Source organism: Vulpes lagopus, chromosome 2, assembly GCF_018345385.1.
Source record: "Vulpes lagopus strain Blue_001 chromosome 2, ASM1834538v1, whole genome shotgun sequence".
Classification (NCBI taxonomy): domain Eukaryota; kingdom Metazoa; phylum Chordata; class Mammalia; order Carnivora; family Canidae; genus Vulpes; species Vulpes lagopus.
Window position 1 is genome coordinate 33,407,612 of NC_054825.1, and position 143,518 is coordinate 33,551,129.

Genomic DNA, 143,518 nt, shown 5'->3' on the forward strand with positions numbered 1-143,518 from the left:
TATTGTAGGACAGAAATGTTCCTACCTGCTTATGGCATCTTGTAGTTTGGAAATTCTTGCACATGTTTTACTGACTTTAGCATCTGTCCATGACAGTTGTCCCAGCCTCCTCCTCTGCTTCTTCAGCCTCCCCATGTGCCCTCTGCCACCCTCCCCACTGGGCAGATGGCCTGCCCACGGCACCACGTAGCTTTGTCTCAACTCTTCAACTCCTGCCTAATCCAGTGGTTCTCAAGCTTTGGGTACATTGGGATCACCTGGAGGGTTTGTTAGAGCAAAGATTGCCCCATCCTCCAGAGTTTCTGATGTAGTAGTAGGTCTGTGTTGGAGCAGGCAAATTGTTCCTGGTGGTTCTGATGCTGCTGGAACAGGGTCCTCACTTAGTAAACTCGGGCTGTAATTCTTTCCCCTGATGTCAGGGGAAATGGTTTAGCCTCTCTTAACTCATACCCACCCAATTATCCATCCTCCAGAACTCCTTCTCACCTTCTCTGAGACTGGACTCCTATTCCTGTTTTCTTCTCGTGCCTTCTCTATCTGCCCCGTTGAAACTGTCCTTACCAGGGCCTTCTAGCACCCTCCTCAGTGGTCTTTCCATAGTCACCTTTCTCTCACCAACATACCTGGTTCTAACTACCAACCCCAATAGCTTTTCTTCTGCTGCACATTTTTTTCTGAACTTGAATGTGATCTTCACTTGCTACTTCTACTTCTTATCCATGTATTTGCTTTCTGATTACCAGAAATTTCCCAAGCTGCTCTACTATCTGGAAAATTGAAAATCACCCTTCTTGCCAAACCCAGTGGCCTTTCTTCATTATGTAACAATAGCAGTTGTATTCATTGACTTCCAACTGTGTTCCAGGCATTGTGCTAAGCACTGAGTATATAGCTTGTATGTATAAATATAATCTCATTGTGAAGATTATCCTCATATCAACCCTATGTAGTAGGTATTATCTTACAAATTAAAAAAAAACTGAGAAGTTAAATCACTTAAGTGAAGGAACCAGTATCAGACTCGGTTCTGACTCCACGTCCCATGTATTACACATTACCCCAGAACATGCATCAGTATCCCTGAGCACCTTTTAAAATGCCAATTCCTGGTTGCAGGGCCAGAGGTTCCAAACCAGGTGGTGTCCGAGGCCTAGGAATCTTAATTCTTAATGATGTCCCAAGTGATTCTGATGTGGGTGTTCCCAGAACCACACACATTTTGAGAAACAGTCCCTCTGTATTGGCATAATTGGCCACTTCCTTTCTTTAAACATTTCCTTCGGTTGCTATGATACAACATTTTTTTCTGGTTCTGTGGTCTCTCTGAGTCTGTTGTTCTCCACCTCCTTCTTCCTCTCCTGCTCGGATCAGTGGCCCTAGACTCTGCCCCCTGCCTTCTCCTCCCTCTGCTGCCTGTCCCCATGAACCCATCCACTCAGCGCTCCAGCTCGGGCAGATGGTTCCGAAGCCAGCCATTCTGGTGCCAGCATCCTGGTGAGAGTCATGAAGCGGCATATGATTTTGGAACAGGGATGAACTATTGCCCAGGCTCTGGACAAAATCATGAAGCAGATGATACATTGCTTTGGGTGCCTACACCCTAAACGACCCTTGGGTCTTTCCTCTTGCCCATAAGAGCCCTGTGCTTTGCAGCTTTGTAATCAAAACAGTTCAGCAGAAAGCTGATCGTTTTACACAGTCTCACCGATGTGTTAATTCTGCCACTCATTTGTATTTTTAAAGCCTTTTATCTTTTTTGATGGGTTCAACCCTGGTTCACAAGTTGAAGACCCTTCAGACTTCACTTAGCAGATGGGGGTCCTGCAGAGGGAAACTGGGTCAGAGGAGGAGGGAGGGAAATCTGGTTTGGGAGGGACCCTTTTTCCTTGACATTTTTTGAAGCCTAGGCTCAAAGGCAGCCCAGAGCACCACTGGGAATGCAGAACCTGGCCTGGCTCGCCTCTTGAACACTGGGGCGGGGATAAGCAGGAGCTGTACTTGCTGCAGACCCGTCCCTAGAAATACAGAGGGTGAGGACCGACTGTAGAGTTGGCTGTTCTGCTGGCTTCCTGCCACCGTCACATTCGGATTAGCTGGCTCCTCTTCATTTTTCAGGTCACACCTTAAATGTTTTTTCAGAACAGCCATCCTGGCCACCCTACTCACCTAAGCTCCTCATGGTGATTCTCTGTGTTGGCAGCTATTTTCCTTCATTGCATTTATCACTTTGTAATGACTTTGTCTCTTTACTATTCTTCCTGTCCCCATGTGGACAGGAAGAATAAGGGGGACAAAAATCAGTCTGCGTGTTCCCCACTGTGCTCATAGCATAATGCCATCTCAGAGTAGATAGGGAGTATTTGTAGCAGGAAAGGCTGGAGAGCTATACCTCCACCATTCAACACCTAATGAGCAGTCCTTGAGCTTAAATAACTGTCCCCAGTAGCCATCACACTGCTAAAGGACTTACAACCTGAGAGCAGCTGGTGCTCCTTACTGGTGGGATAGTGGTGGTGGTGGGATGGTCTGAGAGTGGCACCAGGAAAAATGATGAAAGACTTTGAAACAGGCAGAAATAAAGGTTACCAGGCTGGCACCCTACTGAGTTATTGGGACTTTCATCATCTTTGAGCTATTTTACAACTTTTTAGGTTGTATAAAACTGATAACATACAAATAATTCTTGTCCATAGAGGTGCAAATGCATTTTGTCTAATGCAAGTGCAATTGATTATTGCTCTTGAATATTGACCAGTTTTGCATCTCCTTGTAAATTCCTGTTAGCTTTCCTGATTGCCTTTATTCGTCAGTTCTTTGATTTTTTCTTTGAACTGATGATAAACTCTTGCTGGTTGTCGCATGAGTTAGGTAAATAAAATCCTGATAATGTATTTTTATATATGTAGAAGAGTCATGATTTTGGCTTTTAAAAATTATATTTTTAAATCAAAGGATACGGGATCCCTGGGTGGCACAGCGGTTTGGCGCCTGCCTTTGGCCCAGGGCGCAATCCTGGAGACCCGGGATCGAATCCCACATCGGGCTCCCGGTGCATGGAGCCTGCTTCTCCCTCTGCCTGTGTCTCTGCCTCTCTCTCTCTTTGACTATCATAAATAAATAAAAATTTAAAAAAAATAAATCAAAGGACACTACCAAGAAAGCAAAAAAGATAGCATACAGAATGGAAGAAAATATTTGTGAATCATATAGCTGATAAGAAATCAATATCTAGAGTTTATACAAAACCAAAACTCAGCAACAGAAAAACCAAAGAACCCAAATTGAAAATAGGCGATGGACTAGAATAGACAGTTCTCTAAAGAAGATATAAAAATATCCAATATGTACGTGAAAAGATGCTCAATATCATTAGTCATTAGGGAAATCAAATCAAAACTACTGGGACTCCTGGGTGGTTCAGTGGCTGAGTGTTTGCCTTCATCTCAGGGCATGATCCTGGGGCCCCAGGATTGAGTCCCATGTTGGGCTCCCTGCAGGAAGCCTGCTTCTCCCTCTGCCTATGTCTCCACATCTCTATGTGTCACTCATGAATAAATAAAAAAGAAAATCTTAAAAAAAAAAAACTACAATGAGCTACCGCTTCATACCTACTAGGATGGCTATAACAATAATAATTTTAGGGATGCCTGGGTGACTCTGTGGTTGAGCGTCTGCCTTCAGCTCAGGGCATTATCCTGGGGTCCCGGGATGGAGTCCCATATGGGGCTCCTTGCGTGGAGCCTGCTTCTCCCTCTGCCGATGTCTTTGCCTCTCTCTGTGTCTCTCATGAATAAATAAATAAAATCTTTAAAAAAATTTTTTTAAATAACAAATATTGATGAGGGTGTGGAGAAGGTAGGAATGTAAAATAATAACTGCTATGGAGAACAGTTTGGTAGTTTCTTAAAAGGTTAACATAGAACTCCCATGACCCAGTAATTTTACTTTTATAGATATATCAAAAGAATTGAAAGCAGGGACTTGAACAGATGTTCATACTGTCATTATTCACAATAGCCAAAAGGTAGAAACAACCCAAGTATCTGTCAACAGATCAATGAATGAACAAAATGTGATACATATGTAATGAATATTATTCAGCCAGAAAGAATATAAACTGCGGCGCATCAGCACGTAGATGGACCTCTGGGCCATGGCCATGTTTGATAGTGCAGGTAGCAATGAACACCCAGTCCCAGCCCTGCAGAACACCTTCAGGAGCCTGATAAGGCATTGACTCTGAGAAAGAGGGAAAATTGAGTGTGGTGTTGTAGAAGCCAACTCCTGATGTCTAGGAACTCACTGTCCAGTGATGGGGGGCCACTTCAGCTGCTGTCTAATTTTTGTCATGTGAGGGCATCATCCAACAAAGTAATACTTCTGGTTAGATACTTAACCATGTCAGCAACACACTTCATTGTCAGAAATTGTGTTAAATAGTATAGGCTGCGTAAGGACATCGTCTAATAGAAAACAAATCAGGACATAGTTAGGAGAGACTTTTATTCAAATATATTTAAAAGGGAGGAAACAGGGGGAGCCTGCAAGTGTCTCAAGGTTCAGGGCAAATAAAGCTTGTCTTTTGCAGAGAGGCACAAGCAGGGCTGGGAAGAACCAAATGTGGGGAAATGGAATGAAAGGGTGGCATGATTAGAGGGTAGATCAGAGAGGATTTTATGCTAAGACTGTTCTGTTCTCAAGAGGGATTCACTGCTGGCTCAGGCTACAGGCACACCAAAGTTCAGGGGCTTGGAAGATGGAAAGAAGCTTAACCATAGTTTGGTTAATGAACACTGTGTTTCAATTGATCAGTGGAGTAAACAGTTCAGCTCATCATTTATGAGGCAATGAATGGGAATTTGGAAGGTCTGTATGTAGCTTTGTCATAAGTTAAACAGAGATCTTCTAAGTCTTATCTAAGTCTTATGGGAAAGAGTAGTTCCTTGCGGTAGGCTGTTTTCCAGAACACAAAAATGAGGGGATTCCTTTAATCATCCCTGTCTTCTAGGAGTGAAGAGCTCAGGTAAAATTCAACATTGTCAGTACGCTCTGGTATGTGAATTCCATCCTCCCAATAGGGGTCACCCTGTTCTTCTCAGCCAACATAGATATTCCTGCCCAGGAATTTAGGTGGGACCCCTCCAAGTCCCCTTTCCTGAGGGTTTATTTAAGGCTTTGATTCTTCCTGCTTGACCTGCCAAGAGCCTGTCTTATCCTCAAAAGATAAACTCAAGATAGCTTCATGATCTTTGTTTCCAAACCACCATCTTCAAGGAGGATGATGGACCACCCACTCCTTGGAAATCGGCATCCTATGGGCTGAATGCAGCTCACAGAAGTGCTTTGTTTCAAATGGTGTTTTGCTTTGATTTTTAAACTTGAATTAGATGCCAATGTTAAAAATCAAAATATTGAATCTAAAAATCCAAATTCCCAACTTCTCTGGAAAAATGGATTGGTCTAGTAATTCTGGTCTGCATTTCTATTGTATGCCTCCTACGGTATTTAACTGAATTCTTGACAGTAAAGAGTGCCATTGAAAAAGTTCTGTTTATGGATCCAAATATTGCTTTGGATGCTATTGCTTTTATACAGCCTGATGAAGGAGAGGCATGAGCTCTCCATCTCCAATTTACCGTTGCTCCTCTGAGCCTATTCAGTCATTTATGTCACTGTATGTGTTTAAGTATTTCTATTTCCTACCGCCAATGATTACTTTCAGTACCAAAACAACTAGTCAAAGAGTTTTTACTTGCAGAGATTATGTTAATTAAGGAGCATTTAGGAAAATTGCTTACTATTTACATGTAATTGCCTGACCACATAATAACACTAACATGTATCCTTAACCAGGCAGCAGCCCTACTTCACTGGACATTTCACTTGACTATACCAGCATGCTCTTTACATGGTCAACTTGTGTTCATATGCTGTGAAATCATGTGATTTGGACAACTCCTACTTGGTTCTTGCTTACACCTTATAAAGAGGTAGAGGCTGTTGGTAGTTACTGGTGAATGTGAGAGGCCTGGAAGGACATACTTCCCTATCCTTTGGATGCAAAGTCAGCGCAGTTTGTAGCTTGGAATTAAATCTGTGGCATTTGGAACATAAACAAAGTCCTCTGTCACATAAGCATTTCCAGTCTTCCTATTCTCAGGACTAGAGGCCCCTCCCTGGCACTTTTACAGACGTTTGGGTCCATCTCCATCACTGCCCACAGCACTGTACTCTAATGACCTATTTCTGTGTCTGTGTCCCACTTAGAGTTTGGGCCTTGTTGGGGGAATTATGTATTTTCCATGATTATAGGCCTAGGCCTGGGCAGCCCTTGAGGCAGGATCCAGAGATACAACATCCATCCACCTTCATTAGTGTAGTGAATCTCTCTACTTTGCGTATGCCTGAGTGAGGCATGAAATCTTTAGACACACAGATATTATATGACAAAAAATAAGTGCATCAGTTTTCCAGTGACATTTAGTGTTCCTGGTGTCTGCTTCTCATTTCGTCTGATCTGGTGTCTCCTTATCTCTTAATCACAAAGCTCCTTATCCACGACTGCCTCAGGGAGGGGTTTTTTAGACATCCTGTCTCTGTTCTTGCCTCCTGGGAGCAGGCCTAAAGATGACTATCAGTTCACTTGGTAATTGGTATATTGCTGTCCATCCAACCCACAGTGTTCATGCTCTGGCAGTTTCCTTTGGGCATTTATACATTGACCACCTTGCAAAAGATACCTATTGGGCTGTGTCTCTATTCATGGACTGAACTCTACCACGGAGGTTGTAGAGCTGCCATCTGCCAGATCCTGACTTGTAAATGTTCAGGAGGTATGGCCTGACCTTGCCAAGGATTCTAGGCCTGAGTGCTTTCAGTTCTTTGGGTACTGACTAAGCACTTACAGAGATCCCCCACTACCTCCCACCTGCCCCCATCTCAGTGCCTAGGAAATTCGTCTTTGACTATGTAGCATTTATATGGCATGATTCCCTAGGAAATCTCACCTATTCCCCAACCTGTTCTGTCATGCCTGACACTGCTTTAATCACTAACACTTCCATTTACCCAGCAGAGTCAAAGTTTTTAAAAACCTCTAGGAATAGTTACATTTATTAAAACGTAAACTTTTTACTGAAGTATAACATTCATACATAAAAGTACACCAACCAGGGGCACCTGGGGGGCTCAGTCAAGCATCTGAGTCCTGATTTCAGATGCTTAGGTCATGATCTCAGGTTTCTGAGATCGAGCTCCTCGTCAGGCTCCATAGAGAGTCTACTTGAGATTCTCTCTCTCTCTCTCTCTCTCTCCCTCACCCTCTGCCCCTCCCTGCTCTCTCTCTCTCTCTCTCTAAAATAAATAAATAAATCCTTTTAAAAAAAAGTATATAAACCGTAGGTGTTAGTGAACCACTCATGTAATGAATGTAAGGATCAAGAAACAGAATATTGTCATCTCCCCGTAAGCCCTCCCCACTACTGTCTTGTGCCCCCTTCCGGTCACCTCATCTTCACCCACCAGGGAAACCATTATCCCAAATCATAACAGATTACTTTTGCTTCTGTTCTTTATATAGATGGGATTGTATTATAGATATTCTTTTGCATATACAATGTTTCTTTTGCCCAGTATTATATTTGTGAGATTTATCTGTGCTGATGCATATAGTTGTGGTTCATTTTCTTTTATTGCTGCATAGTCTTCCATAGTGTAAATAAGCTACAATTTATTTAACTATTCTAATGCTGATGGACATTTGGGTTGCTTCCTGTGTTTTACTTATAAATAGTGCTGTTATTTATCACTAGTGTTTCCTAGTTCAGGTCTTTCAATAAACATATGTACACTTTTCTGTTGAAAATACACTGAGGAATGGAATATATGAGACACGGGATATATTCATTAGTAGTCAATCCGTCCTTTCCATTTAGCAATTCTGGTGGGCGTGTAATGGTGTATATGATGTTCTTAATTTCCATTTATCTGGTAACTAGTAGAGATGAGCACTTTGTTTTATATGCATTGGCCACTTGGATATCTTTTTTGGTGAATTGTTTGTTCAAGACTTGGGCTAAATTTTCTATTAGGTTTCTGCCTTTTACCTAATGATTTTTAAAGTTCTTCATATAATATGGTAATTTGTTAAATGTGCATACTGCAATATTTTTCCTACTTCATGAATTAACTTTTCATTGTTTAAAAAAGTCTTTTATTTTTAATTTTTATTTAAAAAAAGATTTTATTTATTTATTCATGAGCGACACAGAGAGAGGCAGAGACATAGACAGAGGGAGAGGCAGGCTCCCTTTGAGGGAACCTGATGTGAGATTCGATCCCAGGTCCCCAGGATCATGACCTGAGCCAAAGGCAGATGCTCAACCACTGAGCCACCCAGAGGGCCCTAATAAAGTCTTTTAAATGAACAGAAGTTGGGATCCCTGGGTGGCGCAGTGGTTTGGCGCTTGCCTTTGGCCCAGGGCGCGATCCTGGAGACCCGGGATCGAATCCCACATCAGGCTCCCGGTGCATGGAGCCTGTTTCTCCCTCTGCCTATGTCTCTGCCTCTCTCTCTGTCTCTCTGTGACTATCATAAATAAATAAAAAAAATTAAAAAAAAAAAAAATGAACAGAAGTCTTTATTTTTTTTTCTTTCATGGTTAGCCCTTTGTGTGTCCTGTCTAGGAAAAATTTTTTTTATACCCTAAGGAAGATATCATGAAATATCATGGAGATGTTTTCCTTTTTTTTTTTTTGAAACTGACTTTTGTGTATGGTGTAAAGTAGGAATCAGTATTTTTTTCCCATATTATTCGATTGACCCAAAACTATCTATTGAAAATTCCACACTTAAAACTATGCCATTAATCGTGGGATTACATATGTGTGGATCTGTTTCTGGGCTCTATTTAAGTAGCAGTTAATTGTTAATCTTATTCTCAAGAAAGAATGCTTGTTATTTGATTCTTTCCTCAAGTAGCATTCATTACATACTCATTATGAACTAGGCATCATGCTAAGCATTTTCGCTGCATCATTTCATTTTAACATTAATAACCCCTGTGAGATAGCTACTAGTATAATCTCCATTTTGTAGATGAAGAAATAAGACTCAGAGAATTAAATAATTTGCCCAAGATCTCCCACCTAGTAAGTGAAGGAAAGTCTGGCTGACTTTGAAATGTGGCTCTTTACTGTTTCCCAGGGAAGCTTTTTGAACTTTTGCAATAAGAGTAGGTATGTTGACAGTGAAGGGTAATGCACAGGAGTGAGACCTACTTCCCTCACCCCCACCACACACTTATTATAGTATTGTTGCTTTATTTGAGCATGGCATGTGGCACTGGTGTACATTTAAATTTTCACATTCATTGAAATAGCACATTTTATAGATTAGGAACCATAGGTTCATGCCATTTACTAGGTACTTGGCATAGGATAGAATATGTTGTTCTTTTTTTTTTTTTTTTAAGATTTTATTTTTTAAGTAATCTCTGTACCCAACAGGGGGGCTGAAACTCACAACCCTAAAATCAAGAGTCACAGGCTTTATGACTGAGCCAGCCAGGTGCCTGCATAGAATATATTGCTGCTATTATACTATATATTCTATATATTTCTTTATTATTTGTCAACCTTTGAGGGTAAGGAGTGGCTTTTACATATTTGTAACCCTGATAACTAGAACAGTGCTCTGCGCAGAGCAAGCACTTAATACATATTTGTGTTTTTATAGTTGTTGATTGCTAACTTGAGATTTTCCGTTCAGGTAGGTTTTCTATCCTGCACAAATTGTTTTTAGTTCAGATCATGTGATCTATCCTATTTTCTCTCTTTCAATAACTGTTGCCTCAAAGGGAAAAATGCAAATATTTGGCTGAATGGTCTGGCAGCAACAGATCTAAAATTCTTAAAATGTTAGAACCAGGGTCTACTTTCCACACAATCAATGAGTTAAAAAGAGAGGGATAAATTGACAGAGACACACAGACAGAGAGAAAACTGAGTCTTGTTGAGAGACAAGCACTCATAGTTCTAGACCTTCACCAGGTCTGTGGCTTTAAGTTCTGTGCTTTAATTTCTCACCTGCAAAATGGGGCTGATAACAGAAACATACCAAGTATGGTAGAAAAATACTTTTAGGGATCCCTGGGTGGCGCAGCGGTTTGGCGCCTGCCTTTGGCCCAGGGCGCGATCCTGGAGACCCTGGATCGAATCCCACATCAGGCTCCCGGTGCATGGAGCCTGCTTCTCCCTCCGCCTGTGTCTCTGCCTCTCTCTCTCTCTCTCTCTCTCTCTCTCTCTCTCTCTCTGACTATCATAAATAAATAAAAAAGAAAAAGAAAAATGCTTTTAAATGTCAAATACTAGTAGAAAGTAAATTGAATACAAGGTACAGATGTGCTTGGTTTTAGTAGTAATAAAAGAACTAAATATAGATTTTAGATATTTACTTAAAAATGAACTGCTTGACAAAGTAATTCAGTGTTGTATAATATTAAATTTAAAGTACTTTATATTTTTTGAGTAAATGTTTTTATCAAAGCATAATCTGGGACGCCTGGGTGGTCAGTCAGTTTAGCATTGGACTGGATTTCAACTCAAGTCATGATCTCAGGGTCCTGAGACCCAACTCTGCATCTGGCTCGGCACAGTGTGTGAACCCCGCTTAAGACACTCTGTCTCTTCCTCCTCTTTCCCCCTCCTCTCCCCTCCCCTCTCAAAAAAAAAAAAAAGTATAATCTGATTGTATTTTGAAATAATCGAATTTACAATAACTTAACTTACAGATTTTTAAGATCACATTCACTGCATTGAGTAAAGCAGGATTTATCTATAATTTCTGTCAGGAATAGAAGGGGGCCGTGAATATCATTATCTTCTGTTTAATGCAAAAGATGTAAAATGGTATCTATGTTAGTGCCAAAGTCTTCTCTAAGACGGGCCCGCTGTGAAAGTCAGTGGCTTGCCAGTTCGACTCAACAACTACTTAATTAGCGCTTCTGATTTCCAAGGAACTGCTGCTGCTCGTGGGGAGGCAGCGAGGGTGAACAGCATCAGCTGCGGGCAGACGGACATGAGCCCAGTAACCAGTCTGCAAAGCAGAACGGAGCATCATAGCATGGAAAAGGTAAAGCACAGGGAGAACCTGGTGGAGCTCAAATAATGTAAAATTTGCTATATGTGTTTTTTTTTTCTTTGTCTTCTTTTTTAAAAAGAAATATTTTGGATCCCTTTTCACGTGTGCCAGGTGGTTGCCTGCAGAGAATCCGAGACCCTGTGCCATCTCCCCTATTCCCTGTTCTTCCTTTCCTCCGATATTCCATGAGCTCCTCTGCCACCAGCACAGCATTTGGAATGGTATCTATTGTGTGGGCGGTGAAATGATGGGAAGTTATTTTTGTTCTAATTATGAGAACTGTTTTATGTAAGGGGGAGGAGAGGCAGATCGGAGACAGACGCTCCGCGAGGATGCTCCGAGGAGGCGTTACTAAGGTTACTAGAAAGAGGACGGCAGGTGATATGCAGGCAGGGCTTTTTCTAAAACAAAACATTTTCAAACGCAGGGCGTGGGCGTCGTGTGAGCAGTGCCACACGACATTAGACGATGGGCTCCCGAAGGGAAGGAGGCCCAGGGAAAAATCGAGGGCTTCGACTTGGGAAAGCAGGAAGCCTCTGCCTCCGCTCCGGGCCCCGTTCTCCGCCGCCTTCGTTTCCCGGGGCTGTTCTGGCTGTAGCACAAGGTCGCCGCGCCCCAAGACGGAGTCCTGTAAATGTGACACGCGGCCGAGTCGGGCCGGAAGCGGCGCCCAGTCGGGACCCGTAGAAAGAGGCGGGGAGCCGGCGGCGGCGGCGGCGGCGGCGGCTGTCGCGGCGGCGGGGCGGTGCGGCCGGCGCGGACCGGACGGGCGCTGCAGCGGCGCGCTCAGGCCGTGGGTCGTCGCTGTGGCCGCCGGGAAAAGGGGGAAGGACTCCGCGCGCGTCCTGGCAGAGCGGGGAGGGGGGACGGGGCGTGTGATGAGGGCCTTGAGCGTATCTGGGGTCGGGGAGACGGCCCTCCAAACTTGTCCCTCACATGGTGCTAGTTGATTATCTTTTTCTGTTTGTTTGTTTGTTATTCTTTTGGTAGGTTCTAGAAACACCCGGCGTCTCCCTTCTCGCATTTCTCTCGGCCCTTGTCAGTTGATTCGTGGCCTGAAGTGAGTGAGAGCTTCTCCGTGCAACCTCTCATTTGAAATGGGTATGGGATGCAGACGCCAGAGAAAAAGGAAGTGGGCGAGGGGGAGCAAGGGTAGAGGTGGTGGGAACAAGGTGACGTTGATAATGGTCAACAGGTACGGGATCGTTACAGGTCAGACTGTCCTCTAAGACTCTTGGTAGGCTGTAGCTCCTTGAACGTGCAGTCCCCTGCGGGCGGTAGGCTGACTACTAGCCTCACCGAGGCCCGGAGAGGTTAAGGAACATGCACAACGGAAGACGAGTGGGAGGCTCAGAGCAGGGTTTCCCTGTGGTAGGCTGATGGCAAGATAAAATCTCTAAGCCCCACACAGCGGCCGGCCTCCTCAAGATGCCAAGAAAGTGAGGACCTCCGCGGTGAGAGGCTGGCTTGAACAGACGTGATAGGACAGCTGGAGCAAGGGGTGTGAGACGGAGGATGACGGACATGCCTTTACCTCCAACCCGGGCTAGGACCTCCCTCTCTAGAATTCTGTGGGCCAGGAAGGAGAGGTGTGCCCCAGGTACCAGAGTTTGAAAAAGATCACAGACTTCGTTTACTCGAGGTGGCCACCACTAGAACGAACCTTGTCTTAGGTCCAGGGCCAGAAAGCTTAGGGAGTGCTTTCCTCTTTTTCCTGCTGCACTTGTAATAGTAAATATTAAAGTTTAGACATTTTGATGGTATCATTTGACCAGGACTAGTTCCTTGTGGCCGTATGAATTGAGTATGACATCAAAAGTCAAATCATCTACTGATTTCCCATTAATGTGTGTCCCAAATTCAATATAATGCTGAAACCAGAGGTTTCCAACACAACTGAGTGACAATTGAAATCTTTCAGTATTTCTAAGAATTTAAGTTAAAGAAATGAGTTGGAACAAGATAAAATTAACTAGGCCAAAAGGCAAGACTGTTTACCTCAAAGAAACTCGGTTTAAAGGAAAAAGGAAACCTCAACATGTGTGGAAATAAAGATAGGAAAGTTTTAATGCATCGATGGTGTACTGTTCACGGATACAGTAAGTCTAGTGGAGTATAATCATGTTAGCATATTCCAGAGAGGCAATCTGCAGTCGTTGGAATCATGAGTTTAAGAATCAAGTAGGTCAGTTTAGCCACTTATCTGCTATAGAATTGATTTACTTAACTTTGTCCTTGATTCCTTCATCTGTAAACTGGAGATAATAGTTCCTAACTTACAGAGTTAGCATCATTTGTTAAGGACCTACCATAATGTCTGGAGCATAGTTGATAATAAATACACAGCAACTGTTAGTACTCTTGAGTCCAAAGTGAAGCATCACAACCCTGTGTGCAGTCACACAGCAGCTTCTAGAGCTTGTTCTCAATGAGGTCAAAGAGTAGCCTCCTGGTTGAGTCATTTTCTGAAGGGTAAATCTGTTATTTCAAAGTGAATGAAAGTTTTAGGTGGCTGGATAGCCCACGAACAGTGATATATCCACCATGATCCATTAAAATTATTACGGCTTTTAAAGATAACTTATTTTTGAATTATTGTGTTTCTTGATCTATGGCAACTTAAGTTCTAAGTAACTGACTTTATACTCCTTTACAGATGCATGGTCATGGAGGCTATGATTCTGATTTTAGTGATGATGAACAAGTTGGAGAATCTAACAAAAGGAAAAAAAGGTAAGTAATTTTTTTTATCTGTGTTTCAGATCGTTTCTAGATTGCGGTGAGGTATAAATAAGTATTTGAAAATTTTTGGATTGTGTTTGCATGGGAAGACAGTGTTGCTCTACTGAATGAATTTTTGTTTATTAAACTATAATGGATTGACTTGAGAATATGAGAACAGTTATGTGAAAAATAAGAAAGTAATGTTTAACTTACTTAAAGGGATTTATGGAAAGGGAAGTGGGGGAGGAAGGAAATCAATTAAAATTCTTAGATTTCTCTGTTGCGTCTATTTTTCATCCAGCTTTTAAGGACTTTATTTGCAAACGTCAGAGCTAAGAAGGGGGCTTGGTTGGTAGTCCCTTTGCAAGTACGTGACTTCAAAATGAGGTTAATGTGGAGGGTGAGATTGTGATACAGTGCAGTTTTATGGTTTTGTGAATGAACAGACTAAATGCTCAAAGGAGGGAGCTCATGGAAGTTTTTATTGAATTGGAAGGGACAAGAGCTGTCAGCAAAAAAAACCTGGGCCTTATAAGAAGTGTGCATCTTGGTGATGTTGCTGTGTTAAGGGGCATTGTTTTCAGCTTTTAGTGCTTGGAAACTAGATTTTATCTGTTAACTTAGGAGTGGTTGACTGATTCATATTAACCAAACTTATAAAAATTGCTTTATTGCAGACTGAGAGCCATATCTTAGGCATACTAAATGGGACTGAACGTTTTGTTAGATACTCAGACTTCATGGATAACCAAAAGAATAGAAATAATCATAATAAATTACATTGTATGGTTTTTTACATTTTCAGGATTTTTCATTCAGAAATACTACATTGTAAGAGTAGAATTTGAGTAAATCTAGTTGAATAGTTTCTACTCTAGGGTTATATCTATCTTCTTAACTAGGGATGATCATCTGTAGTCTATATCACTTATTATCTAGCTCTTTTTTTATATTACCAACCAAAAGCTTCAATATCTCTACTTTACAAACAGGAGAATTATGACACAAAGAGATCAAGTAACTTAACCTTGTTTAAGATTAAGATAGTAAATGACAGAGCCCAAGTTTGGATCCTGAAATCTGGGTGGCCTGACCTCAGAACCCATTCATTAGTTTCATCTTCTCAATTTTTATTTATTTATTTATTTATTTATTTATTTATTTATTTATTTATTCATTCATTCATTCATTCATTCATTCATGAGACAGACAGAGAGAAAGAGAGAGAGGCAGAGACACAGGCAGAGGGAGAAGCAGGCTCCATGCGGGGAGCCCAACGTGGGACTTGATCCCGGGTCTCCAGGATCACACCATGGGCCGAAGGCGGCACTAAACCACTGAGCCCCCTGGGCTGCCCTCTCTATTTTTTAAGTATTAAATAAAGTTAAGAAATTAAGTTATTGGAGCAAGACTAACATGTCTCATTAAAGATCAGTGAGTCTTTTTTAAGACTTGAATTTTTAAAAATGTTCCAATTATTAAAGTATAAAGGAACAGCAAATGCCTTTTGAGTAAATAATTTATAATAATTTTTCTTTTAATAATTTTTGATAATTTTTCTTTTATAATTTAATTAAATTTTCTTCATCACAAACAGGACAATTGAAGATGATTTACTGCTCAAAAAGCCATTTCAGAAAGAAAAACATGGAAAGGTGGCCCATAAACAAGTTGCAGCAGAATTGCTGGATAGGTATGTACTTCAGTGTAAATTACTTTTTTTTTTGGCTTAAGATGTTTTTGTAAACTCAGGGACTTGGAGATTTAATTATATTAATTAGAATATGGACATTTGAATTTGTTTAAAATTTGTCTTAACAGGGAAGAAGCAAGAAATAGAAGGTTTCATCTCATAGCTATGGATGCTGTATCCTTTTTATATTTCTAGATTTTTATAACCAATAGAATATTTTAAAATCAATTTTTTTATTTCATAAAATCTTGTGAAGTCAGGTAGACCTAAATTATGTTTTTAAAGGTGTTTATTGATGTGCAGTCTTGTCATTTATACTTTTGAGTACAATTCTGTTTTATTAATACATAAGAAAGATTTAAAGACAAAAATAATAAAACATGGGACGCCTGGGTGGCTCAGTGGTTTAGCCTCTGCCTGCGGCTCAGGGCAAGATCTCCAGGTCCTGGGATCGAGTCCTGCATTGGGCTCCCTACAGGGAGCCTGTGTGCCTGCCTGTGTCTCTGCCTCTCTCTCTCTGTGTCTTTCATGAATAAATAAATCTTTAAAATAATAATAAAACATATTACTAATGATCTATAAATAGGTTTACAAAGTCCATGAACCTGCAGTTATTTTTCCAACCTGTATTTGCCACGCTCTCAACATTTCTCATTTTAGTACTGCTTTTATCTTTAGTCTCATTTTAACTCTTACTCTTTTACTATTTGGTTCTTGGCTTTTTAAGGTCTTCGTAAAACTTGTACCTAAAAGTAGATAGATGGGTGTGTGGACTGTCCTCAGACCTGTTGTGGCTTCATCTCTCAGGCATGACTTGGGGCTATCCTTAAGCTGTATCTTGCTCCCCCTATTATAGCCATGTCTCACTTCAGCTTTTTGGTAAGACTGTGGCTCATTATTCTGACTGCTACCACTGGCCATCCATATTACAGTTGGGAATGTTGGAGAATGAAAGAGAAGCCAACCAAGACCTATAGTGTTTCTTGGTATTTATTATTACAGTCAGGATTAAGAGAAGGAGATGATGGCAATTAGATACATCATCTACCTATTGACATCTGTTTCACTTTGTTATCATTCCTAATCTTTTTCTTTAACTTATAGAAATTATCTTACCACCAATTTATTCCTCTTCTAACCCAATGGCTTGGCTTTCCCATGGATCTCATCTGCCACTTGTTCCTTTAGTATTTCAGCATCTGTTGTGCCTTCTATGACCCCACTCATTTGGGGGATCTAGTTATAGCCTGGTGAGTGTGAAAGTGTAGGTCCCCTTTTCTGGCATGGGGAGAGGTTGGGCCAGGTATTTCTAGGATTTTTGGCTAGAGTAGGGTAGATATTGTCTAAGTTTCCTCATGTTAGGCTACCCTCTCTCTTGGTTATTCAATTAGAGAGAGCAGGCTTTTGTTGGGACTCTTCTTGTCTATGCTTGTTGGGATTTTTAGGTTGCTAGCTTCTTTATTTCTAAGTTTGAGTTTATGAGTCAAAAAGAAAACCTGAGTAACTTACTACCATGTCATACCATAGGTCTTGAGCTCTCTAGCTGTTACGCCTTCGTCTCCTCACCTTTCAGAGTCTTATATTTGTTTAAGATATAATTTCCAAGGTTTTTAGTTGTTCTTGGTGGGAAGAATAGGGAGAAGTACATTTTTGTCTACAACCATCTTCCTGGAACCAAGGTCCCATTCAGCACCTATTTTTGTAAATAAAGTCTTATTGCCACATACCTGTGCTTATTCATTGAGGTGTTATCTGTTCCCGCTTTCATGCTAAAATGACAGAGCCAAGCTGTTGTGACAGGTACCATATTGCCTGCATATGTACCATTAACAGAATTTGCTAACCCTAGTTTTAAAAGATTGAGGTGACTTGCCGTGGTTGTATGACCAGTTAGAGACAGGCTAAGAGCAAATCTCTGGATATCTGGCTTTCTCTTTTTTCTTTTCTGAAAAGGTTAGCTGCTTTGTTGCCAGTTTTGGAAGTATTATATTCTGATTCAATATTCTATTAGAACATATTGTGATGAATTAAGTCATTATTTACCTTTGACATAATAGGGTGTAGTCAGACAGCATTATGGATGAGGTCAGTTCTGTAATTTGCATGCTCTGCTCTGGAGAGAATACCATTGAGCTTTTTAAACAAAAAATTAAATGCTCGTATATCTTGTTATATTCCATTAAAAATAAACATGACTGGGATGCCTGGGTGGCTCAGTGGTTGGGTGCCTACCTTCGGCTCAGGTTGTGATCCCGGGATCTAGGATTGAGTCCCGCATTGGGCTCCCTGCAAGGAGCCTGCTTCTCCCTCTGTCTGTGTCTCTGCCTCTCTCTCAGTCTGTGTCTCTCATGAATAAATAAATAAATCTTTAAAAAACAATTAAACATGACTGAATTCCTTAAATATTGAAAGTATAAAAAAGAACATCTGATTTGTTATATTTACATATTTTTGAAAGCCTGATATTAGGATTTAATATATAAAATTTATATCTTCTATTTTAGAGGCTTTTTCATTACTAGAATAATTAAATTATATCTTATAATAATAAAATGCAATTTGTACTCCTTACCTTTAATTTGAAAAAATATTCAAAGCAATATAAATGGTATTCAGTAGAAAATGAAAGCCCCTCTGCTCTACATTGTTGACTCCTTCTAGCAGTTTATTTTTTTATTTTTATTTTTTTTAATTTTTTATTTATTTATGATAGTCACAGAGAGAGAGAGAGGCAGAGACACAGGCGGAGGGAGAAGCAGGCTCCATGCACCGGGAGCCTGATGTGGGATTCGATCCCGGGTCTCCAGGATCGTGCCCCGGGCCAAAGGCAGGCGCCAAACCGCTGCGCCACCCAGGGATCCCTAGCAGTTTAATATTTAACCTTTTAGATATATTTTTTAAAAGATTTATTTATTTATTTCAAAGAGAGAGAATGCCCACCTGCATGTGAGTGGGGGGAGGGGCAGAGAGAGGGAGACAAGCAGACTCCCCAATGGGTGTGAAGCCCCATGTGGGGCTCAATCCCAGGACCCTGAGATCATGACCTGAGCTGAAATCAAGAGCTGGACGCTCAACTGACTGAGCCACCCCTGTGTCCCCTTGTAGATATTTTTTAAAAATCATAAGCATGTACAGTATCTATTTGCATATTTATTTATTTATAATCGTTTTTATTTATTTGACAGCACAAGCAGAGGGAGTGGCAGGCAGGGGGAGAAGGAAAAGCAGGCTCCCTGCTAAGCTGGGAGCCTGACATGGGGCTTGATCCCAGGACCTGGGATCATGACCTGAGGGGACAGTAGATACTTAACTGACTGAGCTCCCCAGGTGCCCCTGTATTTGCATATTTAAAAAACTAAGTAGACTCATACTGTTTTTCTCTCCTTACTCATATATCATAGGCACAGAACAACTCCTGAGCAAATCAAATCCTTAATTTTTTGCATTTCAGTATCAAAGGCATACAAAGTTTGTAAATGACTATATTTTATACTATGGTGGCAAAAAAGAAGACTTCAGGCGATTGGGGTAAGTGTCATGAAGCTTACATAGAATGTGAGAAAGGTGTAGATGTCTTTAAAGATCCACAGCTACTGTGTCTTCTGATTCTGTCATTCTTTTCTGCTTTCCATTCCAGTTTCCTTATAGTACCCTAAAGTGAAGAGGCTATCCATAACTTCTTGCTAAGTACCTCATCATGAATCCCATTTCTCTGGCAACAGGCCTCAGGTAGCCTGTTGAGCCAGATCTACGCCTGGCAATAATAGGATATGTGAGGGATACTCATGTGCCTGATATGCAGTAATTTTTTTTTTTTCCCTGGGCAAGGATCTTTGAACTGATTAACTTCTTAGACTCAATGTTTGGGCTTGCTTTTTTAAAAGATAGGGCAAACAGGAAAAAAAACAATTCCTTCCTATATTTGAGGCTCTTCTATCAGAGACTCTTGGTTGTGTGGGTTTTTTTCTCTGACTTAATAATTTTCTGAGTTAGGTAGAGCCTTAAAAAACTTTACATGATCTCATCTACCCCAAATTTATCTCCCCTCTCAATTTAGCCTATATTCCCCAACACTCCCTTGTTATACCCCCAGACTGTTAGGATCTTAAAATACACCCCCTCTCCCCCAGCATTCTCTAATTCTCTTCTGCCCTTACTCAGTCTTTCTAGAAAGCTGTAGTGAAATGAGATATGGAAAACTCTTCATATAGTTTTTCAATGTGAGCTCAGTGGGATGGGGTTACCGACTTTTTTTCAATTCTAAACTTATTTTCATAAGTTTTCCTTATCCATTTAGTGTTTATTCAGGTTTCTCATCCTGGCTTTGGTCGTTTAGGACCATCTGTATAATTGAAGCCAGTACGAGAGGTGAATGGATGCCTTATCCACTTGCTTCTGTTAACAGCACTCATAAGTGTTGTTTGAAAATATGAAAATCGTTTTTATAAATATATATACATATGTATATATTCACACAGAAAACTATATCTTCATGTATTTTCTCTCAAGTGTTAAAAAATCTCACAGAATTGTTTAACCTCCTAAATTTGACTAAATTTTGTGGTTATGTGTAATTGAAATAGTTTTATTTTCCAGGGAAAATGACAAGACAGATATGGATGTTATACGAGAAAATCATAGATTCCTGTGGAATGAGGAGGATGAAATGGACATGAATTGGTAATTTTTTCCACCTGAGACATAATGCATAATGCATACTTTAGTCCTGTCTCTCCTGTTCTCTCTGTGTTTTCTTACCCTGCCACCTGTCCAAGGCATTTAGCCTGTGCATGGAGGATAAGGAGGACATAAAAACGTGCCTCAGAGTATTGAGTCTGGTTTGGTTCTTTCAGTAATTTTTAGCAGTTTTAACTAACTTCTCATTGCTTCACTTTGTCTTGAAAAGAAAATTTATTACATTTTTACTGTATTGTTTATTGTCCTGTAATACACATTTTACAAAATTTTAAAAAATATTTTGAGAAAAAGTAATACCTGAAAGTGGTTTTATTTATTTATTTTATTATAATTTTTTAATAAATTTATTTTTTATTGGTGTTCAATTTACCAACATACAGAATAACACCCAGTGCTCATCCCGTCAAGCTGAAAGTGGTTTTAAAAGTGCAAACATTACAAAAGATAAAAAGCAAGGAGTAAGTCTCCTCTCTGTCAATCTTCTAGTTTCCCTCCTTAAGAGAGCCACTATTAATAGTTAACATCCAAGTAGTCTATGCACATGTAAGTAATAGGCCTCTTTTAAAACATTAATATTTATATGATATACGTTATTTACTTGGCATTGCTTCCAAGTGGCAAACTGTGGTTGAATTTCTAAATGTAAAAGATTTATCTATTTTTTATGGCTCTAGGGAGAAGAGACTTGCAAAGAAATACTATGATAAATTATTCAAGGAATATTGCATAGCAGATCTCAGTAGATACAAAGAAAATAAGGTATGCCTTCCAAATATTTATAGAAGGTTCTTATTTAAGTATAGTATTACTTTTAATTATACTATCATGCCCCACATTATTCTTTTAAAGGTGCTAATTCAAGTGTAGGTTGTCTTGTATCTATGAAATATCATCTGGATGGTTTAACCTCTGCAGCTGTGAAATTTACAAAGGGCCCCCTTAGTCAAGGGTACTTTGTGAGCTGAGGCATGAATAGTCTAAAATTAAACACAAGTGGCTACTGGATCCTGTTTCATCCAGACTCTGACCTAGAGCCTTTACTGATTATAATGAATGATTTGACACTGCAGGATGATGTCTTGTATCATGGATGGTGTTCGAAATTGATTTTTTTTTTCAAATAAATTACCATCTATAAAGACGCAGGTGCACATCTTCTTTTATATCAACGTCTGTTTTAGTAGAATTAACTCTTACCAGTGCTATTTAGTAATGGCAGATTTCCATTCTTGCTTTACATCTTACTTTAGTTGATACTAAAGTGATTTTTATTTCTATCTCAAATTTCACATTTGCAGCTGGAGAAGGTGACCTGAAACAGATGATGTCAGTTTGAAATGGTGGGAGAGAATGTTGCATAAATCTGTATATTTTAGATGGTGTACATTTGTATTAAGACAGTCTATTTAAAAAATTGTCTTAGATTTATTTATTATAAGTATTTCTTTTTCATTTAATTAGTTAAATCTCAGAAGCGTGATTGGTTTAATATTTTTTTCAATAGTGCCTTTACTATGTGGGTTGCTTCACAATATTTTTATAGATAAGAGTGTCCAGTTTTGCAACCCTGTTTACAAACCCATGTATGTCATGTAACCCAAAGACTTTCTCAATTTCTTAGGAACTAGCTCTTCTCTCTGTACTAGTTATTGATCATATCAAATCTAAAAGGCACCACAGTAATTGGAGTTACTTGAAGTTACTACAGTGCAAGTCGAATATAAAATACAAATCTTTCTAGGATTGCATGATAAAGCAGATTTTTCAACACTGGCTCATTTGTTGATTGCTCTTCAGGATTTATTAAGGATGGGCAGGGCACTGTGAATTAAAGCATGACTACCTTTCAAAAAAACCCTATAATCTAGTCAAGGGGGAAAAGTGTACATAAAACAATAAATATTTGTATTCTCCATTGAAAATATGTAATATATTATTGGAAATCATACTTTAAAGAGGATAATCTGGAAAAAAATTATATTTTCCCTTTTAAAAATTTTATTTAAATTCAATTAATTAACACAATTTACTATTAGTTTCAGAGGTAGAGGTCAGTGATTCATCAGTCTTACATATGTTCCTATTAGAACATGATGAGTAGTTAGATATGAGGGTAAATCCAAGTAAGAAATAAGAAATAGGAAATGTGGAGTGAGGTAAATGCTTTCTTTTTTTTTAAAGACTATTTTTTAGAGAGTTTTAAGTTCACAACAAAATTGAGGGGAGGGTACAGGGATTTCTGATGTGCCCCTTACCCCATACGTATGAGGGGGGTCTTTTCTAGAAAATATGACTGTTTTTTGGGCATACAATGTTTGAGGTATTGGAGAGAGTTAAGAGTAGTATCTTTGATTTCCTTGCTAGGATGCATTTTCTCATAGTTTCATTTCTACAAAGACAGTGTTTTATTCATTTTTAATTAATCATCTCCTAGTTTAGCACCTGTTACTTGGGGGCATTTTTAGTGAATTCTAGCCTTTGTCCCACACACCTATTCCTTTCCTTATTACTTCTTCCCTTTCATCACTGAGAGTTTTGTTGGATTGTTGCATCAGTTAGGAATAGATTCAGCTGCGAGGTCTTGAAGCACTCCTAAATAACACTGGCTTAAATGAGCCAAAAGTTTATTTTTCTTCTACATAGAAGTCCAAGTAGATGGTCATGGAACTTTGTGTTTTCAGGAAGTTAGGATCTCTCTGTCTTACTGCTTGCATGTGTGATCTCTTTGTACTAGAAGGTAGATTAAGAGAAGGAGGCCTAGCGCCAAATCCTTAGTAACTCTAGTGTTTAATACAGCCTATCAACAGGAAAATTTATGTCTGGAAAGAATATAAAAAACACAATGAGACAAAACCTCTATGCAACCTTTAACTAGTAGAACATACTGTATTTGTTTGTTGCATTTCCTATCCCCCTATAAGATTGTAAACTTCCTAACATTAGACTCTGTTTTAATAATCCTATCTTCAGCAGAGTGTCAAACTCAGTAAGTAGTTGCTTAATAATTATTCAAATATTTGAATATTATTTGTTGAATGGATTAATGAAGAAAAAATTGAGAGCTATTGGTGTACACATTGGTATGTGCTTCATTGGACATCCCAACATAAATGTTAGATGGCAGGCAATCCTCACATACATGTATGGGTTTAAAACAGAATTAAACAGTTACTTTGAGTTTTTAATTTTTTTTCCTAGGCTAGGAGGATTTTATTTTTATTTTATTTTATTTATTTTTTTTTTTAAATTTATGATAGTCACAGAGAGAGAGAGAGAGGCAGAGACATAGGCAGAGGGAGAAGCAGGCTCCATGCACCGGGAGCCTGATGTGGGATTCGATCCCGGGTCTCCAGGATCGCGCCCTGGGCCAAAGGCAGGTGCCAAACCGCTGCGCCACCCAGGGATCCCGAGGATTTTATTTTTATTGGATTTTAATCAGAATATTTTTCAAATATTTTGAGCCCTCATTTGCATTTAAAATACAGAATTGTCAAATTCAAGTAATAAAAAAATAAAAATAGGCAAAGTTAATCAGGCATTGAACACTTTATCAGAATTATCTCTCAATACAACAATCTATAAGATTGAGGTTTTTCTACATAAAAAGGAAATAGACTGAGAAACTGAGAAACTTTCCAAGGCCCCAGAACTAGTTAATGAACGGTAGAGCTTACATTGGGTCTGCATAATTCTAAAGCTGAATTTTTAACCATTTTAGTAAACTGAATAGAAAACTAAGTTATTTACTGAAATTATAGAAAATTAGCATATGAATATGAAAGACCTTAAAAAGAAAAATTATTTTTAGCCAAAAAACAAAGTTATGTTTAGGAATCTGTACAGAAGTTTCACTGCTTTCCACTTTTGGGCTCCAAAGGGTTCCCTTCCTCTTTCCTGTTCTTTACTTTGCCATTGCAGTGGAGAAAGAACCATGCAAGAATGAATAATTTTGGTTGTGTTCCAATAAAACTTTGTTTATAAAATAGGGAGCAGGCCATAGTTTGCTAACCCCTGGGATACTATGTACCAGGTATTATTCTGAATACTTTGTGTGTATTATCCCATTTAAACCTCTTAACCTAAAGAAGTAGGTACTGTATTATCTCTACATTACATATAAGGAAACTGAGGCACAAGAACATTAAATACCTTGTCCAGTATTATAAAGCTGTTAAGTAGTGGAGCTAAGATGTAAACTCAGAGAATCTAATTCTTTTGTACTGTAGTATATTGCCTCTTTACTGTATCAGTCAGTGTCATAAAACAGGATACATATATTTTTTTTTTAATTTAGGTATCTTGTGGCCTAGCATTATACCTTTTAATAGGTAGTTCAAAAGTAAAGAAGATTATTCCATAACAGAGAAGTTGGTAATTGTTCAAATGTATTTTTAAATGCCTAGAGCTTCAAAGGAGGAAAAAGCTAGCATGATGGGAATGAGGTTTGCTTTTTTTTTTTAACTTTTTATTTTAAGGGTGCTCATAACAAGTGCACTCCTAATCCCCATCACCTATTTCACCCTTCCTCCCACCACCTCTTTGCTGGTAACCATCAGTTCTCTATAGTTGAGAGTCTGTTTTTTAGTTTGTCTTTATATCTCTCTTTTTTTCCCTCTTTGCTTATTGTTTTGTTTCTTAAATTCCACATGTGAGTGAAATCCTATGGTATTATTATGGAGTTATTTCATTTAGCATTATATTCTAGCTCCATCCATGTTGTTATAAATGGCAAGATATTTTTTATATGGCTGAATAATACTCCATTGCGTGTGTGTGTGTGTGTGTGTGTGTGTGTGTGTGTGTGTATTTATATTTATATTTATCCATTTATCAATTGATGGACACTTGGGTTGCTTTCATATCCTGACCATTGTAAATAATGTTGCTGTAAATATAGGGGTGCATGTATCCCTATGAATTAGTGTTTTTGTTTCTTTGGGTAAATACTCACTAGTTCCACTTTTATATTGTAGTATAGGTCTATTTTTAACTTTTTGAGGAACCTCCATACTGTTTTTCAGAGCGGCCTTACCAGTTTGCATTCTCACCAATAGTGCAAGAGAGTTACCCTTTCTCCATTTCCTCACCAAAACCTATTGTTTCTTGTGTTGTTGATGTTAGCCATTCTAACAGGTGTGAGGAGATATCTCCTTGTAGTTTTGATTTGCATTGCCTTCATGATAAATGATGATGAGCATCTTTTTGTGTGTGCCATCTATATGTCTTCTTTAGAGAAATGTCTGTTAGTGTCTTCTGCCCATTTTAAAAATTAGATTATTTGTTCTTTGGGTGTTGAGTTGTGTAAGTTCTTTATATATTTTAGAAACTAACCCTTTATCAGATAAGTCATTTGCAGATACCTTCTCTTATTCCATCGATTGCCTTTTAGTTTTGTTGGTTGTTTCCTTCATTGTGCAAAGGTAGTTTTTTTTTTTTTTTTTAAATATAGTTCTGATAATTTATTTTTCCTCTTGTTTCCCTTGCCTCAAGGAACCTATCTAGAAAAAAGTTGCTGTGGCTAATGTCAAATAAATTATTGCCTGTGTTCTTTTCTAGGATTTTCATGATTTCATGTCTTTAATCTATTTTGAATTTATTTCTGTGTATGGTATAATAAAGTGGTCCAGTTTCATTCTTTTGCTTGTTGCTGTCCAGTTTTCCCAACACCATTTGTTGAAAACACTGTCTTTTTTTCCCGTTGGATATTCTTTCCTGTTTTTTCAAAGATTAATGAATTGATCATATACTTGTGGGTTCATTTCTTTTCTATTCTTCTGTTTTTGTGCCAGAACTGTACTGTTTTGATTACTACAGCTTTGTAATGTAACGTGGAAGTCTGGAATTGTGATGCCTCCATCTTTTCTTTTCTTTTTCAGGATTGCTTTGGCTATTCAGGGTCCCTTGTGGTTCCATACAAATTTTAGGATTCTTTGTGCTACTTCTGTGAAAAATGCTGTTTGATATTTTGATAGGGATTGCATTAAATGTGTAGATTACTTTGGGTTGGGTAGGATAGACATTTTAATAATATTTGTTCTTCCAATCCATGAGCATGGAATGTCTTCCCATTTCTTTGTGTCATCTTCACTTTATTTATAGTTTTCAGAGTATAGGTCTTTCACCTCTCTGGTTAGATTTGTTCTTAGGTATCATATATTTTTGGTGCAATTGTAATGAGATTGTTTTCTTAATATCTCTTCTTGTTGCTTCATTATTGGTGTATAGAAATGAAACAGATTCTGTACATTGATTTTATATCCTGCGACTTGACTGAGTTTGTGGATCAGTTAATAATTTTTTGGTGGAGTCTTTCAGATTTTCTATATACAGTAGCATGTCATCTGCAAATAGTGAAAGTTTTACTTCTTCCTTTCCTATTTGATGACTTTTATTTTTTTGTTGTTGTTGTCTGCTGTAGCTATTTTGTGAGTTGCTTGACTGTTTTTTTTACAGAAATATTCATTTTCACTGCTTTTGTTTTTCCTACCTTCATACTCTCATTTTTGGTTCTCTCAGAGTCCCCTTTAATAGTTCTTGCAGGGTTGGTTTAGTGGTCATGAACTCCTTTAGTTTTTATTTGCCTGGGCAGCTCTATCTCTTCTTCTATTCTGAATGATAGTCATGCTGGATGGAGTAGTCTTGGCTACAGGTTTTTCCCCATTCAGCACTTTGAATATGCCATGCCACTCCTTTCTGACTTGGAAAGTTTCTGCTGAAAAATCTGATAGCCCTATGGAGTTTCCTTTGTATGTAACTATCTCGTCTTGCTGCTTTTAATATTTATTCTTTATCACTATATTTTGCATTTTAATTACAATATGTCTTGGTGGAGATTTGCTTTTTTGATGTTGTTGGTGGTTCTCTGCACCTCCTGGATCTGGATAACTATTTCTTTCCCCAGATTAGGGAAGTTTTCAGCTATTATTTCTTCTAATAAATCCTCTGCCCCATTTTTTCTCTCTTTTTCCAGGACTCCTATAATACAAATATTACTACATTTGATGGTGTCACTGAGTTCCCTGAATCTACTATCTCTTTGCATAATTCTTTTTTCTCTCGTTTGTTCATCTTGATTACCTTCCACCACTCTGTCTTCTAGGCCGTTAATTTGTCTGCGCTTCTTCCTGCCTGTTGTTTATTCCATGAAGCATGTTTTTCATTTCATGTATTGAACCCTTTATCTCTGCTGTTATTCCTTATCTCTGTGTTAATGTGTTAATGGTCTCACTGATGCCTTCCACTCTTTTCTAAAGTCCAGTGAGTATCTTTATGATCACTGCTTAAGTTTTCCATCAGGCATGTTACTTATATCTGTTTTGTTTAGATCTCTAGCCATGGCCTTGTCCTGTTCTTTAATTTAGGACAAATTTCTCAGTCTTTCATTTTGTTCAAATCTTTGTGCTTGTTTCTGTGTGTTAGGAAAGTCAGCTACATCTGTTCTTGGGAGTACTGGCTTTATGCAGAAAAGAACCTGTAGTGCCCTGCAGTGTAGTGTCCCCTGTTCTCCAGGGCTTGGTACTTCTGGGAGTGTCTCCAGTGTATACTGCATGCACTCTGCTGTTGTGTCCTGGCTGCTTTATCCTTCAGGCCAGTTGTCTGCAAATGTTTTCTTTGCCTGTCACAGGCAGTGTTCAGTCTCTGGCCTGAATACAGTGTGTTTTAGCTAGGTGTGCTCGTGAAATGAGACCTGTCACTGCCACTTAGAACCAAGGCCTTGCAAAACTCCCAGATAGGGAGACATGGTCTGGAAGGGGTTTGAGTTAGTGGTCTGGGGAGAGGGGGATCATTGTGCTGAGACTGAGGCAAGTGTGCCTGGGAAGGGGGACAGGCAGGGCCTGGTGTAAGCAAGTTAGGTAGTGAGTGTCAGCACTGCGCTGATTTCTGTAGATGGCCCTGTGTTTATGCTGAGGGGCAGGGGAGGGAAATGGTACTGGCCAGTTGCTTTATTCCCAGAGGGGTTTTTCTCTAAACACTGCCTTTTTGGGACATGAGCAACTAACCTCTGCACTATGTGCCCCAGGCACTCTTCAATCACTGTTTCCACACTAAATGCCCATGGGGTGTTTCCCCTGCCTTCTGTCCAAGAGCAGCCCCCATGTCCTCCAAGGTCTCCCAGAGCCAAGCATGCTAATCTTTAAAACTCTAACCTTTAAGCAGTACTGGTTGCATGAACTCACCTAATTTGGTCTTTTTTGCTTTCCAAGCCAATTACTATGTGGATTCATTTGCCTTGCATGCTCCCCTGTGTGTTAGTCCCATCTCTCATCCTTCTCCTTGACCATAGGTCCCTCCCTACCAGCCACTATCTGTTTCTTTCCAAAGTCACATCTCCACACTTTCTATTTACTTTGATGTGGCCTCTTCTCTGCCTTTACTTGTGGAATTTGTTCTGCCAGTCTACAGATGGATTTCTAGGGTATTTAGGATAACTTGATAGTTACCTAGCTGTGTTCATGGGACAAAGCAAGCCTAGGGTCCTCCTACTCTGCTGCCATCTTCCCCTCCTGCAGAATTAGGTTTGCTTTTTAGGTTGGTAAATGTCATTATGTCAATTGTTGGCTCTATGTTTAGGTATATATACAATTTAAATAGTGTTTAAATTTATGCTAGTGTAAATGTAACTTTTTTCTTATTAGTTTGGATTTAGGTGGCGAGTAGAAAAAGAAGTAATTTCAGGAAAAGGTAATTTCTTTTTTGAAAATTTACTTTTTAATAGGATAAGGTTATTTTGTTGTATTATTGAATTAAAGTCATTGGATAAGATTATTCCTCATGTATTTAATAAATGGTTATCTATAAAAGTAAAATTAGAGACCGTGTATTCATGATACATTACTAGCAAAGCCAAAATATAATGCTTTCGTGATTTTTACCTTTACATTTTTGGTTTTAGAACATTCAATGGAGTAGAAGTAGAAAATGGCTAAAGAGTTAAAAGAAACTAATAAAGGATGAATACTTGAGTTTTTCTTTTTATAAACTTTTGGAATAATGAGTTGGTATTATTGTATGCCAGTCTAACCACTTTTTTTTTAAAGATTTTATTTATTTATTCATGAGAGACAGACAGAGAGAGACGGAGACATAGGCAGAGGGAGAAACAGGCTCCCTGGAGGGAGCCTGATGCAGGACTCAATCCCAGGACCCCGGGATCACGACCTGAACCAAAGGCAGATGTTCAACCACTGAGCCACCCAGGCACCCCTGTCTAATCATGTTTTGAAAGTAGAGATTAAATATCACTTTGAACCTAATAGAATTTTTGGACAAGTTAGTTCTTATTTGTGATGTCATTGAGATTGAGCCCAAATATTTAGTCTTATGGCAAAAGATCAGACATTTGATAGGCAATCAGTAAGTGCTTTTTCTACTCATTGTTGTAATCTATTCATAGATCTCTGAAAAATTAATATCTTTATGCTGTCTATATTAAATTAACTCTTTATTGATAATTGCATTTTAAAGTGTTAATGCTTCTGAAAACTACATAAGAGCATTTAGGAAATAATTTTAAACTAATAGTTTAAAAACCTTTAAACTGAAAATAAAGGTTGCATTTTAAAATGGTTAAACATTGATGTCATCATTGTGGGTCATTTACATCTTACATGAATTGGATGTTATGTGAGGTATAAAACTGGATATGCAGTAAAACAAAATTAAGAAATAGGAATTTTTTTTCTTTAGAAGAATGATTGGCCTTGTGAAGATACTCTAAGGAGAAGGAAAATGAATAAATTCAAAGCTATTTTTAACTTTTTAAAACTCTTAGTATTACATTTAGTTTGTGTTTTTACTTAAACAATGAAAAATTTTGAAATGTCTCACAGTTTTAAAATTTTGTACTTTTATTAGATGGCATTTTCAGGTGATGGTAAGTAATGCTGCCTTAAAGAAATGATGGGCATTCTTTAAGTTAGTATAACTGAAAAAAGAATTAGTTGGTGAAAGAAAGCTTTTGCTTTGATTTAGAAGTATAACATTTTTGGTTTTAGCAATAGAGACATTATTAAACATACACAGATTTCATGAAGTGTTCATTTGGAATGAGTAAAAAATGCCAAGTTATAGCATAGAAAAGTTATAGAATAGTTACAGGCTCTTTGGACTGATAATTTTCAGAATTCATTTTTAATTTCTTTTTTACGAAAAGTTTAGATTTGTTTCTGTTGGTGCAGATTATTGAGATAAAAATTCCTTTTTGCTTGTACAAATAGGAGGTTCATCTTCTGCTGTGAAAGTAAATAGTTGTTGAGTAGTTTATTTTTTTCTCATGGGTCATCAGTGTTAATCCTTCTTTGCAAAACGTTTTAGTACACAGTGGACATGATAAGGTGGTGTTGATTTTAGTGTCAGGTAAACTCTAAAATTTAGAACATTGGGTTTGTTTACTTATTCTTACTTCATCTCAGAGTCCACCCATTTTAAAATGTCCTTTAAATGTCATTTTATGCTGGTATTTAAAATAGATGCCATAAAGTTAATAATTAAAATAAGAATTTTAGTCAATTTAAAAATTATTATTAACTATTAAAAAGGATTCACCCGGGTGTAAATACACGTACTATGGAAAATACATTTATTCTTTTAGAGTATCATTCAGTATACTCTTTTTGTACTTACATTTTCCAAAGTATAAGATTTCCTAACAGGGAGTCACTGAAACCCTTATCTAAACAGTGTATCTATTGAGCAAGAATTCTGTGACAGATTTTTTTAAAAAACATTTTCTTCAGCTTTTTGATTTAATACTTGTATACACATCCGTTGAGCATACTGTAGTTATTATGCTCAGTTAGTTTTTGGTGCTTACTACATAGAACTAAGAATTTATGTATGTTAAGAGTAAATTTCAGGAGAAATTCTAGATTGTACAGATAAATATTGTCACCAACTATCATAGTTGATATTTCTTTATTGCAGGCCAGTTTTTCTGTGGAAATAAGTGCTGTGATAAAAAAGAAGATTTGAAGAGTTGGGAAGTTAATTTTGGTTATATTGAGCATGGTGAAAAGAGAAATGCGCTTGTTAAATTAAGTAAGTTGACTTTAGGTGGGATATAATTGACTTCTTCAAAATTTATCTAATAATTCAGATATAAAAATATATAGGCTAATTTAAAATTTAATTTAAAAATTTTATTATTATTTTTTTAAATTTTTATGATAGTCACAGAGAGAGAGGCAGAGAGAGAGAGGCAGAGGGAGAAGCAGGCTCCATGCACCAGGAGCCCAATGTGGGATTCAATCCCGGGTCTCCAGGATTGCGCCCTGGGCCAAAGGCAGGCGCCAAACCGCTGCGCCACCCAGGGATCCCTTTTTTTTTTTTTTTAATTTTAATTTAAAAATTTTAATATATCTTTCTGGAAGTGCACTTTTTTCTGAGTTTCTCAAAGTGACAGAAACTTTTGAGCCGAAGTTTTTATACTCTCAGCCTTATGGTGACCTTTAGGTGAAATACTTCTAATGCCAAATGAAGACCTCTTCCCATTAATATGAGAATGTCACGAATGCAGAATGAGATCCGGAGTATCAGAAAAAGCAATGTAAAATCTCTCATTATCTGGTAGCCATATTGTTGTGGTGTGGACAATAAATATACTCTCTTTGTGTCAATAAAAAGTTTTAGGATGGCATAATTGTTCTTGATATCAGCCTTAAAAGCTTAAGGTTATATACCCCAGAATACAGCAGTCTCTCATAATATGTTTTAGAACATTTTGTTCCTTCTTTGTTTTTTAAACTAAGCTAGTCTTATGGGTCAGCTTCTTTTGTCCATCATGTTAGCAACCTTCGCTGACTCCTAAAAAAATATGCTTCAGAGTTTTCTGTACACTAGCAAAGTCAAGAATTTCCTCAGGTGCTACTCAATGCACACCAATGCAGAAGTTCCTCCTGGAAGTACTCATGAGGGAAAGGCAACTGGAGTGAACTAAGATTAAGGCAAAAGAAGATGCCACAATTGTGGAACTTTTTGAAAAGCTCTTTTCTATTTGAAAACTCTTAGAGCACTTTAGAGGAAGTGACCATACCCGCACTATTTTTATTAGATATCTTTGATGTGAGACACACATTAGTGCTATATATGAACAGAGTTTGCCTTTGGAGTAAATTGACAGCACTTTTTTCTAAAGTAATGTTAGAATATTTTCAATTCTTCACACATTTGTGTTGCCCTTTTTATTATGCATATGCATTTTTTAAGGTGGAACGAATCAGATTGATTTTTCAAATAGCCTGAAAAAGGGATATAAGGAAAAATGGGAATGTATGATAATAAAGAGTAGTAGTACAGTTAATTCAAAATCAGCTTTTCAGTGGTGTCACTTTTTTTTTTTTTTAGGATTATGCAAAGAATGTTCCTTTAAATTAAATTTTCATCACAGGTAATACTATCTTAAAATACTGTTGTTAATGGTTAGTAATCATGGGCATAGTCACTTAACCTGCACTGAATGTCTAAATGTGGACATGAGTGGTTGATGGTTTAATTAATTGATTATATAGAATATTCAGCATTATTGTGTGATACACTGTACATATATATACTGGGAAACTGGAAGTTTGCCATGCCTTTAGCCAAGCAGTTTTAAAGATGAAGGCCTGTGCAGGGTAGTTGATAGATGCTAGAGTGTTTAGTTTGGAGTCAATGTTCAGAAGCCATAGTATTCTTGGAAACTATTGTAAAGTAGATCTTTATAAAATGATTCTTATGTCTCATTTAAACAGTATTTTATTTGGAGTTTGTCATTCTTCCAAAGGATTGTATACCTTTATTCTCATTTCAAATGTTAAAATCAGCCTCCTGTCGAGTGAGATAGAATGTGTCTGTCATGTTGAGTGTGGGAGGAATTAATCAGTGTTCTTCAATGTGCAGTACATGTAAATAAGATCATGGACTTTGAAATCAGACCCTGTGTATTCCTCTAAGCTTCTCCACTTACTAGTTGTTTCTTTGGGCAAGGTACTTAATCTCTGTAAGACTCAATTTTATCACCTCTAAAAATGAATGTGCTAGGGTTATCATGGGGATTAATGGAAGTGCACATAAAGTGCTTGACATAGAGCCTGGTATATGGTAAGTTAAGCATAATGGGGTCCCTGGCATTGAAGATGTTCAGAGAAAATCTGTGACCTATCATTATTGTGATGGTCAGGTTTCAGGGCCTTGAATAACAGTTGAAAGTTTAATAATGAGATTCTGCAACTTTATAAAATGTGTATGTCAGTATATTAAATTAAAAATCAGCTATGTTATAAATGTTAGCAATCTAGAATTCTAGTTATTAAAAATAAATATTAAGTAATGAATAATTTTTAAATACTTGAAAGCAGGATTTTTTAGATTACTCGAATAGCCTAATCTTTATTTCCCCTCTCCCATCAGTGATACTGAAAGATATCAGAGAGGCTTTTGACTTTGACTTTCAAGCTTCATTTCAAAATTGACATAATTTTTATGAGAGAACATGTTACTGCCTTAAATAAATAGTATTATAGCATTTGGTATAAGTTCCTTAATTTGGGAGGTCTGATGAGTATGTTTCTTGAAACTGAACCTCTTTGTTGTCTCTTCATTCTCCTTCCTGGTTTTAGTTTCAGCATTATCACCTTTTCCTGTCTAGTATTTCCTTTCTTAACCAGTTAAAATCAATTACTTACCAACTATGGTACTGACAGCCTTGTAAACCTGGCCTAGAAGAGATAAAGCTATAGCAGTAAAAGGACAAATGGAGTAAAGTAGACATTTGAGTTAACAGTAAGCCCCTCCATCCTCATTCCTTTATGCTTTACTGTGTTCTTTTATTTATTTTTTATTATTATTTATTTTTTTATAAACCCTTGTGACCAGGGCTGACTTTCAATAGATCGCAGCGAGGGAGCTGCCCTGCTACAAACGAAACCCCGACCCAGAAGCAGGTCATCTACGAATGGTTTAGCACCAGGTTCCCCACGTGTGTTGCGTGAGGGGCGAGGGCGCGGCCCCCTTTCTGCCACGCCCCGTTTCCCGGGAGGAGGGGCTCTCCGCACCGGACCTCTGTCCCCACGCGTGTTGGGGCCGGCGGGGGACCGGCTATCCGAGGCCAACCAACCGAGGCCAACCGAGGCTCCGCGGCGCTGCCTTATCGTTCAGCCCTGGGTGGGATTCTGACTTAGAGGCATTCAGTCATAATCCCACAGATGGTAGCTTCGCCCCATTGGCTCCTCAGCCAAGCACATACACCAAATGTCTGATACTGTGTTCTTTTATTCATAACAGAAGAATTTTCTACTTAGTGGTAGTTTATTTTTTATTTTTTTAAGATTTTATTTATATATTAGAGACACACACACACACACAGAGACAGAGATGGAGAGACAGGCAGAGGGAGAAGCAGGCTCCATGCAGGGAGCCCGACGTGGGACTCGATCTGGGTTCTCCAGGATCACGCCCTGGGCTGAAGGCGGCGCTAAACCGCTAAGCCACCAGGGCTGCCCTTAGTGGTATTTTAGAGCTATTACAGCATTGTTTCTTCTTTTTTTCAAAATATAGGTAGCTATGAATTAGATGGAGGGAAATGACATTTGATTTTGTAATTTGAAAAAAAATGGCTAAGTGATAGAAAATGAAGAAATGAGTAAAACTATGATTTATATTTACTAAGGCTTGTATACAGAACTTATAAAAAATAATTTATCTTAGAGTTTTAGGCTTTATTATCTTACAGAATTGTCTTTAATGTACCAACCTAACCTAAAGTATTTACAGATTCATCTGAGGGTTCCTTATGTAAATTACATTGTAAAAATAAGTTACTTTAACTGATTTGACTTTTTGCTCGTTGGTTCTTATGTTTCATAAAGGTCAGTTTAAAAAGTTAACTTTAATTTTATATTGTTCAATATAAAGGAGAAAAGAAGTCAAGTCAAAAAAAAGAAAGGACAAAACCAAAAAAGATGAGTCATCACATAAAAAATCCAGATCATCTTCTGCAGAAGAGACCTCTAAGAAAAAGGATAAAGGTAAAAGGAAATCAAAATATAATATCTACTCACATTTTTTAACATGAAATGTAATCTGTTGTATGTGTCAAATGTAGAATTTAATTGGTGAATGCATTTAGATTTCTGTTCTGTACAAGTTGAAAGGAAGGTGCCTGGGTGGCTCAGTCAGTTGAGTCCAGCTCTTCATTTTGGCTCAGGTCATGATCTCAAGGTTGTGAGATGGAGCCCTGGCCCCAAGTCAGGTGCTCCTTCTCCCTCTCCCTTTGCCGCCCCCTCCCAGCTCCCGACCCTACCCCATAGCTTGCTCTGTCTCTCAAATAAAAAATAAATCTTACAGTGGTTGAAAGGAAACTGGTTGGGGGTTTTATAAGATTTTTTTTTTTTTTTTTTTTTTTTTTAAGAAAAGGAGTGAGAGGCAGAGGGAGAGAGACAATCTTCAATCTTAAGCAGGCTCCACACCCAGCACAGAGCTGGAGCCCAGCATGGAGCTTGACATGGGGCTCAGTCTCAGAATTCTGAGATCATTACCTGAGCCAAAATCAAGAGTTGAACTCTTAACTGACTGAGCCACCCAGGTGCCCCCTGGTTGGGGAATTTAGATAAGAATTTATAGCAACTTTTAAAGAGTTTCAAGAACAAGGTTGGTTTTAATACAAATTCAAGAAATGGTATTACCATTTTGGGCAGATGGTAATAATCTTGCAAACAACATTCTCCTTCCTGATATTGTCTCTAATAGACTTGTTACCTTGAGAAAATACCTGAACTTCCTTAGTTTTACATTCCTTATATAAGTCGGGTGATGTGAATATCTGGCTTCTGTACTATTTAAGCTTATTTGTGGAGAACCAAGTAAGAATGTGAAAGGCATTTTGAACACTGTAAAACATTACATCATCTATAAGTCCATGTAAAATTGTAGTACTGGGATTTCATTACCATGGTCTATGAGCTTCTGAAATCATGGAGCCCGATATATATGTGTGTCCTCAGAACCTAGAACTAAGCACGTATGCTTAGTAAATAATTGTTAAATTCAAATCCATAAGTCATTCACTCACTTCTTCCTCAGTACTGCTTAAGCTCTCTAAGCCTTAATTTCTTCATATATGAAGTGGTCATGACAATAGATCCTAGCTCATAGGAATGTTCAGAAGTTGAAATGAGATAATGCATATAAGCAGTTTGCACAGTGCTTGGTGCATAGTTAGCTGTTATGAAAGTTACTGCCAGTTTCTTTTTCAGGCAAATTTGCTATAACTTAGAGTGAACTGAACTTAAATTATGAAGCTAATGGTAGACTATATTAGATTAAGCCTAATGTTAACACAATACTTGGACAGGAGAGGGCTCCCTTGCTCCAGCTATGAAGATTATTAGATAGGTTTCATTCTTACATGTACTTTTCTAGTGAATCTTAACATATTCAAGCATATAATATCACCAAGTGGAAAACTTGGTGATACTGATAGATGGTGAGGAGAAAATACTGTTTTTGTTAATTGGGAAATGGTACTTGAAGCAGAATGCCTTTTTGTGTCTATCTTAATCATTTCCCAACTCCAAAATAACTTGATTAATTAATGTGAAAATTCCATTTGAGTTTAAAACATTTTTGTTTTAAAAATGTTTAATGTATCATACTTGAGAGTTTTGTTGTATTCATTATTGTATTATATAATATTATATTTATATCATAGTATGATACCATGTTAATCGCTACATATTCCAAATTAAAGAATAATTCCTACCTTGTAAAATCTTCTTTAGTACCTTCATAGCAGACAATTAGGTAGCTGGATACTCAGGATCAGTTATAGGATTGGACCCCTCAGATTATACATAAATATGCATGTTTTCTTCCTTATAGTCGTTTTACCTGTAGTGTTCCATATTTTAGTAGGTGACACCTCTGTCAACCTAAAAACTAATCAGATATCTGGAAATTATCCTTGACATCTTTTCTCTTATTATTTGTTTAATTTGTCACTAAATCCTATCAGTTTTACCCTCAGAGTATATATTTCTCAAGTTCTCTCCACCCTAATTCAAACCACCATGTTATCTCATCTAGACTACTGCTATATTGTCCTTAACTAGTTTTGCCACTGTGTTGTCATCCCACCTGCCCTCCCCTTAATGCCTTCTCAATAAAGCAGTGATTTTCTGTTGTTCTTAGGATAGTACCAAAATCTGCACAAAGCCCAGGTGCTCTGTATGATCCATCATACAACACTTGTTTCTCACCACACTCCACCTCACTTTCACACTCCATTCTCATAGCCTTTCAGTTTCTAGAAAACGCCAAACTTCTTTCCATTTAGGGAATATGTAGATACTGCTTCCTCTCTTTCTAACCCCTCCCCCACTGCCAGGTCCCATCCTAACTCATCCTCCAGGTCTGAGTTTAAATGTCATTGATCCTTTCTTGATTCCATCCCTGACCATGAATTTAAATTAGTACTTCCAATTAGTATCCTCAGCACCCCACTAGCACATGTTAGGTGCAAATAATAAAGAATGAGAGAATGAAAGACTTTGAAGATTATTTCAGGACGTCAGGAATAGAGAATCAAAGCAGAGTGGAATTGAGATAACTGTTTCTCATGTATTCTTTATTTAGAGCACCTTTGATAGCAGAGTACAGGATAAAGTTTTTTTCAACTTCTATGGTGTAAAGCAGAAAATGACAACACTTTAGCAAACTAAGGAAAACCATGTGGAACTCTGCAATATCATTGTATCTGGGATCATCTGGAACTAGCTTGATTTTGATGTGATACTTTATAGCCAGACCACCTTAATTTTTTTTTTTAAGATTTTATTTATTTAGGGATCCCTGGGTGGCGCAGCGGTTTGGCGCCTGCCTTTGGCCCGGGGCGCGATCCTGGAGACCCGGGATCGAATCCCACGTCGGGCTCCCGGTGCATGGAGCCTGCTTCTCCCTCTGCCTATGTCTCTGCTTCTCTCTCTCTCACTGTGTGCCTATCATAAATAAATAAAATTAAAAAAAAATAAAAAAAAATAAAAAAGATTTTATTTATTTATTCATGAGAAACACAGAGGGGGTGGGTGCAGAGACACAGGCAGAGGGAGAAGCAGGCTCCATGCAGGGAGCCTGACATGGGACTCGATCCTGGGTCTCCAGGATCATGCCCTGGGCTAAACCGCTGAGCTACCCGGGCTGCCCGACCACCTTAATTTGGCCCAAACTTGAATAGTAATTAATAAATGCTTAATAGCTGCATTTGAACTGTTGAGAAAAGTTCTCAAAACAGTCTGCTTTCTTGATTTTCATCCTATCTTTCTGGCTTCTTCTCTGCCTCTTGATTATAGGTCCTCCTCAGTGTTGGAATTGCCCAAGGCTTTTATTGAACTTTTCTTCTTTCTCTCTGTTCTCCCTGTGTGATCCCACTTACTCCTGTAGTGTCAGGTTACTACCATATAAAGTGTTAAGTAAATGGGTGGATGGATGGATAATTGGATAGCTAGTTAGCTGAATGACTGAATAGAGAGAAAATGTAAGATCAATAACTTGACTTTGAGGACCAGTCTGCTTTGGCAGGTCTAAGCAGAACAAGGTACTTAGGTAGAATTTTTTTGGCAGAAAGTAGAAGATCTTATCGCTCCTACCACTACCACTGCATCCCCAAACTCACTTCCTTGGGAAGTCCTTTCCTGACATCCTTCACCCCACTCTTCTAAGGTTAAGTCACTGTTACACATGCCAATAGCACCCTGCACTTCTCCTTTAGAAATACATTGCACCCTTGGAATAATTTTTCTGTTAAGGAAGGAACTGTGAGACTTAATTCTTTGTCTCCAGTTTCTAAGCACTGTGCTTTCTCCACATAATAGGCATTCAATAAATGTTAGGTGAGTGAGTCAATCAGTGAAACAGTAGTTTCTCAAATTGAAAGGAACATCAGAATTCAGCCTTGGGTTCATGATCAAAAAGATACTCTGTGGTTTTGCTTTTCAAAGTATGGTCCTTTGGCATTGTCATCACTTGGAAACTTGTTAGAAGTGCACAATCTCAGACCCTTCCCCAATCTCCTGAATTACAATTCCGGGTTCTGGGATGATGCATATGCACCATAAAGTTGAGATGTACGGCTCTATATCAAGTACTTGTTCTGCTTTTGCTTCCAGGGAAGAGGAACTTACTACCATCCAAAATATCCTTTTACATTTCAGTTAGTTGTAATCCTAGCAAGTTTCTCTTTAACTAATTTAGCCCAAATCTGCAGTTTCTGCCCTTTGATTCCAGTTATATCCTTAGGCCTCCAAAGTAAGCCTAATCTTTTTTTTTACCTATAGACATTTGGAAATGGGTATTATATTTCTCATATGACAGAAAAGAATTTGTCACCAGCTTAGCTATGTTTTTATTTGCTTTCTGATAAGTAGGAAATTGGAGTGAAGAAACAATAACCCCAAAACAAAACAAAACAAAAAAGAAGCAATAACCTAAAGTAGTTGCTGTAGTCCAGGCCTTGGCTTCCTGTGGAGTCTTTACCGTGTACTTCTGACACCCTCTTCATTGGGCCTGAAAGGGGCCATTTATGCGTCAGCTTCAGTTTATGAGATCTCCTGTCCAAGGAGCTTGTAGGGGTCATTACTCTCCATCTGTTATCTGTCTTTTTTTTTTTTTTTTTAATCAGCCTTCAGAATTATTTACCTTGTAGTCTTATTACAGGAGACTCTAGAGTGATTTTTTTAAATTATTCTAGTAGATTTTTAGTACTTTTTTCTTTCTATTTCTCTCACTGGGTAACTATTGTAGAACTGAAACTATTTTATGAATAATATTTGTATGAATTTTGGTTACTAAGAATTCTCATCTGTATATGAAAAAGTATTGTGAAAAATTAGTATTTGTAAATTGCTTTCAGACGTTGAACATTGCTATAGATAAAATACTTATATTGCAGTTAATCTATGAAGTTTTTTTAGCACATGAGTTTCTTTTTTTTATAGGTGTTCATTACTTTTTAAGCTTTGTGCTATATATTCTAGGCATAAAATATCTCTGCCTAAAAGAGGTATTTTATTTTATTTATTAAAGATTTTGTTTATTCATGAGAGACAGAGAGAGAGAAGCAGAGACACAGGCAGAGGGAGAAGCAGGCTCCATGCAGGGAACCTGATGTGGGACTCGATCCTGGGACTCTGGGATCACATCCTGAGCCAAAGGCAGATGCTCAACCACTGAGCCACCCAGGCATCCCTAAAAGAGGTATTTTAATTAGAGAGAGATATTTGAGGAACATGAAAGATTAGAAGATTATGTAAACTAGTCTTGGGAAGAATTCTGGTTAGAGCTGTAACTGTTAGTTACACCATTGCAAAATGATTTTTAACAAAACAATGCTGTTTTCCTTTCAGGGCATTCATCCTCAAAGAAGTCAGAAAGTTGTGTAAACAGTAAGTATCTAGTATTTATTTAATGAAAATATATAGATTCAAGTTATTCACAGTTTGGGTTTCTTATCAATTGTGACTTGCTCTGATGTATTTTTTTTTTATTTTTGTACTGTGTAAATAAGTCATAGAAAAAATAACAAAAGTGTATGATTTCTTCCCCAATTTTGAACATATTAAACTTTCTTATTTTAAAATAGAAGAACATAAAATTTCTTTTTCAGTAAATACAATGGATATACACTTTAATTTCACTTTATAGAATATAAAGAAAGAAAAGTAGAAGAATGAGGTTGGCATGGAGAAAGAATTGGAGAAGTGGATTAAGATTTAAGAAATGTTACTTATATTGTATGCTGAGTTATCTCTGTTATTTGGTGATTTTGACTGATCAAATGAAATGTGTGGTTTGTGCATGGAAAGTAAAAGTTGGCAACTAGTTACAACTGGATAGTTTTTTTTTTTAAGTTTTATTTATTTATTTATTAATGAGAGACACAGAGAGGCAGAGACACAGGCAGAGGGAGAAGCAGGCTCCATGCAGGGATCCCGACGCGGGACTTGATCCCAGGTCTCCAGGATCACGCCCTGGGTGGAAGGCGGTGCTAAACTGCTGAGCCACCCGGGCTGCCCACAACTGGATAGTTTTTTAATAAGTACTTGTTGTTTTCACTAGAGTATATCAAACCAGATTGGATTTTATTGAGTATTTGCCACAGATTTTATTATTTTTCCCTGTAACATTCTAAAAAACATTAAAATGATTTATAAATATATATACAGTAAAATAGAATTTTAAAAAGTAAAATCAGAATAATGGAAAAATAAGATAGAATAGCAAAGTAAAGCTTGAGGTAAAATTAACAAATGTTTACCAAAAAGTCCTGCATAATTACATAGGTAGATCACACATATGTCACTGTTATTCTAAACAACCAAAACAAAGAAGGAAACCACCAATAGAATGATTTATTGTACGCATATGATCACCTTTTTCCAGGCAGAGTTCTGAAAGCAGACTCTCTTGTGGATTCATAAAAGAGGGCACCCACCTGTGATACAACAAGCAGTAGCCTTGCATCTCAGTAGTAATACAGTATCAGATTTCTTAAAGACCTTGCAGTAGGGTTAGGGCTAATAATAAAGTGCAGTTCAATAACATATCTAATTTATTTTATAATATCTAGACTTATTTTCTGAGACTTCTAGGCTTGGAAATTTCTAAACTTAAGATTTTTTTTTTTCTGATTTAAAGTTATATTTACTGTGGCAAACTCAGAAAAAAAAATTAGCAATTACTCCAAATCCCACGATTCAGAGAGAAATATTATTAGCATTTTAATGTAATTCTTAAGGAGAATTTTTTTTTAAAGATTTTATTTATTTATTCATGAGAGAGACACAGAGAGAAAGAGAGGCAGAGACACAGGCAGAGGCAGAAGCAGGCTCCATGCAGGGAGCCCGAAATGGGACTCGATCCCAGGACTCCAGGATCACGCCCCAGCCTGAAGGCGGCACTAAACCACTGAGCCACCCAGGGATCCCCACTTAAGGAGAATTTTTAAGTGGTCGGTAATCAGAAATTTTGCACTGTGAAAAATAGAAAAAGAGAAGTTTTAAGATATTTATCGTTTAAAGATTGAATGGAGAGGGAGGTGTCAGTGGAGGCATTCCTCTGGTTTAGGAATACAACATATTCCTTATAAATTATTTTGCTCATACCAATTTTGTTTTCAGCATATTTGAATTGTTCTAAAGCACTGATAGTTTGTTCCTTCCCATGTGAATCCTAATTGATCTGTAGCTCCTTTTCCTAAATTAGATAAAAATGTGAGTTTCTAGAACATAACTAGGCATGAGACCGATAGATAGACTCATGCTCTTTGGGCCAAAGTAGTATATATATATATATATATATATATATATATATATATACACACACACACACACACTGTCTTCCATTTCCAATTGGATAATGCTCTGTTACTCTTTATCATTATTTAACACATGGATTATAAAAACCAAATCCATGAAGAAAAACCCTATTTCTGTGGGGAAAAGTAATTTTAACTTGCCTTTGTTGATTATCTACTCCATCAGCCACAATGGCAAGTGGTTTAGTTGTGTTACACCATTTAATCTTAATAATGGGCATATGGTATCCCATTTTGCAGACAGGAGAACCAAGACCCAGAGACTTACATAAATTGCCTAAAATCTAGTAGTTGGTTAATAGCAAAATTGGGATGAAACACAGACTTATAATTCCACAAAGTCTATGCCCCTTTACCTATATCATCAATAACTGTTCATCAGTGAATCAAATGTAAATTTATTCTTTTTACTCTAATTTTGGCAGATACATTCTACAAATCTGCATTTAATAATTTGATCTGTGTCTCAGTTCTATCTGTAAAATGGATATAAAGAGACTTAACTTTGTTTTATTATTATCAGAGCCAAATAAAACAATATATATGTAAAGCATGTGTCCAGCAGAAAGTAAGTTCTTGATAACCTGCAGCTTTTATTGTTGGAGAAAAGAAAAAAAAAAACAGACATTAAACAGATTCTATGTTTTGTTCTCTAAAATTGGTCATATCAAAAGTTAAGTCTTGTAAAAGTTGGACCTGTTCAATTGTAGACTTGCCACTTCTTCAGGAAACCCAAGTTATTTAGGTAATATCTAGAATATAATATCTAGAAAAACCAAGATGACAGGTCTGTTTTCATTATTCAGACAATTCAAATTGTATGCAGTTTGCATCACATTGCTAAAAGGAACATTGGAAACTTAAAGTGGGTCGAGAATGGAATATCCAAGGCATTGACAGAACTTGAATTTGTGTCATAGGAAGAAAGTTGAAGGAAATATAGATTAGTTTAGTTTGGAGAAAAGTGAAGGAATGGGAGGGAAAGGGTAAGGAGGTAGACATGGAAACTGTAGATGTTTGTAAATTGCTTTTGGGTAGGAGACTTATTTTTGGTGACTATTTGGCAGAACTAGAATCTATGGATAAAAATTGCCCAGAGACAGATTTTTGCCTTAATTTAAGGAAAAACTTGTCAGAACTATCTGAGGAAAGGAATGGAGGAATGGGCTGCTTCAGGAAGTAGGTGTTTAAGCACAGATTGAACAGCCACTCTCTTGCAGTAAGAGACTCAATCATTATATGAGGGCTAGATTAAAGACCTGCAGAATCCCACACAGCAAGTCAGTGATTTACATTCTGATCCCCACTCGCTAATAACTGCTGCACAGCTTTGACACTAATACAAGAGCACCCTTTGTATTGCCTGTTCTTCTCATTGGGATTTCCTTAGCAGTGCCTCTCCTACCTCCGCTGGCCTTACCAGTTACCCTAGGAATGGTTTCTAACTGCTGCCACTCTCCAGGAACTGGGATGGTATAGGTTCACAGAGTTGAACTTAAAGGCCATGTAGTCCAGTCTTTCAGATTTGATTCTCTAACAATATTTGGCTACTTTTAAAGCATGTAATCTTTCAAGGAGAGTTATTTTAGAATATTCTAAACTGATTTGATCTTTTAGTAAAACTGGGTTATCTGGTATCAGAAAACTAGTGCAGGGAAGCTGGCATGTGGGAAATACTCTTGAAAGGGAACAAGAGGACAGGTGGTTGTAAGGCCTTTTAAAATTCGCTGCCCACTTTCAAAGATCTTGTAGAAGTTTTGTTCTCTGACATCATTAACAGGGTAACACTGTAATGTTAACCATTAGGCCTAATTAGTTTTTTTGTGCTTTATCTCATGTTAGTGAGTTTTTATAAAAATAAGAGTAGAACACTTATTCTCTCTTCTCAACACATTCAGTTTGAGACACTGGCAGTTTCAGTGCTGATTGTCATTGCATGGGAATCTGATTCCCAAGGCTTTATAATCTTACCATCTTTTTACTGTCTTTCTCTGTATATCATTACAAATATAACCGCTGGGGCGCCTGATGGCTCAGTTAGTTAAGTATCTGACTCTTGATTTCAGCTCAGGTCATCATGTCAGGGTTGTGAGATTGAGCCCCCCCACTTTAGGCTCCACACTGGGCATGCAGCCTGCTTAAGATTCTCTCTCTCCTTCTCCCTCTGCTCCTCCCCCACTCCCTCCTTAAAAAAAAAAAAAGTACAACCTCTTTCCTTTTCTTTTTTCCCTGCCATTTTTGTTAAAATTTATGCTAGACAGAATAGATGCAGTTAAGACCAAAGTTCAAACATGCATATTGATTCAAGGATCAAAGTCCAACAGGTAAAAGGCTAAAACCACTGTGGCAAATCAATGCTGTTTTATTTTTATGTGTGTTTAAGTAAAGGGCATGCTGTATTGACAGGCCAAATTTGTGTCCGTTCTTTTTGAGACTAACTTATTGGAGAGGAGCTATTTGTAATGTAATTACTTTATGGCATATACTTTTATTGCCTGGTAATACATATTTCAGAGTTTGATAATTTTTAGTTCACTAATACAGGGTGATTTTCTGAAACATGTCTATTTTGTTATATTTAAGAAATAGAAATATCTTTATTATTTTGACTGATTTTTAAGGGTAATACATGATTATTGTTTAAAATACAAAAAAACTTTGGAAATACTTAAGATAAAGTGAAAGTATCCCAGGCCCACAGGTAGTATAATTACTGTTAAGTTTGGTTGGTCCTTATAAACTTACAGTTTATATACACATATGTAATCATAAATTAGATTTTACCATGAATGCTTTCTGTAATTGTTTTTTTTTTTTTTCTTTCTGTAACTTTTTAAAAATTTGATACAGCACAGACATTTTTCCATGGTAATACATATAGATATGCTAATTAAGGTTTTTTTAAACAGTTGTATAATATTAATTTAACCATCCTTAATCCCTAATTGGTGGGATATAGGTTGTTTTCTTTTGTTGTTATATAATGAATGTCTTTGTACATGTATCTCAGGTGCTTAAGTAAATAATTAAATCATTAAAAGCAGCATTGTTGGTCAAAGGATATGTACATTTTAAACTGATCATATTGTTAAATTTTCCTAAAGAAAAGTTTACATAGTTTTTACTCCTAACAATGTGAGTATGCCTAGTTCTTTACTGCAACCAACTTCTTCTAATTAATTTAATCAGCATCAATTTTTAAAAGCATCTGACAATATTTTTTATAATTTAACTAGCTAGTCCTACATACTAGTTTGTTTTTTGAGTTCTTGATCCTAATGTAAATATACTCTACCTATACTCCAAATCTTAACCTGCATGTCTTTTGTATGCCAACAGAAAGAAGAAACTAAACGACAATTGTATTGCAAGAGATAGTTCCTTTTTAAAAGTTAATACTGGAATTGCTACTTTAACTCCGTGTAACTTAGGGAATTTTCCCATGAGACTTTCTTTGTTTTTTTTTTTGCTGAGACTCTTGGATATAGCTCAGCTTATTTATTTATTTTTAAAAAAGAATTTATTGGTCTGAAAGAGTGAATTACATCTTAAAATGTTAAAAATAAACTGCTGTTAAATCTGAGGTTAATTTAGTTGCATTGGTGGGTAGTTCAAAATGTGTTTTAAATATAATACATTTTTAAAAATCTCTTTTTAAATGAACAGGAAATTCTGATGAAGAAGGTACTTCAGATTCTGAACTTTGGAAGGGCCCCCTACCAGAGACCGATGAAAAATCACAGTGAGTCCTGATACTAATAGATAATGTATATCCTTTGCATCAGTAAAGAAGCTACAACCACAGCCATTCTTGATAACAGTTAATGAAAAAGCTTGTCATGAATGTCTTTTTAATGCCAAGGACTGCCTAGCATGGTAAGATCAGAGTTTATTCCCGGAAGTCATTGTTTGTGGCCATAAATAGCTAACTCATCCAGCTTCCTCTCAGTGAGTAAACCTTTCTTCAGCTCACCTTGACAAATGGCCCTCTGGTCTTTGCTTGGAATCCCTCAGAGAAGGGCTGTTTCCTACTTCAGAGCAGCCTATTCATGATATTCTGATCATCATAAACTTGTACAGGGAGCCCCTTGAAGCTACGTATGGGTAAAAGTTTACTTGGCAACAGCTACCTTAGCCCCCCAAAGACAGATAGCTCAATGTGCACATTGTTACCTGCTTTGGGTTGGAAGAGCTGTCTGTATGTGGGCTGAAATTTTATCAACTCTTGTCATATGCAGGGATGTTTAGCCCTTGAGCTTTATCTGTTAAAAGACAATAAAATAATAACTACTGCATAGAGTTTATTACGAAGATTTAATGAAATAAAGAAGGTAAAGCACTTGGTACAATACCTACAAATGTAAGTTCTCAATAAATTTTAGTGCCATTTTTTAGTCGTTAGGCATATTGGTTCATAATGGAAAGACACCTGTTGAATCTATCATAATTCACTAATTTAAGCTGATTATGAAACATCTTGCTATTTATGATATGTTCTCAGTGTAATAGAATTCAGGTGTGTTTAATAATCTTTAAAGAAGATAACGTTTTTCTGTGACCTTAACTTTTTCCCCCTTAGCCAAATAAAGAATTCCTAAATGTGTAATCATTAAAGAACAGATTATAAAAAAGTTTTCACTGTAAATAAAATTCTGCTATTCTAATTAAACGTGGGCTAAACTTTTAATGGTATAACTTCCCATTAAGGAGCTTTGTCGTTGAAAATGACAGAATAGGACTTAAGATCAGCTCACCTTTTTAGGCAGTGATGATACTTGAGTAAATCCTAAGAAAACTCATAATCCAGCATTCTTTGTGACCTTACAAATACTTGACATTGATCAAGTACTAAACATCTAAACCTACACAGAAATTCAGTTAATTTCCTATATTTAAGTTCTTCAATTTTTAAAATTTTACTGCATTTTACTTTCATATTGGGGAAGAAGGGACAATAACATGGGGAATACCAAATTGAAGATTATTCTTAAATCAACTTTATCTGATTCTGTAATTTTTTAAAAAATTTGAACATGGGTATAATGGCTTTATGCATTCACAGTTACTTGAAACCAGATAATGTAGTGCCATTGTAGATCCTTCATCTAAAAACTTTTTCTAAAAAAATAAAAAATAATAAAAAAATAAAATAAAAACTTTTTTCTGAAGAGATTGGTAGACTCAATTTGATTTTCCAGCATGATTCCCTATCCCAGAAGGAAGAAAACAATATACAAATATACAACTGCGTGTATATACATTTAATCCTCACAGCACCTCTGTCAAGAAATATAATGTTCTCCATTGAATAAATAAGGAGACTGAACCCAGAGAAGTTAAGTAACCTGCTCATCTAAGCCAATAAGTGACAGAGCTGGGACTTAAACACTGTCTGACTTGAAACCCTGTCGTATTTTCCTGTACCACTCTGGTTCCCAGCGCTAATATTTATTTAGTACTTGACACAGTTTTCATAGTATTTTAACATATTATATAATACAATTTCATATCTCCTTTCAGAGTTTGACTCATTGTTTGAGACATGATATTTACTGCTACAAATATATTTACTATTCTCAGAGCAATAAAAACCTATAGCCTAAGCAGGTTTTCCCCATTCCTAGGAGTAAGATTTGTTTTTTTTCCTGAAAATAGTTTTCTTTTTCATTCATTTCTTGATCAGACTATAGTTTGGCGCTCTCTCTCTCTCTCTCTCTCTGTGTGTGTGTGACTATCATAAATAAAATTTTTTTTAAAAAATTAAAAAAAAAAAAAAGGGATCCCTGGGTGGTGCAGCGGTTTAGCGCCTGCCTTTGGCCCAGGGCGCGATCTTGGAGACCCAGGATCGAATCCCACGTCGGGCTCCCGGTGCATGGAGCCTGCTTCTCCCTCTGCCTATGTCTCTGCCTCTCTCTCTCTCTCTGTGTGACTATCATAAATAAAATTTAAAAAAACATTTAAAAAAAAAAGACTATAGTTTGGAATGAGAATGAACAGATAAGTTACAAAGTCCACCAAAAAAGTAAAGAAAAGCAGTAACATTTCACAAAGAATATACTTTAAGGTAAAAATCTTAGGTAAAAAATACATTTAGGGAGGGACGCTTGGGTGGCTCGTAGTTGAGTATCTATCTGCCTTTGGCTCAGGTCATGATCCCCGGGTCCTGGGATCTAGTCCTGCATTGGGCTTCCCGTGGAGAACCTGCTTCTTCCTCTGCCTATGTCTCTGCCTCTCTCTCTGTGTCTCTCATGAATAAATAAATAAAATCTTTGGAAAAAAAACATTTAGGGAGAGGTGGCAACATGTAAAACATTTTAAATTTAATCAGTCTGAGTATAGTTATGATTATTCCAAAAACTAATTCTTAGTTTTGATGGCTGTATCATGAAATATATCAATATATATATAAATCAGCAAATTATATTAAGTTAAAATATTTTATTTTCATTAATCACATATGTCACCCAGTAATTTTTTCTGTAACTGTTGATTTTAATCAATATGTATACTTTTTCTTTTAAATAGAGAAGAAGAATTTGATGACTATTTTCAAGATTTATTTCTGTGAGATGGAAGACAGAAGCCCACATTCCTTAATGTGAAAGTACACTTTGAAACTGTTTTTTTTGAAACTCTTCACAAAAAATTTATCTACAAGTTGCAGCTTGAGTAGTTTGTCTTCGGAAATAAAAATCCAACTACTTTCAAGATGTTGGCTGCTTTGGAAGTCTTTCAGTTCTGTTGGAGACATGTTTCCCATCTCTTATGTATCTTTTCAATTGCTTATCCTACAACTGCTCCATTTATAGCTCGTAGAGGATGAAGCTAGTACACTGTACAGGGAGTCCATTGTTCCTGCAGTTTGTAGTTGTCTTTACTCATTCTTATTTATCTTCCTTTGCCTAAATTAGTTTAAATTGTTAGAATTATTGGTGTCTCGCAAAAATGATAAAATAGAGTAAGTATGTCTTCAACTTTTTTGCTTTCTTTTGATATATCGGCACCCCTCTTTCCCATTACCACCAGTTTCTAGCCTTACCTTTCTTTTGCTTCCTTCTCACCTATACTATTTAAGGGAGTTTGTTATAATCAAATTTGACTTCCCAGCATGTGAGTAGTTTATTATAAAGTAAATTAATACCATGGGGTGGCAGGGCATGGCAGATGAGGTCCCAGAAGTCTTAAACATTATTAGGTTCACAAAAGTTGACTCTCCAACAGAGAGATTCTATAAGATAATTTAACTGAATAATAGTATTGCTAGAGCTTATCTCAGATACAGTCATAAAATATGGATATACTTATATACCAGGATATATTATAAAATATAACTTCTTAATTTGATGATCATACCCCTCAGAGTCAGTGGGTGTGCTAAGTACTCTTAGAATCTGTATGTGAGTTCGATGATTATGTGTATTTTTTGGAGGGAAAGGGTCCATAGATTTCATCAAATTTTTAAATGGATTTAATTTTTTAAAAAAGGTTTTAACCCATTTTTGTAAAGAATAAAGAGATGGATAGAGGAGAAAATGGACGATTTGGTGAAGAGAGAGGACCTATAGAAAGCAATCACAGCATTTCAACTATTTTGTTGAAGATAAACTATTTTAAATGGCATTTAAACATTGGAATGATTAGCATTAAATTGCAGGATAAGTAGTTTAGTGTTTTACTTTTAAATGGTTAGTATCAGAGATTTTCCTTTTATTAAATAGTTGTTATTCATTAATTCAAATATTCATCAGGCTTCTATTATATGTGAGATTGCTACAAAGGAACTCTCTAGGAAATAATTATGCAATCCTTTATAAACCATCAAAAAACAGTAAATCAGTATTGGTTTATTAATATTGAACATTGTTTTTAAATCCCCTTATTTCTTAAACAAATTGTATTTTTTTTTTAAATCTCACTACTTATAGTGAATAAAAAGGAATCTTGGTTTCTGAGGAAAAAGTGTTGAAATGTCCAGCAGCAAACTGATAATCAGTATATATGTAGCTAAAACATTTTTATGATAAAAATATATTCATAGTTAGTGATCATCAGAAAATAAAATTCCTATAAAATTAAGTGATAACTAGAAAAACTACGCTCTTAAAACAGATCCATGTATTTGGTATTGCAAGTATGGTTTATGGACATCAGGTTCATTAACAAATTTAGATCATTATATATAATCATAACAGTCGATTCATACATAATGGAAGTCATGTTTTTAAGAAGTATTTGAAAAGACCTCAAGATGAGTTTAAAGATTAATTCTCTGAGATACTTGTCTCACATTTGGCTATAGTGCAGTCAGTAGTGTTCAGTGGGCCACTGGTTTGGGATATGAAGTTAATGCTTTCTTCTGCTTGCTCTTACTTAAGCAAAGTTCCTATTTTTGCAGACCTTCAGGGGTGGTGTATCTCTGGTCCTCAGTTTGCTTTCTAGTGAATGAGGAGGGGAAGTTGTTTGAGCTGATAATTTGCGGAGTCCAAAATCACACAGAAGCTAAAGGAAGAGGTTCTTAGGCAGTTTCTAAAATAATCCTAAAAGTGGAGCTTCAAAATTATTTTAAGTGATGGAAAGAAGGTGTATGTGTATCACTTATTCAAGGTGATGACTTAATAGACAACACCCATTTGTGTCTATATACTGAATGAGTTTTTTCCCCTCTAAAAAATATTTTACTACCTTATGGGCACTCCTCATTTATACCTGTTTGTTATGACATTTATTCAAAATATTCATTCATATTCACTGAGAACCTACCTTGTACCAGGCACTACTCTCTAAGTGCCAGCATAGAGTCAGGAATAAAACAGACAAAAATAGGCAAACTGAGGGTTGCTGCAGGGGAGATGGATGGAGGGAATGGGGTAACTGGGTGATGGGCATTAAGGAGGGCATGTGATGTCATGAGCACTGGGTGCTATATAAGGCTAATGAATCACAGCCCTCTACCTCTGAAACTAATAATACATTATGTGTTAATTAGTTGAATTTAAATGAAAAAATCAATCCTTATGAGGACAAAAAAATAGACAAAAATTTTACTTCTCACAGATCTTACATACTAATGTGAAAGTAGCAATCCTATGATTCTAAATCTTACTATTTTTACTTGTAAACATAAAATGAATGGTGACTTTATTCTTTCTTGACCGCTTCAAATTGAACAACATCTTCTGTATAACAAAACATTTGAAGTTCATAATTTGTCAGTCTGATTCATTAATATTTAGATGTCTTTGACAAGAAAATTTGTGGCAGTATCTATGGCATAATTATTATTATTTGGTCTATGATCATAGATTAAGTAAAAGAAGAAATCCTAAATTTCTCTGATGTCCAGATGTGCACCATGAAGTAGTAGTTGATTGTCCTTGATTTGACAAATCAATATTTAGAATGCCTGATAGATAGTTCTAGTAATCATTTTTAAAAAATAACCTCTGTTGAAGTTCCTCTAAACTGCATTTGATAATAAAATTCTTACATAATCAAATCACATGCTTCTTAATAATGCATAACATTTATTATCTGATTTAATTTACATTAGGATTATCCAGGGAATGCATTATATACTGATAATTCTTTCAATGAGAATAAAATATTTTAAAATATTCTTAGTTTTATGTAAAACAATTGCTTTCAGGCTTGGGGAGAGGGATGGGCATAGGACATGGACATAGTTTAGAAACTGTCAAAAGCAGTATGGTCTTCACCCTTCTATTATCAAGGATAAAAAGTAGAGGAAAGAGATGAAAAGCATTTCCGATGGAATAAAATTTGACATCCTGTTATTTGTTTTGTATATAGTGCTTACAGATGTTATAAATTATATACTGTATTTACTATTCTTAAGATGTGTTGATGAGAGATTTCTAGTTTAGGAAGGAATTTGAGGTATGAATCACAGTTATTAATGTTATGGGCTGAATTGTGTCTCCCCACCCAAAATTCATGTGGAAATTCAACCCCCTAGTACCTCGGAATGTGACTATATTTGAAGATAGAATATTTAAAGAGGTAATTAGGGTAAAATGAGATCGTGAATGGGCCCTAATCCATTATGACTGTGTCCTTATAAGAAGGGGAGGTTAGGACACAGACACACAAAAGGAAAGACCGTGAAGATACAGGGAGAAGATGGCCATCTACAAGGGGAGAGGCCTCATAGAAACCAACCCTGCTAACACCTTGATCTTGGACTTCTAGCCTCCAGAACTGTGAGAAAATAAATGTCTGTGCTTTAAACCACTCAATCTGGTATTTTGTTATGGTAGCCCTAGGAAATACTATTAATACTATTAATAAGAACCTTTAAAAAAAAGAATTGGTGACTAGTTTCAGGATTATATATTTTTAATTTAAAACAGATTGGCACCAAAAATGCACTTATTTTCATCTTATAATTTTGTACTTTTGTTGAACGTTATTTTACCCTCAGGGTTTTCAGGCTAGCAATATATTTTCTTTTGGTGGTCACAAGGGTAGCCTATCTGGAGATCCTCTTACTCAGTTGATGGTGTGCTGAATGAAGTTTGCTGAAGCTCTTTTGTTTCTTCTTTTTTTCTTCGAAAGTAGAAACAATATTTGAAATTTAGACCAGTTGGATTATAACATGAGACAGGTTTTGGACTTTTTGTCATCAACACCACCTCTTGAATCTTCTGTGGCTGGTAAAAAGGAGAAAAGCAGTAGTACTGGGAATCAGTGGAAACACAGTGTTTTTATTCTAACACTCTCATGATGTTAGTATCAACTTTTACCTAGTTAATAGTTTTAGCTTAAAACAAATACTACGTGTTTGACCATTTAAAAACTTGAATTCATGTTCAGAGTTGGTCCATTTAAAAAACAATCTTATAAATGATTAACCACTTAACATCTGTTTCTCAAGCAAACCACTGAACTGTACAGTCTGGAAATCTGACTTGTTGCTTTGTGCCAGGCATGAAGCTTGTTGCCTAAAGATACAAAATAATGTTCTTAGTTCACAGAGACTTCTCAGGGTAGAAGGAAGAAATTTCAGAAGTAATTTTTTATGCAAATAAAGACAGAAGATCTATATCCAATATACTGAATACTAAAAGAAAATGTTAGGAGCCACTTAACCTGATAGCCTGTTCATCATAAAATTGAGACAAGGATTAAATTTAATTGTACTAAGAAATACCTTTGCTTTTCACTTGCATCATAAAATTTACCACTTGTATTATCTTTTTGAAGTGCAAATCAGGTTACTGCTTTCCCTTCTAAATCCCCATGATGACTCCCCCCTTGCTCTTCTAGAGGACAAATCCCCAAGCAAGTCCTTTAAGGCAACACTATTCAGCAGCACTGCCTTACCAGCTTCATCTGGAACTCTTTGCCTGCTTGCTCTGTAGACTCCAGACACTAGTTCTTACATTCCTCTGTTGCGTCAGGCTTATTTCCACATCAAGGCTGTCATGCATATTCTAGTTTTGGCTTCCTCCCCAACCCCTCATCCTTTTCTTGCTTAGTCAAAGCCTCCTGTATTCAGAGTTCAGCATAAGCATCCTTCCTCTGATAGTTATAATCAATTATAATCAATAGCTTTCTCTGATAGTTATAATCAATTGTTCATGATTATAGGTAGATAATCGATTACTCATTTGTTGGTTTACTGTCTAGCTCCCCTACCAGGTGGTAAGCTCTGAGATAAGGACCCCAACTTTCCCCAGGCCCTTCCTAACAGGGCCTTGCACAGAATAGACACCCAAAAAATACATTGGTGAATGGATATGAAGAAGTCAAACCTACTTTTATTCTGTTGAAGGACATCCTTAACCTTTTAAGCAAAATACTTTTTCTCGCCATGATTTTTTTTTTTTTAATACCAGTAAACAAAATAGAACTATCTAAAAGGAACGTGGTATGTTTTTGTTTTACGGAGCTCTTCCAGACAGAGCTGATTTCTTGGTTAAACAACAAAAATTTCTTACAAAACCTTTTAAGTGTTGAACCCTCAAGACAAAGTATGAAGTCATTGATGTGGGAAACAAAGGCAGAAGAAAAATTAATTTCCTTACTACCTACAGCCCATTGACAAGTCCTTGCAACAGGTAGAGTGACATTCCTCCAGGGACTCAACCGCCTCCATGTTAATACTTTGCTAAGGGCAAAAGGCAACCTTAGCCTGACCTCGAGGATCCTGTAAGTCTAACTTTAACATATAAAGATTCCTTTAGAAATCTCCTTTATCTCTACCTGCCAAGATACATGTTGGCAATTGTCCCCCAAGCATATGGTCCACCAATATACATATGATGGGTCTCATGACTCAGGTTTTATTAGATGGTAGTAAATCACCTTTTCCCAACAATAGCTAGCCCCCTCAAGGTCCTGGAAACCTTGCTACCAAAATTCCTCAGAGACTTATGCTATCCCCAGCCCCCTCCCAACTTGAAAGTATATAATGGGCCACTCCTCATGAGTCCAGCTCTTTCTGCCCACAAGCCCTGTCACTGCACTTTATTAAAATCACCTTTTTATTTTTGCACCAAAGATGTTTCAAGAATCCTTTCTTGGCCATCTGCTTCAAACCCTAACATCTTTTCCTACATCGTCATGACATTAGCATTCCCATTTGAAGATGACATTTCTGTCATCTGATAAACTCATCATTGATCTTAAACATCTTAACAATGGTTTTCTGAAGATAACTATGTTAAGCCCAACAGAGACCCCAGCAATAGTAGAAGTTTCATCAGGAAAACAGCACTATATGGGGACATTTGAGGCACAGTCAGTCTTGGAATACCCGTCAAATCACACCATTCATCTGGCCAGCTTTGCTTTCATGTGGGCCTTCCTTAAATCCGGAAGGGAGGCTGGAGGGAGATCTGCAAAATCTCATTAAGTAGAGAGGAATATTGAGCTCAGAGAGGTTAAGCAAGTTGCCCAAGTCTCATAGCTGATGTGTAATGTTAGGACTAAAATTGTTTTCTCACCTAACCATGATCCAACTGGTTCTGGCTTTCATGTTTCTAAAATCTCATTATTCTACAGAGGTACTCTAGCCACATACTAGTGTGGATGAGGAAGCCTAGCCCCAATTCCTACTTCAACTAGACCAGTCAACTCCTCCTGAAATTATTCATAAGATCTTGTTTTGGGGGTGGAGATATCTGAAAAGCACTAATCAATTTATTTGGAAAAGCAAATTTCCTGTTTGCATTTACTTATGGTTTTGTCATGTGAGATTAAGCTCAGCCTGACTCCTGTTACTTTACAAGGAGCAGAAACAGATTTCTTCTCACCTTTTGCAATCATGTTTCCTTCTTCCTGCTTTTTCACCTCCTCTTCAAGCACCTTCATCTTTGCATCATACTCATCAGCTAGGGATTTCCATTCTACTCTGTTGTTCTGAAGACCATTCAGCATTGGTGTGATTTCTTTATGAAACCGTGAGAACTCCTAGAGAGAATTTTAGGTCAGAAATGGTTTAAATCATATAGTTGATTTTCAGTACGTTTCATATGCAGAGAAGGAGCTGTAAGGAATTGTTACAGTGCTAGGATGAGCTTAACTTAGTGCCATGGAAACAGGGAGGACAGGTGCTGTTTTCCAAGTAAGTCTGGTCTGTACAATGTGCTCATGTCTGAGTTCTCCTAGTTTTTCTTCCACCTCAGAATGAGATTAGGGTAATTCCTCAAGCTAGTTTGGAGAAACAAGGTTACCACTCATGGCTTTTCATATCAGTGACTTGATTTTGGTAACAGTTTGAAAGAAAAATCCTCATCCTCAAATGATTATATATAATCATTCTTTTTTGTTTTGTTTTGTTTTTTGTTTTTTTTTTACTTACCTTATATACAAAAGTACAAACAAAATCAATAAATCCAACTTGAAGTTTAGGTAGTTCATCTCTTTTGTTTCTGTCCATCATAGGCTAGAAAGAGAAATAAATTCTTTAAGGATAGTTTTTTAAGACTCAGGAAAATAGACTATTTGTATTGATAATTTGTAATAAATAGTGCATTTTTATGTCAAGGTCTTTACAATAGGCTGTTGTTGCAGCACAGTCCTCTCCAGATCTCCTTGTTCCCAAAATTCATTTGCAACCAAAAGTGCCACCTGCAAATAAGAATAGGATTTGGTTCATGAAAGTGACTTATTAATAGAGAATTTGTATTTTACCATTATGAGTGACATTTAGGGATACCGTTTATATTAATGCTTGAGGTGTTGTCACACCATATACTCTATGGTTTTAGAAAGATGGTGTCTAGGTGGCTCAGTCAGTTAAGCCTCTGATTCTCGATTTTGGCTCAGGTCGTGATTTCAGATTCATGGGATCAAGCCCCGTGTTGTGCTTCATGCTCAGTAGGGAGTCTGCTTGAGATTCTCTCTCTCTCTCTCTCTCTCCTTCCGCCCCTTCCTCTGTTCTCTCTCTCTCTCTCTCTCTCTCTCTCTCAAATAAATAAATCTTAAAAATAAACAAATAAAAATATATCACCTACAGATTATATCTAAATGGGAAAGGGAAATTTCTCTTGCCACTTCAGCATTCTAGGCCCATTCTGGGAGTACCTATCTCCTATTTGTATTGCCACGACCTCTCAACAATGAAAAGGGGAGATTGGAGGATGTTTAATTCTGTTACATTTTGCTTCAAGCTCTGAAGCTTCCCACACATCCTCCTCTTGTGCTGCTTATCTGTTAGCATCTAGCATATTACCTGCATGCACACACACATGCACACAGATTAGAACACAGCTTTACTTGATTATAGTGTAAGGATATTTGAAGGTAAATTTATATAGCTTTAAAAAACCCAATATCTATCAAATTTACTGAGCACCCACTAACTGCCTCATACTGGCATGAAGCAGGCTTCCCAGGAAGAATAAGATGTGATTTTTTCCCTTTAAGATGCTTCCAGTCTAGTAGAGATGGTTATATAAACTATGTGGATAAAGTGCTGGAACAGTAGTAGAATGAAGTGAGGTGGATCAAGGAGCTTGTGAAAAAGGAGCTTGCATTTATGTTGTATCAAGGATGGATAGTAGTTTTTCAGATAAAGAGGAGGGGGAGACTACCTGCAGAGATAAAATTGAATGTCCAGAGCTTGGAATGTGAAGTGGTGAACAGGAGAGTGACAGGAAATAATCTGGTGAGTGTGCATTAAGAACAGGTAGTGACGGGCCATGTAAGCTTTGCTAGGAAGTTTGATTCTCTAGACCAGGGATTCTTATTCCTGCAGTCCTACTGTTCTAAAGTGCGCTAGCAGGCCAAACAGGTAGGGGTCAAGAGAGATAATAAGCTAAAGTAACTTTGCTTTTTTCTTTTATATAAAGTGATCTTTGTATACAACTCTTTGTGGAGGATGGACCTTACTTCTTTTTTGAAAGAAAGCTTGAAAACCTCTGGCTGTGGGGAGTTTAGAAGGCTTTTAAGCAGAGGAGTGGCTGAGCAAAGCTCTATTTATAAACAATCCCAGCAGCAGCTCAGAGGAGGGCTGGGTAGCTAAGGATGAGGGAGGATCACTTAGGAGGACCCCTGCCACCCTAGTGCTGATGAAGAAGGGTGGGAGTCTGACCTGAGGCTATAGCAAGTGTGACGACAGGAATGGGGAGATGAACTTCATGCAAAGCCCCAGGTTTCCTGCCTGGGCAATTGTGCAGATAAAGAATAAAGGAGGAAGAATAGGCATATCAGGGTGGAAAGAGCACAAGTATTTGGTTTGAAATTTGATGGTTCCAATTATTCCATCTTTCCAAATACAACCCACAGTTATAGTTGAACCCAGTGAATTCTGTCTCTTTTCTAAGTTGGGTTTTTCCTAGAATTCACTGAGGGAAAAGGAGAAGCTTCTTTCATCCAGTTAGCAAGAAATCAAGTAGTAAACTAGTAGCTCCTGACTCTCACAACCCAAGGCAAAGAATTGGAGAAGACACCTGTAAACATGAACTTACTATAGACAGTGTCTTTTAATGATTGACAGCAGGGTTGTAGGAGCAAAACCACCCTTGATAGAGGAAAGCACTAATGATTCATCTTTGTTTTATGCTGATTTATCTTCTAATAATTTTATATAAACTTTTTGCAGCATATTCAATGATAAATAATTCCTTGCAGAAAGCATTTTCTTTCTAAGGTCCCTTCTCTTTGCCTTGTTCTGGGGCCTAACCAAATGACCTATTGTCTTACTGACATTTGTGAGCTCTTGAAAGCCATTTGCCTTTCTTCATTAGCAGAAATCCAACAGGGAACATTTTATTTTTGTCTTAACTTCTCAAGTTTCTTTTTTCTTTTTAAATTATAAATTCATTGTTTGTTCTACAATAATGAAAGATAATTGCTTACAAAATATATAGTCACATAATTGCTAGCTATAACAAAATTCCGAGATTGCCAGAATCTTCATGTTTGCTCTTATATGGGACCTAGATAGTACCTGCGCATGTGACAGAAAAGGAAACATAACTGTACTCGCCTGACTTTGTACCTCCCAGGGTTTGGTTATAGCTGACAAGTCACATGCAGTCATCATCATTGCCCTTGGGAGAAAACAACAATTGTTAAGAAGAAAGATACACAAAATAAGGGGTATTTTTTTTTTCCAAAAGAGGAATAAAATTCTGACTACTTACATGATAACCTCTTTTTTGGTTGGATCAATGGTTACATATTTGATGGCCTCTTCTTCCGTTTCCATTTTTTCACAAGCATCAACAATTTTTTGAAACATAGTTCTCTTCCTAAAAAAGATATAGCTGTGCAACGGTTTAAGCATATAAGACCAGAGATAAAAAGTATCTTTAGGGGATCCCTGGGTGGCGCAGCGGTTTGGCGCCTGCCTTTGGCACAGGGCGCGATCCTGGAGACCCGGGATCGAATCCCACATCGGGCTCCCGGTGCATGGAGCCTGCTTCTTCCTCTGCCTGTGTCTCTGCCTCTCTCTCTCTCTCTCTGTGACTATCATAAATAAATAAGAATTAAAAAAAAAGTATCTTTAATATGTGCTTTTCAGATTTCATGTTCCCACTTTGCATCAGATATCCACATAGTGGATCTAAGGGGTCAGGGGATAAAAGAATAGGGAGTGGCTGTTAAACTTGATATAGAAAGGATTTAAGACAGAAAAAGCACAAGCCACAAAAGGAAAAAAAAATCCCTAAGTTTGAATACATCGAAACTAAAAATAACATGTGACAAAGGAGATCATAACATAAACATAAAGGCCACAGGCTGTGATGAGATATAATGCATAAAACCAGCAAAGAATTAGAACCTAAAATACATGAGAAGATGCTCAACCTCACTGGCAAAAAAGAAAATACAAATTTGAACATCAATAAGATACCATCTCACACTCAAATTAACAAGATAAACAAGTGTCCCCAGATAAAGGGTAGTCCAGATATGGGATAATAGGAACTGCACACCGCTGGTGGGAATTTAAGTTGGGGAAACTACTCAGGAGTGCAGTTTTGCAATGTAGTATAAGACTGAAGATTTGCAAGCCCTAAAGCAATCCCATGTCTAGCTACGTATGTTAGAGAAACTCTCACATGCATACAAGGATATACAATACAACATTGTCAATGAAAATGAAAAGTTGGAAACGATCTAAATGTCCATTCATAGAAGAACCACTGAATTCATTATGGCATATTCATACAGTTGAATATACAGTTAATAAAACTAATGAACTGGATCTTCATTTACCACCAAAATAAATCTTTAAAACCTAATGTTACATGAAAAAGTAAGTTGCAGAAAAATATGTACAGTATGATACTATTTATGGAAAATTTGAAAACACATTTAACAACATAAAAACATGGATGGAAAGAACAAGTATATATCAACATCAGAATAATGGTATCTGGGGCAGCCCAGGTGGCTCAGTGGTTTAGCGCCGCCTTCAGCCCAGGGCCTGATCCTGGAGACTCGGGATCGAGTCCCACGTCAGGCTCCCTGCATGGAGCCTTCTTCTCCCTCTGCCTGTGTCTGTTCCTCTCTCTCTCTCTCTCTCTCTCTCTGTGTATCTCTCATGAATAAATAAAATCTTTAAAAAAAAAAAAGAATTGTATCTGTGAGGGAGAAGGGAGGGTCTTTTCTTGGATGCCTCAATTGCATTACTTTTTTTCCATTAAAAAAAAATGATCTCAGATGGGTGTGGCAAAATCTTAGCATTTGTTGAATCTGGGTTATGGATATTTGGGTATTGATACTACAATCTAAGTCATTAAATAGCTGGATATTATAACTAATTCACCGTGTTCTAATCCATTTTCACCAAGAACTTTATAATTCACTGACAAGAAATGGGCAAAAGCTTGGAGTGTCTGGTTTCTTTGATTATTATTATTATTATAAATAGGCTAGTGCTCTGCTGTATGTAATTTCAGAATTATGTGAGTTTGGTTAATATGCATCAGTATCACCAAGATTTTTTAGCTTCCAGACTCCAGCAGAATCAAATGTCTGATCCTGCAACTCTAAATACCAGACTCTGAACCATGATGAATCTACCGCAACAAAAATCACCTCATAAGGCTGTGTGGCATCACTCCTCTGGCAATCCACCAACCTTGCTGTACATTCTTCAATTCAAACTTCTTCAGGTAACCAACTAATTGACGTTAGGGGGTTAGTTTTCTAAAATATATTTTCAGATGCCTAGTAAACTAACTATCAGATACCTTGAGGGTATTCTACTGATAATCCAAAAGTAAAGTGGATAAATGTATGTGTGAAGAAATGCTTTTTAACCGGAATGCAATGGGTCTTTTATGTAAGGCAGAAGCACACAGAATATAAGGGAATTCTGCTCTGTACTTACTTGAAATATAAAGCCAGGTCAGTTGCTATTATTGCAACTTCAAACAAATGAATGACTGTTTCAAACTGGCGTTTATTTAGGTTCTGGAAGATATTTAAACTCTGTAAGATAAAAATTCACATAAATGGGACTAAAGTCACAATGAAGCGCAATCATTAATTTGCCTTTGATTCAACAAACAAACCAAATCACGCTTAAGGAAATAAAGATAATTAGCATAAAAGAAAAACTAGGTCTTTCAGTCACTTTTTTCATTTCAGCTTTCTCTCTTGAATTAAGTTACCCCTCTACTATACTTTGAGTAAGGTAATTTAAACTATAAAAATAGTATTAGCAGGGACACCCTAGTGGCTCAGCGGTTTAGCGTCGCCTTCAGCCCAGGGTGTGATCCCTGGAGACCAGGGATGGAGTTCCGCAATGGGCTCCCTGCGTGGGGCCTGCTCCTCTGCCTGTGTCTTTGCCGCTCTCTCTCTCTCTCTGTGTCTCTCATGAATAAATAAATTTTAAAAAACTTAAAAAAAATAGTATTAGCAGACATTCATGTAAACAGTGTATAAGTTTGGGGAGTAAATAAAAGTGTTTTCTCTAGGCTCATTTATAAATATAACAATAGATTTAAATTTTGCTTGTATTAATTAAGGAGCTTTAATAAAGCATATCTGGTACATCCAATTATTAGATATACTAATTATACACCAGATAATTTTATTTTTTAATTTTTTTAAGATTGTATTTATTTATTCATGAGAGAGAGAGAGAGAGGCAGAGACACAGGCAGAAGGAGAAGCAGGCTCCATGCAGGGAGCCCTACGTGGGACTCGATCCCCCGACCCCAGGATCACACCCTGGGCTGAAGGTGGTGCTAAACCGCTGAGCCACCAGGGCTGCCCTACACCAGATAATTTTAGAGTAATCATAGAAATTATTGGAAAACTTTCAGAAACTGCAGATTACATTAGCACTCATGTATGTATAGGGAAAAATAATGAAATCCTCTTAAGTTGTTCTTAAAATGTTTTCTTGCAATTATATTTCACAAAGACTTAACTACACCTTTCTTCAAAGAGTTTCCCACTAATAATCTATTCATATATATAGATCAGCTTCATAGTGTTCAAGAAGATGACAGTAAATTTGGGAATGGTGTTTAAAAGCTCTCATACTCAGGCAGCCCCGGTGGCCCAGGGGTTTAGCGCCCCCTTTGGCCCAGGGTGTGATCCTGGAGACCTGGGATCAAGTCCTACATCGGGCGCCCTGCATGGAGCCTGCTTGTGTCTCTGTCTCTCTCTCTGTGTGTCTGTCATGAGTAAATAAATATAGTACTGTAATAATATGTATCATTTTGCAAAAGGTCTCATATTCCAAATAGATCATTACAGGCATACAGGCTGAAGGACAGATATATAGTGGTTTTGCCAAATGAAGTTGACATTTATGAAATACATATACATACCTGAATCACATTCTTATCTTTTTCTCACTCATTTTCACTTTCATCTAAGAACATGAACAAGTCTCCTAATTGGAAAATCCTGTCTTAATTCTATATTTTTATCTTCACTTTTCTTTCATATCTAAGGATCTTAAAAGAAGAGCTTCTAAGTGGTTTCTTTTTAACCTATGGATATAGATTCATATAAGAGAGGCTGCTTCTGTTTTATATTAGTTGCTAGAAAACCCTCGACCAAATTTGGGGCCAATAGTCTTATACTCTCACTGTGCACATTTGGGGGCTTTACTATGTATGCTTCATCTTAGTTTTATTTTCCCAGCAGTCCTATTTTCTTTTTCTTTAATTTTTTTTTTTTTTTTTTGGTATTTTTGGAAGCTCCAATAAAACTTTTTGGGGACAACTTGAGGAATAAAAATATATACACACATGCTTTTTTTTTTTTTTTTTTAGTAAGCTAAGGCAGAACCAGTGATTAGAGCAGGAAAAAATTAATACAAGATGATCAACACCAAAGTATCCAGATGCTGCTGCTAAAATATGAAGAATTAAGCACCAGATGAACATCTATGCAGAAAAAGCAAATCACATATAAGAAAAAAAGACTGGCTACATACTGCTATTCAGTGCAATACTTCCATGCCAAAAGACAGTGAAGTGATGTCTTCTATTTTCTGAGAAAAAGCAAGACCTTTATGTCCCACCAAACTGATCTTTAAAAACAAATGTAACAAACAGGTATTCTTAAGCATGTACTTAGATTAGCCTCTCTTGGAAAAATCTGACAGAAATCTAGCCAATCAAGATCATCACATCAATCAAGATATGAGTCAATAAAACACACAGGAACGGAGAAGCCATCATAAAAGGATTGATTGTAAGTATTGAGCCCATTTAAAAGTAGAAGAATAAACAATTGTGTTGGAGCTAGAGAGTATTATTCTAAGCGCAATATGTCAAAGAAAAATACCATATGATCTCAGTCATATGTGAAATTTAAGAAGCAAAACAAACGACTGTGGGGGAAAAAAGAAGCAAACCATGAGAGCAAGGGGTGGGGGCATGGGGGAAGTAGGGGATGGGGAATGCACTTGTCCTAATGAGCACCTGAGTTGTATGTAAGTGTTGAATCACTAAATTATACATCTGAGCTGAATATTTTGCTGTTTGTGAACTAACTGGAATTTAAATAAAAACTTTTTAAAAAAGGATAAATAATTGTGGAAATTATTGAGCAACGTGTAAATTTCATAAATACCGATAAAAAAAATATCAATGATAATAAACACCTTACAAAACAGAGGCAAAGATGTGGAAGGAGTAGAAGTATTTTAATTGCTTAACGTTTCATAGCAGTGAGTTAATAGAATGCTGTTAATACATATTGTCTAAAAATATCAAACATCTAAATGCTGAGCTATAGTTTTTCACAATTTTTCACAGTCATTTGTTCATTTTAGATGACTAAGAGTATCTCAAAAAATGAAATCTTGCCATTTGCAACGATGTGGAGGGAAATAGAAGGTATTATGCTAGGTGAAATAAATCAAACAGAGAAACACAATTATGATCTCACTCATGTGTGGAATTTAAGAAACAAAACAGAGGATCGGGGCAGCCCCGGTGGCGCCGCGGTTTAGCGCCGCCTGCAGCCCAGGGCCTGATCCTGGAGACCCGGGATTGAGTCCCACGTCGGGCTTCCTGCATGGAGCCTGCTTCTCCCTCTGCCTGTGTCCCTCTCTCTCTCTCTGCATCTCTATGAATAAATAAATAAAATCTTTAAGAAAAAAAAAAAGAGGGATCCCTGGGTGGCTCAGCGGTTTAGCGCCTGCCTTCGGCCCAGGGCGCGATCCTGGAGACCCGGGATGGAGTCCCGTGTCGGGCTCCCGACATGGAGCCTGCTTCTCCCTCCTCCTGTGTCTCTGCCTCTCTCTCTCTCTCTCTCTATGTCTATCATAAATAAATAAATCTTAAAAAAAAAAAAAAAAGAGGAATCTAGGGGAAGAGAGGGAAAAATAAAACAAGATGAAATCCGAGAGGGAGACAAACCATAAGAGGCTCTCAATCTTAGAAAACAAACTAAGAAAAAAAAAATAACAAAAAAAAAACAAAAAAAAAAAAAAAACAAAAAAAAAACAAACTAAGGGTCGATGGAGGAGAAGGGGGTGGAGAGAGTGGGGTAACTGGGTGATGGACATTAAGGAGCGCACGTGATGTGATGATCACTGGGTGTTATATGAGACTGATGAATCACTGACCTCTGCCTCTGAAACTAACAATACATTATATGTTAATTTATTGAATTTAGATAAAAGGTTTTAAAAAGAGCTAGTATCTCTTGTTTAAAGACACAGTGTCTAAAGTTCTGGAATTCTTTCTAGTCCCAAAATGTTTCTTCCATTGAATTCAAACAGAATTACATAAAGATAAATGGAAAACTAGTCAACAATGAAAAGGAATGAATCACTGATATATACAATGCAGACACATCTCAAAATTATTGCTTTGTGTGAAAGAAGCCAGCACAAAAGAGTACTTGTATAATTGCATTTATATAAAATCTACAAAAATCTAAACTAATTTATAGTGACTAAAAGCATTTCAATGGTTATTTAGGGCTGGGAGCAGAGAGATGAATGCACTGCAAAGGGGCATGAAGAATGGTTTGGGGGGATTAAAAATGTTCTATATCTTGATTGTGGTGGTGGTTTCCTAGGTGTAAAAATTGTAAAACTTATAGAATTGTACACATTGAAGGGATGCAGTTTATTGTACACATATTATACTTCAATAAAGCTGATTTTAAAAACATGAACTCTGACTTAAAAAGCTTGGATAGTATGATCCCATTTTTCTAAAATTGTTTCTATCCCACCTGTCTAGTCATAGGGTGGCTGCAAAGAAGTTCATCAGATGTTAGTGAAGTAGCTATTTTTGAGTGATAGGATTTGAAATAATTTTGTAAATTTGTTTTTGAAATTTTCCCTATGGTTGAGTTTTTATATTGGCAAGTATAATTTTTACAACCACTATGAAGTCATTAATTTTAAAAACATGTACATTTGTAATATTCCATTTGTTTTCCTGAGGATTGTGCTGAAAACCTGAGGTGGGTGGGACAGGTGTGCCAGAGTGAGAGAGGAGGCCTATTTCCCAGCTCATTTCAGCAGAACCCCCACCTGCTCAGCTGGTTTCACTAATCCACAGCGAGGGTCTCTGTTCTCTCCTACTATAAAAATGGCAGTAAACATATAAATTCCCAAAATAGGCAGGAATGACTCCAGTTCATCCTGGGTAGGGCTTTCAGGTGAGGTAAGGCAGGAGAAAGTACAGGCTGTTCTAGTCTTCTGCATGGTACTGGTGACACCCTACAAAGAGATTGCTAACGTCTTCATGGCTGCTGTGACCATACACAGGATATTTCATTGCTTCTTCACTCATTGTATAAGATGGGGTTGGTGTGGTAAAGCATACATAGAATTATCATGAATTCTATAAAGAAGTGTTTTGAATGGTAACAGGGTTAAGCTGGAGCAGTATATTTTGTTGTTTCTACAATACTATTATGACATTAAAATTTATACTCTTACAAATTTGACTAGCCGGTTTTCCACCTGTTCACTCAGGTGAAAGAGTGGACTTCTGAATGGTTACAGGTAGTTCTTAATTCTCAGAACGGTGGATCCCACTCTACTAGGATACAAGGACATTTTAATTCAAAGCCTCATGGTAAACAAAATGTCTGAGTAATGACCACAAAATGTCAAGATTATTATATAAATCATGAGGATTTCCCTTACTGAAATGCTTTTAATGCAAATATTTTCTTTATACAAAAAAGTAAATAAAAGAACATTGTCTCCCAAGAGTGTACAAAGAACATCTGAAGGCTGAAAATTTCATTTTTTTAAGCGTTCCATTTCCCTGCTCATAAAAAACTCTGTGATTACATTGCTTAGCGACTCTTATTTACAGGCTTTGAAAGTCTTCAAATAGCAGGTTGGATAGCATTGTAGACGGGTCCTTGCCAAGGTGGTATGGATTACTGAGATGCAGTATGACTTTTTAGAAAGAATAATAAGCCTTTATATAACCATCAAAACCAGTTTTAGACTCCAGAGTAAATAACATTAAAAAATTAAGATGGAAAACCACTAGTCTATTATAAACCTTTAAATTCCAGAAAGGAAAACCATATGAGATACAAGGATTACCCACACCCCCACCCCCATCATGTTAAGCATTTAAACACTTGGTTGAAGTTCTTAAAATATATTTTGCTTTAGTAGGTATATGTAAAATTAAATAATAAATTATATTCAATAGTACCTGCTTAGGATGTCACATAATCAGTGACACTACTGATTATGTAAGTAGAGAAAATTCTTACTCAAAAATATAAGATTGTCCCAACAAAGACTCATAACAAATTAGTAATAACAGTTTACTCTTATCTTCCTGAATTACTTTCAACTCCACTCCTTTAAATTGTCATAGAACAAATAATATCATTATTTTTATGTTATAAACCCATAGACGTTCTGGCTGTACACCAGAATTATCATTCTTAACAAAAATACAAATTCCTGGCCAGAATCCCAGAAAGCCCCATCAGTAAGTGCAAAATGAAGCCCGGGATCTGTTTTTAACAGCCTGTGCACCCCAGGCCCGCAAATTCTCATGCACTTGGTCGTGGCATCAATCACGGGCTATTAAAAACACTCAAATGGGGGATCCCTGGGTGGCGCAGCGGTTTGGCGCCTGCCTTTGGCCCAGGGCGTGATCCTGGAGACCCAGGATCGAATCCCACATCGGGCTCCTGGTGCATGGAGCCTGCTTCTCCTGTGTCTCTGCCTCTGCCTCTCTCTCTCTCTCTGTGTGTGACTATCATAAATAAAATAAATAAAAATAAAAACGCTCCAGTGTTGTTTTTCTCTTTTTCCATATTTCTGCCTGGTCACTCTGCCTTACTTTCCCCTCTTGGCTTTACATTACTTGGGAGAATTTAGTGTTATCTCTAGACTTGGACATATTTCCGTATGTTCCTTCCTTGAGCCTTTTATAAAAGATTGTTACAGAAGCTGAGAAAAGCTCCACTCCCCAGAGGGCTTATTTCTCCAACTGAGCACGTGTGATTCTAAACAAGCTCTCTGCTATGACAAAAGTGTTTCCCTCCATCCAATAATGACTCATTTTAATCAGTTTTGGTTTGGAATTTTCTCAAGATATTTTTTTAAGTATAACTGAATTATGTATCCACAACTTTTCCACAAGCTATATACCCCTGAAATAAAACTGATAAAAGACAGAAGAATGACGGCCTCCTGTGGAATGTTCGTAGTACATGACATGGCTAAATCAAAGTGAATTCAAGACCAAGCTCAAGCCACTTCCTGCACAAAACCGTCCCTGATCCCACCTCTCTGCTCCCCTATGCCATGTGCACTCCTGAACGTGGCATCTCCTTCTAGAATCTTAGAGCATTGCCAGTGCATCTCTGATGGCAGCTATTTCTGTCTTATATCTTGATTTCACGCTTCCCTCCACTACCAAAGCTTGACTTCCTCAAAGATACAGACAAAGCCTCACAGTGCATGCCCCACGAGTAAGAAAATCATTGGCTATGTAGCTTCCTCTCCCCTCTCCATTTATATATACCTGAGGATGCGCAGAGCCCTCTCACATCCACCATAAGCTTTTTATTTTTTCTCCATGGACTCACAGAGATTTTGTGACTTTCCATGGCTCTTTCTATCTCAGCAACTTCCAACCTGGCTGTTCAAAACTGTAGTAAAATAGCCATTTCTAGCAATTGATTTCAATAAGGGTATGGACTGCCAACTCTTTGAGCCATTACTCAAGGCCATCCTCTTTCTAAGTATTTCCTGTGGGTTGGTGCTTTGATCCAGAGCCTCTAAGCTGCCCTGGAGAAAAGCTCATGTACCTCATCTTGCAGTAGAGTCTTACTGTACTCCAAGTGGTGCCTCTCCAAAATGGAAGATCCATGAAGCTTTGCTAATGGAGACGTGGATCTAGGAGGAAGAGGATATGTCATAATTTTAGCTGCTTAAAGATTATCCATGAGTCCATACAGTATAGAGTCTTTATTCTCTGAGGATGTTTTCCATTTCTTCCTTCTCCCTCTCCTCTAATGCCTGTGAAATGTTGAAAGTAACATATTGGGACTGATTTTTTAGATTTAGAACAAGAGAATATGCTCTTTAAAAAATTCTTTAAAAAACCTAATTTGTTGAATGCATAAAATGACTGAATTATTTAAATGAGGAAGTTTGGTTCATCCTCTGCATCTTTAAGTTTAAAATCTTTAGGCTCCCTGGAGCTGCTGGCACTGGCCTGTGCTGTGACTCCCAGAACATGTAACAAACCAGTTGAAGGCCCACAGATCATTTGCATGGAAAATGTTTATTAAGAATTTCCAGGAACCAGGACACCTGGGTGGCTCAGCAGTTGAGTGTCTGCCTTTGGCTCAGGGCATGATCCCGGTCCGGGGATTGAGTCCCACATTGGGCTCCCTATGAGGAGCCTGCTTCTCCCGCTGCCTATGTCTCTGCCTCTCTCTCTCTGTGTCTCATGAGTAAATAAATAAAATCTTAAAAAAAAAATTGAGGAACCAAAATAAGGATGATTATAAAGTGATTATTTCTTTCCTCCTCCAAGGCAGGGACATAAATTTTAGGTTAAACTTCCCATTTGTTAATGGTTAGGTTGCAGCTTTCTGTAAGTGGGGGCCTCAGTCTTTGGTGCCCTGTCTTCCTTTAAGTCTTTCTGTTTGAGGAAGCCCTAGAAAATAAAAGGTAGCAGGAGGAAGTGATGATGGGACACCTGGGTGGCTCAGTGGTTGAGCATCTGCCTTCGGCTCAGGGCGTGATCCCAGGGTCCTGGGATGGAGTCCTGCATTGGGTTCCCCATGGGGAGCCTTCTTCTCCCTCTTCCTATGTCTCTGCCTCTGTGTGTCTCTCATGAATAGATAAAATCTTTAATAAAAAAAAAAAAAAAGAAAGAAAGAAAAAAGAGAAAGTGATGGAGGGAGGCTGAGGCCAAAGGCCTACACAGGTCATGTGAAGACTTTGTTATTCTATTCTATTTCATTCCAATGGAGGGGTGAGGGAGAGTGGGAAAAAAAGAAATATGGAATGAATAAATAGTTTTAAGAAAGGAAGAGATCAGAGATTGTGTGGCAGCCTTAGTAGAGAAGTTTCATCTTATTTCAGAAAGAACAGAACTTTAGGGAGTAGAGGAGATGGTAACAGGTCACTGACAAGTCTGATAAACCAAATGCTCTAGTAAGGGAACAATCCGACTATATCTGAGCAAAATTATAATTGATCATAATTTTAGCACATATTTAAATACCTCCTCTGTGTCAGCACTGGAGATTTAAAAAATTAATTGAAGCTCAATTCCAGTCAGAAAAGAATGGTGTCTTTAATTCCCTTAGGTTTAAAACATCATTTAAGAAAGATTTCTGGGGAGTTAGAAATACACCTAGTCTCAAAATAATACCTCATGGATTACTTATTAATACAAAGGAGAAAATGTACCTTTACATAAAGAGATCTCCTGGATATTGCCCATAAATAATTTAACTAAACCTCATAAATAATGGGACAAATTGCTATCACAGGCCTCCTGACATTCTGAGAAGGGCATCATCCATGAATTCCCACCAAAAATGTTTACCCTGGGGATCTCTGGGTGGCTCAGTGATTTAGCGCCTGCCTTTGGCCCAGGACATGATCCTGGAGTCCAGGAATCGAGTCCTGCATCGGGCTCCCTCCATGGACCCTCTCTCTCTCTCTCTCTCTCTCTCTCTCTGTCTCTCATGAATAAATACAATCTTAAAAAAAATATTTACCCTGAATTTGGTAATTAGGAAACTACTGGGAAAATCCACATTGAGGGCTTGCCCACAGAAGAACTGGCCTAGACTAAAAAATAGCAATATTCAGAAAGACATGAAAAGGTTGAGGAGCTATTCCAGATTTAAAGAGATTAAAAATACTTGACAACCAAATGCCAGGGGTGATCCTTAATTAGATCCTGAATCAGAGGGGTAGAAAAGCTATAAAGGTCATTTATTGGGGAAATTGGAATAATTTGAATAAATATTCCATATTGGGACATTGTACTGTACCAGCGTTAAATTTCCTCAGGGTGATCATCATGTTGTGTTTATGTGGGCAAATGCCACCCTTATTCTTAGAAGATACATACTGAAACATTTCAGGGTAAAGTGTCATGATGTCTGCAACTTACTGACAAATGGTTCAATAAGAAAAAAAAGAATTTATATACACACACAGATGCACACACAGATGTATATACATATTTGGAGAGAAAATGAATTTGGCACGATATATTTTTTTAAAGTAAATTTCAGAGATGTTATTTAAAGTCTCAATGGGGGATCATGAGAAAAAAATATTTTAAATCACACCACCCATCAATAATTCTCTATTTTTGAAGTCTGGCAACAGTGAACTTGAAGTATGGAAAACAGCTAGTTTAGACTGTGATACTGTCCAGGCACTCAGGAAGAAAATAACCAAAGGAGAGAAACTCAAGTAACAGAGATTGTGGTGTGACCTGACTAGTCAACCTACCGGTTTTCTTGGTCTTTCCAAGAATGATTTTTGAAAATTATAACTCCAGCAAGGGGCAGTGTTGGTAAGAAAGCACTAAGGGGTTCTTTTTAAGGTAGATGAGTAACATTCCAACTTCCTAAGAAATCTGAGGATTGTTTTGGGGGGGTGGTAGGGGGGAACACCATTGCCAGTATTCCCTGGAGAATTTTGAAGTGGTGGAGGAGATGATCGAAGACTGGCTACAACTACATTTTTATCCTAAAGTTTAAGAAGCAGAAAAATGACACAGCTTATAAATGACAAAAGAGAAAGATTGACCTTTATCTCTGAACCAATTTAAAATGTTTCAGAGTTCATGAGCATTTACAGAGAAAGTTTAGAAGGAGAACACAATGCCAGGTTGATGTGATGGACCTTCTGTGACAGGGTTGGTGGGAGTGGAAGGCCATGGACCATGTGTGTCTGGATCTCAGCAAGGCAGTTGAACCCAATGAGTGTGTTCAGTTGATGGTCTTCAAGCCTGGGAGTAGGTTTCCAGCCCTGGGTCCTGAAATTTTGCCCTTGCTCTTGTTCTGATGCATAATCTTATTAGTGACTTGAGTGAATATCAATGAAAATCATGAATAATTTTCCAATGACAGAAAACTGGGAAAAATAACTAATCCATTGGCTAACAGAGTGTGACATGGCAATTTCAACTAAGAGTGAAATGAAGAGTCAAGAAGATGAAATGTAATTATAATGAAATCTAAACTACGTCAGGTCCTATATGGATTATTGTGTTAAACCCCAAGACCTGCACTTAAAGAATGACATAAGAACACTAGACTGGACTCACAGAAGAATAGCAAATAAAATTAGATGCGTGGAAGCTGACATATATGAAATGGTTTAAACAACTGGCTGTGTTCAACCAGGAAGGCGGGAGGGGGAAGTGATCATTCTCTTTAATATGAAGGAATGGACTGTGGTTGAGAAATTAAACATATTCTAGCAGCTTCAGAGAGACCTGAAGAGGACAAACAGATGATACTGGGAGACCAATTTCAGTTCAGTATCATGAAGAACATCCCACCAATAGAATCATCTAAAAGTAGATCTGTGTGCCCTGTGGGCCATTGTGGGAGAAACTGGAAGTGAACCTGAGGATGTCAGGAGGAAGGCAGTGAAGGAAAGGCCTGTGTTGGATGGGGGGATAAGGTAAATTCTTAAATTCCTCCTACTTTTGTCCTGATAACTGCATTTCTTCTGGGACAAGATGGAAGAGAGTCAAGAGGCAGAAAAACAAGAGGGCTGAAAAACTAAACGAGGATAGGGAATGAAAGGAACAAAGAAAGCAGAAAACTAACTGGCTGGAAAAGTCAACAAAGGGCACAGGAGAGCTGGAGGTAAGAGCAGAAATGTGAAAATGGCCAGGTTTTGAAGGCATTGTCAGAGGGTAGTCTAAGGCTGGGAGATGACGGTGGAAACTAGAAAGAAGGGGGCGAGATCTTATGGAGACAAGAAATCAGACCGAGGGCACAAGGTACCGCCAGGAAGCAGAGTCATCTGTGTCCCTGTCACTTCATGTCACCCTCCCACAGTGACCTGATTTGTAACCATCCATGTGAGAATAATAATTCTGTTTCATTCAACCTTTCCATGAGCTGCCTTTGCCAGTGTGATGTCTCCATATCTCTGTGGACTCTTGAGCAATTCTTCCAGAATAGGGATGTGAAGAGACTCATCGAGCATCACTAGTGAGGGACAGTGTGCAGAAAGACTGTGTTTGGTCAGGGCGGTGTAGCAGAGCTACTAGAACCAGGATCACCGGTGCTAAGGTGCCTGCAGTGGGGAAGCCTGGACATGGGGCCCAGTCCTTCCAGTTGACAGAAATGGTGGGAGAAGTTCAGCGTGCCCCCCCTAGCTGATGGACAGGGGGACCCACTCGGACCCCACATGCCCGGCCAAAGCAGAGACCTCAGAGGTGGTTGCATCCTTCCCAAAAACTGGAAGCCAGATGTCATATCCAATTTGGCAATTGGACTTTGCCTTCTTGAGCTTGTTTCTTCCTCAATGAAAGAGGGAGGCCATAGTAGCTCTCATGTGGGAGGCGATGAGTATCAAGATCTTAGCTGGGCTCAGCACACCATAGGTGCTCAATAAATGTGAGCAGCTTTGGAGTTGACATGGTTCATGCAGTGATCAGATGAGAAGAAGGGAACCCAGCCCCTGTCAGGAGACTGGAGTGCAGGAGTGCAGGATGGCCGACATGGGCTGGAACCTCTGGAGAGGAAGATGTCCCCAGCCCGAAGTCCCGGTGCCAGTCCTCTTTTCAAGACAGAGCCCCATAGGGAGAGTTGCTAAAAGTAAGAAGTCGCTGCTCACAATGTGCTTTTCATTCACTGAGTGGATTTTTCTTGAGCACCCACTAAGGAGTCTCATAGACATGTAATTTCACTTGATTCTCACAACAGTCTTGGAGAGGTGGATATCGTGCCCATTCTATGGTTCACAAACAGAATCTCAAATAGACCAATTGACTTGTCCCAAGCTCCCCCAACCAGGAAGGGGTTGGACCCCACAAACCCAGACTCCCAGACTTGTTCTCTCTAATATGCCTGGTGCCTCTGGAAAGGGGTAGGTGGTGTGTCAGAGGTGAGGATACAGTGTGTCTAAGGCCGACAGAGCAGCTTAAAAATCTGTGATCCAGGGGCTTGCCTGGCCACGGCACCGCTGATGAATTTTGAAGAGCGTCAGTGACATCATAATAACACTTAGTATTTATTTACTGCCAAGAGGCCACCGTGAGCCGAATGCTTTATACGCATGATCTCACTTAATCTTTACCACGACCTTCCCTGGTAGGTACCGTTATTATACTTTTCACTCTCCGGACGAGGAAGCCGAGGCTTCCGAAGTGTGCCGGACCGGAGGGGACGGCAGCGGCGAGGAGACGCCAAGCCAGCCGAGGGAGGGCTCGGGAGGCACAGAGAAGCCAGGGGAGGGACGGGGAGCGGGCCCAGGCTTGAGCAGGGGGCAAGGTTCCACCCGCGTGAACACGTGTAAACCAAGGCCGGGGCACTTTCATATAGGAAGGAGGAGCGAAGGCCTTTACGAATAAGGCAGGGCACGTCTGGGAATAACCGTAGGGGAAGGGGGCTGCGGGGCTGCGGCTTCCAGGGAGAAAGAGCAGACACTCTCACAGAGGGCTGGAGCTCTGGAGGAGCGGGACGTGGCCCTGAGATTCACAAGCGTGATGAAGAAGAAGAGCTGACAGGGCTAAGGGACAGGACTGGCTCTCTTCTCCCCCGAGGTGCCTTCAGACACGGCCAGTGCACGTCACTTACTTCATCTGATACAAATTATTGGTGCCTCTGTGGTCAATGTCATGGCAGAAAGCAGCAGCGAGCATGGCAAAGGCTTCAAGATCCGTATAGTATTTCTTTAGTCTTCCTGTCTAAAAAATAAAAATAAAAAATATATATTTATATTTATATTTAAATATATATATTTAGATAAATACACCTCTGAGCAAGTGCAATACACCTCTTTGCAACTGCCTGCAAAGGAGAAGATGACCTACCCTGTTTTCAGATCAAGTTGGCTTTACTTCTTGGGTATTGCAGCTCACTACAGGCAACTGCAAACCCCAGCAGGTGCCAGAATTTTCCTTTAAGGAGCTAGGTATATGCATGCCCCACTGATAGTCTAGTCATGTGCCCAGGGATACCCATGCTCCCTGGCATCATCCGCAGGGGCGTTTGGGGTTTATGGATTGTGTCCACAAATTCCAAAACTACTGATCTAAACTGCCGGCCCACATCCACTCCTCGTCCAGCTCACGAGGGAAATGTGCAGGGCTACGACGGTTCACAGCTCCCTGTACCTACCATCAGCAGCGTGAACATGGTCTGCCCCACATTGAACCCGTGCCGCCAGTTGTGGTAAGTGATGGAGCGGTACCCTTTCCTCACGGTGTACATCCACCTGGTGAGAACCTGCCCCCAAAGACGACAACAGCATTCAGACTTTGGAATAGGCTTCTAAAGGTTAGAAGGTCTGTGACAATCTTATCTAAAAAGACAGGTTGGTCTTGTTTACAGGGTTTACACTGATACCTTTACAAAGTTAATAATAGTTGAAAATCCAAACTGAAGTTAATCTTTTGAACCAGGGGAAACAGGAGTGAGAACAGCAACAGAATCACACGCTATTTTAGATGAAATGCTCTCTGACCTCCACCGGGACTTTGAACTTCTCCACCACATTTATTTCAAAGAACAGTCGCAGCCCACACTTGATCAGCTCGTGCTCGGAGATGGGGAAGTCGCTGAAGCCGAACTCGTACAGATCCACCGCGCGCGGGTCGGGCAGGTCCTCCTTCTGTGGACACAGGACGGGCTGCTTCAGGTCACCGCCTCTGTCCCCCTGGGCTCGCGGGTCCGCACGGGCGCGAGACCAAGTTACCGCCAAAGGAGGCCGCGAGCCCCCCGCCGGGCCTCGGTGCCACGGCCGCGCCGCACCCTCTCCACGCCCCGCACGATCGCGCCCAGTTCCCCGATGGTGACACCGAGGCCGGTCCTGGCGACGCAATGCAATTCCGAGGCCGGGCCCGGGGGCTGCTTTCCTTCTGCGACGCTAAGTCAAAGATGCCTCGTGGCAGCAGCCCCACCTCCGGTTCAGCACCCCGTCGCCTCCACCCCCTCAGGAAGCACTCGCTGACAGCAAACCATCCCTTAATTCATCCCTTCGCTCATTCATTCATCCTTAACGAGCGGGTCACCTGTACGCTCGGCCGACAGCGAGCGCCGCAGTGCGGGGCCCCGGAGCCTGCGGGCCTGGGGGGGGTGAGGGTGGGGGGGCCCTCACCCGGCGAGGCCCTCGGGCTGTGCACGCGGCCGGGCGCCCGCCACGGGGCCACTGACACGGCCCGCAAGGAGCTCAGCTCCCTGAATGGTTGCAAAGTCCAGATCACTGAAAGGTGAGAGCTTAGCACACCCACAGACCATACATCGGGGCAGAGCGTGAAGGCAGGGCGGGCTGGAGGGGGATTAAAGGAAGAGAGCTCCTGGAAGGATGTGGATTCGGGGGCCCGGTCAAGGCAGAGGGGAGACAGTCCCATGGGGGCAGAGAAAGCTCCAGGCGGGAGAAGCTAGCAAGAGCTCTGCGGGCCCACGCGCAGCAGCAAATAGGCCGCCGAAGTCCTTCACACCTGCCAAGGCCACGCGCTGGAGGCTTCCCAGGGGCTAGTTAGTTCATGCTCTTACACAGATTTCAATACCGAATGGTAGCTGGCTGTTTTAAGTGAAATTATGGTTTCTCGTCCCCTGAGCCCCGAGTCTGGGTTGGCCCTTCACACCTGTCCTTCTCTCCCCTCCCCAGGGCTCCCAGGGTCCTCCTGTGATCCCTTCTCACCAGCACTATCCTTGGACTGGTCACTTTAGGCAGAGGTTATTTTTTTCCACCCTGCAAAGCAATGGTTTGGAGCCAAGACACTAGCTTTCAGTTCTGGGTTCAGATTCGCTACATCCACATCTCCCAGATGGAACTAGTCTCAATGTTCTCATCCCTGAAATGGGAATAACAATAGTAACGTTTTGGTCTTTGCTGCCTCAATTGAAAAGCAGTGCTAATTTCATCTGCCTGGATCCGAGAGAGTTAATGGAGATTCAGTTCACAAAACCCTTTCTCCATTTCTCATAGGACCTTCCTATGTCCTTTGCTACTCTTCTCTCTCTCTCCAAACCCTCCCAGGTTCCTTGCCCATGTAGGTTCTTCTTTTTCTCTCATTCATTGATTATTTATCCATTCAACAGACATTTATTGGTTCCTCTCTGTGTTATTGGCATCATGGATGAATAAAGCAGACACTGTCACTACCCCCGGAAACATGCATTCTTACGGGGAGAGACACATAATATTATAGCACATCCTTTAAAACTCGGAATAAGAGAAAGTTAATGGGGTGTGGTGGGGAGCAGACTCCCTGCTGGAGGTTGTCTCAGTGCTACAGTTAGCAAAGCGAAGATAAAATACTAAAATGTTTTTTTAATGCATTAAGGGCTCAGTCACACTAAAGTATAAATGTGCATTTTAGCAGGAAACCAAGGAAAAAGTTTTCAGAAGAATGACTGCCAGGCCCCATTTGCAGTAGGAGGCAAATCAATAAAAGGTAGATTATTACAAAAAGTATAGGTTTTGAAGAACAGCTGTTTTAAAATCTGTGGTACAGAGAGCTGATAAACATAAAGGCTTTGGTTGGTCCCATAAGTAGGAGCTCTGGGCACCCAAGGCCGATTTTCTCCTTTCTGCAGGAATCACACAGCTAAGCTGGGATGAGGGCAGTTGGGAGCAGCTGCCATCCCACTCCACTATGAAGTGGTTCTGATGGTGCCTGTTGAGGCCTGGCTTGCTCCATCTGCTCCCAGAAGGATCCCCCTGGGCACCTGAGTCACATCCCAGGTCCCTGTGAACCAGGTGGTCCTGGTCTTTCCGCCTTCCTGCCAGGCCTCAGGGCTCCTCCCCTCTGCTCCCAACAGCTGGCTTTGGTTTCCAAAAGATGATGGTTCTGTGACTAAATGCCCTGGTCTGTACTTGCTTCCCCTTCTCCCCTCCAGCTGTCCCCAAACCCTTGACTTCAACCTCTGCCCAGATGAATCCTGCTTTCCCATGAAGCCTCCCTGACACAGCTGCCATCTTGTGTCCTACCGTTGTCTGTGAGTAAAACCAGCCCCTTGGCCTCCCCAGGGCCGTTGGTACCCACACTCTGGGAATTCATCCATGAGGGGCAGTGTCATTCATTGCCTATATTTTATCTCCCTAATGAACGAGCTTCTTGAGCCAGATAAGACCAGACCATACTACTTTTTGTGCTAGGGACGAAACACAGCTCCTTGTATTGGAGTGCACCTTGATAACCACTGACTGAATGGAAAAACAGAATTAAGGATGAGTGACTGAGGTACTTCTTTGGGAAATTCTCTCTAGATCTATGGTATGGTCATTGTGAGTCACAGGGCACCCTGAAACATCCTGGTAAGGAGAGGGTAGGGGGAGCACTTTCCTCGCTTCCTTTGCCCGTGTCAGTGTGTGGCTACCTCAGTCTTCCTTGTAAAACAAAACTGCAATTGGCATCCATGCCACTGTAGAAATTTGCTGGTTCTCCATTTAGAGGATGAAGGACCTTTCGTTGGAAAAGCAATAAAATGAGCAAAGAACCAGTAGCTTTACACAAAAACAGCCTGTTTGAATATAAAATCTACTCTAGGCTCATCCCAAATCATTACTGCATAAAACTTAGGGACTCAAAAAACAAACAATCAAATATTTCAGAGAGGTTCTCCAAACATGATCTCCACTTACCATGATTGCATTTTCACTGCAAGCATTTTTGTTGCAAATATTTTTGCCACATAACTAATTGGCTATGAGGCATTTTTGCCATAAAAATAAAACCATAAAAAAATAAGAAAGGGACATTCCTTAAAAAGAATGTAATGAGGGCGCCTGTGTGGCTTAGTCGGTTAAGCATCTGACTCTTGATATCAGCTCAGGTCTTGATCTCAGGGTCAAGAGTTCAAGCCCTATGTTGGGCTCCATGCTGGGTGTGGAGCCTAATTAAATAATAAAAAATAAAATAAAAAGGATCTTATGAAACACAAAAAATGAGTAATAAAATGAAAGAGACTTTACTGCAAAATAAAAAAATATTTGAATATATTTAAAATGTATAGGGTAGATTCATGGCAACACAGTGCAAAGAACTGATTTTATTCTGCGGATTGAACCTAAGTACTTGTCTTTGAAGTCTTTTGTCCATAGTATTATACATACATATATACATATATATGTATATATGTATGTTTTGCTTGTTGATTTATCTCCTCCTTTAGCCTCACACTGTTTTTTCACTAAAATTTCTTCCTTCATTAAGAGGTATCAGTTTCCAAATACTAGGATGTATATTTGTAACAGAGCTTTGTGTTGTGTTGTGAAAGCCCTTTACACCATTGTTTGTTCTTGGCAGACTGTCTCATGTCTGCTGATAGACGTTCCAAAGTTCTGTGGGAAATGTGGAAGAAACACCAATGCTGTAATGTGTTTGTAACTGAGCTTTGATCGCTATAACTGGTATGCTACCATTTTCTGGTGAGCAGTCTGGATTTCCACTCTAGTCCACACTTCCAGCGAGGTTTATCACCAAAATTTCTAGCAGGTCCATATGCAGAGTTGTCGTCATCCACTATTTTAAGACCACCTCTTCTACTTGTCCCTGCATAGACTAATAGGAGGGCTAGCTGGGGTCCACACAGATCATTGTGAGGACTAGCTGAGGTTTACATAAGAACAAGAGTTTTTATCAATGGAAAAATGAAACCAAATGGACAACTAGCTTCAATAAATTAACTCTGCTGAAGGTAGTTGATTTACCAACAAAGAGAGGAAACCAAACTGTCAACCAATTATTTTATCTTTTATAGCAAAATTGCCTTCCAAGCCACTTATGCAGCATAAACGTTTGCCCTGAAATGCTCACAGCAAATTAGTCTATGGCAAAAAAGTTTAGGGCAAAACTACCTAGAACCAAATATAGATTAATAACTGGAAGAGAAGTTATTTCAACTAGAAATAATAGGGGTGGCCTGATGGCTGCAACAGGAAAGAACTGCATTCTTCCAAGTTCCAGAAGAAATACATCAGAGCTGGCAGAGGACAGTTGTGCCTTGAAGGGTCTATGTTCTACTGTAATTTTGTCATGTCTTCCGGGGTGACCATGCTGCAATCCAAAACTATTAAAATAAACAAGGCCATAATATCCCTAGAGTCTGTGCCTGCATTCCATTATGTGGAAGTCTGGTTTCTGATTCTAAATTATCTTTGTGGATTAGACTTTAAGAGACAAGGAGGAAGAAACACAGAGCCTTGGAAGATTACTCTTTATAAGAAATCTCTTTTCTTTTTAGCCTTTAAAGGTATCAGAGAAGAGGAAGCTCAACACTTACTTGAGAAATGAGAACAAGCATCCTAATACATTTTATTTAAAAGGCATTAGGGATAAAAGTAAAACACTTACCAAAATTGTGACAAGTTGTTTTTCTTCACAGTCTTCTATTACATCTATATTTAACTTCTCTTTAATTTTCTAAAATGTAAAAGCAGTTGAGCTGTGAAATTCCTATGAATTTCTATCTGATTTTGCTACTCTTAAAATTGGCTTAAATATATTTAAAATATGCTGTAATGAGTTCTATGCAAAGACGTTTTGGGGATACAAAGAAGACCTATAGCATTATTATGAAGAATTTTCTCCAAATCCCCCCCAATATAATTGATTTCTTTATTCCCCCAAAATGTAAAATGTAACAGTTGCTGTCTTAGATAAAGACAGAGAGAGAAATGTGGGTTGTTTGTATGTAGGCAGGAAAGAAAGAAAAAAATGAGTGGCTTACATTTGTTTTTCTGTGAGTGAGTTTATAGCAATTTCCCTTCACCCTCCCCAGATTTTCATTTTTAACATCTCAAACTGTCAAATAAAATTTCTCTTAACCCCCAAACCACTTAACAAAACTGAAACTAGGGAAAAAGAAAAAAGAAAAAAACAACCCCAAGAAAGTCACACCTACACACACACACTCTGAAAACTACGGAAAATAAAAGGAATAAAGATAGTGGGTATGTGATTTTCCCCCTTCATTTGGTGGTGATTAGAACATTGTCAGTAAATGTCTACTGGTTTCCCCAGCATCCATGATATTGGTCTTGGCCACATTTGGCCAATGAGAATTTTAGTGAATGTGACATGAGCGAAGACTTGAAATGAGCATGCACAGTTGGGCTTGCTCTCTTGCACTTCTGACATCATCATAAGAAGAACATTTATTAAGTAGTGCTGGTCAAGAAGGATGATATATGCATTAGAGGAAACCAAACTCATGGCTTAGAGCCAAGCCCAACTAAGAATCAGTTGGAGCCTGGTCAACCCACCAATGCATGAGTCAGAAATAGATGTTTATTGTTGTATACCACTGAGATGTTATAGTTGTTATGCAGCATCATATGGCAAGAGCTGACTAATACATTTCCCTTCCTGGAAATATTTTTTTCCTTGCTAACACTCTTGAATCTAGATGTCACTCCTTCAGCAACTACTGACCCGGGAGCTGTTTTTTGTTGTTGTTGTTGTTGTTATTGTTTTGTTTTGTTTTTTAATTAAAAAAATATTTTAAGCAAAGTGCTATTCCAGCCAAGCAGCTGAGAAGTCTAATAAGGCTCTGTGTCCACTAGGCCACCTGAGTCCTCCCCAAAACTTCTTTCTTTGTCTCCTCCTCCTTAGGTCTCATTTGTCACACCTCTGGTAATTAGGCAAATTCCAGAAGCTGCGCTTAGATACCACCTAATGTCCACAGAACTGAATTCCCCACTTACCAGAATAGACTTGATTTCATCAGGAGTGGCTTTCGTCTGGCTCATGAGCATTTCCTGAGCTATATCCTTTCTGTTTTCTAGCTTATTCATTTTATCATAGGTGTCAGTATTTAAAAGAGACCATCCAAGGAATTGTGTGAGAGTCTGGAATGGATAAAATGTGATTCAATTCTCTAAAATTAAAAAATTGATTTCAGAGAGAGCCATCTGCATTCTTTTCTATCAATCAATCTCCTTTCCACCATCAACAACCCAGCTTCTTATTTCAATCTAAGAGAAAATGTACTAATAATCAACCACAGCCAATAACACTGGCTAAGCCCTTGCTTTTCAAAATGAACTATGAATACTTTTTTAGAGGAGGGGAATTATAAATATCCAGCGGAATAAGACACACCCTGAAACTCAGAGGATTAGGGGTGACAGCAAGAATGACAAGGAATGGAAGTGGTGGGGAGAGAAAATAGAAACCTTCTTTCCAATTTTCCAATATTGTAAAGAATTTTGGTAAAGCCAAAGTTCAATCTTCAGAAGAAAATGTTATAGTCTACAGAAGTCAGGAAATGGAAATGACCCAATGGGAACATATTGACCGCAACCATGTATGACTCATGCCTTAATTGCCTTTCAACAATGTCCCTCCAGAGTAACAAATAATTACACTGCCTCCACTGTTTCATGAATTTCATTTACCTCCATTATTTTATAATTGCACTTACCTCAGTAATGTGTTCATCATACTCATCAAAAGGTTTTCCATCTTTCCTGTTATAAAATGTAGCTACTCCCACAATATCTTCTTTCTTGTTGACAATAGGCAGGGATAAGACATTTTTAATGACCCAACCAGTTTCATCAACAGGTCCTTTCTACAAACAATAAGGACATTCAGATTATTTTCTGTGACTTTTAATTTTGAAATAACTATAGATTCACAGGATGTTATAAAAGAAATGTACAGGGATCCCTGGATGGTGCAGCGGTTTAGCGCCTGCCTTTGGCCCAGGGCGCAATCCTGGAGACCCGGGATCGAATCCCATGTCGGGCTCCTGGTGCATGGAGCCTGCTTCTCCCTCTGCCTATGTCTCTGCCTCTCTCTCTCTCTCTCTCTCTCTCTCTGTGTGACTATCATAAAAAAAAAAAAAAAGAAATGTACAGAGAAGTTGTGTGCACCCATCACCCAGTTTCCCTGGTGGTAACAGCTTGGAAAACCATACCGCACTATCAAAACTGGGAAATAGATATTGATACAAACCATGGATCTCACTCAGATTTCACTAGGTTTATGTGTACTTATTTGTGCATACGAGCATGCGTGTGTGTGTGTTTCTGTGCAGCCATCACATGTGTAGCTGTGTGCACCCTCACCAGAATCGAGATACAGAACTAACAGTAGCACCTCAAGTCTTCCCTGAACTACCTTCTAGCCACCTTTCTCCCAACGTAGCCTATCTTTAAAGAAAGAATAATCTAATCTTTCTGTCAGATGTACAATTCCATACTGTGTCAGAACTTGGCCAGGGCTATATAGCCATAAAACTATTCTAGCACACTTGATTAGGTATACTAGAGCCAAGTATCTGCATTGTGACAACTCTAATCTCTTCTCTGTCTCTCCAGCACTTACTCCCAGTGTTCCCTATTTACTTTTTCTCTCTCCTAACACCTGTTTAGCTAATACTTTATATTAAATTCTCTCTGTTGAAATTCCTAGTACGGTTTCTATTTTCCTGACTGATCCCTCAAAACAGTCTCATGTTCTGGGGTGCTTCTCCATTTAGTGAACGTCTGTCAAGCCCCTTAATGTGCGAGGACCTGGGCTAGTTGCTGGGGCTACAAAGAGGAATAAATCACAGGCCCTAGCCTCCAGACAGTAACATTCTTGTGGGGGATGCAGACACAGAAGTTTAGAAAGTTTCTTATAGTGTGGCCCACAGACAATGTGCAACAAATTTTTTTTTAAAAGCTTGTTTCATAATTTTAGGATGTACAACTTAAATAAGCTCCCAAGGTAATTGTGGTGTCCCCTGATGTCTAAGATCCGTGGTGTGGCACCCGCACAGTATAAGCAAGGCAAGGGTAGCCAAGTACTCAGCACGCCACGCTCTTCCTTCTTCTGCTTCCTGTAGCATCATCAGCCATCCTCTCCCGTGAAGCCTTCTCTAAGCTTTCTCACTCATACGGAACTTCTCTTTTTCAGAATTCTATCAGCACTCAGAGCCTGGAGCACACAATTTAGCAGTTAGATAATTTCCAAATGCTTCGAAATTTTTTATTTTGTCTGTGAGGCTATCGTCTAATCCTGCTAAAGAGTGTCTCACACACTGTTAGCTCCATGTAAGTGATGGGAGGGTGCTGGGCACGTGACAGGTGCTCAACAAACAGCTGCTTATTAGCCAAAGGGCTCGTCTTTATACTTGGAAAGAAAAGCAGAGAAACTAAACCTCAATTTATGTTCCTAATGGTCAAAGCTTCAGGAAACAATCAGTGCACAGTGGTTCTCAAAGTTTCTATCCTCGGAAAATACTGTGAAATGTTTCTATACTTACACTGTCACGTAGACTAGGGACAAAATCAATTGCAGAAAATAAATTACCTGTATGCAAAATAGCTTCGCAACCATAAGTGCCCTGTATATTTTTCAAAGCTTCCAAAATAAGTTTCAGTGACTGTTTCTCATTTTCAATAAATATGCATTTGTTGCCTGCTCATGTTCATGTGTTTTGCTATTACTAAGTTAGTTAGAGCTTGTTGACAGAAAAGTAGTAGAAGGAACTTAAGATTTAAGAAAAATTAATAGGACAAAGATTTAAAACAGAAAATTCTATGTATTTTTTTTCCCTACGAATTGAAGTTCACTCTAATTGATGTAAAGGAAGAATTCTTTATCCACTTCAAGTGACACCCTGAAGCTGTCTACACCCAAACCCTAGGGCCTGTAGATGCGTTACTTTACATGGCAAATGGGCATTAAAACAGCAGATGGAATCAAGGTTGCTCACCAGCTGCCCTTAAGATAGGGAAATTATCCTGGATTTTCAAGGAGGATCCAATGTAATTATAAGGATCCTTAAAAGTAGAAAAGAGAGTCAGAGTCAGAATCAGTGAAGAAGACAGCAGAAGCAAGATCAGGGTGATGTCATTGCTGGCCTCAAGGAGGGCAGGGAGCCATGAGCCAAAGAATGCAGGTATCTTCTAGAAGCTAGAAAAGATTAGGAGATGAGTTCTCCTCTATGGCCTCTAGAAAGGAACACAGTCCTGCCAACACCTTGATTTTAGCCCAGTGTGAGCATCTTGGACTTCTGACTCCAGAACCATAAGATAATACAGTTGTGCATCAGTGGTGATTTGTTACAGCAGCAATAGAAAGCTAATACACCATGACCCCTGAGGAACATAGTTTGAGAACCATTGCCTTTGCAGGCTTGCTCCGACCATAGTTTGCTTTGAATAGGTAGTTTTCCCATCAAACTCCCCAGGTACAAAAGAGGCTAGTGAGAGTAGAGGTGGGGGGCATGAGCAGGTGAAGAGAGAGTGCGAAGGCAGAGAGAAAGAGGTGGAGACCTGGGGAGGGCGGCCACCCGATCCTGAGTCTGCTCTGTGGAATGATCCACAGGGGCAGTGTCTGTGGGGAAGCTCAGGAGGGAGCCTGAGGGGGCTGCGAACACCATCAAGACGCAGTCCTGACCCAGGCTAAGGACAGAAGAGTGGATGAAGGATGGTTGGTGGGGGGTAGTATCCTAGATCACAGTACCATTGTCAGAGCTGGCGGGGCTGTTGGGGATTCCGAGGGCCAATGTAGCAGGTCAGAGTTGCTGGCGTTTCCCAGTAGTGGGCCCGTGTCGGTGTCCCTGCCACACTGAGCCAGGGGCTGAGAGCGGTCCATGGGAAGCTGCCCAGTGCTATGGCCACAGTGGATTTCCCAGCCCAGCAGCCACTGCACCGTCATCCTGCCCGCAGCTAGAGACCTGAGAAGCACAGTTTCACGGGCACCACACTGGTGTTTCTTGGAGAGCTGGGAAATTCCTATGGGCTGGAGGTTTACCCCAGAGAGGTTCCTGGCCTCCTCGCAGCCAGGGCCGTTAGAGCCACGTGCGGCTGACCTCAAACCTCAGAGCAGAGCCCTGTTCTCCTGGGTCAGCTCCCTTCCCTCTCCATTCAGACAATAATTGCATAAGGTCACTTTAGAAAGTGCTTGTCCCCTCTTTCCTTCCTGTGCCCTCTTTCCTGGCACCCAACTGCCATAAATATAGGGGTCGGGGCTGGTACAGCACAGTCACAACAATGAGGCTTTGTCTGCAAGGAGGGAGGAACTAGGGCAAACGTGCCATATGGTGTTTGTGTGTTTTCCAGGTCGGTGAGCAGAGGGATGAGCGGGGAGATCAGAGGGAAACCTTCCCGGAAACCCAGCAAGTGCACTTGCGACTGCTGCTGCTGCTGCTCACAGACCCCTCCGGCCAAGGAGGCCAGCTTCCGTCAGGTGGAGATGGGGCTCTGTGCGTGTCTGTGCGAGAGATGGGGAGACAGCCCTCCCGGCCCCCACTGCCAGGGCTGGCTCTGCTCCTACTGCAATCAGGGCTCTAACCCGGTGTTTGTTAGAATAGGACACAAAACACAGGCCAGCAGGCAGAAAGGGAGAGGCTGCAAGGATACATTCCAGTTTCTCCCCAGCAGCCGGGTGGGGAGGGAGATCCCTGGATGTGGCAGGAGGAGAGATAAAACAGTCTGCCAGCAGGAGAGGCCCCTGGGGACCCCAAACATAGTTTTTCTTTTCCAATAAGCTGCAGAGAAGGGCCTGGGAAACCACCAAAGGGCTGAATCCAGGTGGTAGACCATATGCAGCTAATCGCTCATGCAAAGAACACTTAGTGGGAACCCCTGACGTGCCAGGCACTGGTTTAACCTCTGGATGACTGGGAGTGGGAGAGAAGGGAGGAGACACGCCCACCCCCACCCCCCACCCCCATGCTGGGTGACAAACGCCTGGCCTCTTTCTCTCATCCCCCTCCTTCTCTCACCTCTTCTCCCTTCTCTGAAGAATGTGCGACTTGGTGGCACTGGCCTAGCCAGGGGGAATGGCACATCAGCCTTGTGAGTGCCTCCGGCCACCTGAGCTCAGGGCTGACCCGGGGGCGGGGGCGGGGGCGGGGGCGGCTGCGGCTGCGCAGCGCTGATCGCTGATCGGGAGGCCTGGCTGAGGGCGACGTTACCTGAAACGTGAAGTACTCATCCGCGGGGGCGTTCAGCATGTTGCAGATCTGTAAAGTAAGAGGACACGAAAGTCCCTAAAACATCGTGTGTTGGAACCATTAACCCACAGAGCAGAAATAAGGAAGAAGGCACGGGAAGCGAGGCTTGGCGGCTCTCCGTGGCTCACAGGCAAATGATTCACACTGAATCTCGGCTGCACCACGCGTGCTAACAACGCATCGGGGTTCTCTTCTGCTAATTAAGTCAGTGCATGACATTTAGCACCATCTTTGCTCTTTCCTACTCCCAGCCTCTAAGGATTCTTCTTCCAAATTCGAAACAACTAGCTGTCAGAGCAAGGAGGGGAGGAAGCTGAGCAGGAGACTGTTCTGCTGGGGCAGGTGTGGCAGTGATGTTGGGGAGGCTCTGGTTCCCCTATCCCCCCCTTCGCCTCCTTCCTTCCTTTCTCTCTCTCTCTTTCTTCTTCTTCTTCTTTCCTTCTTCTTCTTCTTCTTCTTCTTGTTCTTCTTCTTCTTCTTCTCTCTTTCTCTTTCTTCTTTTTCTTTTTTTTCTTATGTGGGATCTGAGTTACAAGAAGGTGGCTAAGGGGCAGGAAAAAACAGCCAGGCAAACTTTAGGTACACCACAGTAGATAATCACTATAAGATGTCATTTGAAGTCTTAATAAAATGCTGTATCTTTCTTCCCACCAAAATGATAGTAGAACTTAAAATCATAGCATTTTGAAGTTGGAAGTAACTTTAATAATTAAGCTTATGATTTTTCTTTTAAGGAGGAGGAAATAGAAGCCCAAAGAGGTTAAGAGATTTTGTTCAAAACATGGGATGAGGGATCCCTGGGTGGCTCAGCGGTTTGGTGCCTGCCTTTGGCCCAGGGCACGATACTGGAGTCCTGGGATCGAGTCCTGTGTCAGGCTCCCGGCATGGAGCCTGCTTCTCTCTCTGCCTGTGTCTCTGCCTCTCTTTATATCTCTCTCTCTCTGTGTCTATCATGAACAAATAAATAAATGAATCTTAAAAAAAAAAAAACATGGGACGAAACTAGAAGTGGGGTGTGGGTGAGGGTGCTGGTGTTATCAGCTCTCCTGGTGAGGGGTAGGGAAGGCCCTCCTTTGTAAGATTTGCCCATTTCCATGGCATTAATACTCCTACCATGGGGGATGTCAGTCACTGACAATTTGCTCATAAAATCCCTGATAATCTAACAATCTGGTAAGCAGGTAGCTGTGGCCTCCTACACCTGCTGCCCCAGCGTGTGGCCCCTCTGGTCCAAGGTTAGTGCTTCTAGCCATGGGTGGTTAAGCCACATTAGCTATTTTTGTGCTACTTTTAAAAGCAACTGTGAAAGTCTTTCAAAGTTTTTGTTAGTATATACAGCCTAAGAATTTAAGGAATTATGTGTGCTATCCATAATTTTATGATCTAATCTGAATGAATTACATGAATTGTTGGCTGAGCATCCTTCAAGTATGTTTTAAAGAGGCAAAAAAGTAGCTTAGTTCTCTTTTCTGACCTTTCTATCAATAGTGTGAGGTTTTACCCAGACTTTTAAGGTCTCTAGAGAGTATCTATGGATGGGTTAAGGTCAGAGAGGTGAAGCTTCTATCTCAGGATTCAGAAATTCTCCTTTCTCTCTCCCGCCCCCTCTCTCAGTTCACAGGTCTTAATTCCAGTGTGGCTTGATCCTGTTTTTAGTGCCTCCAATTCAATTCACAGATGTGCCTAATTCTCATTTTTAACATCTTAGAAATCATTCAATCGGTGCCTGTCATGTCCCTTTCAGAGCTGGGATTAACTTGTTTATTTATTTATTTTTAAAGATTTTACTTATTTATTCATGAGAGACAGAGAGGCAGACATAGGCAGAGGGAGAAGCAGGCTCCCCGAAGAGAGCCTGATACAGGACTCAATCCCAGGACCCTGGGATCACACCCTGAGCTGAAGGCTGATGGCTCAACCAGCATCACCCAGGCGTCCCAGGAATTTAGCCCTGTGCATGTGTCCTCTTGAGTCCAGAGAGGTCCAGCTGAGGGACTCAGCTCACCCTAAAGGTGAGCTCACCCTTTAGGGTGACAGCTCACCCTAAAGCTTGCCTTTATCCTTTCTCTCTAACTCAGGGAAATGATTGAGAAAAAAGTTTTAAAAAGCTAAAAGGAAAAGTTTTGACACTATATAGGAGCACAAACAATTATGATTAAAATTGCAGATCATTTTAATCTAGAAATAGCATTTAGAAATTCTTGAAGTCCCCATATCCCAAATAATTAGGTCAATAACCTTATTTTACAAATGTGAATGTTAAAACCCAGAGAGGTCAAGGGATGTGCCCAAGGTCAAGGATTTGCCAAGGAATTTGCCCATGGTAGTACTGAGTCAGGGCTCTTGACTCATAGCCTCTTGCTCTCTTCACCAGAGGGCTCCGCCATATTATAGCAGGCCCACTAGGAATGCATTGCTCTGGCTGAGGCTGCTGAAATGTTTGATATGACACTTAAGACTAGTGGTTCTCAGCCAGGGTGGTATACAGCATCTGGTAGGGAGAGGACAATGATGCTGCTGAACATCCTACAATGCCTGGCATAGTTCCCACCACAAAGCATCATCTGGCCCCAAATGTCAATAATGTCAAGTTTGAGAAAATCCTGTGCTAAACACAAAATATGTTTTTAGCGAGTCCCACCTCTTGTAAGTACATAGTATAGGGTGACACCTTTGTAAATAAAAGGGAGGACTATTAATCACCCCAGCACCACAGGTGTACATGAAAGCTGGTCCAGGCAAACTGGGATGTGTGTTCACCTTAATGATGGAGAGTCAGGAAATGGCTCAAGCTCAATTCTCTGGAAACCAATCTCCACCTTGCTAATGCCAATTTGCCTAATGAGCAACTTGGTAAGAAATACTGTAAACTAGATTTACAACAGTTTGCCATCAGTTTTAGGCTACTGGCAGAGCAGGGGTGGGTCCCAGGGCAGGAGTTGAGATGTGAAAGGCAGCAGTGAGGCATATGTGGCAGATCTGTGATAGAACCAAAACCCGGGGGAGAATCCTCCCATGCTTTGGGAATCCATCCCTTGGCAAGTTGGTCATGTGGCAAGTTGACGACTTGGCAAATTAACCATCCAATGAATTGGCTTTTGATATATTCACTTTGTCCAAATTGATTCTGGGGGGAAAACCTGTTTCCCTAGGAAACAGCCTAGGAGAGAATAGGTACTTAGAAGTCAGAGTGTAAATCCCTCTACACTGGCCATGGCAGCTTTAGCCATATCAAATTTGATTAAAGCTCTAAACAGGAGCCTGGTAGGTGGCCTGCCAGGAAACCAAGGACAGGGGCCAATAGTGGAGAATTTGGTGACATACTGAAGCTGAAAAATCGTGGTATCTGTGGATTCAGAAATGAAATGGAACCGTTTTGGTCATTAGTACTATGTCGGGAACAACCCTTAAAAAACATTTAGATTATTTTGGAGCCATTCTGAAAACATGTTATTTGTTAGTATATAGTGCTATTTATTCCTAAAAGGCAGAAACTTATTTTCTCTCTCTCTCTTTTTTTTTTCCTTCCCCTTTGGCATGTCTTTACACTAGAAAAAGGAATCATGTCACCTGTTTGAGGTTACCTGGTCCTATAATCGATGACCCCCAAAGGGGGGTTTCTGGAAACCCCAAAGTAGAGCCCTATGACATGTGAAGATCCTGCAGTCACATCCAAAATTTTCCTTACTCTGTTACCATTCCAAACCCACTAAGCAGAGGCAAATTTGTGACAGTAAAAGGAAACAGGATCTAACCTAGGTTTTGTTTCCTCTTCCCTCTGACCGTTGAGTCACTCTATTAGTCACTATAATTTACATGCCCATTTACTAAATAATGAAGATGAATAAACACTGCCAAAAACACTAAAGACAAACCAAATATGCAAATAAGTGCTATACATACATTATAGGAACTTGGATTTGTAAGGGGGAAGATAGGAAAATGCCAACATAAAGAAATGTTGGAAGCATCAGAACTGTCTTGCAGGGAAGAATCTTGATGCCAAAAGATGACAGATGGTGGAGAAGCCCAACAAGGGAGAGAGATCAACCATGAGAAGAAAGGAAAGTATGTTAGAGGTGGAGTGGGAAAGCTGTTGTGACCCTGGTTCTCTGGCTATATGGGACCTAGCAGAGACCTCTCATTTGCTGTCCATCCACACATGACGTTTCTTAGCCAGACCTGGCCAGCTGTCTGCCCACACCACCCCACCCCACCCGTATCTGGGCAAAACTCTTCACGTCCTCTATCAACTCACTCATTTTATATTGCTATCAGTGGCAAAGTTCTCCATTTAAACATTTTTATCTTTTGTCACTAATTTCCCATGCTTCAAAAGTCTTGACCAAGGTAACTATACTTGAGATCAAATTAAACCCAACATGAATCATAGTCACAAATTTCCAAAGGACATCTGAAATTTGCATGATGGCTGAATAAGAAGTTGGGGAAACGGATGGATCTTTCTCATGTTGACTAAATATTTTTGTGTAGAGTTGGGAAGTCGCTAGTTAACCAACCTCCTTTCAACTGCCAAGATTCCTCTCTCCCACGTTTTATGGGGCACGTGACTCTTACCTCCTGCAATTTACTTTCACAACTGTTCCCATCCCCTAGCTAATAAGAGTTTCAGCCAATACTATTCAAGATTTGAATGTATTCAGTAACTTACGAATCCATTTTCAGCAACATATGTTGGCAATCCGCTAACAAGAGTCCAGTGGTCTGTGGGAGGTGTCCTTGAGGAAGATTAGAAGAAAGAGAATCATTGCCATACAGAGAAATGCGCCATGGCAAAAACAAAATGGCAACTCCTGCTGCTTCAAGCCCAGTACTCACGGTATCACTTTGATCTCTTCTTTTCCATGTAAAATATAATCGATGATTTTATAAAAGATGACTTCCTAAGAGAAAAGAGGTTATGAGAATGATCTTATTTCCCAAAGAAAACACTTTTCATTAGCAAACTTATACTTTAAAGCTCATTTAATTGTACCTTATTTTCTAACCACATTGCTCTGCATAACTACCACCAAATTACTCATGTCCTGATTACAAGCTTGCAATACAACTAGAAATACTATTGGCTGCTTTTCTACATGAACAAATCTGTTGAGCTCAATTTCAAATGTCTAATTTACCCAGACAGCCTTCAAAGGAATCTTGTTTTACTTTTAACTGATTTGTTTCTATTGCCCAGAAATACCTGATAGTGGAACTGTAGTGGAATAAAGCATGTATTTTCTCCACCTCGGTCAATGTGTTCCCTTCCCCACCATACAAGGAACACTTCCTGGCTTCCAGCACTAGCTGATCTGAACAGATGCCTCAGCAATAGGATTCAGTGGGTACTTTGTCAGAGCTGGGAGGGACTTAAGAACTAGTCTCTCTACTTCTTTGGGCTGATGAAGAACTGGAGGCCTGGACACATTCCATCCCAGTACCCTCGCGCTTCCCTGTGTGCTGGGAATACGGTGGTGAGACATCATTCCTGCCTTCTGAAGCTTGCTGTCGAGGGGGAAAGTAAATCTAACTCAATCCTTGCCAAGAGTTTCTAATCTAGCAAGTTTGAAGGAGAGCATGGTGTGCTCAAAAAGCTAGGCCGGTGCTCTGATGTGTCCCTCCCTATTGCAAATTACTGATTCACTAAGCCCAGCTACATAGAAAAGGAAATTGAGAGGTTAAATAATGAGTTTAGGCAAGGACCACCCAGCTGGCTTGGGAAGAGCTGAGACTTGAACCTCAAACTCCTTGTCCAGTGTTCTTTCTATTACTCCGAGGCCCCCCCAGAAACTTACACGACTAGAACCCAGGGCTTCTCGGGCCAGTGCCCTTTCCTTTCTGCTGGTTTTGGCACCTTGTACATCACACATATCACTGGGGAAGGTGTTTGCACTTACTCTGCCATCCGGTGTCTTTGGACCTTTATAAGGCTCTACTTCTCCAAGCTTGATTGGCCATTCATCGTAGAATTCCTGGAAGCAAGTATATTTAAACATTATTAAACAAACTGTTCCATGACCTACTGTATCTTCTATGAGTTTCATGGCTTTGTGTATTTCGTGATTCTGGAATTTTAGAGCTGAAAAAGACCTATAATTCCCAGCAATACTGCTTATGACCTTGTGATAGTGAACAAATCACTTTTTCATCTGTGAAATAGGGATAATAATAGAATTTATACTATAGGGTGATTGTGAAGATTAAATGAACAGTACTTACAGAGCATACACCCTGACACATAGGTTAAAGGACTCAGCTAGTAGCTCTTTTATACATAATTAAACTAAATCTAAGTAGGTTAGGAGGCTTGGCCAAGGTCATGCAGAGTGGCCAACAGTGTAGGCTGCCTTACCCAACATCTATTCTCTCCCCTCTTCCTAACAGACCCTGATTTTATTTGGGTATCAGATGGTCATTTTCTCAGGGAAGATGGGCCTGTGCAGCCTCTGAGTGACCTATACGAGGTACCTGGGATTAGTTTGAGGGCAAGCACACTGGGGTTCAGGGGGAAAGGGGGAGAAGTTTGCTGAGGTGCTTCTGGGGAGGAGTGCCCCCTGATGAAAGGCAATGGAAATGACATTTGCAGAGGGCACCTCCCAGTTTTGTCCCATCTGTGTGCCACGCCTTGAGCTGCAACAGGCATCTTGCTCCCTCAAGCGTGAGAGCTTGCCAACATCCTGCAGGGGGCAGAGACCTTGCCAGGGGGGAATGGGAAGGACCATTGATGACTAGGACCTTGATGACTGTATTGAGCTCTGAATGAACCAGACTTAGAATTGCCCAACCTTGGGACTTCTTGTTAAATGTGACAATAATTGTCTTACTGTTACTTACTGGGTCTGGTGTTCCTTATAGCCTAAAGCACCCTCATCGATACGCTTAACCACCAAGTCCCAGAGCCAGGATCAGAGCCCAGCTCTCCTGACACCTGGTGCTGTGCTTATCCATTTAGAATAGTTACTCTGAAAAAACAACTTCCAGTCACATGGAGAATAAGAAATATAAACAATATAGTATTCATTACTTATGTGGAGCTAGGAGAGCTTCACCTGAATTAATGAAACAAGATGAGAAATGAACTTTACATATTGTGTGTGAATAGTATCCATTTTTTAATGGATCACATTTCATGTGATGGGTGTTGTATAGGATTTGAGGTGAGACAAAATGTACAGAGTGCCGAGGACCTTCTCCTTGGTCATGTCCAGCAGTCCAATGGAGTACCTCTCACAGTTCAGATACGTTCTAACTGTGTAGAGTGCTTTATGAAACTGGCGCTCCACGTCTGTGAGCTCTTCAAACACTTTGTTGGCTGACCACATGAGGATCTGAAAGGAGGAATTAAAAAGAAAACAGAACGAAACATATGGTGAAGAGGTAGAGCATTAGTCAAAGGAAAGTAAGAGGTGCCTCCAATAAAAAGAATATGTATCACTGAACAATGCATTTTTATTCTTGAACATGTACATATCTGACAATTACGCAAATTCTCTGAGTGGGATGATGAGTAGACCTGTACAAGGGTGAGAGTCTATGAAAGTGGTACACCAAAACTGGTCCTCATGTCAAAGGGCAAGTGACCTCACATCAGATGCAGAGACAGTCCCTGGGCAGAGGATCCAGTATTGGTGGCCCTCTGGCTCCTGCTGGCAGTCATGGGGATAAAACCATATGCTTCCTTCCATATATCCTGAGCTGCTCAGAGGTAACCTTATCTAGACAGTTGCATGGGAAGGGGCTTTGGAAGCCCTCTCTCCTCACCCCTCTCCCACCATTATACTGATGAAGATACTGAGCTCCAGAGAGTGGCCCAGACTCAGGTACCCTGGTTACCAATGTTGTTCATTATCCTTCTGGGTCAAAGAGGCAACAGACTTGAAAAGAGGGATTTACTCGTCAAATTAGTAGCTCCAATATGTACCAGGAACTGCTAAGAACTTTATGTGGATGAATTCATAGAATGATCATTTGATAGTCACAACAACCACGTAGGGTAGGTACTATGATTATAGCCATCTCACAGAAGAAACTATGGCTACCCAGGATTAAGATGATGCAAGCCACTTGTACACACAGATGGAGGGACTAGGAGGTGGGCGTGGGAGTCAGGGGCAGACCATGAGAGGACAGCCAGGACTAAAGTCTGAGAATCAGCTCCACATGCCTTAAACGCCCAAGAACGATAGGAAGGGTCTGCACTTGTGGCCTCTGGGACCCTTTGTCAGAACAGGAAAGCATGGAGTGAATAATATCACCTTCCTATTACCTGGCTTCTTCTGGATTCAACACTATACAAGTAGTTGGTATGATGAAGCTTTAGGATTATAGAAACAAAGTTGAGATATTTGGAAAAGACCTATAGGAGGCAGAGAAAAACAAATTAAGTACGATATATTTCTCTCCATTAGCCAACAAATAAATTTCCCCAGCCTCTGACTGGATGCCCAGGGTTAGCATTACCTCCTCATCCTGTTTGGAAAATTCAGACGCATTTACTTTGTTAAGTGCCATAACCACGGCAAGAACCTCCTTGCCCATCACGATCGGAGTTGCCATCAGGTTCTTTGTGACATACCCCGTTTGTTTGTCCATGAAGTCAGAAAAATGGCTGTTCTGAAAGACACATTCACACATTTGCCAAAGCAGCACAGAACCATGGAGTGGAGGTCTAGGAATGGCAAAAGACTGTTCTCTCTAGTCCAAGCCATCCAGACAGATAACCAGGGCCCCAGCACAGCGGTCCCACCCATACCCCCATTCTATGATTGCACAGAATGAACTCACCAGTTACAGGATGAGCATCTCACCCCTGAGCTGTGGTCTATCTAGAAGAGGCTGAGGTTGGGCCAGGAGAAAAGAGGTGATGTCACGGCCAAGAGGAAATCGGGTTACAATGGACAGAAAGTGTGCCAGGAAGGAGCACACAGATGGGATTACAGGTGTAGGCCATGGAGCTCTTCTTTCTAATTATGAAAGCAGAATGTGCACTTGAAACCAGACAACCAGTTCTTGACGGGAATCCAGTGTTAACTGCTTGGTATATCTCCTTTTTCTTCTTTTTTAAAGATTGATTTATGTATTTATTTTAGAGAGACAGTGCAAGTGAGGTGGGGGATGGGGAGAGGCAGAGAGATAGGGAGACAAGCAAACTCCCTGCTGAGCAGGGAGCCGACACAGGGCTTGAACCCAGGACCCTGAGATCATGACCTGAGCCAAAGTCAAGAGTTGGACACTTAACTGACTGAGCCCCTCAGGGACCACATTATGTCTCCTTGTGTGTCTTTCTCTAACTCTTGGACAAATGTTTTTCTTTTTTCTTTTTTCATAAAATTTTCTAAATCACACTATGCTCTCATCACATAACGATATCTTATGGACTTCCCTTGAGACCAGTGCCTATGGGTGTGAATTTGCCTTCTAGATTCTTGCACACTACTGCACAGTGTGGGAGCCCCATGGTCCACTCAACCATTTTCCACTGACTTAGTCTGCTCATAGTTTTCCCCACTGTAAACAATGCTGTACTAATCATTCTTGCTTTCATTTTTATGTGATGGATTCCCTGAAGTGGAAATCTCTTTTGCTGGATCCACAGGTGCAGGCAGTTTTTATTTGCACAGATTATTTTTATAGAAGGTTGGAAATCTTATTTCCACTGGTCATGTGAGAGAGGAACCCTCTCTTGCCAGCACTAGATTCTAATCAGTTTTTAATGTTCTACCAAGATAACATCTTTCATGCATGTTTCTCTCTCTCTCTCTCAGAGAGACAAGTCTAATGCAGTAGATGTGAGAGATGATTCTAATACCCTAATCATGGAAAGGGCAGAGTGACGAGTTTGGCAAGGTTCCTAAATTGAGGAGCTTCAGAGGGTCAAGGACAGCAGTTCTTACTAGCTGTAAGCTAGAGGATCGCCCGCTCTACATGGGTATACATGCAGCCTTCCATGACTTAATATTATCTCATTTTTGAACCTGAGTCTCCTTCACTTGGAACTAAACTTTCAGCCTGACTCTGAGACACACTGGCCAAAGTTAATGCAGTTTTCCTTTCATAGGTTTCATAGGTTATATCATTCTCATTTCCTTGTGTTGATAATGCTTCTCAGAGCAGCACAAACTCTTGGAAGCTGGACTCAGTTCAGCTTCCAAAGTTAAAAATGTAGGAGTCATCTAGTGTGTGACTTCTGGGCCAGAATCTCACCCGGAGAGCAGGGCTCCTTGGCCAATAGAACTCACAGCTCAGCTCAGAGTAGCAGACCTGGGCTATGCCTCACAACCACCTGCAGACAGAGGCCGATTTGCAGACCTCCCAACAGATCCGTGGAATCCTAACCTCCAAAAGAAGAATCTGTCTTCCCCAAGAATGTATACTTTCAGTGGGTGAATCACGTCGTGGAGAATCCATTAGGAATGCTGAGATACTAAGGGAGTCAAATGCAGCCCCTTACCCTAGATTTCTTTTCTACCTTTTCCAGTGTGGACCCACACGTATCAACTATTTACTTAAGAGACCACATCACATAATGTTGACGAAGGCTCTGGAGTCAGGGTTCCCTGGCTGAAACCAGACCCTGGTTTACCAGCTATGTGGTCCTGGGCATTCTACTCAACCTTTGTGGAAATAGGAATGCTGATGTTATGTATTGTCTAGAGTCCCTGACACATAGGATGATATAGTATGGGTAGAGCACTTAGAAAAGTGTCTGACACAAGGTAGGTGTTCAAAAATTACTGGGAAAAGACATCTAGGACTTTATTGGGCCTCCCTGGATGAGAAGTAGTTCTCTTTTGCAATTACCATTTTGCTTCTAGTTCTAGATCTTATAACCAATCCTAACCACTGAAGAAACTAGATGCTCTGAGCTGATATAGGCCTCCAATGCCCAGAAGCACACTTTTGTCTGAGGGGCAGTCTCTGCCTCCTGCTGTCAAGAGCCATGTGTCTTTCTTGATCACCTTATCTGCCATTCTCCCTGCCTCTGGTAACATCTTTCCTCTGAGGCCAGGATATCTCCAGACTTTGTTAGGTTCCTTCTGTTCATCCACTGCTTGCCCAAGCCAGCTCACATTCCATTTTCCTTCTAATCTATTACTCATTATGGATCGTGATCACCTTCATTTATACAGCATTCTTGGCCACTAAATGAATAATCAAAATACCAGATGAGATGCACACACCATGGGATGGTCAGACAGTGTTTCTTTGCAAACACAGTTCACTCTGCAACTTCAAGCTTGATGCTATTTTATCCTACATTCTAGACACAAGGAAATATTCCCTAAGTTCACTTGGCTATTTTGAGAAAATGACATACATTTCAAAACGTAATGCTTGCTTATTGTTGTATCTGAAAGCCCTACCTAAAGCCATCCATCAGATTACAGGATGGGCGAGGTGAGGCTTTCTGGTTCACTAGTTTAAATAATGCCTAGTGAAGTTTGCTTGAGTAATTCCTCTATTTCAGGGATTCACAAACTCTCCTTGACAGTCCTTCGAAGAAGCCACTGAAGGCAACTGGAGAACATTGTGTAGAGCAGCAGACTGGCTGGATCCTCATCCAATCTCAGCATCATCAAATTCTGATTAAGTACCATTATCCCTTGAGACCAGGAGTCAGAAAGAGAGACGGGGAGGAGGAGACAAGACAGGAACAAGAGCTATAGGCACTCTGTTAATTATTGAAAACTTAGTTAGGACTTCTCCCATAGCTTTCTTTTAAACCACAGTCAGAACGAGAACCACCCACAGAGTTAATCAGCAGTTTTCCCAATAGAAAAAGAAATAATTAACCTGAGGAGGATATCTCTCAGTTTCCTGTTATTAAAAGTTTCCCTGTATTTAACGTATTTTAAAAACAGGCAATAATCAGTGACCCTTTTTTGGCCACCTACACCCAGCTCCCAAATGCCCCTTGGCATAAATATAATATCACAGTCATCATTTATTAAGCACCTCCTAGGAGTCGGGCACTTTATGTTCGTTTAATCTGTATATTGATTTACCTCCATGTCTCAGGTGCAGAAATGCAATCTACACACAGTTACCTAGTCTCAGACCTGCATCTGCACTGAAGTCTGTCTGATGCCGAAGCTCTCACCCTGCATCATGTGGCTTCCCTGCTATCACCTTCATGGACCACCAAAGTTAGAGCTATTTGGCTCTATGTCTTTGTCTAGGTGCTAGAACTCTTTCCTTTACATGTGCTCACATTGCCAGCCAGAGAGAAGCCATGTGTGGTCAGTGACATGTGTGGTCAGTCTTCAGGAGACTCAAATTATGGGCCCAAACCCGCCACATCCTGCCTTATTGACCTGGACAAGATTCTCACATACACAGTATGGAAATAAAAGTATGGTCCCTCCTTCATCTTTGCCTGAATCAAATGAGATTAAGAATGTGAAAATGCTCTATAAATTGTCAAATACAATGAGAAGGTAAAGAATTAATAGAAATTTCATTCAACACTGGTTTCCAACCTCTTTCTCTTTGCAGATTTTACCATAGCGATTCGAGTCTGGCAAAACTGCAGGGGTGTGGGGTAGATGGAGGGTGGAAAGAGTGCTGGACACAGAGTGAGGATACCCCATTTAGTCCAGCCCTTCTCACTCACTGACCATACCATGGACTCTAGGACAGATGCAGCCCCTGTGACCTCAGCTCCTTATCTTCCCAAGGAGTCAGCTCCAGGGTCAGCTCAAGGCTTCTGGAACCCCTGCCCCCATGGTTGCTCTGAAATCCAATTTTTCCTCCTGCATCTACTCACCCAACACACCAGTGGTCTGCAATACTGACTGCATTTTAGAAGAAGTATTTTTAAAACCTTGGGGAGCTTTTTAAAACTACTCTTGTCTGCATCCCAACCCCTGAGGGTCTAGTGTATTGGTCTATTGAGTCTTAGACAGTAATTTTTAAACGCTCCTGATTCAATTTTAATGTGCATTCAGAGTTGCAAAGCACCACTCTTCCTTCCATAAGAAAAGGTGCTTAGAAGCAGTAGACATGGAAAGCAAATGAGGCCCTTGTCTCTCCTCTAAGCTGAGGAGGGTGCCTGTTTTCAACTTCTAGTTCTCTGTCCAACCCATAACAGTCAAGAAGGAGTCCTCGGAAAAAAAGACAAGCCGAAAACATGGCGCCCTGCCCACCTTTATTTGCCACCACGTTCATGCAGTGACGCTCACCATGGACAGCAACACACCAAGGCCACCAGATTTTTCAAGCAGCTCTCTGCTATCATTCTCTTCTCAACGTGCAGAACTGAGCCCACTGATAAAGCATTACAACAGAAATCATTTTAACCCTCTCTTTAAACAAAAATTTTTTTTTCAGAAAGAAAACTTCCATGTCACTTTCTTAAGTTTGAAGTCCTATTAATTTGGGAGATGGTCTCACTTGAAGACTGGCAAGAAGCATACTCCTGTGAGAAAATCTTAGGGTGTGTACGCATAGGCTCCTCATTGGTGTCCAGACGGTTTTGCCTATACGGTACAAATCAGTCTAGTCATGAAGCCACAGCAGTTAGCCTTAGAAGCTCCCTTAAACTAGCTTGAACTCCCTGAAGGCAGGGATCAGAAAGGACTGAGGTCGCTGTGGCGTCAAATAGCAACCCTTGCACCCAAGGGTTGTGCTGGGCTTATTTGCGCAGTGTTGCTAATGTTTGATGACTTTTGTGCCTTCTGGATCCGTGCGGCCTTCCTCCTGTAATCAGCTTCAGAAGGCATGTAGGGGATTAGCCTCTTGCCTCCAGCTGCCAATAAACCTTGGCATGGAAAGTGGCAAGCATTTCAGGGACCCATCCCCACCAATGCCGTTCCATCAGAAGCGATTGCTCCCTTCGGTTAACAGCAAGTCATAGTAACGGGACATGCAGGTAGAAAGAAAGCTAGCAGGAGAAACCCCGGACTGGTGCCTGTGGTTATTGATGAACGGAGAAATTATGAGTGATTTACATTTCCTCCCTCTCATTTATTTTATAATTTGTTCTTAATGAATAAGCATCACGGTGGTGAGAAGAGTGGGGTTTTCTGTTGCTTTTAAAAGCTCCTAACAACGCCTTGTGTGTGTGCAGCATGCTGTTGGTCCCAGGAGCACAGTATGTGATTGGAGCGGATTCTTGACAGAGCTCACTTATGGGGGGTTGGGATGGTCAATGGCACTCATCACCCAAATTTACGTTTTTCACAATCCAAATGTGAACATCTGAACTGTCAGATGCTATTATTTGTTCTTTCTGCAAATTTGGCCTGTAAGTGAAAGACTCCTTTTATGAGCCAGTCTGTCTCAGAGAACCGAGTGACCTCTGAGGGCTGTGAGTGAGAGGTGTGGGGAGTGGCTCCCAAGTCTCAGCATCGGGCACCTTGCTGATCCCACCGGGCCTCTTTGCCATGCTATTCAGAAGGGAAGTTCTTGGAGCAGGAAAGAGATGCAAAGGAGCAGGTGTGGAATGCACCAGGCCCAGGTAAGTTTGCCTGATAAAATGCCAAACCTTACACAGAACACACACTAAAAACTTACTCAATGTTTATCTTAAATCCTCCTTGGACTGAGCATCTTATATTTTTACTTGCTAAACCTGGCAAGCCTTGGCCTAGGGGATCCTGTCCTCGCTGTTCCTACTCCTCAAGTTATAACCAATTCCACGAGGATGGCCCCTGGCTCCCAGCTCTCTTTCCCACTGGTTCTTCCACTACCCTGCCCGGACGTCCGGTCAGCCACCTACCTTTTGCACATCTGGGACATTAACAGCTTTCTTCGTGTGAGCAACCCAACCCACTATCCCAATGTCCAAAGGAAACACAGCTTCTCTGTCGGGGAGCACCAGGCTATCCTCAAAGCTGGAGGTGGGGGTGATGTCCAGCAGCCTGGAGGCCACCTCGGGCGTGCCATTGCGGGCCCGGCAGGTGAACAGGCTGCAGCGGTCGGCTTGCAGGAGCTGTGCCAGCTTCTGCAGGGCCCGGTGCACCGCGGGCTCGGCGCTGCCTGCTTCCTCCTGCAGGGCCAGCAGCAGCTCGGTGCACACCGCCCACTCCTCGGTAGGCTGCGGCGTCCCACTGGGCCCTGGGGTCTCCCCCAGCCTCCTGGCGAAGTACTCCTTGGCAAACTGAGGGTGCTCCTCCAGGTACTTCTCCACGGCCTCTTGGTTGATCTCACCCATGGTGGGCTTTGCTTCGCTACTTTTGTTCAGAAAGGGAGACCCTCAGAGCACTACCTGGGACGGAGTGCCAAGAAGGAATCACATTCTGGTCAAAGTCACTGAGAAAACCCTAAATAGCACCTCACGGGATCCCTGAAGATGGAGCAGAATGGTTGCTTAGCAGAGCTTTCAAAAAAAACCTGCCGATGACTCTTGGGCTGTGACAGAAGGTCTGGCTTACAGTAGGATTCAGGAAGCACAGGATTAAAGAGTTCTTCAGGACATGAAATCCCTAAGCATTATTAGCTCATAAGTCCTCAGAGAATCCTCAGAACATCTTAGATCAGCCAGGCAAGTGGCAAGTGGAGGTGACTATTCCAGAAAAATCACTGAACATGGGCTGCCGTCCACAGCAAGAAGAACCATCCATGTATCCGTTAATGAGATGACATTAGCATCAACTGACATTTTGACTCATTTTTTTCATGTTTCTATATGAAGTGAAACTATTAGACCTTGGAGGTGTCTGCTTATTTATATGGCAACTTTAACGAGTATTTGGGGGGTGATGGAAGGGTTCAGTATCAATGCCACGTAAAATGGAAAATTAATTTTTCCTTCTCTTAAAAGTCCTACTAACATCCAAGTTGCCTGACCTACTTTTCCTAAAACCTCGCCTCTCAATTCCTCTCATTTTAAAGCTTGACCTCTAGAGTGTTTTAAAGGAACAAACCTTAATCTTGTTCTAGAAAAGTGAACATGGTAAAACATTTGCCCATGATCCAACCCTAATCGAGCCACAATGTAAACAATAATCCTTGTCAAAAGACATGATTGTAAAAGGCAGCCCATGTACCTGCTAACTGGGTCTTTCTGCCACACATACTAGTTTGGATTTTGTTTTGAATAGTAATGGGCAGCCTCGTGCATTTTTGCTCCAAGATATACTCTGTTAAATTTAGTGGATAAAACCTGTCTTCTCTGTTGCTAGGATCTCTAATGTCTCAGAGGGGTTAGGCGAGGAAAAACACTTATCACTACTTGGTTGTGTTTAATGTTTAGTTTATTAAGCTTTTACATCAATTAAGCACATCTCCCCAAATATTTAAACACTGTTATATAACTAAAAGTCAAACAACACATTTCATGAACCAATCAATGTCCTTGAATATTTAATTAAATGCTGATTCCAAACTTAGTCAAACTTAGTTAAGGTCTTCTAAGTACTTTAATAAAACTGCAAACTTTGTGACAGATTCTCTTGAAAGAACACACACACACACACACACACACACACACACACACGTTTCAGGGACTCCAAAAGTTACTGTTAGATTCACATTTAAGTCCACTTCAAAGAGAGCAACCCTGCGGTTTTCATTTATTTTGCTAAACTTAAAGCTTGCCATGATAATAGTCTTATCAGAAAAGAAAAAGAGATCCACTGAGGTTGCAGGTTCTAGGTCAGGAAATGAGAGGTTCTTGGTCAGAACATGGTTTTACCACAGGACCTGAACTCAAATTGGCATTCGTTGAGATTTATGGTTGAGTTCACTTGCTGTCTCAAGGGCCTTGCCAAGTACATACCTTTTCTTCCTCCCTCTGTCACACTCAATGTAGTCTCAGAAAGGTCCTCCTCAGAGTGCTATGTACTTCATCACATCCTATTAGCATCTCATTGTAATTTGAATAATGCAGAGAGTTGACTCATCCCAGTCACTCCTCCCATCACATTCTAGCCCAGTTTTGGACACTTCCTATCTGGTTATTTTGTGTGACTATGGCACAGCTCCAACTTCTATCAAAAGTATGTTGTGTGCTCACAACTCCCTGATGCCACCTTTCCCTTGTAAGCAGATGGAGAAAAGACACATAGCTTTATTCCATATGCAGATATATGCTTAATAGGAAAAACAAAATAACCACAGACGTTAACATTCCTCTACTTATAAAAATGAAAGTTAATTTTAAAATGAAACTTATCCTATTATTGTCACCATTCTTTTGTTTTTATAACTACTTCTAGATTCTTGATTTGCTCATTCTTTCAACACATATCTACTGATTGTCCATTACAAGCAAGCCACCATATTAGCTTCTGTGATAAAGACTTCATATTCCCCCTCATCTGATTCTCTTCTCCTCCTAGTTATACAAGAAGATTATTCTTTTTTTTAAATAGTCTTTATTTTTTTTAATTTTTATTTATTTATGATAGGCACACAGTGAGAGAGAGAGAGAGAGAGAGAGAGAGAGAGGCAGAGACATAGTCAGAGGGAGAAGCAGGCTCCATGCACCGGGAGCCTGACGTGGGATTCGATCCCGGGTCTCCAGGATCGCGCCCCGGGCCAAAGGCAGGCGCTAAACCGCTGCGCCACCCAGGGATCCCAAGAAGATTATTCTTTCCTGCTGTCCTCCCCTGGTAGGGCCATGTGATGGACTTTGCCTCTGGATTGTGAGCATAAATGTCTCTTTTAGGTAAGAATGATTAATTGCCAACATCAGACCCTCTGCTCTCCATTTTCTCCATTGCCACATCAGTTCCAGAGGGAAGGATCTCCTGATTCCAAGTGAGGATGGGCTGGAATAGAGCCTCCTGATGACATGCCCCCTGAGATGGACATGTAGAATGAGTGAGAAATAAATCTTTCTTGTTTTTAGCCTCTGAGAGATGAAGGTTGTCTGTTACCGCTGCACAGCTGAGTAAATTCTGACTGGTACATTTGCATCTTGGGGATGCAGGGGATGAGTAATTAAGTCTTGGTTCCGGTTTTACAAGTACTTGTGATGCAGAAGAGAGATAAGAGCAGTACATGAAGAGCCAAGGAGCACAGAACAGAATATGATAAATGCCAGAAGAGGCACACGAGAGTTCAGAAAAGGGATCATATCTAGAATGGGGGGAGATGGGGGGGAAATCGAGTGTACTCCAGATGGTAGTGACAGCAGAAATAATACCATGGGGTGTAGAGTAACAGGAAGAAGAGTGAGAGATGAATCTGAAAAGGCAGGCTGGGCTCAGATTAGAGAGCCTCGGAGGCTAGGTTGAGGATTTTGAACTGTGGAAAGTTTGGGGGGCAGGAAAAAACACTATAAGGGTCCTTTCTACAAATGTAATTTGGTAGTACTTAGAAAGATGGAGAAAAGAAATACTAGACATAGGGATACAGATGAAGAGGCTATATTGCATTGGGTCATTATCAAATACCCTAAAAATGTGTATAGGCTTTGACCCTGCAATTCTGCTTTTACGAACTTATCTTGCAGAAATAATTAAGACTGTATGTGATTAATGCAGGTACAATGGTATTCATCAAAAGTACAATTGTAGGGCAGCCTGGGTGGCTCAGTGATTTAGCGCCGCCTTCAGCCCAGCGCCTGATCCTGGAGACCTGGGATCGAGTCCCACATCCGGCTCCCTGCATGGAGCCTGCTTCTCCCTCTGCCTGTGTCTCTGCCTCTCTCTCTCATGAATAAATAAATAAAATCTTTTTTTTAAAAAAAGTACAATTATAAAAGTAAAATATCAGAAATAGCCTAGATTTTCAACAATAGGAGGCTGAGTAAATAAATAGCATTATATCTACAGAATAGAAAATTACATTTATCAATAGCCCCACTATAAAGGTCTATTTATGAATATAAAGAAATATTTATGATATGCAGTAAATTGTAAGGTAGTTTTGTAATACGATTCCCCATATATACACATACATGGAGGTATATGTACCAGCATGGTAACAGTGATTATTCCAAAGTGATGGGATTCAACACATCAATCCTTTTCTTTTTCTTTCTTTCTTTCTTTCTTTTTTTTTTTTTGCTTGTCTGATTTTTCTCAAGTACCTCAATGAACATACATAATTTATTTAATAAATTCATGCATTCATAAACAAAGTTTTTAAGGTTATTTGCAAAGGCTATGAGTGAGGTTGCCTGGGAATGAAAAAGGAAGGGACAAATGTAAGATCCAATTCTAGGCAACGGTCAACAGGAGTAGGCAATTGTTTAGTTAGAAAAAGCAAGCAAGACAGAGGGATCACTGGTGACTACTTTGTGTACTGCATGACATTTTATAAGGACAAAGATTTTTTTTTTTTAAGGGAAGTATTGGAAGCCTGCCCTGTAGCACACCCACAAATCTCTCTCCTTTCCATCTTTGACTGAGTCTCCTTGTTTCCACTGTCCTACTCCCTGGGGATGGTCCTTACAGACTCTCTGGCTTGTGCTGACAAGATCTCTGTGTCTCTTATTTCAGTCCGAAGCACTGAAAAAAAAATATAAGAAAAGAACAATATTTTTTTTCAATTACCAAACAGACCACTAAGAATGAATTTTTATTTTTTTATTTTTTATTTTTTTTAAAGATCATATTTATTTATTCATGAAAGACAGAGAGAGAGACAGAGAGGCAGAGGGAGAAGCGGATTCCATGCAGGGAGCCTGATGTGGGACTCCATCCCCTGACTGGGGATCAGGCCCTGAGCTGAAGGCAGACAGTCAACCACTGAGCCACCCAGGCATCCCAAGAATGAATTTTTAGTACTACACAATATGTGTTGACTTTTTTGAACTTCACTGTTTAATTCTTATGTCAATATTTCTATGATATTACAGACATTGATGATCATTTATTTAAATACATCTCTGAAACAATAACCAAGTCAATGTGAAAATTCCATCCCATTTAGTCAGAATATTTTTAGAAATATATGCCACAAGGTATTGATAATAAAAAAAGTAATTAAAAGAATAACTAACATTATAACACATAATCTGTGCCAGGTACTCTTCTAAGACCCTTACACATATTATCATATTTAATTCTTACAATAACTCAATGAGGTAGGTGCTGTTATTGTCTGTATTTCAAGGCAAGAAATTGAAACACAGAGAAATTAAGTAACTGGCTCAAGGTGACATAGCTAGTAAGTGATAGTGACCTACCCCCAAACTGCAAGTTTAAATAGGGCTGGATTAAAGAGGGTACCCATGAGGTGCACAAGACATCAGACTAGCTACTCTAGGAGGATATACAAAGACATTTCCTTTAAGGAATTAAAATATATACATATATATTTACATATATATGAGGAAATGCTATTAAATACCGATTTTAAAAAGTTAAATATAAATTCCAGGAACTCTTTAAAAGCCAACAGAGGGGCGCCTGGCCAGGCAGTCAGTTGGGTGTCCCAGTGTTGGTTTCAGCTCAAGTAATGCTCTCAGGGTCATGAGATCTCGCCCAGTGTTGGGCTCTGGTTCTGGGCTCTGCCCTCAGCTCAATGTCTGCTTGGGTTTCCCTCTCCTTTTCCCCTTCCCCCTGCACTCTCTGTCTCTCTTTCAAGTAAATAAATAAATCTTAAAAAAAAAAAAAAAAAGCTGATAGATGTACCAAAGAATAGTGTTACTTCCTTAAACTTTCTGCTCAAACAAGTTTACATTTTTCTTTTTTTTTTCAAGTTTACATTTTTCAATGGTCTACCCTACTAATAAACACACGTAACACCTAATTCTTTCATTGCTAGCTAATCTTTACCACTGCAGTCAACCATTTCTACAGGAAGCAATGCTTATATAATAGTCAAACCACATGTACCTGAGGTTGAAGCACCATCCAACAATGGTGCTTCAGTTTAAAAAATCTAACAATGTCTTTGATTAACCGGGTGCACCTCAGGTCATTATATGTATTCACTCTTTGGTTCCATCTTAGCCAGGTTCTCTGCTCCCATCATTGCTCATCACTGAAAGGTACCCCCTAAAGGAAGGGTTTTCAGGCACATGCTGGCAGCCAAGTGCAAACGGGCTCTTTCACGTTGCACATCTGCTCACAGGAATCTCTGTGCACACCGAATAGATGGGTGTGACCAGATGACTCAGTGGAGAATCCCTGGGTGGCTCAGCGGTTTAGTGCCTGCCTTTGCGCCGGGGCTGTGATCCTGGAGTCCTGGGATCAAGTCCCATGTCAGGCTCCCTGCATGGAGCCTGCTTCTCCCTCTGCCTGTGTCTCTGCCTCTCTGTGTCTTTTATGAATAAATAAATAAAATCTTTTTTTTTTTTTTTAAAAAAAGAAAGAACTCAGTGGGATCCATGTGACGTTCACCTAAATTGAGGACACTGACTCATGGCTTTGTAGCCCCTGAAAAAAACTTATTGAAAAAAATTAGTTTGACTCTTTATACCCGAAACAGTTGGCCAAATAATCTTTTCATTCTCCCACCAATTATTTTGGCATCTTTTAAATGTAGTCAGAAGATAAATGCTACCTAGTTTCCTCGCTTTTCATTTTCCTTGGCCTCTCCGTCAGGATGTGGATGTTAATGTCAGTTTGCACAAAATGGAGCTGGTTTAAATGCTTCATTTTTATGAGGGTAAGGAAGTAAAGTTTTTGCACCAGCTCTTTTCTCAATTATGGTAGAACATCTTTCCCTATTTCCGAGGAGCTAGTGACTTGCTTGTTGCTTTATTTGTTAAGGCTGCACTAGCTTCTGTTACTGGTTGGCCCCTCAAAATCTCAGCAGCTTAATCCAATGGAAGTTTATTTTTCATACACAGAAAGTTAGTCACTGGTGGGGTCCCAGAGTGATGGAGGCTCTACCAGCTGGCAGATGAGAGAAGAGGGCCAGCAGGGATAATTGGACAGGCAACTTGTACAAGTCCGGTCTGGGAGTGACACACTGTTGTCCACATTCTGTCCACCAGACTCAGGCATGTGGCTTTACAGAGCTACAGAAAGTGGGGAGGTGCCCTCTGGCAGAGAAGTCTCTTCTCAACAGCTCAACACCATGGAAGAGGAGTGCAAATTTTTTGGCGGAAGACTAGCTAGCCACATTGCTATGAGTGCTAAATTCCAAGAAATTATGTATTTTTAAGATTTTTAATTTATTTATTTGAGAAAGAGTGAGCAAGAAAGAAAGCATAAAAGGAGGGCAGGGGTGGAGAGGCAGAGGGAGAGGGAGAAGCAGGGAGTGAGACATGGGGCTTGCCCCCAGGATTCCAGGATCACAACACGAGCCAAAGGCAGGCGCTTAACCAACTGAGCCACCCAAGTGCCCCGCCCCACCCAACAAAGAAACTATATTTTAGAAACAATGACCTCTGACCAAATATTTTTAAATAAATATTTTACGAAGTTTATCTAAAGCGATTAATTTCAATAAAACAAATTAAGTCAGCATCTACTAGTTGAGCACCTAGTAAGTGCAAGTCTCTTGATAAATCTCATGGAAAAGTTGAGGGAAGGGACAGATGTCAAGATGAATGAATGTCCATGGCAGAAAATGAACTTTTGTGAATATTATATACAGTTAAAGTTACATCCATTAAGATGTAATTTAAAATATAATCTTATTGCTAGAAAAAGATGTTTACAATGAGTATATTTGTTCTGTTTTCTGATTATACTGTTTCATTGTAGGAAAATTTGGAAAGTACAAAAAGTACAAATCAAATATCCTTAATTCTGTCACACAGAGATAATCACTGTGAACATTTTTCCTGTTTATATTATATATACGTGCATATTCGAAAAATTATTTTATGAGGACAAATTTCAAAGCACCAAAGTCAAAAACATCAGTTGACCTGTACTCACCTATTTGTAATCATGAAGAAATTCGAGGGAGAATGCCAAAATAAACTGTTTTTCTTTGCTGGTATCTGGGACACCAAGTTTCATGACTTATCATTAAAGGGAGAAGGAGGAACAGTTACAGCACCTTTTATGCGTCTAACAATTAAGTGAACAAACAAGTTGCTGCAAAAACGATCTATGTGGGCAGCCCGGTTGGCTCAGTGGTTTAGCACTGCCTTCGGCCTAGGGTGTGATCCTGGAGCCTCGGATCAAGTCCCACGTCGGGCTCCCTGCATGGAGCCTGCTTCTCCCTCTGCCTCTCTCTGTGTCTCTCATGAATAAATAAATAAAATCTTAAAAAAAAAAAAAAAGAAGATCTACGTAACAATGCACTGACATTTCCTATATTTATTCAACATGTAGCATGTGCAAGGACCACCAGAATATGTTCTAGAAGAAAGGGATGAAAGGGATAGGGTCACTGGGAGAACTTTTCTGGCAATAATAACTGCAAAGGTGATTAGGCTCAGCCAGGCTCTCCCTCCATCACTGGAGGTGTCAGATCAGAAGCTGGAAGACCTTTTGGACTCTGGAATGTTGAGGAAGGGATCCAAGCACTGGACAGGAGAAAGATGTCCTAAAGTCATTTCTCACATAGGGTGCATGGATATTACCCCCAGCGCATCCCCACACATAGTCCCGACAGGAGCAGCTCTTCTTATATGAGCTATTTGGGATTATACATCCTAACCAGTTAGCTGGTTGGCCAGAAACAGGGCTTTCCTAGCTCTGGGGCAGTAAGGAGTTAAATGCATCATCATTGGCACTCCAGACACCCTGAAGGCACAACCGGGAAGCAGGGAAAGGTGTCAAGTGGAAGCAGAGACCCAGGCAGGTAGATGTCCAAAGAGTCACAGGAAGGTGCCTATTTCTTTGCCTTACCATGAACTCTCATTCAGTCAGAAGCTGCATCTTCTGACTTTGATGGATCAGAGGGGCTCTAACTCTGAACGTTAAGAGAAAATCATGGTCAGTAAATTGTGCCACCATGTAGGCAGAATAACATAACTAGTCACAGCATTTTGACGCCATTGACCAGTGACTATAGAATTTTGTTCACCTCCCCGCTCTTGTCTCCTCCTCCAGAGCACACCTTAGCTATCTTGATAACAAAACAAAAGTCCACTCGGCTTTGAAAGAAAATTGCATCATAAACAATCGGCAGACGCGCTTCCAAGTGGTTAGAGCAAGTGCCACAGACTAAGTAGGCGACCACGGAGGGGGCGAGAGTATTTCCCGCCCCGATTAGGGTTATGGAGAATGTTTAACAGAGAGGGTTTTAATGCTTCTAAAGATGTTGAAACTAAAGAAAAAATATTTACCCAGAAGGTACAACTCTCCCGAAAGAGAGTAAAATACATCCTTTATAAAGTGAAACACTACTTGGCCGAAAAATTCCCAAAGCCCTGCACGACTGGCCCTCCGAGGCGCTGAGCCCGGCCAGCATCACCGGGAGGCCGCGGGCTTCGCGCCAGGCCCCGGACCCGAGGCCACCCGGGCCGCAGCTGGCGGCCGCTGGCACGAGCGCCGGGTGGCCGGGCCAGGCTGGTTCCCGCGGCTCGCCGCCGTGGGGAGCCGGGCTCGGCCGAGGCCACCCCGCGGGGCAGCTGCACCGCCCGCGGCGGCCCCGGAGGCGCGGCTCCCGCCAGGGACGGACCCTCCCTGCGCCCGGGCGGCGGGCGGCGGGCGGCGGGCGGCGGTGAGTCAGGGCGCGTTATGCAAGTGCTGGCCGGCCGGCCGGCGCCTCCCCTCGGTCTTTCACCCCGGCCGTTACGAAAGCGAGACCCCCTCCCGCCCCGGCTATAAAGCGGCCGGCCGGGCGGCCCCGGCGGATCGCCTGCCTCCCGGGCTCCACGCGCCCCACACCGCGGCCAGGCTTGCGCGCAGCTCCGGTGGTGAGCGGCGGCGGGCGGCGGGCGGCGGGCGCGCAGGGCAGGGCCGGGGGCGCGGGGCGCGCAGGGCAGGGCAGGGCAGGGCCGGGGGCGCGGGGCAGGGCCGGGGGCGCGGGGCGCGGGGCGCGGGGCGCGGGCTCACGGCGCGGTCCCCGCAGGGCGGACTCCCGGGCACCATGGAGTGGGTGTGGGCGCTCGTGCTGCTGGCGGCGCTGGGCAGCGCCCGGGCGGAGAGCGACTGCCGCGTGAGCAACTTCCAAGTCAAGAAGAACTTCGACAAGGCTCGCGTAGGTATCCGCCGGGTGGCCCGGTGGCCGCGGCCCCCCGCCCCCCGCCCCGCGCGCGCTCTCCCTTGCGGGGGCGGACCGTGCTGGCCCGGCCCCCGACCCCACGCTCACCTCCCTCGCTCACCTCCCTCGCAGTTCGCCGGGACCTGGTACGCCATGGCCAAGAAGGACCCCGAGGGCCTCTTTCTGCAGGACAACATCGTCGCTGAGTTCTCGGTGGATGAGAATGGCCGGATGAGCGCCACGGCCAAGGGCCGAGTCCGGCTTTTGAAGTCAGAGCCCCCTCTGCCCCCCCACCCCCCCCCCCACCCCCCCGCTGAGCACCGGACCCAGACTGGGCAGGGAGGGGAGCATCAGGGTGCGCTGGAGGGAGGAAGCCCGATGCCCGCCTGGCTCAGGATCTCCTTGGCTTTTGCAGTAACTGGGACGTGTGTGCAGACATGGTTGGCACCTTCACAGACACCGAGGACCCTGCTAAATTCAAGATGAAGTATTGGGGCGTAGCGTCCTTCCTCCAGAAAGGAAGTGAGTAGTCAGTTCAGTGGAACCACCTCAGGGGAGGGAGGGGGTCATACCTGACCAAGTTGCCGGGTTTCTTCTCCAGCGGCACCCGGCACCCGTGGAAAGAACCGCCTCTCTGTGGTGGGAATTCTCAGCAAGGCCTGAGGTTAGGGAAGTGAGGTTGGGACTAGTGAGCACCCCTCCCCCCTTTCACCTTCAGCTCTAAAAACCTGGCCCAAGCTCAAAAGGACCTTTGGGCTTGTCAGGTGACCTCCTTCTGCCATTTTCCTGTGCAGCCACTGTGCCAAGGCATGTACCCTTCATGCTCAGACTTCCCACCTCTCCAAGACCCATCCCACATCACCACTCACAGCCTGGTCTTATATTTCCTCCATTTCACTGGGCTGAATCCCTGGGACAGCTTGATTACTTGGGGACCCCAGCAGAGGCAGGGAGACCCTCATCGTGGGATATAGGGAGCATTTGTGCATAGGGTTGGCTCACTCCCAGGTGCCTTACCTGCAAAGGTTGAGATACTGAGCCAGCCCAGCTACATAGCATTCTGGGCTAAGGTCAGAGGCCCTGACCTCTTCCCTTCTTCCAACCACTGAAACTCAGATGGGGGCAGGGTGTTGAAGATTCTCAGAAAAGCATCCTAAAAATTGGGCTGATTATAAGAACCACGACATTTACATGCCCTTTCGACTTTTATTCCATTTCTCTTATGTTTCAAATCTGGAAAACTCTTTGGTACCCAGAGGACAATGCAGGCCAGGGAGGAGGTGGGGATCTATCCTGGGATCCTAAAGATGGAGAGTTAACCCTACAAACTGAGATCAAGAGAAAGTAGAGATTTGCCCATGGTCATACAAGTTTGCATGCCAGGGGTTCTAGCTCCCAGGTAAGTAGCAAAAAATATCTCAAATAATGTGGCAAGACTTGCTAGAATGATTCATTTGGTGTGAAAGATACGCTCTTCTGATAATGAGTTACAAAAATCAATACTGGAGTACAAGATTACTAATTTTTAGTAAATGTAAACAAACAATGCTCTGTTGCATTTTGAGATGCACTCCCGAGAGGACTTGGGTTCTGTGGGTAGTGCATTCAGGAAGGGTGGGAGGGCACCCCATGAGGAAGTGGGGTTTGCCTCTTATCTCCTCCTCCCCTTACCAAACCAGATTAGTTTTGCTTTTACCTCTGATAGATTGAGATTCTAGCCAGGAGTTCAATCGGAGGGGGAAAAAAAAAAACCCAAACTTTTGAAATCTTGAGAATGACGGCTGCAGATATTCAGTGGGGTGAATGCAATAGGGAAGGCTCAGAATTAAATTCCCCGGGAGGTCCCCTTTCAGAAAGAAGCAGTGCTGTGCGGTGGCCAGTGGCCGAGCATGCGGGGCTCAGGTCAGAATGCCTGAGTTCAGATCCTAACCCGACCTACTCCCTGTGAGAACGTGGGTGTGTTCCTTATCCTCTCTGTGCCTCAGTCTCCTCCTCTGCAAAGGAGGTGATCAGAGCACCTGCCCCATGGGGTTGTCTTGTGTGGATGCAGTGAGTTACCCCACAGAAAGAGCAGTGCCAGGGCGTGCGTCCTGTGTGTGTATATTATTAGTGCTTTGTCTTCTCCCAGCACTAAATCATATTTTATCTTCTGGGCATGGGCTGAGAGGTCCCGCAGAGTCCATCAGTTCATTCTACAGGTGAAGAAACTCACATCTCTCTTAGAGAAATGACTAGCCCAGGGCCACCTGGCTACTTAGTGTCACTTAGTGACACCTCTTTGCCCAGGCCAGGAGAAAGGGCATGAGCCGTCCCTCCGTCCCTCCGTCCCTCCGTCCCTCCGTATTCTAAGTAGCCCTCAGCCTGGATGATCTGGGGCTTCTACCTCCCTGTGTCTTACCTGCTTTGGCGATTGGGCGGGTGGGGCTTCTACAAACTCTGCATTCTTTCCTTGTGCCGATTTCTTTCTTCCTTGATCTTGGTCTGGCATTAAACCCTGACTTGATCAGGAGGGTCTGAGGCCTTGGAGAGTGGCCTCTCCCCTTCTACATCTGCTGCATTTTACCAAGCATATGTGTTTAAAGCGAGGTCTGCTTATTGCAGAGAAAATAACTCAGAAACAAATACTCTATTTGTTGTTATATTCTTTTAAAATGAGGTGTAATAAATTTCTACAGCTGAATATTCCATTGCAATGTCAGCCGACTCCGACATGGCTTGCTGCCCCAGCTTTGGGCGTGCTATGTCCTGGCCTCCTTCTGCCCCAGCTCTGCCAGCAGCAAACAGGACGTCTCAGGGGTTAAGGAATGCCACCATCAACCAATCTTGGTTGAATACAGGTTTCACCATTGACTGGCCTCCCTGAACTTTGATTTCCTTAACTGTGAAATGGGGATAAAGAATAGTCGCTATTTCATAAGATTGTTGGGAGGACAACTTAAGGTAACGCATGAAAAATGCTTAGCCTGAGGGATAATAAGCGCTCATGAAAATATTAGCTTTGGTCATCAAAATTTTGGGCCTCTCTGAAAGTCTTAGACAAAGATTCTCCTTTGTCTTCCAGATGAGGTCCGCCCCTCTGCTAAAGGGGCTAAATAATGCAGGCCTGATTGTCTACCTCAGTTTCTTCCTTGGACCACCTACATCTAGATCAGCTGGTTGCTTCCTAAGTGTAGATTAAGAGCTCAAACCTAGACTTACTGAATCAGAAACTCTTGGGGTGGGACCCCTGAGTCTGCAGGTTTACTGTGGTCCTTCGGTATGCTCCTTCTGCACAATGAAGCTGGAGAGACTGCTCTCGATAATTTAATACAAAGAATTTGGAGTTCAGAGGACCAAGTTCATTCTTTTGAGTGGCGGGCGGGCAGTCCATCTCACATCTCAGGAGGGAAAGTCTAGTAAAGTTTCTTAGGATTTAAATTTTTCATCGGCTTTGAACTATTTAGCTAAAAAGGAGCCTGGAGATAAACCAAACCAAGTTAGGCCTTTCTTTTAAAGTCAAGAGTGGTAGCCAATTTTCTTAAAACCAGGCATTGAGAATTACTTAGTTCTTATGTCAGAATTCACTTCTGGCAACAATCTTGGAAAAATACAATTAAGCTGCAGATTTGCTGAGCTAATCGTTGCCTTGATCATGAATCAGGGTTAACATTTCACAGAGTGCATGTGTGTCTGAGGGTTAGACTGCTGGGGTGCCTCCAACAGGCACACTGAGCCCCACCACCAGGGAAGGAATGACTTCATTTGCAGAGGAGGAGGACTCTCTGCACAGAGGCTCAGGAGTCTGTGAGGGGAGCCTGTGGTTAGGGTGAGGCCAGCAGGCGGTCTCAGGGCCTCTGTTCCTGGCCTGTCTGATGAATTACTGAGCAGTTGTGCGTCTGGGCATCCCCAGCTCTGTCCTCTGACACTCTCCTGTGGGAAAGCCTGGGAGGGGTAGTGGTGGCTCATTCTTTCTCCTGGAGAGCTTGGAGGGAGCTGAGCTGGGGCCTCCAGAACCAAGTCCCCTGCAGCTGAACCCCTTCTCTGATGGTCCTCCAGGGGTTCTCAGATCCAAGAGGTGACTTAGGGTGGGCAGAAGAAGCCTCCCTTATGCTCTCTGATCCTGGGGGGCCCGGGTTCCTCTGCATTTCTCCTGCCTGGAACCAACATAGAACAGAGACCATCACCTGCTTCGTGGTCTGAGCGTGAGATAGAGACACAGAGGCTTTTTGTCTCTTTGTTTCTTGTCCCCACTCTCAACTTACTGCGTGGAGACAGTGTGGTGTAGACATTATGCATGTGGGCTCTGGTTCTGTCCTGCTCTTTGTGATCTTGGATAAATTATATAGTTTTCCTGTGCCTGGGTTTCCTCATCTGTAAAATAGAAATAACAGTGTGCACTTCTGGGTAGACATGAGGAATGATTGAGAAAGCATGGGAACTGCCTACACAGTGGTTGATACATAGTTAAGTGCTCAGAAAGTCCTAACCATGGTTCCATGTCAATGAGAATGTTCAATTAAGTAGAGATGTGGCACTTTTTACCAAGTATAAGGAATTTGGAGAAACCTGGAGGTTTCTCCAGGGCAAATCCCTCAAACATACATTCTTATTAATGTTATTTCTTATTCTGCCTTTGCTGACATTTATTCCACCTTTGTGTATACTTCTTCCTGGCTTACCTCCCAGCATAAGGAATAAATGAAATCTGAATTCTTCAAGGGCTCAGCTCTGCCTCTAGCAGGGGAGATCTGAAAAGCGCAAGCTCTAAGAAAGAATATGTGTACCCTCAATGCAAAAACTACTCTTTTGCCAGGGTGGAGAAGTGAGTCAGGTTCTGGCTTCTAAGCCAGAATTAAGGTGGAGCAGGAGAGCCGTGAAGCAGATCATCAGAGTGATGTCCTCCAGGGGATCAGGGGACAGCAGGGCAGTGAGACATAAGCTGGCGGCCGTCAGATGTCAGCCACAAAAGCACAGATACTGTTGGAGAATAGGCGGAGCAGACAACAGTAAATGGTCTATTTGATGGTTTCGATGGGCTCACATTCCCAGTTGTTCTTTGGATAGATACTATCACATTTGTTGTCGGGGTGAGAGATTATCATTGAAGGGAACAAGGTCTTCCCCCCACTAATCACCTCTCGACTCCAGGATTCTTTTCTATAAAGGAGAACAACGTCCTTACTTATTCTCCCAATCGAATGAAAGCCTTCAGAATTCTCGGCAGTCTTCTGCTTCCTGGAGAAATGAAACCAGTTTCGGGAAGTCACTGGTTTCTTGAGCCTGGTATTTCCCTGACACCTGAGCCCGCTGAGGGAGAGGCATTGACTCTGTGGCTTTCTGGTTTGCAGATGATGACCACTGGATCATCGACACGGACTATGACACCTATGCTGTGCAGTATTCCTGCCGCCTCCTGAACCTCGATGGCACCTGTGCTGACAGCTACTCCTTCGTGTTTTCCCGTGACCCCAATGGCCTTCCCCTGGAGGCACAAAAGATCGTGAGGCAGAGGCAGGAGGAGCTGTGCCTGGCCAGGCAGTACAGGCTGATCGTTCACAATGGTGAGTGGGTGGGTGGGAGTAGGGTGCCCCAGCTCTCCCGGAGAGGTCGGTGTGCCATGCATTTGGGCCCTCCTGCCAGTGAGATGCATTTCATCTGCATGGGAGAGAAAACAGGGAGTCTGAGAAGCCCCAGGGGACCCAGCTGGGTCCTTCTTGACCAGATCTTTTGTGGGGCTGTTTCAGAAGGGGTGAGGAGGAAAAAAAAGCCCCTTTTCAAAACCCTGGCACTTTCAATGAAGTAAAGCTGCAGAGAAAAGGCTCTTCCTTTTTATCTGTTCCCCTAGGCTCAGTCTGTGGTCACATGATTTTGTCCCTGGTTACACTGCCCCCAAAACCGTGTGACTGCATTCATATTATTTAAGGATTCAGTGGCCCCAGTGAGGGGTGGGGCAGCAAATGTGACCATTAGTGTAAAAAGGTAAAGAGATACATCACCATAACAAGTTCAGATCACAACCATTTCAACAAATGCTCTTTTTCTCACATGGAACTAAACAACTGTGAAATTGCCTAGCTAGTTTTCCTCACTTGTGTTTTTTGAGATTCCCTGGAACAGCCATCAAATCTTTTTATAGATGTTACCTTTGTCTGATCTTGACTTAAAAACCGATAATGTTCTGGAGGAAAGTGTGCAGTCTATTTTGAAATGACACCCACTCCCACGGGAAACTGAGTTTCAAAATCCAAATAGGGTAATGCTAAAATGTAGAAAAAGAACAAAACTGAACTTTTCTGTTGGTCATCTGACTAGCCAGCCCACACAACACCAAACAGATAGATATGTACCCAAACCAAAAAACATTAAAAAATAAGTTTTGATGCTTTATCCTGGGAGCAGCCTACATGTAGGGCCGGGGGAGGATGTCGCCTCAGCCAGGACCCACACTGCACCATTTACCTGTATTACCCCCCACGTAACCCTCAGAGAACCTTATAGAGTACAGATTCTCATTATCTACATTCTACTGATGAGAAAATGCAGACTAAGAAAGATTACACAGATTATTGAAGATCTCCCACCCCAAAGCCCCCCGTGGCACCACTTGGTGACACAGGACACAGGACATGGTGAACATGGTGAACATGGTTCATAGTTTATAGAACCATACATAGTTCATGGTTTATAGAACATGGTTTCTATAAAACCACCCACACAGTGGCTGAGGTCAGACTGATTTGGTCCCCACTTCCTGAAATAGGAGGTCCCTGATCCTTCAAAATGCAGTGAGGCAAATTTAAGACCAATTAAAGGAAAACTTCCATACAGCAGTTCCTATGCTCTTGGCCCCTCTCTCACCCACAAGAGAAAATCAAAGGGTTTCAGGAAGAGCCTTGAGGGTGGGGATGAATCACAGTCACATCTAGCTGTGACCTTACAAGAAACATTTGAATACAGCCAAGCCCTAAGGCCATCATAATATTCACTGCGTACATTTACCACTGGGTCTGTCTTCCTGTCATCAATGACTGTTTTCTCTATTTCAGGGTATTGTGACGGCAGATCAGAACCAAACACTTTGTAGCAACGTGGAGTTCCATTTGAAAAGGTCCCATTAATTCATGCAGCCTTCAACTGTCTCGTATCTTAGGGGTTTAGTTTGCCCTGCTCTGCACCCCTGCCCTCCGCAAACATGGAATCTCAGCACACCTAAAAATATCTGTGGGGATAAGTGAATCTGCACTCAGATGACTGTTTTTCCTGGAGTGTTCTAAGGAATTGTTTCAAGCTTAGGATTCCAGACTTTGATTTATTAAAATGTAGTCACCTGTTTCCTGTGATCTGGGTTTTTATTTGTGCCGCCTCAATGTCAAAGTGCCAAGTTCTGTGGGTGGTTGGGTAGGGTGTGCTTCTGTATACCAGGAGGGGCTCTTCTCTCCCCATTCTTCATAACTTTTGGCCTGATCTGTGCCTCAGCTCCATTAGTAATGACTGTGGCTTCTCCTGACTTCCTGGAAAGGGGGCTTGCCATTAACTGAGAAAGGCCTCACCTAAAGCCTGCCAAGGCCAAAAGAGGTGTGTCTTGGCTAGGCCAGGCCAGTGAGCTCAAGGCCATGGGTCCATGAGGAAGGTAGGATGGTGGGCTCACCCCCAGCCCTTCATGTTCTCTAGGACTTAAAGCACTTCTTATTTCGGGGATGGCCAAAATGTTGAGGGAGAGGTGGCTGTGGGCTTCCCTGGGGGAGTCAGGAGATGAGGCCCTGGAAACCAGATCTGTGGGATGATCATGACGCCTCCTTCTGGAGCTCGGGAAAGGGGTTAGCTGGGGATAAAAGTAGCGGGGCTGGGGAAGAACACGCAGTGTTCACATCATCAGTAGCTCTCGTGAACATAGTGTGTAATCACATGCAAAGCCATTTGCCCTTTGTTTCCCAGGAGCTCCTGGGAGCCTCAGTTTCTGATCTGGAAAAGGCATCGAGGCTTTGGTACCAGAGTCTTAGTTTTAGGTCAAAATCCAGCTCAGATATATATTAGCTGTGTGATTTGGAGCTGCTCATATGGCTTCCCGGAGCTTCCCTCTTGTGAAATATGGGGGAATAGTATCTGCCTAATGGGGTCCGATGAGGATTCAGTTCGAGCACTTAGAAGCTGTGCAAGCCCTGGTGCTGATGCCAGGCTGACATCTATGAGATGTGTTGGGAGGTGGGGAAGGGGATGTGAGTGTAGAAATCTCTGCCTGCGAGCTGGCGGGTCAAGGAGCGAAGGGAGCCCTGGGTCCATCCTTTCAATGTGCTTTGTTCTCCCACCAGCAGGGGAGGAAACAGGTAGCTCAATGTGGGAAAGCTCTGCCTGTCGTGCATACCTAACAACAGGCTGTCAGAGCCAGGCTCTGCAGCTTCACTTTGATGATCCCAGAGGCCCATAACAAAGACACATATCACTTCATAAAACAACTTTACTTTACTAAATCTACTAACTAAAGATGCACGAAAGAACCCTGTCTTCTTGTTCTCAAGCTTGTGATCACCACTGAAATCTTACTTCAGAAGCAAGCTACTCAAGAAGCCTTGCGAGCAATGGCAACCAGTGGTGCTGATTTACTCTGCAACAGAGTCGTTGAGGTCCCTACTATGTGCCAGGTTCCAAGCTACTATGCATTGCAGTCATTGCTCAGCCTCCAAGTGACAGGTTCTCTTTGGCTCTGGTTTCTTCTCCCTATCTCCTTGTCCCAGGGATATTTTATAAAACCATAGACCTATAACCACTACCTGACGACTCCTGATGTAGTATCTCTGGGTCCAAGTCTTATATCCCTGCATCCAACTGCCCACTTTCCATTTGGATCTCATTGAGATCCCAAATTTGTATGCCCCAAACAAAACTCTTGGCTCTCCCACCTGCCATTCCTCTGGTCTTCCATATTCTTGTGGCCTGCCCAGTCATTCAACCACTGTCAGGAGTCACCCATGAATCCTCTCTTCTCCCACATTCTATATCCTGTCCATCAGTAAATCATGCCTGCTCTGTCTTCCCAAAGTCGTTTCAAGTTCCTTTCTCACAACCTCCATCTAAGGCTGCCCACCTCTGACTTACCTCTTTTTCTATTTCAGCAGCCACCTAACTGGCCTTGTTTTTATTCTTCCTCCTCAAAGTCCATTCTCTGCACAGCAGCCAGAGTAATACTGAAAGATATATATTAAGTTTCCAGTTGCAAACCTCCAGTGGTTGCCCACTGAATAGAATTAACTCCTTATGTGGCCTCCCAGACCCTATATAGTCCAGGTTTGTACCTTCTCTGGTTTCAGTCAATAGGCTCCAGTAGGGCGCCCTTCTGTCCTGGCATTAAGGACAGATTGTAGCATAGAGGAAGCTCAGTCAATAGTTGTTTTGCCTACACCAACCTCCTTTCTGTCCCACAAGTATACCAGCGCCTTTGCACCAGGACCAGTGTCTGTAATGTCTGCAAAGCCCCATTCCCCTGGATTCAGATGGTTCGCTCTTTCTTATAGTTCAGTTTTGGCCCAAATACCATCCCCTAGAAGGGTCTTCCTAGACCCCTCTCAGCACCAAGAACACCAGCATGTCCTTAAGAGGCACCTGACGGGTGAATCAGTGGAAGGAATTGCTTGTGCTCTCACTTTGGGTTGTTTTGAGCCATCCTATCTCCTCTCTGGTTTCATGGATTTCATGACACAGCTTCTCCTAAAGGAGTCCATGGCATTTCTTTTTTTTCTTTTTTTTTTTTCATTGTATTTCTTATAAGTGAAAAACAAAATCATCTTTAATTACTCTTTGGAAATTCCTCAAGTGCTTTTTACATTAGTGAATGGTCTTTAGGCCTTGCAAGTCCAGGGTAGAAGCCTATAGTGGCTGTGATCCTTCAGGAAGAAACCTGTGTCCTCGATCATTTCCAAAACTCATTCCAGAAACCAGCACAGTGTGGCTTTACATGTAATTGATGTGATTGCTGAACAGTTATAAATAAAAATTTATTAAACTCAATCATATTGCAAACATACTGAAAAAGTTCATATTTAAAAGGAGCCCATAGCAGATTTTTATAAAGGGTAAAATTGTTAAACCTAATGATCACCCTTTAATTTACTGGTGCTATAAATATGTATTTGCATAGGTTATATTTTCTTAAAGCAGGCTACACTGATGTCATGCACCTGGAAATTAACTCTCTTTGAGAACATATCATGGCTTTCCAGAGGGTGATAAACTCTGCCTATAGAGAAAACTTAATTAGCTGTAAATAATTGACAGATCATTTCTTCTGACAGATGTATCTGTAAACATGGCTCCCTTTTCTGGGTAGAAGAAGCAGTGAAAAATTTTCCTCCATTCGTTCCTAAACAGTGACATGTTATAGAGAATGGGGTTCAGGGCCGAGTTGGCAAATGTGAATGCCACCACCCAGAAGAAGAGGGATGGCCAGATGACCAAGTCTTGCTTGAAGTTCTGGATCAAGATGAGGAGGATGGTGATGATGATGGGGCTCCACATAATGAAGAAGGAGATCATGAGCAGGAAGAGCGTGCGGAAGAGCCGGAAGTCCTGCTGGGACACGCGGATATGGTGGCTCTCTGAGTATGCTAGGTTCACCGTGAGCCTTTTCCTTGACGCCTTTGTGATCTGCAGGAACACAAAACAGAGCCACAGCCATGATTTACTGCAGGATGTTGGGGGTTTTGACTTTGGAGGAGCAAAGCAGCTAGCATTGGAAGCTGTCATCCCTGATGCCCTGAGCCAATTTGGCTTTGGAAATTTGTGTGGAGAGCACCTGTCTCAGAGCCTGGCAGCTGCCTGCACTTAGGATGTTCTGGGGAAAAGGGGCACCTGGCTGACTCCAAGGAAATAAGGCAGAAAATCACCCGTATTGTAAAGAGAATTGATGCAGAGAAGTGAAAAGGCTGAATTGTATGGTCTAGAAGAGAAACATGCGAGCAGAAACACATTGCTATGGTCCGACGCATCACCCCCGAGGTTATGGCATTAGGAGGTGATCAGGTTATGGGATCCAAGCCCTCACGAATAGTGCCCTCAGGAAAGAATCCCGGGACAGCTCCCTCAGCCCTCTACCACAGATGAGGGGGGAGGCTGCAGCCTGGGGGAGGGCAGCCTCCTCTTCACCTCCCAGCCTCCATGACTCTGACAAATTCACTTCTGTTGTTTATAAGCCAGTCTGTGGTATTTTGTGATGGCAGCCCGAACAGACTAAGACACATATTTTCCCTATTATTTCTTGAGAAGTAAGTAAGTCATTGTATAAGAGCAGTATGTGTTCAAGCTACAAACTCAAAACATTGTGGTACTGAAGCAGATCAAGTTAAAAATACAAGGCCTGTAGCTTCCCGTACTCTGTTTCCACTCCTGGCAGTTTGGTGGCAGGGGAGATGGCATGAGGGTGTGGCAAATCTGGGCAGAAAGGGAGCACTGAGCCCCTGTATTTGGTTCCTTTCCTTTACAGGAGCAATTGAGATGGATCCTAGTCTTGCCACAGGCCCCTGAAGTGGAGGAGTAGAGGCTGCTCATTTGCTGAGACAGCTGCTGCCGGGAGTCAGCCTGTGGCATGGGCCATTTGGGAATGATCCCCTGATCAGTAGGATCTGTTGGCACCACCACCAGCTACACGGAGATCAGGCACCATGACCAACAGGTGAGGACAGTAACCTCACAGTGGTGGGTGCGTAAGGGATGATTCCAACAGCAACCTTATCGCTTGTGCTGCCCACATTGCCCTGCCAAGAAGGCTAGAGTCCCTCATATATTTGAATGATGTCAATATAAATTCATATTTATTGAGCACTTACTATGTGCCAGGCCCTATACATATCACTTGGCTTATCTCTTTACATTCTCCCAACAATTCTGTGACATACGTACTTCGATGACTCCCATTTTACAGATGAGAAAACTGAGGCTCAAAGAGGTTAAGGAACTTGCCCAACAGCACCCAGCTAAGCAGTCGAAAAGCTGAACTTCAAACCTGGGGAGTCTGACTCCAGCCCATGCTCTTAATGTTAAACTAGTTCCTTCCTACCATCTACTATTTCTGCCACTGGAAATCCTTCTGCCTGGACTATCACTTCAAGCTCTAATGCCAGAAACACCAAGAAAGCTTCTTGGTTCATCTCCCACGTGGCATCCTGCAGTGCTTTGTTTTGGGGACTCACATGGCCTGTGCTACATGTGCCATGTGGTAGGTGCTGAAGCATCATTGTCACCTCTGACCACCACCAGTCTGCAGGCTCCCGGAGGGCTGGGCAGCCCTGTGGCTTCTGTGGCCCGGAGCTCTACCAAGTGGCTGACAGTGACTGTGAGCCAGCAGACAGAGAAATGGGCTGACTCATGGTCCGAGTGGATAAGTGGTTGGGTCTGTTTTTAGCACTGAGTGGTGCCTCCATTTCCTCTGCCCATGATTTCCATGACTTTCAGGGAGTGAGAAGAAAATGGGCTCATTATAATCAAATGTGGCTCCCTGCTGCTCCCCACCCCATGTTAGACAATAAGACTAGTTAACGTTTTTTTTTCCGGGCTTTAAAGGGCTTTAAAATGTCTCTGTTGGGGCACCGGGGTGGCTCAGTGGTTGAGCATCTGCCTTCTGCTCAGGTCATGATCCCGGGGTCCTGGGATCGAGTCCTGCATCGGGCTTCCAGCATGAAGCCTGCTTCTCCCTCTGCCTGTGTCTCTGCCTCTCTCTCTCTGTGTCTCTCATGAATAAATAAATACAATCTTAAAAAGGTAGGGGGGCACTTTTCAGGCCCATACATGGAAACTGAGTCAGAGGCAGTGCTGACAGGTAACAGGAGAGAAAGAGGTGGAGGGTGGAGTGATGTGTCTTATGGCTTCAGATGATTTGCTAGTTGTGTCTCTATGAAAAGAGTTGATTAACATTGATGGTCATTTCATTTTACCGAGTTATGCTCTTGATGGAAGAATCTCAGTTGAAAAGCTGATCCAGTGACTCTGAGTTATGAGTATCTTCAGTGGGAGAGAGACACGAGCTATGAGGGGCTGTCCAGACACTCCCAACCGTCTGGAAGCTTTCCTGCTCCCAAGTTACCTGCCTGGCAAACCCACAGGTCCAAAGTGAGGACAAATGTCATAGCCCTCCCAGGAAATGGGTGACAGTAAGTTTGGCTAGTGGGGTAGAAAGTAATTTTTTAAAAGTCTTATGTTTGCATTAGTGTGATCTTCAAAATCACAAGGTTAGATCTCTTTCAAATTAAAGTCTAGCAGCCTGTTTGAAATATTATCATATCTACATTATCTTCTTAATGTGTTAAACAATCCCCTGGGGTCTATCCAGCTCCAGACAAAGCCAAGGCCCACAGTAGTCAAATGATTTGTCTAAGGTCACACAGTAATAAAGTTTGGAGTAGATCTGGGTCTTAGGACTTTTTGTTCAGTGATTTCCCCACTGCCCAAAAGGAAGAGGTACTGTAGGCTCTTTCAATGTGACCCAAAGTTTGTCTTACTCATTCAATGAGTATTTACTGAGCATCTACGATGAATGAGCTAGGCTCTGTACTCGGCATAGAGCTATAGCAGTAAACAAAACAAAGTCTCAGCCCTCCCTCATGGAGCTTGCATTCTAGTGGGCAGAACAGATGCTTCACAAATAAACACACACAAATGGAACATGACAGAGGTTGTAAGTGCACTGAAGAGAAATAAATCAGGGAAATAAAGGACAAGAGAGTGATGAGGAGGGTCTCTGGGGAAAAGCCTTTTGAACAGAGACCTTATGGAGTTGGGGAAGTGGCCCACACAGAAACTGGGGGAATAGAGGTCCAGGAGAGGAAATCATCCGTGCAAAGGCCCTGAGGCAACTGTGAGTTGGCATGTGTGAGGAACAGCCCCACAGCCAATGTGGATACAAGAGAGGGCTAGAAGATGAGGAGGTGGCAGGCAGGGGCCAGATCATATGGGGTTTTAAGGTGAGGGCTTTGAGTTTTGCTCTAAGCGTGAGGGAAGTGATGGTATCTAAATTATATCTTTGAGGGGCACCTGGGTAGCTCAGTCAGTTAAGTATCTGCCTTTGGCTCAGGTCATGATCTAGGGTCCTGGGATCGAGCCCCAAGCCCCGCATCCAGCTCCCGGCTCCCCGGGGACCCTGCTTCTCCCTTTCCCTCAGCCTGCAGCTTCCCCCGCTTGTGCTCACACATGCACTCTCTCTCTCTGTCAAATAAATAAATAAAATTATTTATTATTTTAAAAATTAATTATATCTTGGAGTCGTTACCCAGAGCACTGTTTCCTATGAGTCATGATAGATACTCTGTTTTAGCCCGGAGCTGTGCTGGGTCTGTGGTGGGAAGAACTGAAGGCTGCCCTTGGGTTTAGACCAAAGTATCCAGAAAGCAATGAACTGCAGTTTAGAGGCAGATCAGGGGCCTAGTGGGCTCTGAGAATGTTTCCACATGGGCCCTGGCCTGAGAAAAAGATTGAAGAGGGTGGGAAATCTGTCTGTGGAATAAGTCAATCTTCCCTCAGAAGGTGGCTGAGGAGTCTGAGGTGAGGTGCCAAGGGACAGACCCGAGCGTCCCGGCCTCCAGGGGACGCCCACAAAGGAGCCCTGCTCCAGCTGGCTGGCCCTGCTCTAGCCCTGGCCTCTTGCTCCTGCCATGCTCCCAATCTGGACCTGTGGTTTATTCACTCAAAAAACTCAACAGTACCTTTTCCCAGCATGCTCTGAGACAAGGGACAGAGGGTCAGTCTTGCCTAACACATAACAGCAGAAGTAGTTCACTCAGCCCCTGTGGCAGGCAGGCCATATCTCCGACGTATCTCCCAACAATCCTATGCTGTCAGAGTCATCGCCATTTCACAGATGAGGGAGCTGAGGTTCAGACCAGTAACTTGCCAAAGGCCACACAGCAAGGACTGAAAAAGCAGATTATTAAAAGAGCCCTTTCTTGTCTCTGTGTCTGCCTTCCACGGCCCTTTGTTCTTCCCTCTCCTTCCCCTCCTTTACTTCTTACATCCATGAAAAACTCAACAGTTTGCCAAAGTTTCACACTGAGCCCCAGCACCAATGCATCTGGCCTATCAGGGATTCCTACCTGGGGCAGTGGTGCTGCTGTCTGTCTCCTCTTCCCTTTCCTGGACAAAAGCTCCTTCTAGATAAAGAAGGTGGCCTGCTCACTCTTGACCTATCTCCACTCTCCAACACTTTGCATAGAGCAGTTCCTTAACAAATGTCTGAGGAATCAAAATGTTGGGACTCTGGGGCCAGATTGCCTGAGTTTAAATCCTGATACTGCTCTTGTGAGCTGTGTGATCTCTGGCAAGTTACTTAGCCTCTCTATGCATTGGTTTTCTCATCTGTTAATTCTTAATAGGATTAAATGAATTAGTTCTGATACATTGTAAATACTACATCAATATTTGTTTAATAACTTTTAAAGAATTCATTCTACATTTATCTTCCTTTTTCCCTTACTCCTTTTTTTTTTAAGGTATTAATGGCTAGTACTTACATAGCATTTACAAATGCCAGGCCCCCATTGCAAGCACTTTACAGACCTTAACTCCAGGCCTGAATCTGCCTCATGCCTTGAACAAGCCCCAGGGTGGGTGTCACTTAAGTGGGCCACAAGTCAACTGGTGGGGAAGAGTCTAGAGAAGAACATGGCTGGCCCTCTCCCAAAGGGCCCAGGATTAGCAGACCCAGAGGGAAGTTGGCCTAGTTTTGGGTTCTAAGCATCTCAGAAGGTTACAGATCCTCAGCTGCCAAGAAAGGGCCATTAAAGTAGCCAAGCTAGCAAGCAAGACCTACAGGGCCCCACTTTACGAAGTTTGTTTGCCAGATGACTTATAATATGTAATAAAAACCAAGATTCAACAGCTATAAACCTCTAAGAGGACTCAAGGTTTTGCATTAAACCTGAGATGAGCATGAACACATGCCATCTGCCTGTGCCTCTAAGAATGGGCTGCCTCAAGAGGTAGGAGAAAGGCTGGCAGGGTCCTTTTTATGGCCCTGGACACACTCTCACTTCAAGGTAGAGATCAGGGCAGCCCCGGTGGCACAGCAGTTTAGCGCCGCCTGCAGCCCAGGGTGTGATCCTGGAGACCCTGGATCGAGTCCCACGTCAGGCCCCTGCATGGAGCCTGCTTCTCCTTCTGCCTGTGTCTCTGCCTCTCTCTCTCTGTCTCTCATGAATAAATAAATAAAATCTTTAAAAAAAAAAAAAAGGTAGAGATCATTTCCTGGTTCAGTGCACTTTCGAAAAGCACCTTCTCTGGGAGTGTGAGGTAGTGATGGGAAGGTCACATGAGTGGGCTTCTGGCAATGTTCTGTTTCCCTTTTTTTTTTCTTGGACTGCTTCTATCAGTGTGGTCAGCTTGTGACGTGTGCATGTATGCTGGGTATGCTTTTCTGGATGTATATTATACTTCAATAAAAAGTTTTTAGAAGTGTACATTCTCCATCACTATATTGCTGTTTGTTATGGGGTGACAATGGACTCAACCCAAAAGCCCATAAAATACATTATGTCATATCCGTATGATAGAAGACCAAGAAACCATTAAAAATAATGAGGCAGAGATATAAAAACAAATATGGAAAGATATTACAATATAGTGTTAAGTCAAAAAAGGAAATTACAAATAATGTTATCTCAAATCTGAAACAAACAAGCATTGGGTTAAATGCATAGTGTATAGTTGATATTTGACCATTTTATATGGTGTGTTTTATATACATATAACATATATACATACACACAGCTCAAAGCATGTATACAGGTAAATTTATATAAAAAAATAACCTGAAAAATGTACTTTGAACTGTTAACATCAGGAGTAGATGTTTAGTTTCTGTGATACATTTCTATATGTCTTTAATTTTTTATAATGAGCTTTGTATTACTTTAGTGATCAGCTAAATAATAAAATAACAATCATAAAGACATAACTTAAAAAAAATACCAAACTCTTGCCCCTCACTATTGCAGAGTGGACCTAGACAGAAAGCCAGGATTGGACTGGCATGAACTCTAAGGTAACTTTTGACCTGGAAGGCTGATTCCAACTGAAACATTCCAAGCCTAAGTGGAGTTCAGCTGTGGCACTCGAAGCACACATACCTGTAAAATTTTGGAGTAGCTGATCACAATGAGCAATCCTGGTACCAAGAAGTTCAAAGTAACAAACGACACGTCCCAGGAGATTTCTCCGGCAACACTGGGCCAAGCCAGTGTGCAAATCAGAATTTCCTAGTTACAAGAAGGAAGAGAAGAACATCATTTAAATGGTGGCTGCTTGTTTGGCTCTGGCTCAGTCCCAGTAGGAGGGTGCTCGACACTGTTACCATTACACAACTAGGATGACAAGAAATCTCAGCATCTAGGATGCATGGGTGGCTCAGCATCTGCCTTCAGCATGATCTCCAGGTCATGATCTCCAGGTCCTGGGATCGAGCCCTGCATCAGGCTTCCTACCCTTCTGGGGAGTGGGGAGTCTGCTTCTCTCTCCCTCCCTCTGTTCCTTCCTACCACTTGTTCTCTCTCTCAGTCATAAATCAATCAATCAATCTGTCTATCTCAGCATCCCTCCCCCTGCCCACACAAACACACCTACAAACCATTTCTCTCTGACCCTTGGAATAACCACAGTTATTATTCCCATTCTCCAGGAGATGCAACGGAGTCTCAGGCGCACTGGTAATAGTTGGAGTTAGTTCCCAAGCCCAGTGCTCTGTCTGCTTCCCTGGACTTAGCTGCCTGAGAGCCCTTGAGCCTTGTTCTTTTGCAAGTTCCTCATTTTACAGGAGACAACCTGAGCCCTAAGAGGTTACATAGATTGGAAGTGCATGTTGTACTCAAGCATGTACAAACAGGAACAAAGTTTCAGTGCTCTCCCACTGGTACTGCTGAAAGCACCAGGAACCATGTCAAGGCACTAAGTGTTTGTTGGGGGAGTCGGGCAAATGTCTAAAATGTGTCCAGCTGTATCAAAGAAATCCATGGCTTATTCCAAGGTGTAATTGTGCCCAGACTTGAAAGCTCTATCCTCCTGTGTCTCTCCTCCAGAAGAGCACGCTACAGCCCCACAGAATCCCGCATCGTTTGAGATATAAAACCACCGGAATGGGGTGGAAAAGCCTGGTTTGTGACCTTGCTGGTGTCAGTATGTTGTGCTGGATTCCAATGTTTGATACTAATTACAAACCTCAAAACCCGGTGGGGACCTTATTACATAGTTACTAGTAGCTGCTGCAACAACTTCCTCCAAGGAATAAACAGGTCAATGAAAATTTTGAGATCTGTCTGTCTCCCCTCCCAAACACAAATTTCCCGACTGCTTGACTGTAGGAACAAAACTGTTTAGAAACCAAGTTGCCCTGGGGCACCTGGGTGGCTCAGTAGTTGAGCATCTGCCCTTGGCTCAGGTCGTGATCTTGGGGTCCTGGGATCGAGTCCGGCATCAGGTTCCCCACAGGGAGCCTTCTTCTCCCTCTGCCTATGTCTCTGCCTCTCTCTCTGTGTAAATACTCATGAGTAAATACATAAAATCTTAAAAAAAGAAAAAAAAAGAAACCAAGTTGCCCTAAACCCTTCTGGACGCGTAGAACAGACTTTTAAGAGCACATTCTGTGTAAAACATTATTGACTTTTGGTGGACAAGGCATCATAACCAATTGTAGTAGAATGATAGAATGATATCTAGCATCATTCATTCATTCATTCAGCCAGTACTTGTTGAATGCTACACTAAGCCAGAGCAAATAACTTTTATCACATATATCATAATTGTGTGCTCAAACCCAAAATGCAAACAGTTACTTCTTTTCCTATTCAGTATTAACAGAAAATAGTAAGTCTGATGGTCACTGAGCAATTTTTCTATTCTGGGAAGCACTTTACATACATTATCTCATTGAATGTTCCCAACAGCCATATTGAAATGCATATTATTATTTTTCCCGTTACACAGAGGATAAAATTAAGGCTTAGAAACATCCTCCTAAAACAAGTCTAAGACACTAAGAGTGTAGGCTTTTTTTAAAATTTAAATCCAATTATTTAACATATAATGCATTATTAGTTTCAGAGGCAGAGGTCAGTGATTCCTCAGTCTTATATAACACCCAGTGCTCATCACATCACGTGCCCTCCTTTAATGTCCATTACCCAGTAACCTCATTCCCCCACTCCCTTCCCCTTGAGCAAACCTCAGTTTGTTTCCTATGATTAAAGAGTCTCTTATGGTTTGTCTCCTCTCAGATTTCATCTTGTTTTATTTTTCCCTACCTTCCTCTATGATCCTGTTTTGATTCTTAAATTCCACATGAGTGAAATAATATGATAACTGTGTTTCTCTGATTAATCTTTTTTCACTTAGCATAATACCCTCTAGTTCCATCCATGTCAAATGACAAGATTTCATTTTTCTGATGGCTGAGCAGTATTCCATTGTATATATACACCACACCCTCTTTATCCATTCATCTGCTGATGGACATCTGGGTTCTTTCCATAGTTTGGCTATTGTGGACATTGTCGCTATAAACATTGGGGTGCAGGTGCCCCTTTGGATCATGACATTTGTACCTCATAGTGCAATTGCTGGGTCATAGGATAGCTCTATTTTCAACTTTCTGAAGAATCTCCATACTGTTGTCCAGACTGACTGAAGGTGTAGTTCTTTTAAATCATATAATATCTTCCCCAAAGAGCTAAGTGGTTATAAAAGAAATACAGGGACTTACTAAGAAAACTCAAAGGCAAATCAAGCAGGGAAGAATGCTTTAATCATATTTGTACCTTGAAAGGGGTGGTGAGAATGTTGCTTCCCTTTCCTATTTTGTTTAGATGGTTCACAAATGTACTAGTAATTCTGTTTTAAAAAACATTTTAACTATTTATTTATGAGATACACACAGAGAGAGGCAGAGACATAAGCAGAGAGAGAAGCAGGCTCTCTGTGGGGAGCCTGATGCAGGACTCAATCCCAGGACCACGGGATCACGACCTGAGCCAAAGGCAGATGCTCAACCACTGAGCCAAAGTAATTCCAAAAACTTGTTCTTCCATCCCCATCCCTACAGTCCACACCTGAGGGGGGAAAGTTCATTAGATCTTTATACATCATGGTGATTGGAAAGAAATTGGTGTCTCTCAAGGATCTTCTGAATCTTGGCAGTGTGGTAATGGTCTTTAGATAATCATTGCAGCTTCACTGGTACTCAGATCTCTACTCACCATGCTCTCATTCAACAATACTGGTGGGCAACACATACCAGCAAATATGCTGAAGCAGTGATCAGAAAAGACAGACTCCATCCCTGAGTGTGCCTTGATCTCTGATTCCTATATTTGAGATAGGAAAATGTATAGGGAGGGCAGAAAAACAGATCCCAGAACCATTACTGAAGCCCCCAAGGGACCCAACTCTTTCAAAAGCCTTTTACAGGATATCTGCCAAAATCTCTCCATGCTTAACGCGATTTTGTAGAAGAATGTGTAATGATAGAGCCAGATATTCTCCCTACAATTGGAGCAAAAAAGTAGATCCCTAAACAATCTGCCTGCATTAGCCCCATGCTGTTGAAGGAAATGTGTGGGTGTGAACTAACAGATATACACCAGTGCACACTATCCCTCACATATGTGTAGAAAAAAGACTGGAAGGATACATTCCAGAAAACTGTCTGTTCTCAGTGGGATTCCCCTGGGACTCAAGTTATTTTTGCTCTTTTGGCTTATCTGAATTTTCTAGAAGGTGCCTATATTATTTTATAAGAGCAAAAAAAAAATGGCGATGCAAGTTAATTTTTAAAAGAAGTGCTTTGATCAAACATGAAACATAGATTACCATGATAGTTCAGCTATTTTTTTCAACAAAAGCAATGAACTCATCCAGGAAGTTCCTCCCATTTCATGACTCTGGTGAAGACGTTCCTTTACCTTTTGATTTGTGGCACTCACTCCAGGCACGAGGTGTGATAAGGAAGTCAGGTGAGCACTTTGCACAGCACCCCCATGCCTGACAGAAGAGACCGTGGCTGGCCGGTGTGGACTGGATGACTGATTTGTGTTCTTTCGAAAGCTTTCTGTGGTATCACAGGTAGGGTGCAGTGTTTATTCTCATTAAAAAATGTAACAACAGGCACCAGGCCCACAGGCAGAGAGCTGGTCCGGTATTATAATAGTGTTTTTGTGGGAAAATCCAACTGACTTAAATTATTTTGATTCTAGTATTCTCTCCTGGGCTGTGACTCAGGGGGGTACCACGTCGCTGTGAGTCAGCTCTGGAAGGTGAAGACATGGGTCTTATTCTCTGTATTTTTCTGCATGTTTGAAGTGCTTCCTGATTTAAAAAAGGAAATTTGAGGGCAGCCCGGGTGGCTCAGCGGTTTAGTGCCGCCTTCAGCCCAGGGCCTGATCCTGGAGACCCTGGATCGAGTCCCATGTTGGGCTCCCTGCATGGAGCCTGCTTCTCCCTCTGCCTGTGTCTCTACCTCTCTCTCTCTCTCTCTCTCTCTGTCTCTCTGTCTCTCATAAATAAATAAATAAATAAATAAATAAATAAATAAAATCTAAAAAAAATAAAAAATAAAAATAAAGGAAATTTGAAAAGCCAAAGCGCTAGGCCTGCTTTGTTACTGAGCTCCAGAAGCAGAGCTGGCCAAGTCAAAGACTGTCCTTCAATTGCTGTGTTCAACCACTCACTGACTCCCGCCCTGGTGGCTGCACCACCATGAGGCCACAGTGAGAAGGCGCAAGGTGAGCCTGCCCTCAAGAAGGCTCTGATGTGCTCAGGGAGAGAGAGAAGCACTAAGAAACTTCACCACAGGGCAGTGAGCCAGTGGTGCCCAGAGCGAGAGGGGACAGGAGAGCACGTCACAGAGGAAGTGGCATCCTGGAGGGGTGGTGTTCGCTATGCCTGGAGGGATGAGGCCTCAGTCAGGAAAAGGGGAAGGCTGGAGCTCGGCATCAGGACCAGCAGGCATGAAAGGCAGGAAGCCACATACAAGGAGGCCACATACAAGGGTATGTGTGGCTAAGGGTGACTTGTATCCCCATCCCAACCACCACCTCTCCCTGGCAACCTCATCCATTTCCATGGCTTCTTTTCCAAGATGCCACTGCTTTTTCCAGCCCTGTCTTCTCCTGAACCCCAGACTGGCCCCTGCACCCTGAGGACATCTCTGAAGGATGCCTCACAGGCATATCAAGCTCCAATGTCCAATCCCGGAAGGCTCTACCTCCTGCCATCACTGGCTCAGGGCATGGAGTCACCATTCCCCATGCTGCTGGCGACCTGAGTAAGGGCCTTCTGCCTTCTTCTCCTTCCCTCTCTACTCAGAGTGGGCCTTTAAGTTCTGCCCTAATAGCTATCCAGCACATCCACGTGTTGGATATCTCATTCTCACAGGCCCACCCTCCCAGGCCAGGCCATCTGTCTCCTACCAAGTCCAGACTCCCTAAAGGGGCACACCCGGCCCTCCTCCAGCTGGCCCCACCAACCCTGCCCACACCGTGTCTTGCCAACACATGGGCTATTTCCTCTGCCTGTAATATCCCTCCAGGTTCCCACAACCATGTCTAGCTTGCTGCCTTTCATCTTCACCCTCAGCTGAGATACCACTGATTCTCTTCTGAGAAGACTCCCCTGTGGATGGGACATCTATCTATAGGCACTGCTCAAAAGCTGACCCCTCTCCACCCTGGCTGACTTATCTGCAAATGCCACCTGATTCCAGCTGGTTCCTGTCAGCTTCTCTAATGATGTCTCTTGGAGTACCCCTGAGGATCCTTTTGGTTTTTGTTTATTTGATTGTTTTGAGATGTACTTCGTTATTTATTGCTATTTTTGATCTTTTCCCAAGCCAGTGCTTTGTTTATTTTTTAAAAGATTTTCTTTATTTATTTGAGAGAGAGAGAGAGAGAGAGAGAGAGAGCGCACACACAGAGGAAGAAACAGACTCCCTGCTGAGCAGAGAGCCCTACCTGGGGCTCAATCCCAGGACCCAGAGATAAGATGTTTAACAGACCGAGCCACCCAGGGGCTCCTGAGGATCCCTTTGTAAACCATTCTCCCTCTTCCAACTCTTCAAGCAAAATGGAAGACTTCGAGATCACTTTAAGGCAGTGGGAATCCCAGTGGATAAACCCTTGTCTCCCCACTTCCTAAAAGAAAAGAAAGAACACATCAGTGCAAGAGATGAACTTTCTTCTATCGTAAAGATATCCTCTAGGGATGCTCTAAGTGGCTCAGTGGTTGAGTGTCTGCCTTCAGCTCATGGCATGATCCCAGGGCCCTGGCGTCAAGTCGAGTCCCACATCCGGCTCCCCACGGGGAGCCTCCTTCTCCCTCTGCCTGTGTCTCTGCCTCTCTCTCTCTGTGTCTCTCATGAATAAATAAATAAAATCTTAAAAAAAATAAAGATATCCTCTAATAGTAGCAAAGGCAAGCAAACTTGTGTTTATCACCTCAGCCAGTTTACACTCAGCAGAGACACGACGGCACTCTGGTCTGGTATTAAACTAGGGCAGGCCGAGTGGGAAGGTAGGGGGCTCCTAAGGAAGTGTGAACTCATGGGAAACACCACGGGGAGGAGCATAGACTCAGGCCATATTCTGTTCCATCCCGACTGCTCTGTGACTTTAGGCACATCCCCCTTCGGAAAATGAACACACAAACACCTATTTGTAGGGTTTCTGTGAGAACCACACTGTACCACGGTTTCAGGCCATCTACATTGTCAATACATGTACCTCTTCGCACAGGACAGTGTCTCGGTCATGTGACTCATGGTGAGGGCAGCGTGGAGGGGTGCTCAGTAAATGTTTGTGGAATGAACGGGCAGCAGCACATTCTGGCCGGGGTGGACAGTCCCCCGCAACCTGCCGATGAGGGTCAGTGTCCTGCCATGGCCACAGCACACACAGGCAGGAATCCTGTTGGAACAGGCTGAATTGACCTGGCTGAGATGTCTGTGTTGCTGCCATGTGCCCACCCTCTTAAAACGACAGTCTCTTATTTTACAGCAATCAGAAGAATCACACTATTTAAGGAATCTTTAAAATACTTATAACCGAAGATAAGGAAACTAATAATAGCTGGCAATTCTTGAGTGCTTAACTGTGTACGTGCCAGGTGTTGGCTCACGTACTGAGCATTAGTCCCCACGGCAATCCTATAAGGTTACAGTGTTCCCATGCCCATTCTGGAGATGAGGAAAGGAGGGCATAGAGGTGGGGACCACTTGCCTCTGTTACATGGCCCCTAAGTGGCAGAGATAGGATTCAGACTCAGAATGCTGGACCCCAAAGCCCATACTCCTAAAACCAAATTGTTTAGCATTTTTAGCACGTCAATCATTTCATCCTCCCTTCAGAGAAGTTTTAGAGAGGTGGTCACCTGGACTGCTGGGCACCCAAGTGTCCGAATGGACAAGGCTACTCATGCTCCTGTTTTGAGGACCTGGGGGGCACCCTAATTGGTAGGAAGCTCTGAGAGGCCCTGTTTCCCTGGCCAGCGCTTCTTCAGCAGAGGCAGCCAGCAGCCAGCGTGTGTTCAGGGTTAGTGAGCTCCCTCAGCTGGTGGTTTGGGTAGGAAAGTATCCCTCACCTAAAACCTCCGTATTCAGTGGCCAAGTGGGAAGGGGCAGGCACAGTCTACAGACAGGAAGCTGGGAACAGAGGATTAAGAAAACAAGCTTTTGCTAATTTTAAATGTGAGACTCTGTTCAGTCTAGCCTAGATCCTTCTCTGTCTCTTTTTTAAAATGGCCACACTCCTTTTTCTCCCCATTTTCTCCTTCTTTTTAACTTATTTCTTCAATCCCTAAGCCTCAGCTTGCTCACCTATAAAATGAGTTGTTTCCTGGGTGCTCCAGTCACAGCCCTTGAGGAAGAGGAGAGTTTTTCTGTTCCTTGGCTTATTGGCAGAGGCATGTGGCAGGAGTGCAGGTGGGGAAAAGACAAAGGGGTTGGAGAGTTCGAAAGGACCATCTGGCTTTTCATTACAGGCTCCCTGGCCCCACCTCTACTAATTTCAGGGAAGAGGGTTCCTGCAGCCACCTCACCTAACCCCCAACTTTCTGAAGTGTTCTCCCAATGGCTTCATCCAAATCCTCTCCAAAGGCTCTTAGAACCAAGGAGGTGTTTTTGCTTTAGGACAAGAGGGGTCTGCATGCCCAGCCCCAAGGGACACTGAGGAAAAGCCACCACAACACAAGTCTCCATGGAAGCACCTTGCAGTACAGCTCTGGTCATCCCAGAAGTGCTGTAGGGGGCTCCGACACAGACAACCTACCAGAGGTGAAATACAGAGTGACAAAACAAGAGGAGCCCCCATCTGCATGAAGGCCTTCTCGCTCAAACAGCCACCTGTGTCCAAGCAGGCGAGCAGTTTTAGTCTGGGCTTTTGGCCAGGAGGGGACAAGAGCCTCGCTTCTTTTAGTGTTGTCAGTCAAGTATAAGTGTACCTAAAACAATTGTAAAAGGGAGGGGCACAAGGTACATGTTTGGGAACATAAGATACCCTAAAGACATATTCTATTTGATCTTTAATTTCCCAAGTGTCATTTTTTTCTGTAAGAAAAAAAAAATAAGGAAACGTCCCTCAAGGTCTATGAAAAAAGAAACACCGTGATTCAGTGAGATAGTAACTTAAGAGATCAAAGACTGGTAGGAGAACCTGGCCTCCAGCTGGTCCGGCGGCTCTGCGGTGAGGCCTAGTCTTTTGCTTATTTTAGAAGTATCTGGGTGACCCACCTTGATTCTCAGGTATATCTGGGCTGAGGAGGACAGGCTTGCCCACTAGGTTGGGGTCCTTGGCTGCTATGCCAGTGGCACCCCCCAACTCAGCTGAGCCCAGCTGTCCTGGCCCCGGTGCGGGGGGCATGGCCACAGGCTTACATTTTCTTTGATCAAGTGCCACATGCTGGACATAATTCCTGCTTATTAGTCATTCAAGGCCTTCAAACAAAACAAAACAATCAAACAAAAACCTCACAACGTATTCCATGCAAAAAGTAAACTATTAGGAAAGAGACTTTTAGGTCTGACTTGTGTTAAAAGGAAAAAAAAAAGATACTGCTTACACGGGATGCAGACTTCTCCCCTCACCCCTGGAAAAGGCCTGTGTGGGACACTGATCTGGGGAAACCCCCAGAGAAGCCCACCTCTGCTTCCCTGCTCAAGAGGACTACCCAAGAGGGCATCCTCTGGCCAGACTTCTCTAGCAGAAAGCCTTCCCCAGGTCACATCTTATTCTCGTGCCCTTCCATCTTCTCATTCCCTTCTGGTCACTGAGCAGACCTCTCCTTGGGGCTGTGGTTTGTGACAGTGTTGCTCAGGCCAGGAAACCAGTGAGTTGTAGAGAAAGGGAAACCAGCTTAGGGCAGACGCCCCCACACCCCCGCCCTCACCCCAGAGGCTGTCCCCAAGACAGGATGTGTGCCTTCCTTTGGGGCGCACAGATGTCTGTTCTTTCTCTGTCCCTTCCCATGAGGTGCAGAAAACCTAACACACTGGGATGACAGCCAGAACCACGGGCCACCGTCCTCGACCAGGCCCACATCCAGGCTCCCGAACTGAATCTTGGCGTGCAAACTCTGCAAGAGCGCAGCAGGGCAGCAACAGGGACAGCCCTGGACTGCGATGCCGGACCTCAGAACTGGAGTGGACCCGAGCCAGTGTCATGAACTGTCCAGAGAACCTTTTTTTTTTTTAACGTCATGGATCCCCCACAAAGCTCCTAATGACAACTGAACACACTGCTCAGAATAAAGCTCATCTGCCAGCTTCTGGAATCTGCCGAACATTTTTGGCACCCAGGATACTCTGAATCCACCCATCATCCAAGGCTCCCAAGGTAGGGAAGATCCTGTGTTCTAGTCTAATCCTTCTGTCTTGCAGTTGGAAAAACTGAGGCTCCGGGGAAGGATCCCAACACCCCTAGTGGCAGCACTGGGCTTAGGTCCCTGGGTCTCTGATGTGTGTTCTCCCTGGCTCTCCCCGCAGGTTCTCAGAGCACCAGGACCCTCACCCGGCCCGCAAGAATGTGCTGAGCACGATCTCAGCTCCTCCTCGCACTGAGGGTGAGATGCCCTGAGCAAGTCACTCCCCTGCGTGCCTCAGCTTCCTCACTGGAAGAGTGGCCGTGTGCCGGGAAGAGTGCTGCAGCAGCAGCGGAGAGAATTCTGCGAGAAAGCTGAATTCCGTCTACAGCAATGCGCTTAGCCATCCCGGATCCTGGAAGTTCCATGTGGCTGGCTCCCACGTTCCCGTTACTGCACTAACCTCAAAACAGAGAGTGCACCTTGCAGGCATTTGGAGGCCTCCACTCGGAAAGGTTTTGGAGGGCCTTCACGGGACCTGCGTCGCTGCGGTGACATTTAAGTGCCAACACTCAGAGCACCGGGCACAGCGACACAACGGGCAGGCACCGCAAATGGCCTGTGGCTGTTGTGTTGTTTTGCTGCCCTTTATCCCGGGTCGCCGTTTCCTCGGGATCCTCGCCCGCCAGCCCGCCCCAGACGCCTGCGGGCGCGCACAGCCCCGCGCTCACCTGGTCGCGACCGGGGAGCCGCTGGGGGACGACGTGGAAGAAGGCGCAGAGCGGCAGCGCGGCGAGCGCCGAGTAGCCCCAGATGAGCGCCAGCAGCGCGGCCCTCGCCCGCCGCCCCAGGCCCCGCGTGCCCCGGCGCAGGCGGACGATGCACACCACGCGCTCCAGGCTGACGGCCGCCAGGGTGAGGATGGTGACGCTGCCGCTCAGGCTCATCACGTAGAAGAGCAGGTGGCAGGCGGCCGGGCCCAGCAGCCAGGCCTCGGTCCATCGCACGGCCAGCACGGGCGGGATGGCGCTGGTGAAGAGCAGGTCGGCGCAGAAGAGGTTGAGCACCAGGCAGGCGGTGGTGCCGCGGCGCCGTCGGCGCGCCACCAGCACCAGGGCGCACACGTTGCCCAGCAGCGACACCGCGAAGACGAGCGCCAGCACGACCGTCTCCACGGCGGTCAGCGCCAGCCGGTGGTCGCCCTTGGCGTCGGAGAAGAAGGGGAAGCGGGTGCGGTTGGCCCGCTCCAGGCTGCGCGGGGACCCGGCGCCCGCCGCCTGCGCGCACTCAGGGGACATGCCCGGCGGCCGGCGGCCCGCAGCCGTGTGGAGCGCGCCTCGGGGAGGTGACTGAGCGCCAAGGCGGGGAAGGGGGAGGGAGGCGGTGGCGACACCTCCCCCGCCCTCCGCCCCCCGCCCCCGGGAGCGCCGGCGCCGGGCGTTACGAGCCGGGGCCGGGCGCGCGGGAACGAGGAAGTGCCGGGCTCGGCGCCCCCGGGCTCCTGGGGAGCGCCCGCGCCCGCGCCCGCGCCCGGAGAACCCACCGAGAACCCCGGCACCGCCGCAGTGCGCCCGGCTCCACCGACCTCCGGGGGCCAAGGGTGTGCGAAACCCGCAATCCACCGGTTTAAGTAAAAATGGATTTCGGAGCGTCAGGGCCGGACTCCGGGGACCTGTGTGCTTCAGGCTTTATCCAAGAAGCCCCACGCGTCTAGGGCCAGACTCCAAAGCACTTGGCAGTGGGCGCGGGCTTTCTTCGGGGCAGAAGGGATCCGTTGTGTCATCTTTGCTCAGCAACAGGTGACCTTAGCTGGATTCTTTTATTTCTCCGTTTCCCAGGTTGTTTTTTTTTTTTTTTTTTTTTCACCTGTAGAATGCGAATAAGATATCTCCCTGGGTAATCGTGAGGCTCATATGGAGAGATGAACACTTGGCATATAGTAATTGCCCCTGAAATGTCATCAATTATTAGTCACTATAGAAAATGTATGTGGGGATCCCTGGGTGGCGCAGCGGTTTGGCGCCTGCCTTTGGCCCAGGGCGCGATCCTGGAGACCCGGGATCGAATCCCACGTCGGGCTCCCGGTGCATGGAGCCTGCTTCTCCCTCCGCCTGTGTCTCTGCCTCTCTCTCTCTCTGTGACTATCATAAATAAATAAAAAAAATTTAAAAAAAAAAAAAAAAAAAAGAAAATGTATGTGAACTTTGCATTCTGAGCAACGATACAAAAATGCTTTCGTGTAAAAAGAGTGGGGTCCCAAAAATCTTAAAGAAGCTTGACACCCCAGAAAGACAGACACGCCAAGATTTTCAGGTATAGCTACAGGCTGTGAATGTGTCTCTGACACTACAGTTTGAAAAGCACTGGGCAATCCAGTCCCCATACAGGTAAGGAAACTGAGGCATAGCAATGAGTGGCTTATGCAAGGCGGCTCCTGGTTAATAATCATAGCCAGATCCCCTGCCCCACATCTTTCCACCAAGCTCAGTGTCTAGTTTTCTGTTACCCTAAATGAGGCAGTTAGAGAATGAAAGATGTGCTTGTGGCCCTAGACCCAGTGACTACTTCCCTGGCCAGCCACCCTCCCCTGCCACCCCCCCCCCCCCCCTTTGCCATACGACCAGGCCTCTCCCAGTGGTGCATTCTGTCTGTGTATTTATTAAGGATTTGGCTACACCAGCCTGAGGTGCTATCTGGGGAGGAGTATGCTTATCACTGTGTCATGTGTATCTCAGTTGAGTGTGACCTCTGACCTGAGGAGCAGATTACATGTCAGTGGGAGATGTTCAACTAGAAGCCTGAGGAAATTCAAGTTGTAGAGGCACCTGGGTGGCTCAGTGGTTGAGCATCTGCCTTTGGCTCACTGCTGATCCCAGGATCCTGGGATTGAGTCCCCCTCCCCCACAGGGAACCTGCTTCTCCCTCTGCCTATGTCTCTGCCTCTTTCTGGTCTCTCATGAATAAATAAATAAGATCTTTTAAAAAAAAGAAATTCAAGTTGTAAAACAGAACCAGTTAGCTTCCTGACACTGTTGTAAAGAGATTGGGATAAAGGGAACTCATATGGGATTTGGCAACTCCCTGGGGTCAGGGTATATTGGTTTGTTGTGCGAGGGAAAAGAGAGCCGTGTGAGCGTGAGGGAGAGAGAGGGTTGGTGAAAGTAGAGGGGTGGATTCCATTATCACAGGCTAGTGTACCATGGGGATGGATAGGTTTCCTCAGAGTGGGCGACCAGGATGGGCTTTCAGGGCTAGAAGGCCTTCTCCATCATTACCCTCTGGGGTTCTTCCAATGGCAAAGTTTCCCACATTTTCTACTTTTACATTGCCTTCATGGCACATCCAGGCCAAAAGACATACCTTACAGTTTCATTTATTAAGCAGCAGGGTCCAAATGACTTACTAAGACTATATGTCCTAAAAGCTTAGTAGCCATCTGGGGGAACAATAAACCTGAATGAAAAAATAGACATAGTGACTTCGTAATGGGATGGGTATACCTGTTGAGCTCTAAAAAACTGGGAATCAGATTGAACAATGCTACTCTCATTTCCTACTCCACACTGATTGATTTTTCAGATGTTTGCTTTTTATCACAGTAACCCCTGAAAACTGAGTTAGTGAGCTTAAGGTTGAAACTGTGAACAACCTAGAGCTAGTAGTTTATGTGGAGTCCAGTGGATGTTGAGTAGTCCTGTGTTTCCCTGGGCACCCAAGCACACGTGAGCATATGGCTAAGAACACAGGCTTGGAAACTCGCCTGCCAAGATCAGAATCTTGACTGGGACGCCTGGGTGACTCAGTCTGCTAAGCGCCTGCCTTTGGCTCAGGTCCTGATCTCAGGGTCCTGGGGTCAGGCTCCCTACTCAGCGGGGAGTCTGCTTCTCTCTCTCTCTCCCTCTGCCCTTCCCCCTACTCGCGCAAGCTCTCTCTCTCTCTCATTTTCCCAAATAAATGAATAAAATCTTTTTTTTTCCCCAAAAAAAGATCCTGACTATATAACTCACTAGCTTCTAGTGTCTCAGTCTTCCCATATAGAAAAGGGATATAATAATAATACTGATCTCTTAGGATCTTGTGGGGATTAAATGAAGTTCCTACATGTGAAGAACTAGGTACATTAAGTCATCTAGTGCTCAACACTGTTTATGGACTTAAGGACTGACCACACATCCCTATTTGCTGAGACAGTCTCCAGGTATAAAATTATTATTAGAACCCTCTTTCCCTCTCAAATCGCCCTGGTTTGGAGGATAAATTCTGTGGTCATCCTACTTTTATGTTTAACATTGGGTGATCATCAAGTCACCACAGGCACTGAGATTTAAATTTAAGTGGTCTGATTCCAGGGCCTCTACTCTTAACCACCAAAGCAGTGCTTCTTAACTGAGGGAGATTTGAAACACACACACACACACACACACACACACACACACACACACACACACACTGTGGCTGCAGAGATATCTGGAGACATTTTTGGTTGTCACGACTTGGGGGTTGCCACTGGCATTCAATGGGTAGGGGAGAGGCCAGGGCTGCTGCTTGTAATTGTATAATGCACAGGACAGCCCCATGACAAAGAATTGTCCACCCTCCAAATGCCAATAGTGTTGAGGTTAAAGATCCCTGTAACAGAAGCTGTTGCCTCCCCAAA

General features: G+C 41.8%; 4 protein-coding genes across 7 annotated transcripts; 2 read left to right on the forward strand and 2 right to left on the reverse strand.

Moving 5' to 3' along the window:
• Positions 1 to 11,851: 11,851 nt before the first annotated feature.
• On the forward strand, positions 11,852 to 49,305 carry LOC121484498 (protein FRA10AC1). Of its 3 annotated transcripts, none has more exons than XM_041743851.1 (15): positions 11,852 to 11,933; positions 12,131 to 12,200; positions 13,797 to 13,873; positions 15,462 to 15,557; positions 15,686 to 15,731; positions 19,009 to 19,085; positions 20,154 to 20,237; positions 20,930 to 21,014; positions 28,892 to 28,937; positions 31,179 to 31,292; positions 32,598 to 32,640; positions 35,145 to 35,257; positions 40,628 to 40,666; positions 46,264 to 46,339; positions 49,123 to 49,305. In XM_041743851.1, exons 3-15 carry the CDS (start codon positions 13,797 to 13,799, stop codon positions 49,163 to 49,165), a joined length of 939 nt encoding a protein of 312 aa, XP_041599785.1. In that variant the 5' UTR covers positions 11,852 to 11,933; positions 12,131 to 12,200; the 3' UTR covers positions 49,166 to 49,305. The 3 variants fall into 3 exon arrangements, 2 of the variants coding, with proteins under 2 accessions (XP_041599785.1, XP_041599786.1); XM_041743852.1 differs by having other exon boundaries at positions 11,882 to 11,933; positions 12,131 to 12,241; XR_005986055.1 differs by lacking the exons at positions 11,852 to 11,933; positions 32,598 to 32,640 and having other exon boundaries at positions 11,947 to 12,200.
• A 3,630-nt stretch (positions 49,306 to 52,935) lies between these two features.
• Positions 52,936 to 102,277, reverse strand: PDE6C (phosphodiesterase 6C). 2 transcript variants are annotated; one of them, XM_041743850.1, is made up of 22 exons: positions 101,843 to 102,277; positions 95,584 to 95,736; positions 95,390 to 95,479; positions 94,311 to 94,451; positions 93,021 to 93,095; positions 91,960 to 92,024; positions 91,793 to 91,859; positions 87,082 to 87,129; positions 82,591 to 82,740; positions 81,872 to 82,015; positions 80,520 to 80,588; positions 75,683 to 75,829; positions 75,337 to 75,444; positions 74,794 to 74,903; positions 68,803 to 68,890; positions 61,409 to 61,509; positions 59,211 to 59,318; positions 59,054 to 59,117; positions 56,617 to 56,691; positions 56,423 to 56,506; positions 55,875 to 56,031; positions 52,936 to 53,267 (listed from the first exon to the last, which is right to left on the reverse strand). In XM_041743850.1, exons 1-22 carry the CDS (start codon positions 102,275 to 102,277, stop codon positions 53,206 to 53,208), a joined length of 2,541 nt encoding a protein of 846 aa, XP_041599784.1. In that variant the 3' UTR covers positions 52,936 to 53,205. The 2 variants fall into 2 exon arrangements, with proteins under 2 accessions (XP_041599784.1, XP_041599783.1); XM_041743849.1 differs by lacking the exon at positions 101,843 to 102,277 and having other exon boundaries at positions 59,211 to 59,333; positions 95,584 to 95,732.
• Positions 102,278 to 111,646: 9,369 nt separating this feature from the next.
• RBP4 (retinol binding protein 4) lies at positions 111,647 to 119,383 on the forward strand. Its single transcript, XM_041745263.1, has 6 exons — positions 111,647 to 111,787; positions 111,943 to 112,071; positions 112,207 to 112,343; positions 112,490 to 112,596; positions 117,402 to 117,614; positions 119,100 to 119,383. Exons 2-6 carry the CDS (start codon positions 111,961 to 111,963, stop codon positions 119,135 to 119,137), a joined length of 606 nt encoding a protein of 201 aa, XP_041601197.1. The 5' UTR covers positions 111,647 to 111,787; positions 111,943 to 111,960; the 3' UTR covers positions 119,138 to 119,383.
• A 2,429-nt stretch (positions 119,384 to 121,812) lies between these two features.
• Positions 121,813 to 140,921, reverse strand: FFAR4 (free fatty acid receptor 4). Its single transcript, XM_041730521.1, has 3 exons — positions 139,593 to 140,921; positions 129,156 to 129,284; positions 121,813 to 122,691 (listed from the first exon to the last, which is right to left on the reverse strand). The coding sequence occupies exons 1-3, from the start codon at positions 140,157 to 140,159 to the stop codon at positions 122,302 to 122,304; spliced, it is 1,086 nt and encodes a 361-aa protein (XP_041586455.1). The 5' UTR covers positions 140,160 to 140,921; the 3' UTR covers positions 121,813 to 122,301.
• Positions 140,922 to 143,518: the final 2,597 nt, after the last annotated feature.

Bases quoted from the DNA above. Each gene is read 5' to 3' on its own strand.
- LOC121484498 (XM_041743851.1), top strand. From the start codon at position 13,797: ATGCATGGTCATGGAGGCTATGATTCTGATTTTAGTGATGATGAACAA. The intron at 21,015-28,891 runs GTATGCCTTCCA...TTTTCTTATTAG, and splicing joins GTAGATACAAAGAAAATAAG to TTTGGATTTAGGTGGCGAGT. The intron at 40,667-46,263 runs GTAAGTATCTAG...TTAAATGAACAG, and splicing joins GTCAGAAAGTTGTGTAAACA to GAAATTCTGATGAAGAAGGT.
- PDE6C (XM_041743850.1), bottom strand. From the start codon at position 102,277: ATGGGTGAGATCAACCAAGAGGCCGTGGAGAAGTACCTGGAGGAGCAC. The intron at 95,737-101,842 runs GTAGGTGGCTGA...TGTGTCTTTCAG, and splicing joins ATGTCCCAGATGTGCAAAAG to AACAGCCATTTTTCTGACTT. The intron at 80,589-81,871 runs GTAAGTGGGGAA...TTTACATTTTAG, and splicing joins ATGAAATCAAGTCTATTCTG to AAAATTAAAGAGAAGTTAAA.
- RBP4 (XM_041745263.1), top strand. From the start codon at position 111,961: ATGGAGTGGGTGTGGGCGCTCGTGCTGCTGGCGGCGCTGGGCAGCGCC. The intron at 112,072-112,206 runs GTAGGTATCCGC...CCTCCCTCGCAG, and splicing joins AGAACTTCGACAAGGCTCGC to TTCGCCGGGACCTGGTACGC. The intron at 112,344-112,489 runs GTCAGAGCCCCC...TGGCTTTTGCAG, and splicing joins GGCCGAGTCCGGCTTTTGAA to TAACTGGGACGTGTGTGCAG.
- FFAR4 (XM_041730521.1), bottom strand. From the start codon at position 140,159: ATGTCCCCTGAGTGCGCGCAGGCGGCGGGCGCCGGGTCCCCGCGCAGC. The intron at 129,285-139,592 runs GTGAGCGCGGGG...TCTTGTAACTAG, and splicing joins GGCTCCCCGGTCGCGACCAG to GAAATTCTGATTTGCACACT. The intron at 122,692-129,155 runs GTATGTGTGCTT...GTGTTCCTGCAG, and splicing joins GCTACTCCAAAATTTTACAG to ATCACAAAGGCGTCAAGGAA.